At 41.9% G+C, this 141,113-nt stretch overlaps 13 protein-coding genes across 14 annotated transcripts in view; 2 read left to right on the top strand and 11 right to left on the bottom strand.

Moving 5' to 3' along the window:
- fyna (FYN proto-oncogene, Src family tyrosine kinase a) overlaps positions 1–3,653 on the bottom strand; it is an 18,142-nt gene extending 14,489 nt beyond the window's left edge. Inside the window, exon 1 of the mRNA XM_071538629.1 lies at positions 3,514–3,653. The gene's annotated coding sequence lies outside the window, so the exon portion shown is untranslated. The remainder of the gene's footprint in view (positions 1–3,513) is intronic.
- Positions 3,654–7,586: 3,933 nt separating this feature from the next.
- On the top strand, positions 7,587–10,218 carry marcksb (myristoylated alanine-rich protein kinase C substrate b). Its single transcript, XM_071538695.1, has 2 exons — positions 7,587–7,917; positions 8,921–10,218. The coding sequence occupies exons 1-2, from the start codon at positions 7,822–7,824 to the stop codon at positions 9,485–9,487; spliced, it is 663 nt and encodes a 220-aa protein (XP_071394796.1). The 5' UTR covers positions 7,587–7,821; the 3' UTR covers positions 9,488–10,218.
- A 3,026-nt stretch (positions 10,219–13,244) lies between these two features.
- Positions 13,245–18,593, bottom strand: col10a1a (collagen, type X, alpha 1a). The gene is made up of 3 exons (XM_071538595.1): positions 18,500–18,593; positions 17,898–18,042; positions 13,245–15,717 (listed from the first exon to the last, which is right to left on the bottom strand). Exons 2-3 carry the CDS (start codon positions 18,025–18,027, stop codon positions 13,883–13,885), a joined length of 1,965 nt encoding a protein of 654 aa, XP_071394696.1. The 5' UTR covers positions 18,028–18,042; positions 18,500–18,593; the 3' UTR covers positions 13,245–13,882.
- A 15,698-nt stretch (positions 18,594–34,291) lies between these two features.
- Positions 34,292–40,166, bottom strand: LOC139660353 (transforming growth factor-beta receptor-associated protein 1). Its single transcript, XM_071538472.1, has 11 exons — positions 39,473–40,166; positions 38,618–38,812; positions 38,265–38,419; positions 37,379–37,461; positions 36,869–37,216; positions 36,625–36,682; positions 36,401–36,544; positions 36,055–36,195; positions 35,803–35,962; positions 35,001–35,422; positions 34,292–34,429 (listed from the first exon to the last, which is right to left on the bottom strand). The coding sequence occupies exons 1-11, from the start codon at positions 40,164–40,166 to the stop codon at positions 34,292–34,294; spliced, it is 2,538 nt and encodes an 845-aa protein (XP_071394573.1).
- A 994-nt stretch (positions 40,167–41,160) lies between these two features.
- On the bottom strand, positions 41,161–44,014 carry fhl5 (four and a half LIM domains 5). The gene is made up of 6 exons (XM_071538555.1): positions 43,931–44,014; positions 43,522–43,702; positions 43,085–43,259; positions 42,537–42,706; positions 42,136–42,322; positions 41,161–41,940 (listed from the first exon to the last, which is right to left on the bottom strand). The coding sequence occupies exons 2-6, from the start codon at positions 43,681–43,683 to the stop codon at positions 41,789–41,791; spliced, it is 846 nt and encodes a 281-aa protein (XP_071394656.1). The 5' UTR covers positions 43,684–43,702; positions 43,931–44,014; the 3' UTR covers positions 41,161–41,788.
- Positions 44,015–51,325: 7,311 nt separating this feature from the next.
- fut9a (fucosyltransferase 9a) lies at positions 51,326–55,003 on the bottom strand. The gene is made up of 2 exons (XM_071538640.1): positions 54,994–55,003; positions 51,326–52,416 (listed from the first exon to the last, which is right to left on the bottom strand). The coding sequence occupies exon 2, from the start codon at positions 52,406–52,408 to the stop codon at positions 51,326–51,328; it is 1,083 nt and encodes a 360-aa protein (XP_071394741.1). The 5' UTR covers positions 52,409–52,416; positions 54,994–55,003.
- A 1,510-nt stretch (positions 55,004–56,513) lies between these two features.
- On the bottom strand, positions 56,514–59,807 carry manea (mannosidase, endo-alpha). The gene is made up of 5 exons (XM_071538652.1): positions 59,593–59,807; positions 58,637–59,267; positions 58,070–58,179; positions 57,777–57,853; positions 56,514–57,542 (listed from the first exon to the last, which is right to left on the bottom strand). The coding sequence occupies exons 2-5, from the start codon at positions 59,166–59,168 to the stop codon at positions 56,909–56,911; spliced, it is 1,353 nt and encodes a 450-aa protein (XP_071394753.1). The 5' UTR covers positions 59,169–59,267; positions 59,593–59,807; the 3' UTR covers positions 56,514–56,908.
- Positions 59,808–61,632: 1,825 nt separating this feature from the next.
- LOC139660392 (serine/threonine-protein phosphatase PP1-beta catalytic subunit) lies at positions 61,633–76,392 on the bottom strand. The gene is made up of 8 exons (XM_071538531.1): positions 76,341–76,392; positions 71,746–71,877; positions 65,711–65,941; positions 65,469–65,573; positions 65,228–65,299; positions 64,741–64,892; positions 63,711–63,845; positions 61,633–63,576 (listed from the first exon to the last, which is right to left on the bottom strand). Exons 1-8 carry the CDS (start codon positions 76,390–76,392, stop codon positions 63,472–63,474), a joined length of 984 nt encoding a protein of 327 aa, XP_071394632.1. The 3' UTR covers positions 61,633–63,471.
- A 1,234-nt stretch (positions 76,393–77,626) lies between these two features.
- On the bottom strand, positions 77,627–92,356 carry LOC139660531 (phospholipase B1, membrane-associated-like). The gene is made up of 41 exons (XM_071538707.1): positions 92,308–92,356; positions 92,012–92,075; positions 91,836–91,870; positions 89,875–89,941; positions 89,712–89,763; positions 89,102–89,167; positions 88,866–88,931; positions 88,687–88,742; positions 88,402–88,474; positions 88,188–88,295; positions 87,968–88,021; positions 87,479–87,547; positions 86,959–87,045; positions 86,811–86,871; positions 86,652–86,710; positions 85,870–85,943; positions 85,709–85,752; positions 84,786–84,894; positions 84,562–84,613; positions 84,312–84,392; positions 83,833–83,898; positions 83,626–83,726; positions 83,448–83,529; positions 82,616–82,720; positions 82,399–82,494; positions 82,244–82,315; positions 82,067–82,144; positions 81,847–81,907; positions 81,697–81,755; positions 81,501–81,568; positions 81,352–81,395; positions 81,080–81,179; positions 80,910–80,961; positions 80,631–80,711; positions 79,565–79,630; positions 79,116–79,210; positions 78,764–78,845; positions 78,523–78,627; positions 78,306–78,401; positions 78,089–78,163; positions 77,627–77,941 (listed from the first exon to the last, which is right to left on the bottom strand). Exons 1-41 carry the CDS (start codon positions 92,354–92,356, stop codon positions 77,627–77,629), a joined length of 3,225 nt encoding a protein of 1,074 aa, XP_071394808.1.
- Positions 92,357–96,004: 3,648 nt separating this feature from the next.
- Positions 96,005–99,061, top strand: LOC139660508 (protein yippee-like 5). Of its 2 annotated transcripts, none has more exons than XM_071538676.1 (3): positions 96,005–96,146; positions 96,651–96,824; positions 96,984–99,061. In XM_071538676.1, exons 2-3 carry the CDS (start codon positions 96,684–96,686, stop codon positions 97,206–97,208), a joined length of 366 nt encoding a protein of 121 aa, XP_071394777.1. In that variant the 5' UTR covers positions 96,005–96,146; positions 96,651–96,683; the 3' UTR covers positions 97,209–99,061. The 2 variants fall into 2 exon arrangements, with proteins under 2 accessions (XP_071394777.1, XP_071394784.1); XM_071538683.1 differs by having other exon boundaries at positions 96,613–96,824.
- Positions 99,062–101,658: 2,597 nt separating this feature from the next.
- lclat1 (lysocardiolipin acyltransferase 1) lies at positions 101,659–115,278 on the bottom strand. The gene is made up of 6 exons (XM_071538605.1): positions 114,933–115,278; positions 108,393–108,562; positions 107,729–107,927; positions 107,124–107,270; positions 105,359–105,475; positions 101,659–104,203 (listed from the first exon to the last, which is right to left on the bottom strand). The coding sequence occupies exons 2-6, from the start codon at positions 108,558–108,560 to the stop codon at positions 103,677–103,679; spliced, it is 1,158 nt and encodes a 385-aa protein (XP_071394706.1). The 5' UTR covers positions 108,561–108,562; positions 114,933–115,278; the 3' UTR covers positions 101,659–103,676.
- A 6,814-nt stretch (positions 115,279–122,092) lies between these two features.
- lbh (LBH regulator of WNT signaling pathway) lies at positions 122,093–132,089 on the bottom strand. The gene is made up of 3 exons (XM_071538617.1): positions 131,870–132,089; positions 125,941–126,043; positions 122,093–122,570 (listed from the first exon to the last, which is right to left on the bottom strand). The coding sequence occupies exons 1-3, from the start codon at positions 131,896–131,898 to the stop codon at positions 122,322–122,324; spliced, it is 381 nt and encodes a 126-aa protein (XP_071394718.1). The 5' UTR covers positions 131,899–132,089; the 3' UTR covers positions 122,093–122,321.
- Positions 132,090–132,631: 542 nt separating this feature from the next.
- On the bottom strand, positions 132,632–140,513 carry LOC139660383 (26S proteasome regulatory subunit 10B). The gene is made up of 14 exons (XM_071538519.1): positions 140,396–140,513; positions 139,386–139,465; positions 139,255–139,294; positions 139,091–139,143; positions 138,860–138,927; positions 138,197–138,311; positions 137,178–137,265; positions 136,976–137,037; positions 136,406–136,529; positions 135,571–135,632; positions 135,260–135,380; positions 134,587–134,667; positions 134,229–134,300; positions 132,632–134,130 (listed from the first exon to the last, which is right to left on the bottom strand). Exons 1-14 carry the CDS (start codon positions 140,478–140,480, stop codon positions 134,012–134,014), a joined length of 1,170 nt encoding a protein of 389 aa, XP_071394620.1. The 5' UTR covers positions 140,481–140,513; the 3' UTR covers positions 132,632–134,011.
- Positions 140,514–141,113: the final 600 nt, after the last annotated feature.

Genomic DNA, 141,113 nt, shown 5'->3' with positions numbered 1-141,113 from the left:
TTTGGCTTGATGGAAAGGCGAAGGCTTTGGAAAGAAATTCATACATAGGCATCAACTTCACTATTTATATTTGTCTAAGAAACAAATTTCAAGCATCTAAGCATAAGCCTTTAGATCAAAATGGCTTTAAGATAAAGAAAAATATAGTACATTCAATCAGGTGTGTTCAAACTTTTGACTGGTAGTGTACATCGCTTTTAGAATCACTCGACAAGCTATTCTGTTATTCAGTTACACACATGAACCAAAACTAAGGACCATCTCAAAACATAAAGACAAAAACCTACAACTTCATGACCTTAGGTGGGTTTTCTCCCTGCTTCCCCTCATGACAGACACACAGACAGACAGAGACAGACATGTCGGCCTGCTCGGTGCCCGACCCGAGGCACAACATTCCCCCCCCCCCAAAAAAACATGATGGCATCAGAGCTGCGGGGCTCTTCCCCTCCGTGGCACAGCCTGGGTATCGCATGACCACCTCGGCCTGCAAAAACACTCATCACGCTATTTTCAGACCCAAATGAGCAGCTTGCCTCCGAGAGGACCGTGCTGGCGTGATAAAGAAGGTCCAATGGGGACACGGTTGTAGCTACGTAATGTGTTGTAACAGTTAATAGCACAAGGCAGAGAGAGAGGGAGAGAGAGACAGAGAGAGAGTGGGAGGACTTGACTTATAAACACAGGCAGGCAGACAAGCTTCGTTATCAAGAGGTAGACATAAATGTCATATTAAAACTGCTGATCAGCTCAGATGTCTGAATTCTTACTCTGACGTCTGGCCAGTTCTGTTGAACAGTATTTGTCAACGCTGCTGCAAGATTCCTTCACATCAGGAAGTGAAGAATGAGAGGGACGGAGCCATGGTGCCAATACTACTTGAACATAAAGTAATTGGACAGGTTTAGCACTACATCAGTCACAAGGCCTGGGCTCAACTGCAAATTAATTTCACGAAATGAAGGGCTTTATTTTGATGCTGTGAGGGCACATGCCTCAATCATCCATAATGACACACAGTGCTGGGAGCCATGATGAGATATTCTCTCCCCTCTGTAGTATAGTCAGGAGATCAATATACTAAATTAAATGGACAAACATGTCAGGGTCACGCATTGTAACTGATGGATTAAATAGCAGTCAGTCAGTCGAGCCTGTAAAACAGATATGTGTCCTGTGCTTCTGTACATCTGATACACAAATAAAAAGCTGAATGTGCTGGAGAATCTAGAGCGCTTGAGTTAATAAATTGCAATGTTTATGACAGTGCTACAACAATAAAAAAGGCGCTATTTCATAAGTAACACACTGACCTGTTCTCCATTTCTCTGTTATGTGTTAGTAAGCTTTATGTAAAAAACAAAAACGTAAAAAAGTGGCTTTGAGCCCTTGAAATGTGATTTAGGAACTGTGCTCAATTTGCCACGACATCTAGGAATGCCTTCACTATTTAACCCTGATGAACTTCAAATCTCTCCTGAATATAATCGCTTTGCAATTCAACGCAGCCTTCAACAACGCGGCCCTTTATAAATTGAAGTGTGGGGTCCCTTTGCACTCGGTTCACTGACACGGCACAAACCAAGGTCAAGCCTCCCACTCCCCTCCCACTGAAGCTGCACTCGCAATGAGCTTATTCAACTCCAAGATACAACTCGCCATACATTTATCAAAGAATTGGCCGAGAAAGGGGTCGTTTTGAGCCGTTTGCCATTTAAATGCATGAAGCCCAGAAGTATGCTGACTGGTTTCAGTACAGCACTGACACACAAACTCTTCCTTATGGGTACCATTCTCTGGATAGTTACAATATTTGCTTGTCTTGGACAACTGAGTTCATTCAGTGTATCAACAACACGACAATGGACACACATTCACTGGGCCACAAGATTATCTACACAATGAAACGCAGTGTTGGGCTTTCAAAGCATTCTTCATCTACTGAATGAAAAGAGGTAGTTAGACAACCCACCGTTGAGCCTCATATGCAAACGTGGGTTTAGGCCTAACTGTGTTATGGTGTCACAGTGTTCACAGTCGAGTATGTTGAGTCATGTTGTTAAATCACTGAGCCCATTGTAAATCAGTAAGTCCATTCTGTAAGACTTGTAACTGGGAGACAAACACTTTCAAAAGCATTTCAGAACAACGTGAACTAACTTTTTCTCTTTCCAGGAAGTAGAGCAGCTCCTCACTGATTCTGCATGTCGCTCTGCACTGGGGTTTTAAAAACGGTTCTTTCCAGATCTGCTGCCAGTGGAGGGCAATGGTCAAAGTAAGAATCCACTGGAAATTATGATGTGGTGGGCCTGCAGCACTGGAGGTTGGAAGGTTTGTGGTATAACTAAATAACGCTTGGGTTGATGGAAAGTGCAAACAGAGACACGGGCTATACATGCTGGATAAGTGCTCAGGTTCTGCGGCAGTATCTCCCTGTGTGATATCTGCTGATTGATGCTTGATATCTTTCAAAAATATCAATTCAGATTAAAAACCAAAAAGAAGGGAACTCTGTATGTAAATGAATACAGTTTGCTTTAACCAGAATGTTGATGAGAGTATACAATAATCAACTGGCTCCTGACTGAACCAAATATTTCATTGCACTGAGCACATATATTTCATGGTAACCTCGTCCTGAATTCAGAAGTATGTGCCAATATCTGTGATAAGTAGCTTTAACTGTATGGGCCTAGAGGGCCTGAGGGGAAATGCACACGGTTCATGAAACATAATATGCAATGAACTCAATCCCTTTCATTCAAACTTGATACATATCACGCACGCCAAATGTGCAGTCATTCATATACCAAGGGCAGACTGAGCACCAGGAGCCTCAGGATGCTAAGTGGTACATTTGCAAACCAACAAACAACTCCAATGTTGTTTCTACAGCTCAGCCGTCACACTGCCCTATATATAAAGTAGCCTAACTCGTGGAAGATGGATAAAACTCAGGCTAATGCCCGGCTACAGCAAATAATATATCATTCACAGTGATTTTCACACAAGATGGATGGCTGCACCTCCAGACACATTAGATAACCCGATTAGTACAGCTTTAATTAGATAATTAACAGCGCGGCAATGCAATTAGGGCCAAAGCATCTCACAGTTATTTTGAGCAAATCAATAGCAGGCTGTTTGTAGGCCATCGTAGCGTTTATGTTTGTGCATAGCCTCAGTGGCAAGCTATTCTGCAGCGCATCCATCCCTGCTGCTGCAACACAAGAGCCTCCTCTCCAGAATCACAGCGTTGCAAAACATCATCCACAATTACGAGTCCGTTACTAGTCTTTTCCAGTCAGCGCTACTCGGCCGGCCAAGGGCCAAGTTGTCCCTCAAATAGATAAACCTACATCCACAGCATTTTAAAGTGAATACTGGCTTGAACGTTGCGCCCCACAAACTGTTATTTATCTGCTTTCCCGAGATGAATTCATCTCGCAGTCTACAGCGCAAGGGACGAGGCGGGTGCACCAATTGAAATTCAACAGAGAAAAACGTGCTTACCGCAGATAAATCAGACTAATCCATCGGGGTTTCCAGGAGGACTATCGGGGGAAATTCGTCGATATTTTTTCTACTCTCTGTTAGTGTTTTTTGGCATTGAGAAAATAACAGCGGCATACCCGTCCCTGCCGATTCAGAAGCCCCTGTCGCCGTGCGTACAGATGATGACGATGGCGACTAGTGTCAAGCTAAACAGAATAACAAACGTGACTTCCGGCCACAACCTTCAGAATAAAAGCCTTATTTCCCCCCCAACTTTTTGCAAGTAAAAGTGGAAATAAAGAAAGATTAATAATCTGTAGTAAACTAACACGCTATTGATGTTCTCCCATAAATATTCATGTACTAATTCCACTGAGTAGTTTATGTTAATACCAGCGACCATTTCCAGTGACCATTTTACGATTTTATTTTGAAGGCAGCATCGCCTAACTTTCGGTTTTAGTCTAGCTATCTCTGGCTGGCTTGACGCAGATGTGATGGCGTAGGGCTGATGCGGACCAAAGATTTGATTGGCATCCCGTTCGACCAATCAGAGATTACAATGTCTAGTCGGACACCTCCTCGTCTTTGGGTCTTTGACTGAAAAACAGACAAGGTTCAGAATCAGGTTGGCATCTTTTCTGTTCTTGTTCAAGTAATTCGATCTCATTGTGTATTCTGATGTTTATTCCATTAATGATATTAACAATAAAAAAAAATAGACAAGGCAGTTGCACCCAGTCCCAGGCAGAGAGACAGAAACATCAGACTGTGTCTTTCCTTTATGCCTATCTTTGGTTTATGGATTAGAGCTTTTTGTGAAGTCCCAATTATGAAGCTCCATCCTCATGATCACACTATGAGTCTGTTTGTCATTATTAAGGTATGATGAAAACCACTACCAGAAAGTTTCTTGATAGGTTTTTAAGGATTAAGCAGTCTGACAACCAAATGAAACTGGAATGCTGTGGTTTGGTTCTCTATTAATGACCGGACCACAAAAATATCATCAACTGAGTGGGAGTGATGGGGACAGATGTGACATGTTCCCCACTTGGGGCAAACAATCCTCACCATGCTTAAAATAGCATTGTTGCTTTAAACTGATTTACAGTGATTTGACCGGCCCAGGACCTCTCCCAGTTATGAAACATTATTTTAACCCCTATGACTCCCAATTTTTGCTGCTCTTTGTGTAGTGGTCAGGTGACAAGAAAACCAAAAATGCATTGACTACTAGCTACTGTAAGGAGCAGGGAACCACGTGGAAAACAGATATTTCATTTGTAGGCTTTGTGGCATATGATCAGACATTGGCTGGTGAAACAAAGAGTGGAGAATGGTCTAACTCTGTGGCACTAGACTTGAGCTAACCTTTATTTATATTTGCAAAATATGAGGAAAACTTTATTGAGATGAATCTTAGATGATGTTGGTTTTATGACTTTTGAGCTTGTTCTAGTGTCACACTTAAAGTAAGTGTAATATCTGCAACTATGTTTGAAGATATTTGCAGGCAGGTAGGGTCATTGGACATGACTAGACTGTAATAGAATAGAATAGAATAGAATAGGAGGGGGATTTTTATCACAAAATATTATGCAAAGCCACTAAAATAAGAAAACCATACTATAATTCAAGTTCAAGTGTGTTTATTTGTCATATGCACAGCATGCACAGGGTAAACAGTGCAATGAAATGCTTTTATGCATGGAACATATAATTCACAAAGATATAATAAAGAAAGTACAGAATATAATTAAAAAAGGAAAAACAGAAGTTAAGAGGAAAATAAAAGGGCATAAGGACATAATTATTGTATTGCAAATTATGGCTATAGTGCAGTGACGTGACATAAAGTGTCATAGTGTTTGTGTTTGAGTGTTCATAGTAAAACATTTATTGGTGCCAGAGAGTAAAACTCTCCTAAAACCGTGATCATGTGACTGTGGCTGATTGTGAGTTCAAGAGTCTGATGGCATGTGGGTAGAAACTGTCTCTGAGCCTTAAGTGGGAAACTGTTTTCAGATCAACGCTTCAATGTATGCATATCAATCCAGACTTCTGCACCAGCCCAGTATGTAGCAGTGAGTGTTCACTGATGTAACACTGTACTATGTGTAAGAACTGTCAGATCACTGCTGCAACAATGTCAGAGTCAGTTTCTTCAGTAAACTAAACCCAGTATAACTCATCCAAAACATGTTCTTTTTCTGCTGACTTGTGCTCCTTCTCCAAAGGGAGGCAGCAGCTTGCAATAGTTGTGCTAGTTATCTAGTTATCTCTCTCTCGTTTACACACACACACACACACACACACACACACACACACACACACACACACACACACACACACACACACACCACTTATATTTTGAGATGATATCTTCAGGTGAGGTGCCTGTTGGACAGCTGAATGTTTGGGACCCAAACGTTTGCTGCTTGCCTGGTGCCTTATGAAAACACTCAGTGCCCCGAAGGCTTCTTTATCCCCTAGTTTATGGACCCATGGCAGATCGCTGCAATAATTAAAGCTTTGCATGTAATCAGAACATCACAACAATGAGCATGGCCTAGTTAGCCCACCGAAAAAGGAGGGTGGGTGAAAGAAGTCACCCTAATCCACAACTGTTGTCTGTTTGTGTGCTGCTTCAGTTTCAAACTCAAGTCTCACCCTGTAACCTTCTCTATAACCAGGAGTCATCAGCATTAAAGGCCTCTATCAAGCCATTTTGGACCGGTAACCATGGAGATGCGGGGTCATGCAGGGATGAGATAGAGAGGAGACTTGAGGCTGGTGGTGGACTGAGAGCGGTGCAGGCAGCAGCAGGCCATAAACTCTCATTATATGTAGGTCACTGGGATGCTCCAGCTGCAACAAACAGACAAGACGCTGTTATGCAAGACGGGATCAGGGAAGTTGTGGGCAGAAGGGCTTATAGTGACAGAGACGTTTGTTTTCTGGGTGGCACATATGTGAGGAGGGTCCATGATGATATAACAATGGGACTGCCAGGGCAATGCTGTGTCAGCTGTCCTGATCGTGCTGTTGTTTTGGTACTTGCATACATTAAAAGTTGTGATGTTTTTCTTCTTGTTCACTGAATCTGGAAGTTAAGCTTTGTAAGTAGGGTAAACTTTATTTGTACGCATCTTTCAAGACCAGAAGTGCTTCACATTAAAAAACAAATATGGACACACAACAGGATTTATTAAGACGGAGTACACAGTGACAACCAAAAAAGTTAAATACATAAACACATAGGCTAAACAGTGAGTAGATACAGCGTGACAAACAACAGCAAATTAAGAAAATGCTTGACAGAATAAGTGGGTCTTTAGTAATTTCTTAAAACAAGGGACAGAGTTTGCCAGTCTGACAGGCTATTCCAGAGTAGATATGGATATGGAAAGATGGATATTTTCCCCATATGGAAAAAAAATACATTCCATTTCAGATTATGTTTAGAAATATGTATCAAAATATACAATGACTGGGGAATATCTAGACTAATTGTATATATAGATGACATTCATTTCAAATAATTTTAAGTGGCCAAAATATATTGTGGTTATACCTGCAGATATAGCATGTTGTCAGCAGTTCATAGGAAGAATGTATTCCCAGTGTCCAAAATATTTTTTGAATGAGTGTCATCTACATGTGCAAATACATTTTGGGCCATTTTGTTTAGATTTTAAACATATATCTAAACATACTCCAGACTATATATGAAATGTATTGTTTTTTCTAGTGTGGGATGAACAAATATTTGTGAAGTATTCCTTCCTTCAAATAAGGCGACAACTAACCCTTCTGACAACTGAAAACTCAATGAAATCTGAGTTGTTTTGTAGCCGGAATAAAATCAAGTTTCTGCACTTTTGGGTGGATATAAAAACAAGTTGTTGGCCATGTTGTTGTTTCTCTCCTATTGTCCATAGCACCCCTCTCCACAACCCCCCACCCTCTGTATTTTTGTCGGACTTGTGATTGGTGGAGACGGGGTGGCTGTGTCGTCATAGCCCGAGTGCCCATTCATCAGTGGACTTGGGCGTTGTACTCCGCATCTCATTTGCGGCGGAGCCAATTTCTCCATTTACGAATTCTGCTCGAGAAAAAATTGAAAGAATTCGCGTTTCTTTAGTTGCATCCTGCGACATTTTGCAAGTTCTTATCCGTCCCGTGTGGTAATTTTGGTCTCGAGTTGATTCCTCGGCTTCGGTTTGAGAAGGAGGTCTCAGCGTTTGACTTGAATTTTGGAAGGAGGCTTGCGGTCTTTGTTCATTCATTTGATCGGTTGGGTTCCTTTGTTGGACCAAAAGCATGGGAGCACAAATCTCCAAAACCGCTGGAAAGGAAGAAGTTGCTGCAGATAAGCCAGCAGAAGGTGCAGCTGTTGCAGCCAAGACAAATGGACAGGTAAATTACTATATTTGGATTGTTTGATTTTATTGATCAAGTGGAATTTGGTCTCAATTTAGCAATGTGTTGCGTCAATGGCGTGCTCCATGTTCAATTTAGCGCATCCCCACGCTCACCGGTATTCAGGGAAAGTGGCCACATGTATCCTTTATCACTGGCGACTTTGTATCTGCAATTTTAAACATTTGGCAACGAAACATTATTTCAAGTGGGGATCATTTACTGAAAGGCTTTCATTAAATTGATACATGTTGATATATGCTTCTATTTGAGCATTAAGCAGGTCAGGCGCTAATCCTTTATGGAATATTTAGTTTCTTAGAGAATGGATCAAATTCACTGTAACCATCACACAGTTGCTCTGAGTCTCGGGCTCCATAAACATTGTGGCTGTATGTTTTCCAGTGATAAAAGGGTGCATGGCAGGGTTTGTAGCCGCTCTCACTGTGGCATGGCCATTTTAAAAATGATACCACGCCTTTGTTGCCAGGTTCGAGAAAAGGGCCATGCTCCATGCGCTCATAACTCAGACCATCAACACGTTTTAAAGAGCAGCAGAACCAGAAAGTGTAAAACGCTGTAGATGGGAAATAAAATTTATTGTTTGACGAAACGGGTCATTAAAAATTCCCAAAATTCCTATGTTCTTCCCACCGAGCCGACACGCGACGCCGCCTGGTGGATCCCGGCGGTATTGACGTCTAACCGACTAGCCTACTGCTGAAAGCCACTGATCTGTCGTCACTCTCCTAGTAACAGATGTTGCTGCAGTTTTAGGACTATTTTCCGATTGGTTACTAGTACTCGACGATCATGAATAAATATCACAGCACCCCAGATTTTGCAGGGGGCAGTCTTGCATGCACATGTTCATAGGAAGATCCTTATTTGGCCTCATAGTGGTGAGATTATGGGCAATCAACACAGTGTAGTCCCTTTATTTAATCAGCATGGTGATGTGCATGCATAGGAGTAACATTTCTTCTGTGTTTGCTCCCAGGAGAATGGCCATGCCAAGACCAATGGGGATGCCTCTCCAGCTGCAGAGGAGGCCAACAAAGCAGATGTGCAGGCCAACGGCAGCACTCCTGCCGAGGAGGCGCCGAAGGAGCCAGCAGAGAAAGTAGAGGTTGCCGAGACCAACGGAGAGAAGGAGCCCGCCGCCACAAACGGAGAGGCTGCTGCCAAGCCAGAGGAAGGCACTCCCTCCACCAGCGAGGACGGCAAACAGAAGAAAAAGCGATTCTCCTTCAAGAAACCCTCCTTCAAGCTCAGCGGCTTCTCCTTTAAGAAGACCAAGAAGGAATCCGAAGAGGCAGCAGAGGAGGGAGCCGCCGCCCCGGCCGAAGAAGAGAAGGCAGAGTCGGAGGAGGCCGCCGCCACCGCCACCGAGGAGGCCAAGCCAGCCGAGGCCGCCGAGGAGGGAGCCAAGGAGGCCGTGGCAGAGGAGCCGAAGGCCGAGGAGGTGAAGGCAGAGGGAGAGGCGGCAGAGGAGAAACCGGCCGAAGCTTCAGCCGCTGAACCGGAGACGGCAGCCAGTCCGGAGGCCCCGGCCGCCGCCGAGTAATCCTGCTGAACGAGACACCGGAACGAAGGAGTGGAGAGAACCTGTCTGAAGGAATGCGAGGACTTGTCTAAAACCAGGGATTTTTTTGTTAATTTTTTTTGTTGGTGTTTGTTTACTATTCTACAACCATTTCATCCATAATGACTGCAATGTCCTTGGCAGTGATGGACAGAAGGTGTACAGGAGAGCGTACCGCTTCCTCACTGCTCATTGGTGTTTGCATTTGTGACGTGGGTGAGCGTGTAAGTGTGAATGCGAGTGTGAATGTTTTCTACATGAAACCATGACTGTGTTGACAGGTTGGTGAATTTGACATATTTAATTGAAGTATTTGGTGCTGGGCAATTGGATGTAGCAGCTAAAGCTGTGTCTGCAAGATTGACACATTGTGATATTTAAAGGGAAAGTCCTAAACCAAGTCTTAAATGTTGTCTTTGCAGTGCACAGTTGTTTACAACTCAAGCTCAATGCTCCTGTGGACACACTACCATTCCTGAATGATCTAGTTTTAGTTAATTGTCAAAACAATAGGTGCTCATCACTTTCCATTAGATTCCACCATTTCAAGACTCTGTAGTAATGCACGTTGTATAGACTTTGATATTACTGGTTTTATGACTGAGATGTACCTAAATGACTGAAGTTTTTAACAGATTACCCATTGTAAATGAAGTTTCCTTGTTTTTCACCATTTGTAAGATTGAATAAAATTGGGAGATGTTTTAAGCAGATTTTGCATCAAGCTGTGATGACTACAACACCACTGAAAATTGTGTGTCGATTAGACTAAAAAGCACATGGGACCTCCTAACAATGGTTAGGGGTGCGATCTTTTAACACTATAGTTTTTTTGTACATAACGAGGCGTCACCTTATTCAAGATCGAATGTAACTTTGCCTACAAAATGGTATTGAGGTGTTCAGTCTATTTTCCTCGAGCACTGTGAAAGAATAAAGGAATAAAGTGTGAATTGGCACTCTGAGCTCATTTATTCATAGACGTAGAAGACATCAGAAGCTCCCGTGATGGCTTTCTGCAACTTGAGTAGGTGTGAGATTTTAATCTTGGTTTTTGTGGTGGAGAGCAGTGTGGCGAGGATAATGTTCATGGGGATTGTTTGCTTTGCAGCACCCTCATGTGGTGAAAGGCTGAAAGAGCTGGAGGTGAAGAGTTGGTGTTTCCATCAATCTCACCCGTTCAGATCTTGATTTGAGGATGGTGAAGCAGAGAAGTTTAATCTTTTAAAAAAATTATCTCTATATTTGAGTTATACTTGGTATCTGAGCTTTTTTACTAAAACTTAAAACTAAACAGTTTTAGAGTTATTGAGTTAATGTGAAATTATCTACCAAACTGTCACAGGGAAGGCACTTAATGTTTGGGTTAATTCTATGAAATGATCTAGAAAAAAATTAAAATGGCGCAAAGCCTTTGTAAAGGATACTGTTTTGAATATTATTTCTCCAGCTTATTTAATTGGTTTATATGCTTAAAAGGAGTGAATAGGGTTTCATAGAAATTCAAATAAACTCCAACCAAATATCAAATTAAGTCTGTAGTGCTAATCTTCATGGTGGGATCAATTACACCTAAGGTAAGGACAAAATAGTGCGGTGAATTTTCAGTGAAATACCCCTTTGAGACCCCTGTCAACACATTCTACAAAATACGTGATTATCGCAAGCATATTTCCCTCCCTCACCCTGCATAACTTGCAGCATGACAAAGTGAGATGTCCTCGCTGCACTTCAAATTCCTCTTCTCGGGAAATAACTGAGCTGCTTGGAAAACAACCGCAACATAATTACGTGATAAAATTTGGGGGTTAGTTGTGTTTGCTTCAATCACAGAGCTCCTGGTTTTGCACTGTAAATGATAGTGTTCAAAACAAACATTTTTACTATGCCAAGAGCTGCCGTCATTTCAGTATCTATAGCAAACAACTGCAGACACAGATCTAATTGATAGTTTTGCTCACCATTGACATGTTGGGAATCCTTCTAGGAAATCCAAAACCTCATGAAAACACCAGAATCTTTTTAAGAGTAGAAGAGATGGCAGCAAACTTCTGCAGGGTGTTTTTAGCCGCCCACAGCTGTACCCAAGTTCATTTTAAACCGTCTGTTTCCTTTGCTCCCAGATTAACCCTGTGTACTGCAGCATAGCCACCACAAGAAGGGTGTGTTTTACGCATAATATTTCTGTCCCTGCTTCCCCGGACTGCATGTCCTTCTTGGACAGGATCTTGAGGTATCGGCTGCCCACCTCTGCCCCGGAGCCCCGGCCCACACGCTGCTCACATAGTGTCCCAGCATCCCATAGTATCCCAGCATGCCACACACCACTCCTTAACAACCTACTTCCTCCTTGGTGTGGTCGAACACTTTCTTCATTCCAGTTCATTAGCATTCATTCATTCATTCTTTCTTTCTTTCTTTCTTTCTTTCTTTCTTTCTTTCTTTCTTTCTTTCTTTCAAAAAATAGACAGATGGATACATAAATACATAGATACAGACGAATACACAGATACATAGTGGTCAGTGGCAAATGATGAAATACCAGACAGCCTACGCATATTGAAAAGCAAAAATAAATCAAAGTGTAATATTCCTCTAGGTCCAGCTGATAATTTGGGAGTGTGGTGACAGGGTTGCGGAGTGGACCGTGGCCGCTGCCCCGTCTGTCTTCCTGTCTGTCCCGCCTCCGCTCCACCTCTCGCCCCGACCACAGCCCGTCTCTGAATGGCAGTCCCCTCAGCTGCTTGTGGCTTATGGCTGGCAATCCCCGGCGGTTTCCTCTGCCCAATTTGCTCTCTGTTCTGTCTCCCTGGGCCCCTCACCTAACCACCATCCCTCTCTCCCAGGGAGGATCAAACAGCCTCTGCCCTGCCAAAGCACCGTCCCTGTCCCTCATCCCACCAGAACTATTTTCAGCACACACCTTCAGTCTTGCAGGGGGAAACAGCTTCTGTAAACTGTGGCTGCTACCAGCAGACAACCAATGGCTGTCATGTGGGGAAGGATTCACTTTTTACAATCCTTATCCATCCTATCTCCGATATAGGGAGTCATGAGAATAAGCTATAACAAGAAAGTAACATAATACACACAAGAGTGAATAGCATACTTGATACATGTGGCTATGGCTGGTTCCCTACTGTGAGCACTATCGTTGTTAAACATGCTATCATCTGTACTTGCATGAAATAAAGATTTGTGTGGGGTTTTTTTTTTTTTTCTGGCAGTATTTTAGTGTATTTTGCAGCACTTGAAAATTGAAAGTATAGGTAATTTCCAGGTGTATTAATGGATCATTAATCTAGTGCTGTGCAGCAAATGCTAGTACATGAGTTTGAATCCCAGCTTGTGTCATATTGCATACAAAATAGGCAGCAGGGTGGCATAGAGCGTAGGGAGACCATCTATCATCTGAAGGACTCAGGTTCAAGCTCTTGTGCTGGAAAGCATTCACCCTGCCGAAGTGTCCTTGAGCAAAACACTGAATCCCTACCAGCTGCTCTGTAGAATTTCCCTAGGAAATTAATAAAGTATGACATTAAAGTGAACTGGCTTCTCTGCTTTAACAAAATTAGGAAATTTCCAATACAATCTCCAATGTGTAATAGTATAATTGCATCTGATCCAATAAAATGACCTTTCACATTTCAGTCACATTGTAGTGGTTTAACATTTATTTCATGTGTGCTTTCAGGTAATTCTTTGGGATCACATTGAAAAATTGTTACTGAGACAAAAACATTTGTTAAGACATCTTTTATTTTGGTCATTATGCGTTACATGACATAATGCATATTTAGGGATATAACAATGTTGCTGGTAAACAGTTTGTATTGGTATGACAGTATTGTTGGTGTCTTATATCATCATAATGGTCAATTTGACCATTACTATTTCACAATGTTCAAGTCACATACAAGGACAACAGGTACAACATGTTGCACAGAAAGTATTTGTGTACTTTTAATAAGATTATTGGTCACCAAAAAACAAGGTACAAAAAAAAAAAACAGACAAACACAAAAAAAAAAGAATCACCAGTTGAAGTCAGTATAAAAGGAACAGAGTGGAAAAGAAAAATTAAGGACACAACACAGTTATAACACCTCAATTTCACATGCTGTCTCCATTACAAAAGCTCACTGGTAACTTTGTGGATTGCTTCCCCCATCCCTGATAACCTGTTTTCATAAATTAGATTTCCTTCTTCTAAGCACCCATTTCTTGTATTTTTCAAGTCGAGATGCTACTATTCCTCAAAGAAGAGAGTGAACTACCTGTCTGTGTTTGGCTGAGGAAAAATTAACAGGGAGTTTACTTTAGTTTGAGAAATAGATTGCAAATTTAGTTGTTTGGCCTTTGGGAACTCCCACCGTATCACGTTGAAGCAATGAGGAACCCAGAGAAAGAGCAGTGGACATTCTCGGCAGCAAAGACGCCATTGGCCTCCTCATCAGGGATCTGGACGTAGACGGTGTCCTGCTCATCGAGCAGCAAGACAGCGCTACCTGACATCTGGTCCAGGAAGCCCTTGTTGTACTCATCATAAGTGAACATAACAGGCTGGCCATTCTTGTACAGAGCCACCAGGGCATGAGCTCCATTAACATGGATGCTGTAGGAGAAGTAGTAAACTCCGGGCACCTGGCAAGTGAACATGCCACTATCAGGGTCATAGTGATTCTCAGCATTGTACACGATCTGGTCAAACTTAATGGGGGTGCCAGCAGCAGGGTAGGGAGTGGCCAGAGAGGCGGTGAAAGCAGACATGGGGGACTTGACCATAACCTCAGCAACTCCCATGCTCTTCTCAAACATAACCTCACCAGGAGGACCGGGGGGGCCGGGGGGACCGGCTGGGCCCTCGGCTCCATCGGCACCGGAGTCACCGGGCTGACCAGGGGGACCCTGAGGTCCGGGGAAACCCTTAGCAGCCAAGCCAGCAGGTCCAGGAGCACCAGGAACACCTGGGTGTCCCTTCAGGCCAGGAGCACCAGAGGGACCAGAAGGCCCAGCAGGTCCTCTGGGACCTGGAGCGCCATCAGAACCAGAGGCACCATTTTCACCTGCGCGGCCGGGAAGACCTTTGGGCCCAGCGGGGCCAGGAATACCTGGGGCACCTGGGGTACCTGGGGCACCGCCGTCACCTTTGCTACCTGTAGCTCCAGTGGCTCCTCTGGGGCCAGTGGGGCCAGCTGTGCCTGGATAACCCTGCTTGCCTGGGAAACCCTGTGCTCCCTGATCTCCCTTGTATCCCTTAGGTCCCTGAGCTCCGGATGCACCTGCGTCACCTTTAGGGCCAGAAGGGCCGCCCTCACCTGGGAAACCTACTGGACCCTGAGGGCCAGATGGACCAGTGGGTCCAGTTGCACCAGTTGCACCAGTGGCTCCAGTTGCACCTTGCTCACCCTTTGCACCTGTGGCACCTGTGGCACCTGTAACTCCCCTGTCTCCCTTCTGTCCATTAGCACCTGGCTTGCCATATCCTGGGACTCCAGGGGCGCCAGTGGCTCCAGCAGGTCCCTGGTGGCCTTTAGGACCACCTGGGCCGGGCATACCTGGGGCTCCGTTCTCACCTGGTTTACCTGGCATACCTACACCAGGGGCACCAGTGTGGCCTTTGGGTCCCTGTGGTCCCATGGGACCAGAGCTACCATCCCTACCTGGGCTACCTGACTTTCCTGGCTCACCGGGCATACCTGCCTTTCCTGGCTTTCCAACTCCGGACTGACCAGGGGCTCCAGTTGCGCCCATAGGTCCAACAGGTCCTGTCTCACCTTGAGGTCCGGTTGCTCCCACCCCTCTATCACCCTTAGCTCCTGGCAGGCCAGGTACACCTGGATGTCCCTTCAGACCGGGCTCTCCCCTGGGTCCCATTCCTCCGGGCAGACCTGAAGGTCCGGGCTTGCCAGTAGCGGAGAGGCCAGCGGGTCCGGGGCTTCCAGAAGGTCCGGGCATTCCTCTGGGTCCCTGAGAGCCGGGGGCTCCAGTGTCTCCCTTCTGACCATGGGCACCAGGGATGCCAGGCTTGCCAGGTCCACCTGGGGATCCAGGCTTGCCTGCAATAGAGTGGCCAGAAGGTCCCTGGGGTCCAGGAGGTCCTTGGGGTCCAGGCTCACCAGTGGCATCCTCACCTGGTTCGCCAGGAGGGCCAGCGGGTCCCTCAGGGCCGGGCTCACCTGGGGCACCAGGCTCACCTGCCACTGACACAACTGAAGAATAAAACAGAGATCCTCATCAATACCTCAAAACAAAAAAACAACAACAACAACAAAAAACAAAAGAACATCCTATATAATAACAACTGAAACTCTAACCACAGTGGATTTTCTTAAAAGCTCCAAGTTGTGTATTATTATTACTATGAATGTAACATTGCATTATAATGCAATGTAATGCAATGCAGGCCACCTATAATAGTAAAGTAACGCATTTGCAATTGCATACACTTGACCAAGTATGTAATTAAGGTTGTATTTCCAACCCTGTTGTACAATAACCAGTTTGCTACATTTTATCACATTGTAATTAAAGCAGTGGTCCATACACTGCAACAACATGTTACTACCATTAACATGGTAAAGACAATGCTATCATAGAGCATAAATTGAAGTTATTCTGAAGTGCTTCTACTTATATTCCATTAAAGTGCCAAACAGTAATAGAACATGGTTGAACTGGGCAATTCTCAGGTCTGAGTCTGTGTGAATATGAATGAGTGTGTGGCAGCATGTTGTTGAAAAAGAACATATCAAAAGAATGAGTAAAAGCATTTGTCTTATTATATCCCCTGTTATGTCCTGTACTATGTTCACCAAAAACACAATAATAGTATCTGTTGCAAGATAATCTATTCATTCAATAATATTTGATGCTGAAGAGGAGGTGGGGCAAGTCTTGTGCTCTGGGTTGCCAGTCACTGAGTCATTTCATCAACTCCTTCCTCAAACCCTGAGCTCTTAAAAACTTGCAAATAATTTTTGAAATTTGTCTTTCCTGACAAGTTTGGTATCATATTTAATTGCTGTTTTTTATATAGTGGAGTTCAAAGAGTTTGAGTGAAAACTCCAGGGGACTTGTTTGTGAAACCGTATGTCTAAATGAGAGGGAGTCTTTTTTAATTTGCTGCCTTAATGTGGTCACATGCTGTCGAGTGCAAAAGGCATCACTGCTTGGCCGACCGTAGCCTAGTTTGGATAAAGCCAAACAGATGTTTCTACTTCTGTGTGAGGCAGGCACACCCAAACAAACCACACTGCTGGGTGACTGGACTGTAATTGTCAGTAACAAACTAAAAATAATCCAGCACGAGGCACATAGTTTATGGCTACTTTCTCAAGTAAAAATAGCACTATTTAGATATGCACAAAAGTAATAATGCATATTTTGTGTTGCATGTAAGCCATCACACTACAACATGTAGTAATATCAATCTCTCTATTGTCTTCAATAAAGTAAAGAATCCTAGAAAGTTTGCAGGCTGTGAACTTTTTCAGCTTAAATGACTAAAGTGAGATATATTCTAAAGCTACTGAAAAGAATGAATCTAAAAAGTGCAGCTCAAAACTCATGACAACAGTATGGCCATCAAAATGTTAGATATCACTAGAGGGAGATATTAACCTAAATTCACCCTAACATTGATATGAAAAACATGAGCTACTCCTCATTGCAACTCAACAGTGCTCATGATACAGTGAACATTTTGTACCAGACAACCAATAAAAGCAGTTACAGCGCAGAGAAATTTGAAAAATTCTAAAAAAAAAAAAAGTTTCTTAAAGTGTCTATCATGTTAAATGTCATGAAAAAGGCTCAAATCCAAGTCATTTGAAAAAGGTTAAATGTTAAAGAATAAGTAAAAGCCTCAGTAAAACTACAATAACTGGAAGAAAGGACTGAAGTTAGATGCAGTAATCTAACCTCATCCTATCCTTCCAGAGAAAGAAAGGACTGCAAAGCTGCACACCCTATAAATAAGCGCTGTTATGCAAATTCCTAATCTAAATGGACTATGTAATTGGACAAGCATCTGCACCCTCACAGCCAATCAGAGCACAGGATGGTTCCAGAGCAAATTGGAGTTCAAGTTTCAAAGTCGAGTGAGTAGAGTGCGGCCGCCTGTCCCGCCTCTGTCTGGGTGTCTACTCTCTTCCTATTGGCCAGGACAGAGATGCTCATGCCCTAGCTGGAGATCCAAAGGTAAGAGGCAGGATCGTAGGGAGAGTGGGTGAAATGTTGTTTGCAAAGAGAGGAAATATTGCGTGTGGATGTATGTGAAGAAGGTTTGCCTGTAGTGGCAACTTCTGTGAGGGCAGAGTTGACACGAAAAAAACAGATTGCAGGGAACAAAGACAGTTTGTAGAGACAGCAGGAGGCTGCAGTTTCTTACCATGGCTCTTCACAGAGTAGGGCTGGTACTGAGGAGCGGCCTTCACCATCTTCTTCACCACGTATCTCTCTCCATGGGCAGCTGTCAAGGCCACCAGGAGGAGGAGGATGCTTGCTACGCGTATGTCCATTATCAAAGGTCAAATCTGCAAAAGGAACGTGGAGAAATTTAGGACAACCAGCCTCTTTGCATGGAGTGTCAGCAAGGTTGTTCAAGCAATGGCTTTCTCTCTAGTTCTGCATTTTCTTTCTAAACTTAAAAACTTTCTCAACTAAATCTACAAGTTGTACATCTTTACAGAAAACTCTATGAACAGTAAATGCAAGTAAAGCACAAAAAAGCAGCTAAGTTAAGAGTAACAGGTTTAGATTTCAATGCTAGATCTCAGCATCCTGGATCCTCCACTGGCACTTCAGTGGAGGATCCAAGCATCACCCATGCTGCTCAACTCAGAGCCAGAGCCAAAACCTGCTTCCCTTCCCCAGCCCGCTTGCTTTCCCCTCTGGTACAAGAGCCACTGAAGGCCTAAGAAGAGCCTAAATGTTGCCTACACTCCCCCGGAGATGGAGATGTTTAGAGAGGAAGAGAAAACACACACATACCGGCATCCAAAGAGGAGGAAAAAAAAATCTCTTCAGCACCAGTGAGCTTCTGGCGCTGCTGTATATCCTTAGGGTAGGAGCACAACTGAGGATATGCTGCCTTCGAGTACAATGATGTGGGTATTTATACCATATCTGCCCCTCGCATCATTAAAAAAAAAAAGCCCCCACCGCACAAGTACCTCCCTCCTTCTGAGCTAGGCTGTAATTAGCAGACAGATCTGCCCAAAGCAGGCATGTCACATCAGGGTGCCTCCATGTCTTGAATATCCAGACACATGATTATCACTTATTTCAGTCTTCTTCTCAACTACAGAATCATCAAGTTCAAGCAAAAACAGCAGTAAATAAATAAATAGAGAAGAGTGACATGCTGTTTTGGCTAGGGATAAAATTAAAGAAACCTTTTAAATTTAGTTGGACTTTTAATATTTTCGCTTTTTTAGCAACATTTATATTTTTCACATGTTCAGGACATGTTTATATTTATAAGTGTTTATAAGACCCCCTCTATAAATATTCCAACATGTGAATATACTCAAAACAAATCTAAAAAAAAAAAGATTTCTAGGGGCACCTACATTGCTTCACAAAGCTGGCATTGAGGATGTACAGTAGCAGACTCATCTCCAAATTTACATCTCCCTCAGCCTGTCGGTGTAGACTTGCCCTTTACCTCTGCTGACCGTCTGGGCACCTTCCACCCCGCCATGATAAGGTAAACAGGGGAAATGGTGGGAAATGGAAAGGTTGTCTAGAGTGCTATGGCTGAAAAGTGCTGTTTTTTTTTTTTACAAGTGCAGCTTTTAGAAGCAAGCAAAGTCTCCACTTGGTACATTATGTGTAGCATTATTCTATGCATTTCATTTCCCTCCAGGATCAAAAATATCTATCTATCTATCTATCTATCTATCTATCTATCATCCATCTATCTGTCTGTCTGTCTGTCTGTCTATCTATCTATCTATCCACTCCTCCATCCACACGTTCCTTGTTTGAAGTCTTTTGAAAGATTGCCCAGATTGTTTTTTTTAAGCAATAACAAGATTGAGGTTTCAATAACAACATGGCAATTAATTCTATCTATCTATTATCACAATTGTCCCTGATGTAGTACATCATCTGAATTGTACATATTTTTAGCTTTTCATCCTGAGATAAATAAAGTATAATAAAGTATCCTGGATATTATTTGGTCAGCTTGTCTTTGCGGCTAATGGAGGACAGAGAGGCTTTGATTTTCGGTCACTATTTCAGGACGAACAGTTTATAGCCCTTAAGTTGCGTATTTTTGTAAGTGTTTCACCCGCGAAACAACTAATAAAGCTATGTAAAGAGCTGCTGGAAAAGACATTTGGGCCTGTTTCTGTCCCTGCCTTGTGAATGCAAGGCAGTGTGTGGCGGCCGTCGCACGCAGTACCGGTGTTTAGACACCAGAGGGCAGGTTTTACTGTTGTACCTCCACAGAGTGGGACGCTGCTGCCGAGAAGGAGCCATGCCCCTGTGGTCACTTGTTATTTTTGGTCCGCTCAGCACATATACATCATCAGAGGTTTTCGGGCCTATTCCTACAATTACAGCTGGTTTCTGTCATGATGTTGTATTTCCTCAATCAGCTATATCCTCCAGTATTATCCTCCCTCACCCTCCACCTTGCCCTGCTTACTTTGAGATCCCCCAACTGTAATTTCTCAATTTCAGCCCGGCCACATAGGAAATGCATACACCCAAATAATCATATGTTATCAAACACACAAGTAGCCATAAACGATGTGTAGGGTACTCTATATTCCATCCATGGGGCCATTTATGGTACATCTCCTTCCTGTGTTCTCATGATGAATATGCTGCTGACTGATATGTGAATATGTGTGTATATTTGTGTAAAGGATGATGGTGGGGTTTACCAGGTTTCTGCACAAGGCACCTATACAACACGTGACACCGAGAGCCTTCTTTCACTGGGGCTATAATTAAAGATTCTACGACATGGAGCTTGTTTGAACTTTTCTTTCTTTTTATTTTTTAGAATTAGACCAAATTATCTGTAATTTTCCAAAGTGCTACCTTGCAAGGCTTATAGCACTTAATCATGGTTGACAAGCATTGTTTGAGCTTGCTGTTCCTGTCAAATAAATTTTGCGATTTTCATTTCCAAACGTTTGAAATTCTGCTCGTAGCCTAGACAGGAGCGAGGGTTTACAGAGGAGGTGTTGACTATCTTGGGATGATAAAGAAATGTCAGATTACACGTGAGCAGGACACGTGCAACTCAAGCAGCAAAGATGGAGGCTCACCATCAGGCAAATGTCATAAATGCCAGTCATATTTTTTATCTTGATCCCACATGTTCAGTCTCGCTATATCAGCTGAGCAAAGTCATGTTTTGCTGTATGTGTTCAGTTTTTTGCGTTGTGTTTTGAAGCTGAACTTCCATTTTGCTGGTGTACTAATGACTGCCACAACTTGGGCTCCATATGCCACCTATTTTGATATGTTTTAGTTATACTATATTATTTCAAAATCTCTTTATTTGTGCCCCAAGAGGAGGCCCGGCCATGCCAGCTTCAGTCAGATTTAGCTAAAATGACAGAGCAAGAGAGGGTGGAGTCAGGATTTTACATGTTTATAGGTTCAGATAATTTCAGTTTATTTATGTTTTTTAAACAGCACAAAACCACTGCAAAGACATTCTCTGTTTTTAGTTCAATTTCTGAGGACAATGATTCATCTCTGTATCCATAAAAAAAATAACAACAATCTGGATCTGCATGTCAGGAAGCAGTAACATTCATCTTGTGTCTTGGAAGGACAGCGTACCTTGGCATGAGGTGGACTCAAGTTAGCAGTGTAATTTAGATGTTGTTTATATCCTCGCAACATATTTTTTTATTTTCTAAACACGCCACTGAGTTCATTTGGGAACGACTCAATGTTCCTGTGCTTATTGGTAGAAGTGAAGACTGTGAAAGAGCATGGCAGCTTCTGCTCAACTCATTACGGTCCCACAGCCGCTTGATGTGGTTGCCAGGCTTCATTGTAATAACCATTAGGAATTAGGTTAACGGTCCTCAAATTGAAGCCCATGACGTCGCTCTCATATTGTCTGATGCCGCTCACTGTAAAATACGCATGCTTCATAGACTTGATATGACACAAAACACTTTTACTGAATTTAGAGAATTATGAAAACTGTTAATTAGGAATATGACACACCCAAAGTCATTGAGGGCATATCAAAGCCACATGGCCTCTTATTTTATTATTTCAGATTTTGTATTGTGTGTGTATGTGTGTGTGTGTGTATATGTGTGTGTACTGTAAGAGGATATTTCTATGCAAACTTTGATTGTCCTCCTGAGAAAAAGTTAGACCAGAACAATTAAAACATTGCGGTGTAGCAAGTGTGGGAAGCCATGACGGGGCGATTTTTCTTATGACCTTAGTGCAGCAGTCTTCAGCTGGTGTCCTGAAGTCCAGCTGCTTGTTCGGGCCTTCCTCTGTATCTAACAACAACCCAAAGCTTTCAGGACCACTGCACAGTCTCCAGAGAATACTGCTGGACAACGCTACCGGCAATGTTGGTGATGCTTGTGCTTGTACTGTATGATGATAACAGTGTCATAAGAAAAGATTTTGCGCATTTTGTCTGTTTTTGTTCGCTCCACTGCCCAGGAACTGATGTTTCTGGTTTCTCTGCCATGCTGCCCGAGCCTCAACCCACACCCAAGAGGAGAACATAATTGGCGGTTGATGTAAGGGGGCCTGACCGAGCACGTGAGTTAAGCAACAGCTAAAGATACACCATCACGGCTGGGATACAAATTTAATGTTTCAATAAACTCCATGGACCACTAAGAGCTACTTTAAGCTTTATGAATGGCAGACTTGACGGGGGCCCTCTGGAGTGATTGGTGGGGAAATTACAGGGTCCCAAAAACAAACACGGCCCAAATGGAGCCGGAAGTGGAACGGTGCTGAAGAACGGTGGCAGGCTGAAGGTTAGAGATGAGGGCTTCAGTCTGGGAGGTCACCGGTTTGAAGGCCCCAGGACGACAGGAGAAGGGGGGAGTGAGTAACGCCCGCCTGTCACTCAACAACTCCCAGGTGTGAATTTATGTAAATGGATGAATGGGAAGCACTGTGTGGCTGAAAAATAGCATGATTGCTCTGCAGGCCTTCAATGAATGCATGAAGGTTGAAAAATAAATTTGGGGTCCCAAACACCAAATAGCCAAAATCCAATAATACACAGTGAAGAGAAAACTTTCATTTTATGGTGTTTTAACTTGTAAACAGATTAACTTTACAGTGCATTTAAGTTGGAAATAGTTGGAAATCTAAGCTCATGGCCCACCTGATTCTTATTTGTACATGTGATGTTGTTGTCAGGCTGTTCTGCGCTGGATGAAGTTGCCCTCACCCAAATTTGTGAAGACATAAACTTGCTCATTGTCGGTCAACCGCTCAACCAAATCAAGTGTTACTTTATCTCGACTGTGAAATTTGAACTTTTCTCTTTCCATAGTTTGGCCTAAGTTTATTTCTGGAAAGGCCTGACTCAGCTGCTGCTGGTTTGAAGCAACTTTTTAAATCTTTGTTTAGTAGAGGAAATCACAGTACAAGCAGCCAGAAGCTCATTTACCTAAAATACTCAGCCAGACGCTTTATGAGGTGCTGCAGAAACAGCACTTGTGCACTTGTGATGTACTACAAAGGTAAAAAGTTCAGAACAACATTTATAGGTATTTTATTTGCATTCTTGTTCTGTTCCAACAAGGAATGCAAATTGTCTTAGAATTCAGTCTTGTCATTCATTATGCTGTAAAAAAAATATTTCAATATGTGTTGTCTTTGAATCCTCCTGCCTTGTTCCAAGTCTCTTCAAACTTGAAAAAATTCCCAATCAAACAGAAGACAGCTTAAATGACACAATGGGAGCCAGAGGTATATGCTTATTGTGGAATCATTTAAGGATATCAAAGTTAAATAAAGCCACCTTAATGGGATTTTCGGCACTTAAGTGTTGGTGGTAGAGTCCTGTATTTAAGGATAATGACTAATCCGAGACATCAAGCAAGTGAAAATTGCAGGTTTCACTGTCTGCATCAGGCAGTGTTAGCCATTTCACAACAAAACAAAACAAAAAAAAAAAAACCTGTCAATGTGTGGAAAAGTCTTTGTGAAAGGTTGTCAATTCACAAATACATTTTGACTTTAACACAGTTAGACAGCGAGGGAAAAAACACAGCACTTTCTGCGCCCGCCTCAAAGAAGAAAGGAAGTTTATACAACACAATGTCACCTCATTCGCCAAGAGCAGATACTTAGCACCGCGCCATAATGACTTGTGGAGAGACAAGACAAGTGTTGTTTCTGTATATTTGGATCCTGCCAAGTCTGTCCCAAAATAAATGTCAGCACTAAAATGTTAGTTAGTGCCCACACAATTCACATATCTCTCCTCCGGTACATATAGAAACATGGTGACAGGAAACCAGCCGGCGTTTAACATAATGTCTTAAACAATACTGGGGTCGAGGCTTGATCCAGTGTGGTTTGGAGGCAAAGGTGGTTGGCTGTTGGAGGCTGTGTGGGAGGAAACTGCAGCCAGAAACAGCAATCCTAACAAGTGTGTCTAAATGGGAATAAGTCCACATTATATAATGTACACATACAATATTGTGCAGTCTATTCTCTAGTAACAACATCGTAAAAATAATACGGTGAAAAGAGTGCTATTTTATAGTTTCAAAGTTGGAATTTGGCGGAAAATTAAAACAAATCAATCACACTGTGCTAAACCAATATGTAATTCTAAAATCCATAACAAGACACAAATGCACTCTGATGCAAGTCTATCCCAACGTGAGATCACGATTACAATACTGTGATAGTAGCTCTAATGCAAATGGTTTGTGGATTGAACTCAGATGTACTACAGTGTACATGTGTTTCTGAATATGTGTTTGCCTACATAAAAGTTTTAAACTGGCATGCAATCTCCAAAGATTAAACATATAATACCACAATCATTCAGACAAGTGGCTTGCTACAAATGTTTTGCAGTTTGCTGTTGGTAATCCACAGACACAAGAACATCCCAGAATAAATCATGAAAATACACAAATGGAAGATTCATTCCATATGGTTTGCATGTCGGTAGCTGGCTTTTCATTATGTTTGCTTTAGGGGTTTGGTGGCTCAAACTCTTCATATTTGCAGGATATTTTGAAGAGTGGCTCTGAAGGTGGATCTTTAAAGCAGAAACACTCCTGCTGTGAGTTTGTGGAGCGCCTCACGTGGCTTCTGATTGTGGCAGGCTGTCTGACACAGCATGCCAGCGTATTTCTTGCCTCCAGTGTATCTTTTGAACAGCCACCAACATGTTAAAGTTGTCTGACCACAGGTCATCTGAGACTGTCCCTGACATTTAGACACAACAAATCACAAGCCATGTAAAAAGCTCACTGTCTAAATACAGCTGTACAGTATTTGGTGGACATTTAGCGAGAAATTCAACAGAAACTCCATAAATCAACTATGTTGGCAGTTCTGCAGGATGTTGTAAAATCAAAGGTGATTTAACCCTTTTTCACAATGAAAAGTCAGGGTTGAGCACATTTTTAAAGCAGCTATTAGACCTGCATTTATATCAAATGAGCTGTTCAGACTCCCTTTTACTTGTAACAGTGTTAAGGATGATGTACCAGAAATGTGCATATTTGTAATTCCCTGGCTTTTAACATTACATGCACTTGTTAAAAAAGGCTTTTTGTGGAAAGGTTGAGGCTGTGGCATCTAATGGGCCGAATCCTGTCTGGGTTATGATAAATCATGTATGAGAGTCAGCTACATTATATAGATTAAAGCTACGGAAATGTAATTTTGCAAATGAAAATCAGAATACCCGATTTCTTGCATGTGGGAGGTCTAGATGACTTTTTTTAATGCAAATTTATAAATATACCAGGTCTTTTTATGTGCGTGAAATGAACAGTTCACATTTCCTCTAGTGCTGATCAACCTATAATGACAGAAATAATAAATGTTTGCGGGTGGTCCCCAGGGCCAGCGTTACAAAGCAGAACAAAGAGTTTGTTATTTTGATGAGCCAACAGATTCTCTGTGGAAAGCCTGTTTTACTGTAAGGGCTTGTCCCATCCCAAACCAAGCCAAGTGGTCTTAAACAGAGAAAGAGAGTGAGTCATCCCGCTCTGTAATTTCAGCACACAGCAGCTGTCTTAAGTGACCACGACTGTAGACCTGTTAACCAGGGTGATCCACATGTAAAACTTTCCCTTCCTCTTCACATAATAATTATAACGTCACTTCCCAGGACTCTCCCCCTCAATTGCAGTATGTATAGGTTTAACTACAATGGCAGCTTGCAGGAGGTTCTTTCTAGGACAGGCCTGATGCCTATTTTGGGTCTCTGACCTTCTTTCCCGACAAAGAGCCTCTGTTAATCTCTTCTATAATGCCTCTACCAAATCTCCTTTTTTCTGGGTAATGAAACTACTGTAAACATGATTTTGAAGGTTACAGGCTTTGCTTTTAATGTACAGCACAGATGTTTTGCAACTATAAGCTGTAAGTGTGATAGCATACTTCATTCTCACTGCCGACAAAGTTGGAACTGGATAGTCAAGTTTAAATGGTGCAAGGTGATTTGCTAATTCTGCTGAATGGGACACATACAAGACTTTGAAGGAGTTTCCAATTGGTGTTTTTTTCTCAGCTATTTGCAGTGCTGTATTTCAAACAAAATCGCCAAATGTGGAAGTTTGAGGTCCTGCGGTAAAGGAAGAGAGAATTACAGTACTAATATTGGTGCACATAAACTGCACTTTTTCTCTAGTGTGTTTACATAGGTCTAGTCACATATTGGTCAAATTGCAACAGCTAGCGGTTGAATAAATCTGCGGCTGTAGCCACTGCTTGAATCCCATCTGACACCAGACAGGTGGACTCAAACTCTGTCTGGAAACTCTTGCTTTAGCATCTAAATGCTTTCTGAAGTGGGTGTCTAATAAAGAGACAGAAAATTTGATCAAATGTGTTTTCCCAAGATGGAAACAGGCTTCGCTAACAGAGTGTGTGCTGTGTGCATCTCCTTCAGTGAGTCAAACCAACCATTTGCAAGCTGTAATTGCTTTGGTTGTGGCGATGAATAAAAATTCATTTTCTAAACAAACGCAAGTGCGGTATCTATTTCCACTAATGATGCATTATACAATTTAAGAGGCATTTTGTTGAATTTCTCTCAACACACATTTATCAAACATTTGTGTTCAGTCAGTAGGGACCAAAGACCAGGCAGACTGCGAGTGCCTCCCAATAAATATCACTTGATTAGTTTTATTTTGGCTGCTCTGATAGCACAAGTAATTTTTATTTTGTCTGTTCTGATAGCACAAGTAAGTTTTCCTATGGGCTGTGAGGTTTGACACAGTAGGCCCAAGGCCACAGCAAGGTGGAGCATTTGCAACAGCCTAAAGAGTTTGAATTTTCCTGATAATTGTGCATTTTGCTGCTATAATTCTTCATATTTTGTCCAAACCCGAGGTCTGTACGGTTCATGATGGATTTCAGATGCTAGATCATTGCAGGCATGAGGTATTACATTACATCTCTGATGACAGAGGATCCCCTTCTCTTATTACTCTGTTGTTAAACCAATGCAAATTGCATACATTTTCTGAAATAAGAGATTCCAAACTTGGATGAGACTTGTTTGATGTTTGAAATCTTAGTTTAAAACCATATTGCTTTACTTTCAATTCATACACACAATGTGAAGCCTCCCTGTTGATTGCAGAGTTTGATCCTATCTATACCTCACAGACAAGTGGTTTGCTTCATTGAAATTAAGCTAATTATATTCCACGCCTGTACACATGCAGCCACTGTAAGCTATACTTTTACCCACTATTATCTTTCTAAGGTTCCGTGACTTCTCTGAAACACCCTCTCCAAATTAAAGGTCGGAAATGTGCCAAAACCTGACATTATAAGCTGGGAGCTTTTTTTGGGAGAGAAAAGCCGCCCAATCTCTCCAGTCTGTCAGTCAGCAAGCAAGTCTATCCCAACGTGAGATCAGCTGCCAACGGAGCTTAGCATAAGCTTCAGCTTGTGAAAATCAGTCTTGGTCTCTAGCTCATAGACAGAGCAGGGGAGGTGAGGTGAGCTGCTCAAGACCACTTAAGCTCTGATGAAATACAGCAATAAACTGTAAATGTCAATAATCACCTGGGGACAAAAAAGTGGTTTGTTCAATCACACAGAGGTGCAGAGAGACACAGACTTTGACGAACACATTTTGCAGCACTTTCAAATGACCATCACTGCAGTGCATTATACATATCATTCATACCAAACATGATATATTTATTTTTCATACACGATCTGAGTCAAATCGTATTTTATTTCTCGAAAAAAGTGGAGCTGAAATTATCCGTATAAGTCCCCGACACATAAACTCCACCCAACTGGTATTGAAGTATCTTCAAGTTTATCTGCTTATACGCTATAAACAAATTAGTAACAGTATAATGAAGAGATGTAATTACATTGTAATCATGCCATAATATGGCTATTCCATATAATAATGCATTAATTTATGATTGAATAACAGATGTAGAAGCAAGAGTCTTTATACCAGTTAACTTGTAACATTTGGCGCTATAATATTAAAGTTTTATTATGCATAGGGGGAAAAGAGACAGTGAGCATTTGAAAGTATTTAAAGTACTTCTTGCCCCAGGAAGGGAACAGAGCCTACACATAATTTCTTAGAGAATGTACTTCACCCACATTTTATGGTTTGGAGAACATGCTGACACTGGTTTACACATACATACATCCATGACTGCTATGGTTTTGTTGCTACATTAAAATAAGTTACAGAGTTTGGAGTTGGTTTTGGTGATAAAACAATGGAAAGTGAGAAAGCTTTATTTAGGACGCTGTGATTCACTGTGATGTCACCACTGCAATCACTGCCTTTTGATTTACTGTCGTATCTGAAACCACAAGGCTTGTACTTGTGCTGAAATCTTGATGAACACCTCATTCACCGGACAATCAATCATACTTCATAGAACTAGTGCTTTAGTAGCAGGTTGGAACATATGAAAGACCAATAATGAATATAGATGAGCGAAAGTTAAATGTGACAAAAGCTAAAGACTCAAAATCCTGTCAACTTTAAGAACAACTATTAGCTTTTCCTTGTGTGGTTTTGTTTTTGTCCTGCTGGAACATCTTCTGCTCTTGGGTAATTGTTCTTTGCATCTTTTTAGATGCATGCTGATGCCCGGACACTCCTGAAATACTCTCAAGTATGGGTATGTGTTGGGGCGTAAAACCACAAACTGCAGAGTTGCCGTGCAGCTTCACATCAGCTGAGAGTCGGCCTATTCTTTTGCTCTCCATGGTAGTTATGCTCCATGAAAGACTTTATGAAAGACTGGCAGTATCCTTCGTATGATACTTCCAGAGATATTCAATCTGTAGAAATAGAATTGTAATTCTATGCTAAAACACGATATACCCCTAATTTGTCTGTACTCTACAGATGTGATTGGGGCTTTGATTGTTATATATAACTTTATGATAGCTCAAGGGACTTTTTCTGCACTAAAATATACACAAACTGCATGAACTTCAGCACTAAGACTGAATGGAGCCGAGGGAGGTTAGTGCTGTTGGACTTCTTGCCCCCCATGGGCCTTTACAGTGTGGGTTACTGCAGGTTCGGTCCTAGAGAGCAGAGGGAGGGCGTCTTTGACTCCAGCGGTTGATATCAGGGGGCGCTGGGACATTTTTAACTCCCGGGCCTCTCTATTGTGGTGAAGGGTGTGTTCATCTGTGGGGAGGATTGGCGCTAAATGTCTAATTACACGTGATATTCCGTTCCCCACTTTCTCAGGGTACAGTAACAGTAACTTATGGCGGCGTTTGCTCTGTAATCAGTGATGTCAAACGCCACATGAGGCGCAGTCTCAGAGATAACGGTTAGAAACTAGCGGGGATCCAGTGGTGAACAGCACACGTCCCTCCTGGTGGCAGAGCTTTAATTATGCTAGTTTCACACGGGACAGACTGTGAAGTCGTTTTCTGTGGCACTATATCGGTCACTGGCAGCTCGCTAACTGCCCATCTTTGATTGTCAGCAACAGGTTGCTCGAATTAAGATGTACTACTGTAGAAATCTGGGTTATGTGTATATGAGATGCATTTACATCTTATCGCTGAAGTGTTTTGAGGGAAAGTCGATAAGATCTAGTTTGAATTCGCTATTTGCTGGTCTGTCGAGATGCTAAAAAAATGTAAATTGGCAATAAAGTGTCGCCTCATGAAACCAACTGATGAGCATGTTACCTGGTCATTCTTTTCCATTTGTGTGAATGGGGAGAACAATGACCCAAAGTAAGATTGGCAAAGATTCCTGACAGAGTGGCAGTTTCCTCTCAGCTTTCCACTAGTCAGCAGGAGTGTTTGGATCTATTCCCAGAAACCCAAATGAACCAGAGATGAAAGGTGCTGGACCTGGAAATGAGACGCATGTCTCCAAATTCAGGAACCAGGTGAACAACCACAACTGGACCCCTTGGGCAGGGTACTTTTCTCTCCACCTGAAATTCACCCATTAGAAAAAAGCAGGGAAAGGCCTTCGATCTGATAAAAGTAATCATGGAGGCCTGTGAAAAACAGATAGAGTGCCAAGAAGTCTTTACTTTCCAAAAACTCTCATTCTTTATCCAAAACGGAGTCATTAGCCTTGTACAGCACAGATCATTAAGCTAATGCCACTTAAGTAATTGAGGAATATATCTATTTCTGGTTGACTGCAGGTCAGAGAAAGAACTGAAGTTTCTGTGTACATCTGAAGCTGCTTTTGCTATTTCTGTGAGATTTGCTCTGGCAAGTTCATTGAAAAGATAGTGGGAGCAGTGAGAGTAACCTAAGCACTTTGCCAAAAGTCGTTATGTTCTAAAATGTGCACTGCATCAATATTTGTAATAATGTTATTTACTTCTTAATTACACTGATAATCTGGAGGCAAATAAATAATATTTTTGAAGCAATGATTATTATTATTCAAAAGTGCTAAATGGGTACAAAATGAAATATATCAAATCTCCCTCAAAATATCTAGTCAAAGAAAATAGTCTTATGCATTGACAGAGGAATACAGTGGAGCTTATTGAGCCTGTGATATTATCCCTCTAGACATGGTATGACTTGCCATACCATATGTTTTATTACCCATGTGTCAGTGCAGGAGGACTGGGTGGGAGTCTGTGGTCACTGTCTCTGCCCTCTGTGTCTCCAGTGAGCCACACTACACATTTCTCCCAGTGGCATGCTGCCAAAACACAAGGTAAAGAAAGCCATGAAAATGACAGTGTTGCGTTAGGAGTTAAAAAATAGATATGTTTTGATCATCCGCTTCAGCTATTTATTCCCATACTTGTTCTGCTACAGCTATAGCATTAGTTTTGCCAGGGAAAGTGGGAATTAAAGAAAGTTCAATCGTTTAGGTTTTCTGCTACCTTACCATTATTGCTACCAAAAGGGTTGCAAATTAAGATTCTCCTTGTCTCCCGGCAACCACTAACAGACTGAAAAATGCGTCATAAGAGACATGATACAGTAATTTGTGGCTGCGACTCTATAAATATCTACGATGCACAGCAGAGCATTGTGTATAAAAAATTTTCCCATAGGCTTTATTTATTGAGCTACCTGCTGTTTGCAATTTTCATGCTCAGAACATTCATTCGTCCTTTTGAAATGGGTAAGTTACAGTTCAGTATATTCAGAAGCATACAACTTACAGAAATAATAAAATCATCCTGTGGCAGATGTGCTGTATACAGTCTTTAGAAATAATGTTTCCATGATATCAAACTTGAAGATATGAAAACAACAAGTGTCATAACATGAATCCTCTGTGAAGAACATGAGACAAAAAAACTCTGTGCAAGTCTCTCAAGTAGTTTCTTCATGCTCGTTACAAAACAGCGTTCACATTGTAAACAGTAACATTCTGCAAGCCAGACAGCGGACTTTTTTTTTCTTAAATTTAGAAAAAGCACGAGAAGAAAATGTTCTTGTTTTGCCTCCTTCTTCCGCTGGCTCTGTGGCGGCATGGGTATTTATAATGGGAGACCAATGTCTGGATACCCACCATACTTGCCTCCATAACTGTTGATCTTTGCATCCAATCCGTTCCCCTCGTGTGAAACGGCCATCTGGCCAGAGCCGCTCAGCGATCCAGGGCTTCAGTCCAGGGTCCAGGGCCCCGGCCTCCTCACTCACCCAACATTAACCACACCAGACTGTAAGAGCGTGACACTCAGATGTACAGGCGCTGATCATTATTATGATTCTCTATTGCAGATTTCAACTTCCTGTACAGTCTGAGTAGGATCTCTGGATCAGGTGTGAAAAAAAACGGAAAAATTGAAATTAAATACTAATACTAATACTAATTTCTGTTTTACGGCTGAAATCTGGGCAGATGGAGGGGCGTTTGTATTTGTGTCTGTTTATTTTTACCTTTTGGGTTCCTCGGGCCTGTTGGTCAACATCAAAGATGAGAAAAACATTCTTGAGGGCAGCAGGCGGCCCGCAAGCGTTCAAAACAACATTCGTGTTCCCTGAAGATGTCCGTGAGAGGAAGGGAGTGGTATGAGCCCGGCGTGCTGCAGGCTGAGTCCACCCAGTGGTCACTGGTCATCAGGCACGGCCCAGCGCTCAGCCACTCACAGGGCAGCAGCCGCTCACTCAGTCAATAAATACCCTGACAGGTCCATTCTCAGCTCACAGCACAAAGTAAGAATGGAGGAGATAGCATTTTTTTTTTCTTTCCAGCATTTGATACTCTCTTTGAAGCCATACAGCTCTTATATCATTTACATTTACCTTTCATCTGTTTAACTCATGCTCAACAATAGATTAAGATTAATTTCCTAGATTATCAAAATTACAAGCAACCAAGGGAGAGGACAGAAAGGGTCAGAGCCGTAATGCCCTGACAATATCCCATAGTGCAATCATGTAAGAGAGAAATCCCAGGGAAAGAATAAAACTAGAGATGAGGAGAAAGATAGAAGGTCTTTTTTAGAGAGAGCAATTAGAGTGAGAAGAGGAGAGGGGATATGAATCAGTTGGGGGAAGACTGACAATACATTTCATCACCCTCAGGTGAAAACCTCACAACTCCAATTTGGGTGATTTTCATACTTTAACTTCAATTGAAAGATTACATGCTCGTCTGTGGGTTGAGAAAATTCTAAAACACTTGGGTTTATAAAACCGTTTTCCAAACCAATTAGAGAAACTCAAAAATGTATGGCTAAAACCAAGACTGTGTTTCTCGGTTCCTGAAAAGCTGACATTTGGGAGATGCAAGGTTTTCACCTGACAACTGTGATTTTGTCTGAGTTTATAGGTTTATTCTGTTTATTCAGGCCAGATTCATGTACTCAAGCAAGGTGAGAAGTCTCAAGTTAAATCAAGTTTATTCGTATAGCCTTTAATTATAATCACAGTCTCAAAGGGCTTCACAACACAACACCCACTCTATGAAACAGTAAATGTAGTACAAAAAAAAGAGTAAGAAACGGACGGTCAGGCCTGTAATTTCAATACGCATAATTCACCATATTCCTACAGTACAATTATTCACTCACTCCAGGCCAAAAACACTTGCACTTACAATCAGGCCGGCCAAATGCACAACTCAGGCTTCTGTTCCAGCCCCTTAAGGCGTCTCCTTAACTCCTTTCCCAAAATGCATCAGTATAAATAAAAACTTGCATTTATGGTTAGCCTTAATGACTAAATTGCGACAGAAATAGACAAATCCATGTTGAGTGTGGTGTCACTTAATGATATGTGTTTAAGTTTATTTACAACAAGATTTCCATACTGTATTTCCTAGATCGACTGGGGTTGTGTGTTATTATTTGGAAGCACACTGTGATGTTCCCTAATGATATAGGCATGATGTTGGTAAAATTGCCTCGGATTTCATATTCCACACACAGACATGTCATTTTCTGCTTTTATAAAATTAGTTTATAACAGAAAATGAACCCAGCGTTGCGCTTCCTTAACGTATTTACTTTTCATTTTTAAAACCTGTAATTGTGATTTCTTTTCGGTCATAAATGTATATTAATACATCAAGCAGCAGCTGAATACAAGTCTCTCACGTGCCGACGGTTGTTGACATTGACATTCTATTTCCATCTTTATGCAGACAAATATACACAGTTGGTGGAAACCGTGATGGTAGGGATGCATATATACAGCGATGGAGGATGGTCAAATTCCCTGGGGTCATCAGGTTGACCACAGGTGGTTTCCCTGTAAAATACCACTGTCTGATCAGTGAATATATGCCCCTGAGTGTCCTCCACAACTCACTTTATAGCTATTGCTGTCTATAGTTTTCAAGGAAATGGCTCAGACATGCTGCCCGGAAAAGTGCATTGCTTGCTTTTTTGCATTTTGAAACCAGTTATTTGCGCAATGTATTTTCTTTTTCTAATTAGGGAACATGTCTAGTCCAAGGTCCATGAATTGAATCCTTGTTGAATGCTCCTAGATGACACACTCTAATCGGGCATAATTATCGACTGAGAGGCAGACACTTATCTGGCCAAATATAAACGCGATTCTCAAGGGTGCTCAGACACACACGCACACACACACACACACACACACACATATGCATACACAGACAATAGATGACAATAGATGAGTCCAGTGTCTCTATGATGCTGTGTAGCAGCTTGTGTGGATCAGCTCACCCTGCAGGTTACAGACAAACTGCGGCTCTGTTAGGTCCCTCTGACAAACCGGGCACACCTGGCCCTTGTCCACTCTGAACATTGTTTTTGAGGCCTGGGTCTGAAGGGGAGACAGTGAGAGGGGCAAGGGAGTTCAGAAACTGGGAACAATGATGCACATGATGAGCCATACACTGGGAAAGTGTGAGAGACATTTCTATGTCTGTGTTTTAATTAGCAGTTTCAACTTAGTTTCACTCTCCACATTATGTACTACATGTTATCTCCTTCATTCCTTTATACTCCTTGTGCATTATAAGCATAATAATCACCACCTATACTCATTAGACACCTATACTCATAAACTGTATACATATATATACTGTATATATATGGTTGAACTTGCAGCTGTATGTATTCACACATATTCTGCTGCTGTGTTTACAAGGACAGGTGAATGCTCCAGAATGCCTTTTCATGTTTCCCCCTCCCTGTGTGTGTTTCTCACTACAAAGAACCTAGTTATTCTCATGTAACTCAGAGAACAAAGAACACTGCCACCAGTGTATATAATAAACCTTTTTGGAAAGAAGACACAGACCTCTCCTTGAATTATTCATTATTTGTTTTATTAATCAGTTTATACTAAATTCTTCAACAGGAAGAAATGGGAAAGAAGTCATAAAACTCACCCAAGTGACCTTGTGTCTGAGGAGCTCGGCCTGGGCCAGACCCCTCTGCAGCCCTCCCATCCGCCTCTGGTGGAAAGTCTCCCTGAGGGATCCCATTAAGAACTGGGAGACCAGCTGAACGGACCAGGAGCCAGGCAGGAGCTGGATGACCCTCTCTGGTGCGAAGACCTGGGGGTTGTTGTTCAGCAGGTCGGCGGCGGCGCTGGTCAGGTGGTCGGAGCTGAGGTAAATGTTGAGCAGGGTGAGCAGCAGGGTCTGCCTCAGCTGTCTGTCCTGGCCCTGCGCAGCTCTGCAGCAGAAGGCCTCTGCAGCGCGCGGGTCTCTCTCCGTGTGAACCAGCATCTGCAGAGCCTGGGAGTGTTCACCTGCCCTACCGAGCAGAATGGCTTTCTCTACGTGGAGGGCTGTTGGCTCGACTCGCTCTGATGAGGAAGAGCATTTGAATAAGACAAGACTTATGATTCTATAGAAAAGAAGATACAAAGCGCGCTGCACCGAAGTTGCTGTTGTCAAAAAAGGTGTTTTTGCAAACCAGTGAGTTAGATCATGAAAAGAGATAGATTGTGGCCTCTAGTGCTGGAACATGCAAAATGTAGTGAAAAGTATTAAAAAGCCTTTATTGTATTGGCTTACCTCCATTTACAGTTTTTTGAGAATGGCCCTTTTTTTTTTTACTCTTTTACATTTTGCATGTTCCAGCACTACAGGATAGAAAAGAGATAGATCATGCTATCTCTTTTCAAGACTTATAATTCATTGACTATTTAGTAATTATGTACTTTGTGATAAGGTATTCACAAACCATATACAGTGGAGATGTCATAGAACACTGAGTCCCATAGCAGCTGCTGCAGTTTCCCTCTGGTTTCCCCTGCGTCTGATTCTGTTTCCTTTTCCTCCTGTAAGGTTTTCAGTGTCTGAGTAACATAAGCCAGGGCCAGCAGGTTGTGATGTCTCTCCTCCTGGGGGCAGATTCAGGTACACAGAGAGATCTGTGGTCATTTCTCAATGCATTCCAGGTCCATTTATTAGAGTAATTAGCTGCTGTACCCACCTCACTATTCAGGTCGTGAATTAAGAACTCAAGATACAAAAGCAATGCCAGTGGGTACTTCTCCAAGAAAGCAAGGACATCTTCTGTCTCAAATGTGACTCGGCCATCTGGGGGACGCTTGGTGAAAATCTGCACTCCAATCTTTTTAAGATCAAGGAAAACTGTAATTACTCATTTGAAGATGGTATTAATAACAAAAAACATGGCTCATATTTGAAACCATCCAATTAATACAGTAGGTTACATTTAACTCTGATATTTAGTTTGAATGTTTATACCACATGGTTATATTGTGCGACTCTGCCCTCTGCAGTTAAGCTGAGAGTATTAAAAAATGAACAGGCACCTCTTGGTTTCTCTGCAGAGCCCAGTCTGCAAACGTCCACACAGCATCTCTGTCTGTCCACTGACTGAGAGTCCGCACTATGTGCTCATACACATCTGAACAAGAGGGGTCAGCATGGTGGCCATCGGCAATCTTCACCCAAGTCTGCAAGAATATAGCAAAGCTAAAACATGTGTTCCACATACAATCAGTAAATACATGTGTGGAGTCTTTGGAAATGTTACCTTTATTGCGTCGGTTTGCTTCCCATGGTTCTGATAGAGTAAGCCTAATGCAAAAAATCTGAAAATGGAAAAAATCTGCATCGTTCAGCAAATATTCAGCAAAATATATGAAAATTATACAAATGATAACAAATATCTCAGTCATTGAATTGGAGCCTCTTTTTTCAACAATTTTGTCATTCAACAAATAAGTTACCTTATCAGTGAGTATGGTTATAAATCACCCATGATAATTTATTTTCACCTGTCATGCTGCTCCAGGACAGACACACAGTAGTCCAGTCTGCAGGCATTGGGAGAAGCCACAAGCTGCTGCAGGTTGTCGGTGTCTCCCTGTTCGGCGTACAGCCTCAGGAGGGCACAGTCCACCTCCTCACTGCACCTCAGGCCTTGCTCCATCCCCTTGACTTCTCTGAGGAAATCACCCAGGAAGTCCAGGTAATGATGAAATGTGGTTCTGTCTTCTTGCCGAAGCACCCGCAGATCCCTGCCCTTGCTCACTTGATCAAGCTGGGATTGAAAGGCCTCGCCAACACAAGGCTCCATTTCTGGGTAGAGGCTGATGATTTCTCTGGGGTCCAGCTCACCTTTTCTGTTCAAGTGGGTGATAAGTATCGATCTGTGTTACACTTCAGTGTGCAACAAAGCAGAATAGAGACAGCATTCGCAAATTACTACTGCACAGTTTGTAGTGACTCATGTTGAATTTGGAACAGACTTTAGAGAATTATATGCAAGGGGGTTTTGCTCTCACATGAATAGATCCCTGGCCTCTGAAAAAGCCTCCTGGTAAAACTGAACAAATCCAGCAAGGCAAGTGACGGCCTTATGCAGCTCCTGCCAAGAGAAAATTTTCTCTCAGACCAGGCACACATTGCATGAGCATATTCTTTTTAATGCATGAATATTTGAAGTGGAAATTAAGGAGGCAGAAGATTGCACGGCTGTCCTTAAATCTCCAGGGCAATACGCTACAATCCGGGATATTCAAACGCTACGAAACAAAGCTTTTACAGGACAAAGTGTAATGAATGAATAATGAGTCATCAGGGTATTAATTCTAACATCCTCAGCCTAACCTCTAACCTGTAACCTGAGATATCGCACAGATTACACTAAATCTCAGGCACCATCTGTTGTCCTTGGTTGTATTCATCCTACTGGAATACACCTGCTATAGCAAGTCAGTCCATGCCTCCACATTCTGCTTCAATCTATTCTACAGTGATGAAATATTAAGTTAATACACTGTGATGCCAGCTGGGTTTGCAATACATGCATATTATCTATACATCAGTGATATGTATGCATATCTAAACTGGTGAAACTATAGCAGCATCCGAATAGGTGGATTATGGGTTTTTTTCTTAGATGGAGGAGTTAAGGAAGATGAGAGATTAATCCTTGTGTTTCATCTAGTTATCCTCAGAAATGTACTTTTGCAACCCTTGGGAGGAAGAACATTAAAATGTATATTTGTACTTTGTTAGAGACCTAGATTTCAGAGTGGGAACATGTTTGCTCCCCGCTGTGTGTCTATTCATTTATTTATATGAGAATATATTATATTGAGGTCCTTCAACGTCTTCGATGGTATTACTTGAGGAAAAACCAGAGCAGTTCCTTGTGCTGTGTTTCACCTTGTAGGAGTGAAGTGGAAGGTGGCTTTGAACTCCGTCCAGCAGCGATAGGGCCTCCTCTGCTCTCTCGTGTCCTACAAGAGCCTGGATCTGCTCCTCTAACGGCACCAGAGAGAGGCTGAAAATGTCTCTCTCGGTGAACACTAACATGCCATCTGAGGGGAGATTTGTTGTTTTTTTGAGACACTCAGTGCGTAGTAACAGTGGATGCGAGAATGACGGATTGAAATGTAAATCGAGGCACACACAAGGCTAGATTCTTCATAACAAGCTGTCATTTGGCAGGCGGTTTACGTGGCCCTGCGGTTTACAATCTGCCAGGATTAGGTGATGGAGCGACGGTGCCAGCGTACCTGATGTGGAGAGCAGACCCCTCGCCCCGCTGAGACTCACAGTCTGTTTGAGCTGCTGATCCAACATGCTGTAGACAGACAGCGCTTGGGGCTGCAGGGTCAGGACGTAAGGGAAACACACTCCCGCTGCCAGCACCACCTCAGGCCACTGCAGGGGAGGGCGCTGGCATATCCCTGTCTCCATCACAAACATGCCTGCGGGATAAGGACAGAGGAGTGATATATCAGCAAGACAAATATCCTCTGGCTAGATGGATATATGGGGCAGCGCTGTGAAGGGTTTTCCCATATATGCTGCTTTGGAACGGAAGCGGATAATGATGCATAGGGACTCGGCGATGTCTGTACTCTACAGTTTTTCTGTTTTATTTCCTTACAAGAATGGTCTGTTGGAGGGTTGGGGTAACTTCATGAACGAATGAACTGGAAATTGGAATTGAATTGGAATTTCAGGAACTTGAATTTAATTCAATGAGATTCTGTGAAATTCCATTTTTTTGTTATTTCTTACCACATAGCTGAGATTACTGAATATCAACAACAGCAAATGAAAATGAGTTGAGAATAGGTCCTGCATAACATGTATAATTGTAATACATTGTATTACATTGTATTATTGAATGTATTTAATTTGTTTAACTGTCTTTTATTTGATTCATAACATTTGATTTATAATGTTTAGCAAGTCTCTTAGGGTTAGAAGTGGAATTTAATGGAATTTAATGGAATTAAATTCTGTTTCCTGACATTCCAATTCCTTGCATTGTCAGTTCAGTTCAGGAATGGCCCCAACCCTGCTCTGTAGGGGATGTCCCAGAGAACCACATGTACCATAAACAGGGCGACAGCTCTTACCCAAGGATCCAGGCCCATTCAACAGGAATTCCCCTCTTCCCGCCGAGGTAACGATGACCTGCTGCCTGCTGTGATTGTGAGGGAAGAGCTCCACGCTGCTCCCAGTCATGTTATCATAGAGGAGGTATCTGTCACTGGTAGCTACACAGAGACAGGCGCCATCTACTGCCAGGGCCACCGGGTTCTGGGGCAGAGGGACTTCCTTTACAACCTCCCACCTGTCCACCCCAATCATGTGGATCCGCACCACTTTCCTCCGGCTGGAGGAAGTCACCATCTCCACACACGTTGACTGGGACTGGGCCGTGAACGGTGATTTGCATACCTCAAACAAAGATACATGCTGGATCTTCTTCAGAGTGGGAATGGGCTCTAAGGAGAACATGTTGAGGGCGCTGACGCACCGGTCCCACAGTACCAGCAGGTGGTTGAACACTGGGACTGCCCTCATTTGGGTTACTGGACTGCTTGAGCCTAGTTTTCTCACCCTACCTTCCCTGGTTTTGCTCTGACCAGGGTTCACATCTCCATTTGTGCTACTGGGAAGGATGAGGTGCTGCACCACTGAATCTTTAGTCCCTATATATACATTCCGGTCGTAGCACTCAAGGCATTCGATGCTAGATTTGTCCTTTTCTTTTGGGGCAACTTGCTTTTCATAGACGTGTGCTTTTGTGAAAGCTGTCAAAGTCATTGCGGATATGTATGGATGCTGACTTTTAATTCTAGAGAGTGAAAGAGGGCAAAAGAGCTCAAGTCCAATGTTATTCAAATAATGGCTCACCAGTAATGAGAAGCAGAGATATAGTTCATGAATATTGCCACTGTAAAAAGCCCTTACAATAGGTATCTGCCAAAAGCAAAGCTATAGAGCTCATAAAGAAAATGTCATCTCCTTGAAATGTGTTCTAATTCAAAAGAAGTCCCTACCTCTGTGCTGCTCACTTCTCCTGCTTGAGTGTTTTACTCCACTAGTTTGTCTGTGTGAGGTAGTTTCACCTCCCCATGTGACTATGTCCTGACAGGAAGTCTGTGTCAGCATTTTGCGCCACTCATCCTGGCATGCGAGGACAATTACACAATTCATCCAGCAGTTTGACCAAGGAAACCGTTTTACAAGAATCAAAACAATGGGCCTGGTGAAGGAGGATATTTCGAGGTGCCCGCAGAGGTCACGGTGACTTGTATTCTTGGATTCTGCAGGGACCAAAGTGGAGGCTTTGGTCAGTGGATAATGTACAAGTAGAAGAACAAGTGATCTGTTGACCAAACCATATATGGTCATCCTCCCTTTGTTTACAATGTGAACCAGCTGGGAGTGATGAGGTCAAGAAGCGACACACACGCCAGAGGACAGAGGTTTTACAGTAATGATTGTCTAAATGGTAACTGAGAAGGGACAGTATGGTCATAAAAAAGGAAGTGAGAAAGAAGATCAGCGTTTCAAACCTACCATTATGCCTGTACTTGTTACACTGAACTTCGTGTCTACTGTCCCTGCTAAGGAATTCATATAAACCGACATGTATAGACTTCTCCTCTGGATGGCATCATTGGAGCAAAATTTCTTCAATAAAGACATTTCAAAACCAGCAAGAGCAGGCCTCCAATATTGTGCTATTCAAACCCAGTTCAGCATGATACCCATAGTTTATTATGGAAGCAAAGTATCACAGAAACAATCCGTATAGCATATAATGATATTCTGAGAGTGAAGCATACAATCATACACCATTTAAATTCTATGCATCCTCTGAACAGATTCCTTATCTAAAGTGCAACTGATGTACTCTCATATATGAATATAGTGGAAACATCTTTATCTATGTCATAGTTACAGATAAGAGGGATTGAAATTCAGCTCTGCACCAGACGGAAGCATTCGTTTTCAACATCATTTTGTCCTTGTCACAAGTTAAAGTGTGTGAGAAAAAAAAAAATCATGTTGTAAAAATCCACATAAAGTGTTTTGACAGCATGGATTTCTCTTTCATACCGAATATTTATTGACACTGGCACATATGGCTTCTTGCATAATTTATAGATACATAATGTTGTGTGAGTGCGTGTGTGTGTGTGTGTGTGTGTCTCTCTGTGTGCGTGTGTGCCTCTGTGTGTGTAGGTGTGTGTGTGTGTGTGTGTTAGTCATTCACAAGACCAACACCATTCAGAATTTGTATATGCGTCAGCCTGCCTGCTGACGTGCCTACTTTAAGAGCAAGAAGAAATATTCATGCATCCTCAGTATCTACTGTATATCATTAGAATTTGAGCTCTGTTGTTTTCGGTATGAGGCTGTGACCCCTGGTGGAAAGGTCACTTCTCCCGGCCGCAGTCGGTGCACAAGATGTTGTCACGCTGGGTGAGGAAGCCACGTCCCACCAGAGACACGGAGCACTGGATGCAGGTAAAACACTCGCTGTGCCACTGGCGCTCCTCAAAAGAGATGTACTTGGCCCCGGCCAGACCTGTACGCATCAAATAGAGATCCACACAGACACACACACACACACACACACACACAGAAGAGGCAGGTTAATAGGATCTTCACCTCGTATGGCCCGTCAGTTCCCACACATGCAAATAGAGGCTTCAAATCCAAGCTGATCCAAGCATGAGGGGAGTCAAAATGAATGAAAACATTAGCGCTGCCTGTGACTCACTGGTGATGGGCTTGGTGCAGCCCACACACTTCTTTGCATACAGGTTGCTGAAGCATTCGAGGCAGTAGGGGTAGTTCTCTCTGGAGGTGAAGCGTTGACCTGACAGCTGCTTCTTACAGCCGATGCACAGGAAGCAGTCGCGGTGCCAGGGCTTGTCTTGGTAGGTCACTCCACCTGTTGTAATGGCCTAGAGGCAACACAAACACAGGCAAGAGTAAAAAAAAACAACACACACACACACACACACACACACACAACCACAAACTGGCACACGCTGACACTCTTCCTGCTATTCATCTTCTTACTATTCAGCAACAGTGTGGGTAACATAAAAATGTCACAGAGTCAGGGAGATTTATTGCAGCAGTCAATAAGTATAAAACATTTAGCTGTAACCTTACCTTCTTACAAGCACAGCACTGGTAGGCAAACTGCTTCTCAAAGCAGGGCACACAGAAGTAGCCGGTGTCTTTGGGGATGAAGGACTTGGTTCCTATTGGCTGCTGGCAGCGGTGGCACAGGAAGCAGGTCTCATGCCAGCTGTTCCCCTTGTATTCCATTTTGCGGGAACCTGGCACAGGGGATGAGGAGCAGCTTAGTCAGCATATGGTACCTCTATGACAGAAACACATTCCTGCCCAAAATAGACCACCTCTATCTGCACGGGGAGGACAACGCAATCCTCATAATCTAGCGTCGGCCAATGCTGAAGTAATCATTGCTATAAAGAATAAAGAATTGACATGAGGCCGCCTCGAAAGATAGGGAAGAGAAAAATTGCATTTCATGTCTGGTGTTAAGTGTTAAGCTTCTTTTCTGCACATGTGATAATCATCGGCATAATATCGTATCATTTTTTGTTTATTTTGACTGTTGGAGCAGTTGGGCATAATCATTACTGTCATCATCATCATCATTGTCATCATCGCCTTCGTCGTGCCAACTGTACCTGGCATGACGGTTTTCTTGCAGGTGGTACACTTGGAGGAGTGCTCATGGGAGTAGCACTCTGTGCAGAGCAGCAGCTCATCCTTGGCAGCAAAGGCCTTTTCCACCAGAGAGCGGCTGCACTTGGCACACTTGAAGCACTGCTCATGCCAGTGGCGATCCTTATAGGACAGGTCCTGTCAATGTTGAAGACATTATTTACTGCACTTGTCAGCAGTGGGGGTAATGGGTTCCTGTGTGGTAAGGTCTAGATTAACCTTAAAAAAAAGGTGGTTTAAAAGGTTTCTCGCCTGTTTTCGGGCATGAGCACTTTAGGCCATCATAGACATAAAGCTGTAACTGGTACTTTAAGGTATTTTAGCACTTATCTTGTGTCTTCTTTCATACATTGCTGACGTCAAAACCGTTATTCTCAGGTCAGCACTGGCACTCCCTTACCTTGCAGTTACAGCCAATTGGTAAAGAGCAGCCCTCACAGCAGTTAGCGAACAGGTTCTCATAGCACTTAGTGCAGTACTGCGTGTCCTCTTTCATTATGTACTTCTTCCCCAGCAGGGAGTCTTTGCAGTAATGGCAGTCGAAACGTTCGCTGGTGGACATCGTCGCTCGCTTTTCTTAGCTGCAGGTCAAAGAGAGGAGGAGGAGGAGGAGGAAAATTGCACAATAAAGAAGAATAGGAGAAATGGAAAAAATAGTCCTGTAATAGGCCTTCTTTCCTGCAATCAGAGTCCAAGCAATCTCATCCCCTTCTCATCAACCAAGAGGCCAAGCAATTTTTCCCCTCCTTTCAAAAGCATGTGAAAAAAAAGCAAAGTTCTATTAAAGAAGTCTAAGAAGAAGTCTCTACCTCAGTTGATCTGGGGCGAGGATGAGGCTGAGCTGGGGGCTGCAGAGAGCGGTCCAGGCACAGGGATGGGGCAGGGATGAAAAGGGGTAAGGCAGGATTAGGGGTATACACTGGGGGGGATCATCTATAAATACTGGCCCTCTTATTAGCAGTAATCTCTGGGGAGAATGGACATGCTCCACTGCACCATTCTGCACCTTTTAAGGGAGCTGGTGGTGCACACAGCACCAAGCCCGTGAATTGATTTAATCATTGTTGCTTTTTCAGAGAAATGCAGAAAAGCGATGAAAAATGCATGTTTATGGAATGTATAGGAATGTATGCATCATACACTGACACTTTAGAAAGAGCATGTTTTTTAATCCATTTAAAAATCTTGATATATTTACATAAACTCTGAGTCTGAATTGAGGAAAAACGTGTGAATGGAAGATATTCAAATGCTGCTGGTGGGAGAGATGAAACTATGTAATTAATGCTATGACACCAAGCCCAAATCTTTGCTTTCCATCAATTTCACAGAAATCCACATCAGCAAAAGAATACTTTTGATCCTAAAACTGTTACATCTGTCATCATTCACACACTAATATCCAGTTTGGCCATTGGTACCACAGTACAGTAGATAGATAGCCATTTGGCTGTCGTGACACTGGTCCATGCCTGCACCATGCAAGCAGTTGCAGATGGTTTATGGGAGGAAGGCGCCAATAGCTTTGTGGTTGCCAGGTACTGAACTATATTGCCAGGACCACTCAGTGGCTATTGAGAGTGTATTGGCAGCACTTCAGATGGGGGAAGCTGTGGATGTTCAATCCACCCACGGCAAATTCTTAGATATGGGGGTGGGGGGTGGAGATGACAGTTTGAGTATGACTATTTTGTTGATAATAATACTCTTCCATCTTGATTAAAAATCACATTCTCTGTTTATGTTGTTGTGTTTAATGGGCTCTGGCTCTCCAAATGGGAAGACATCTCGCTAGGGTGCTGTGCCTTGAGTATTACATTAAAAAGTGTTTTTTTTTTGTTTTTTTGTTTGTTTGTTTGTTAATGTTTGGCTCAATCAACTAAACCAAAGTAAATTAATATACAGTAGTAGTTGTCAAAAATGCATATTTGAGACAGTACAGGCCCACACAGCACAAACCAGCACAACCCAAATGTGCCACCTGGTTAAAAATCCAAGTTCTTGATCATGTTTGACTGACTGCCAACTAATTACATTTGAATCTTGGAGCATATGGTCGTATCGCTTTTCAAAAGGATCAGGAGGCGGACATCTTTATAAAAATAGCCTGGGAGGACCACCAGCCCACCACAGAGGCCTAATCCTCCATACACACACACAGGAAGGTCAGGGACTGGGATGAGGCTGAAAGGAATGCAACTCTGGCTAGATAGACTCATTTCCCCACTGTTTTTTTCTCTGGATCCAGTTCAGTTCTCTTACATGTGAAGAAACTACACTCTTATAATTACAATGTAATTATTTCAAGTTAATCTCCACCTCTGTATTGGCTCATAATGTTGGATCTCGGGTCTGTTCTGTGTATGGAGGTGGCATCTATAAACCTCTGAGGGATAATGCAAGGCTGTGTTATTTTTGAACTGCAAACTGCTTTCATGTGAACCCATTGCTGCGCGTTATGTAAGGCTTTTGGCTCAAAATAACCATATCAGGTCAGGAATTTAGGTGCAGGAGAAGTTTTGGAAAACAATTTTGATCTGAAACCATGCTATCCTTGAAGTGTTATTTACTTCTCGGTAAGTAGGTGGATCCATTGGATTGCACAGAGTTATCCACCGCACTGGATTAAGTTACTGCAGCATTGTATCGGTCACTGTTGGTGTCCAGATCAGCAGCTGCAAATCAAAAAGCCAGACCTGAAATAAACCCGGACCCAGTTGCATGGGGAAATTATAGTCATTGCCTCTCAAAAGCTTCTGATCTTTGTTGCAATGGTGGGTGCTGCACTGAATGTCTCTCATGTGACAATAAGGCAATGTGGAGGTGACCTATATTCACCAGCAAACAAAAAGGCACAATATGAAAGTCATGAAAAACAACTTGTATATTAACATTCAGGCATAGCGTGTTGCTACTGGCAATGTTAAAGCAGGGATTATTGTAATTATACATTATGAGTATTAATATGTGTGTGTATGCATTTGTGCGTGTGTGTTTGTGAATTTACAATAACCTCTCCAGTCTAACGTGTACAGGATCTGATAGATAGCAGGGCCACTGGTGGTCTTTGTCTCTTAGATTATGAACTTCTAGATGGGCACCAGACTGTGCCAGCTCTGCAGAGCAAAAAGCTTGCTGATCTTGCATATTCCTTTGCCTGCTTAATCCCCTGAAGTCAACTAGTGGGCAGCTGCCAACAGATTTCGTATGCCGCCCGTCTAGCCCCAATAAATAGGCCTTTATCTGACCTGGACTCGGGTGTCCTCTTATCTTAATGCATTCATTCTTTACAACAAGGTGTCAGTGGCTGTTTTTTTTTCTTTAATCAAATGATCTCAGAGAAGAACAGATACATTTACTTTGGTGGCTCCTTTGAGGTGGCGACTCGTTGTAGACTGAGAAGGATCAACGCTACACAGTCGCTTCCCTCTGAAGCACAAAAGCCTTGCCGCACCAGAGTTGACAGCTGGTTGGCATGGTGATGACAGGATAAGTGGGATCCATTAGGTTGAGACGAGGGGCTGCTCTAGTAGTTAATGAGAGGACTCACACAGACCTGTCCCTTTGAGCAGGCCTCTAAACTCCTGGAGAGCTTGCTTTCAGCAGAGCGTTCAGACAGAACAGGATAGCCACATAGGGGGTTGCCAGGGGACAAGGAGGTACAATCACTAAGTCTATGATCTCGCAAAACCTTACACCCCTTCAGGGAGGAACTGAGTGCCTGGGTAATGCTGCCACCCCCATCCACAACCCCAATGCTCACCAAGTGAGTCATGGTATGAGTGGGTGATGAGACCTGTCAGAGAGCCAGACATATGATCTCCACTGCTAAAGAGGAGAGAAAGTTGTCTACTCCTCGGAATGCAGACCCCATTAAAATGTTCGCTTCAATTCCTCACACTCTCCTCCTTTAACAGATTTCGTGCTATTCGGATAAGCCGAGTGTAGACAAAGCTGGTGATCACCTTTTGATGACAGCAGTGTGTGGGAGCGCAGATTTGCCATCAGCAGCATATTCCAAATCTAATCTTAATCAGTAATGTATTCCTATAAGAATCAATTATTCACAGCCTGCAAAACCTAGACAACATTTGAAAAGAAGAGATGGAAATGCAAACCCACCTGGTAGAAGAAAGCACAATCTTTGGTGAGCCTCAAACAGTTTCACAACCCAAAGAAGAGCCTGAGTGCCTTTTCCAACAATGCCTTTTTCTCTAGCTTTGAGCCTCAGCTGTGACGACAGCGCAGATACTTTCCCAGGAATAATAGCTTCACTCTCCAGTGCCTTGTGCTAAAACACTTCCCGTTACACAGATATTGCAGCACAAATAAACAAGCTGCAGTTCACTATGAAAAGATTCCAGATTCTCGGATGCATCCCAAAAGCAACGGCCCCCATCGTGCTCCAGCAGCGGCCGGTATGGTAGGAATTTCATCTGGATGATGGCTCTTTCTCTGATGAACTGTCTGCCAGGGTCGAGGGGGCAGAATTTAAATGGAGAGAGGATGTTTTATGAAATATTTGCACAATCTATGTTGAGAACATTACAGTGCTGCTGCTCACATTTAGTGTTCTCTGAGAATTATGTGTAGATACAATACGGTAAAAACCAGGCATAGTCAATAAATGTGTCCAAGGAATCTAGAGTGATATTTGTGTAATGAATTAAGCAACAGAATTCATTCACTGCATTATTTAACCAGGCAAATATCAAATCTATTGCTGAGGACAGTGAACTCCTCCTCCGAGTTTTGAGCACATCGCCTGAACTTTCACATTAATCCCCAACTGACATTGATGGATTATTTACACCGCTGTTCCCGGCGACACACACTTATCACACGCTCTGGCACTGGCCTGACCCGTGTCAACTCTGCGCGGTGAAGGCGATGTCTGCAAATACCAGAGTGCTAGTGAGGATATGGTGTAACTAACAACAGCTAGAGGATCGAGGCGTAACCAACCACCACACACTCTCCTCGCTCTCATCAATCACTTATCAGGGCTTTTGGACCCCTATTTATACCTCTGCCTGCATTGCATGGCACTGTAGAACAGAGTGGGCAACAAGTGTGGAAATTACATCTGCTATAGATGTCAGAACACTATAATAGGTGACATTAGCTAAAATGTGTCAGGACCAACGCACTGTGTCTAACCTGAACATCCCAAGCTTTAAGATTCCTATAAAATATTGGAAATGTTTCCAAATTTGAAGCTAATGAGAAATGAAATCTGTTTTTTATTGTTATTGTGTTGGCAGAAATGAATTAGGATGTGAAATGAACCAAATTACCAGACATCTCTTCACATTATGAAAAAATGTTGTGTGCTTCAATCATATTTGCTCATTTGTCCATATCTTTATTTTCTTTGACACTATCAGACATCTACAGTTAAACACAACATTTGGCAAAATACAATGATTTGGCAAAAAACTTGTACTGATTGATTCACCGATTGGTTCAGTGAACTGGCAGAAAATGAGCATTGCTTGAGAAATTTTCATGTTCAACCACACATGAAGATTTCAATCCACTCGGTACAGTGTTTTTTAAGGACACTAGCAAATGTTAGTGCCAGGTCAAACAGTATCCAGAGACATCCTGATTCAATCTCTGTTACTGTAACACACTCACAGACAGAGGGACAGAGGAGTGAGAGCTCGTCATGTTTGTTTTTGTGCAAAAAAAAGAAGACAGAGAGAGAAAGAGAGAGAGAGGATGAGAGAGAGAGAGAGAGTTTCGACAACACGAAAACAAATCTTTTGTTCCTTAAAGTCACCAACCACATTGAACAAGAAACCTTTGTTTTTCATACATGAGATTGGACTGTACAATATGAAACCGTAGCTGGCAGTTTCATAGTTATTCTCTGGGACAGCCTAGGTCTTGGATGACAGTTTATGAACTCACAATAGCTCCATCTGAGACAGCCACCAGCACAGTGAGTCACACATTTCCACATGAATAAAAGTGCTATATCTCTGCTGCATTTCAGCAAGACTTCTGCAATTAGGTCATGCCAACAGGATTACCGCCTAATCCAAAAAACTGTCTGTATTCTTCTGCGTAAAATTGTCTCACTTGAGGAAAACGTCCACCTCACAACACTGAAACCATTGTCTTCGACAGTGGCTCTCCTGTTAAAGTGTCTCTCTTCTATTGCCTTCATTCACAGCCTTTTGAAGCACCAACATTACTCAACAAAGGTACAGTGAAATCACATTCACTGCCTGACAACACTTGCATGTTAGAAAGAGATTTTAACATTAAAAATATATACAACACATTGTTTTTTGTCCCATAGATGCGAACGCTCAGGGAGTTCCCTCAATCTGATGATACACACAGGAATGATCCATGTTAGTGGGCTAGTTTGTTTCAGATGATGAAGTCTTATATACAGGATTCATTATGGTTGTTGGAACCATAGCCATATTCCATAAGAAAAATAATTGAATTCATCCTAATTTACATCAGTGGTCCCTTTGACAGTGAAGAAATATCAAAATGATAATAACCTGAAAAATGTTTGAGTACTTTGACCAAGGAGCCACTGGCTCATCTTGCATAAAATGTTGACATGGTTTAGCACAGTACTTGCTGTAAGACTCAACCATCGTGTCAATAGCTGCTGAGTGCTGTTAAGATGCATTGTTCAGTGGATAAGCTGTTCTAACAACATTAAAGGTGATGTGATATCTGCATACAATGAACAGTCCTTTTACAGCGTGGTGTAGGTTGGCTGACAAGCCACACAACTGTAAACATAAATCCAGAACGTAAACAAAAACCCATAAATATATCTTTCACATACAGCCTGTACCTCCCCAAACAACACTGCAATGTGATGATTCAAGGACTGAAATATGGATAATCTCATAATAATCGTTAATGCCAATTTTCACATCTTACACATTTTCTTAACAGGTCTCAAATATGTGGGCAGATCTCAGCCTGTCTTATTTCTTCTCAGTTCACACTCATTTCACCCATATGATAACATTTGCTTGAAATGATTGAAAATATGAATATAAATATTTAAGATCGTATCGTGGGATGGGAGTACAGTACACACAGAAATTCCTATAATCAAAGGATTTGTTATCATGTATGTTCGACTTGTGCTCTTATCATCGCTGTATTCATTATAGAACCTATGAGACTTTTATAGATCGAATCAGACTGCAACATAATGAGGTGTGGGGGAGTTTCATATTGTAGAACATTGGTACTGCACTGTACTTTCATCATCCACATGGAATCCAACTGAACTGCAACACATTACATGTGATAATGCCCAACATGACTAAAACCGTAATGTTTCTCTCACAAAGCAGAGTCACATCTGGAGTCGGAGACTTCTAGAATAGTGTCTACCCTGCGCCTTCTACAACCAGATAATATGATGCCTGTCTGTCTTACTGTACATATGTAAAGATAAGTAACAGTTGGATTTGCAGTGCAAATTCAAACTTACAAAAAATATGGGAAAAAAAGACAACTTGATAATTCCAAAAATACACAATATGTACATTTTACAGTAGATGACACAATTGAACTACTTTCACATTTGAGTTCAGTAAACACTGCATAGGTGACTGCATCACTATCACAGATGAGATTGTTTTTATCATATAATGCCTCACTTGAATAAATATTACATAAATATTTTCATTGAAACAATTACTATGTCATTCTCTTCTTCAACCAACACTGTTTTAATGTCCACTGTGTGTCCACTTCAGAAAAATGACATAAATGTGTGATGTTTAGAAGAAAAAATGATGCATTATGAATGTTACCTGCTGTACAGGTACATACATCCAGTCAAGCATGCATACTAATAATAGAAAAAAAAAGTAATAAATAGCAGCAAATGTGGTCATGTTAGAGATGAAGTGCAAAACATGATTTGAAATGACGTAACAAAAATGTAGTGCATTTGGAGTTGATAAAAAATAAATACAAATCATAAATGAATAACAATAAGCAAAAGGCAAAGTAAGGCTTAGGAAAACTGGCTTGCAAAAAAACAAAAAAGACAAAATGGATGTCTCATTTGGGCCACTGAACCAATAGAAAAACATCATTCAGGAGCACTGTACAGACAGTGACGAACCTTCACGTTGAATGAAGGACAAAAATCTTAAAGCACTGCCTTCAACAACAAAACAAGCACTGCATAGCCCTTCAAAGCACTATCCACCCCAGTACCATTTGTCAAGGTTATTGAACGCCTTGTACTCCTTGTGCCTACGCAGGTAATCACAAGCCAGGCATGTGTGCTCTGCCCAGAAATAGGCCTTCTTGACTTTAAAGTGCCGCCGCCACTCAAAGTACCTGAGGTACAATTCCTCGTTTTTGTCCAAGAGCAGCAGGTAGTCGGCCAGCTCCTTCGGCGAGGTGAAGTCGTCCACGTGGATGAATGCGTCTCCCTGGACAAAGTTCTCGTAGTTCTGCCTGTTTGGGCCAAGAACCACCGGCACTGTCCCCACAGAGAGCGGGTTATACAGTTTTTCAGTAATGTAGTCCTTGTGAATGGAGTTCTCAAACGCCAGGTAGAACTTACAGCTGGCGATGGTGGGGAAGTAGTCTTGGTCAGAGATGTACTCCCCGAAGGCTTGTCCGTACGCGTGAACCTCAATGTGTTTGTACAGCTCATTGTAGTATTTCACCCGCACGTGGTCCGGGTTCCAGTTGCTCACAATCCAACAGATCAGCTTGCTTTTGCTGGGCGGAACAAAGTCCTCCTCGCCCTCCGCTGCTACGATGGACCCATAAGGCACTTCAATGTCAGCATCCTGACGGTAATTGAGAGTCAGATTGAACATGTTCTCGATGCCGGGGAGCTGGGAGGAGTGGGACGGCGACTCCAAGTTCATCCATATCCACTTCTGGAAGGACGGGCGCTGAAGCGGGGGCAGGTTGGACAGGTCGGTGCAGATGTCTCTGTGGTGGATGACGACCCCATCGGACTTGTTGTAGAGGTTCCTGTCCGCTGTGATGAAGCAGCCCTCGATGTTGAAGAGAGAGCTGCAGACGCTCAGGTCATAGGTTTGTCCGAAGGGCCAGAGCCAGACCAGCACAGTGGTCAGGTTTTTATCGCTCTTGGTGGAGAAGAGGTTCTTGACCCGGTCTGTGGACGCTGTTGACTCTACAGGACCTGATAGCCAGCTGGTAGATGGTTTAAAATACATCAAAAACAGAGTCACAAAGCATCCCAGTATAAAAGTGCCGAGCAGAAGGGGTCGTAGAATTCTGTGGAAAGGTGCAGATGGCATACTCTGTCCTGCAAATGATGAAAGAGAATCAAATAAAAGTACATCAAATCATGAGTGAGATCAGATCTACAGGAGATGACATGCAGAATAATTACCTAATCACATCATGGCCTCACACATTAGGTTTTTATCACACCGGATCATGGAGTCAGAGCGTATTTCGCACTGTGAGTAAATATAGTTTGTGCTTGTGTGCAGTGGATCCTCTGCATTATGAACATGATGTGCTCTGCTCTTGTTATAATCGAGGAATTCATACACCGCTGTGAAAAAGGCACCCACCACTGTCACTGGATCGATACTAATAAAGGAAAAAATATGCTGTCATCCTCGTGCACATAATAATAACAGTACAGACCTGGTGGATTTGACTGTGTGCTGAAATCCAAGCAAGAGTAGAGGTTGTGGGATTCTGAGGGAGCCGGTCCTACATTGGGTCGACAGTGGGATCACTCTTCTCAGTGATTCAGCGTTCATAGAAAAACATTGCAGGTCACAGCTCTTATGAGAGATGCCACTTTGCTCTTAAGCAGAACAGTAAGGATCCTTAATCGTCTAATGAAGTGTGTCTGATCTTGAACATATGGCTCTTCTCAATGATGCCTCCTTTACATTAGAAGAGAGAGAGAAAGAGAGAGAGTCAATTACGGTAGAAAGCAGGAAAATTTGACAAACCACCACCATCATACAACCAAATCCACAGGACACAAATGCGGTGCTTGTGTGTAGATGTTACAGGCAATCAACATGTGAAGAAAAACAATTCAATGCTCTGATAAAGTGTATCGCTTGAATATATATCTCCATAAGGAAATCTTTAGCTGACATGTACAATAAAGACACACAAATTATCTCAAACTTGCCAGTTAAGCATGGATGTAAGATGTCAGTTACTATTATTTTTTGACACACACATATAGTAAGAGAATGCTGCCATCTTAAGGCTGAAGAGAGCAGAATGGCCCCCTGATTCTCTGGCTCTCTTGGGCTCAAACACACCTGCATGTTGCATAAAGAGGCCATACAAGCAGACCGAGATGCCAAGTGGAGAGATAGACCTTGAGAGGCCGTTTGTCATTCCATATATCACCGAAACAGCCTTAAATCAATAACACCATCTCGACCGCTGATTCTCCTTACGCCATCTGTCCAATATGCCATGACTTAGAGAGAACAATTGGCCTTATGTCTGACAGCCCCGTTTCATCTTCTCCGTCCATGCAAACAGCTGTGACTGAGGTGCAGAGATCTGTGTTCATAAGCCACATGAACCAGTGCCAGATGAATCTAACTCCTTTTAAAGGCTTACGGTATCAATACATTTTCATGTAGGCAAATCCTCTTACACTGCTGAAACACACTTTGTGTTAGCAGCAGTGATAAGCAGTGATAAGCTCCTTGCTTTACAGAAGATGCGGCCCATGCATATACCTTCATATGCAATTGGTGTGATGCAGAATACGAAATTTAGATGTAGAAAGGCTGCATTGTAATGCAGAGATCAAAGTCAGACTTATGAAATATGCAGCATATGGTAAAGTTATAGTGTCTCCATGGTGATCATGCTGAGGTCAGAGCATATCATATGAGGGTGTAGTGTGGTTCACTGCTCTTCTTCACTCTCTCTTTCCCTTATAATTTTCTCCGAATTGTATCTACCAGTAAATGAGACCAGAATGAGACACGTGTGCGGCACAAGCATTCATTCAGATGTTGAAATAACATAAGCAGGGTTTTTGTCAAATGCATTGTGATGTATTTGGGACAAGGAAAGAGCACCGCATGGGTGAGTAGTCTGCATCGGGACTACGTTTGAAATGACTGGGGGAAAAAAACGCAACCACAGATTTTGGTAGCATCAGTCACAGAGATGCGTGGTGCTTGACGTGGTTTTAATAATAGGTATGGAGCAAATGCCAGACTGGAAACCGCTCGTTTGTGTCTAGGCTAAGATAAAATTAGATAATTTCACATTTCCACTGTGGTTTATCTGTATTCTGCCAGGAAGGCCATGCAGGCAGGCAGGGCTTATAAAAGGGCAATCCGTCCAAGGTGAGAGTGAATTTTCAGCCACTCAGCACTGAAGGTCATTTTAAAACGTGATGCTAGCCAAGGCACTATTTAAAATGGTTGTCATTCGGCGTGATAGGTGCTGCATTGAAGTTGATGAGAATACTGGAGATGCACAGGCACAGTGACTGTGTTCCCTAAAACAACAGCCTTTTGCGCACCAAAAACGCGCACAATATAAATAATAGCCAAGTGGACAGTGCTGAAAAAATGTCTTTGCGATGAAAACACAGTCAGGACTGTTATCCACGATTTGGAAAAAAAAATGGTAATAAATAAACGATGGGGGGGAAAAACCTTCATGATGCCCAAAGGAAAAAACTGTACAGTGAAATCTCTATTATGCAAAAATGAATAGCCCAAAGAAAATGAAAAAACACAGGTCAGTGAATTCATTGTAACATTTTCCCCCTGTAGAGATCATTTCTAATTAGCGTGCGAGGATTTGCCTTGAAAAGAAGGTACCACCGCTCTGCCATGGGGTGCAGGGGAAAATAACCATGCATTTCACTCACCATCTCGACAGGCGTGAATCAAAATAGACCTTTCTTCTCATTTCCTCTTGAGGTCCTTACCCCTTTCAAAGACACCTTGCAACGTACAGAACATATGAAGGATGTGTATGGAATAAATATTTGCGCCGGTCCGCCGTATTTGCAGAAATAGATCCGGATGAACCCACATCCATCGTCCTGATCCCGAAAATGATACCTACTGTAGCAATGTGGGCTTAATCTTCCCTGCTGCACACCGACGCAAAGAATAATGGCTGCAAAATTGGCGGCTACCCTCTCACCCTGCAGACTAAATTCATCGTTTGGTGTGTGAGGACGCCATGTATGCTCAGGGATGTGATGCGATGTGGAATAATTCCCTACTGGCTGCCCATGCGCTACCTTGCTCTGTTTACCGTCAATGCAGCTGCGGGCTGTAGTGGAGCGTCAGTGTGTGGGATGCTGAGATTCAGCTTTAATGCATTAATGATCTAACATTAGACTTTAATCATCAAGTGCAGGTTCTGATCTACATAAAAACGAAAAAACAATGAGGAGAATCATCTCTGTGTTGAGAAAGCAGGTGTCAAAGGTTTTTTGTTTCCTCCACTTGGCCTAACGACTGGGTTTGTCCAAATATATCATCAGTAGGCAGGTTTTTAGACAGTGGTGCCTTAGTGATGTAGTCGTAAATCAAAAGGTGGGTGAACTATGACCTCCAGCTGGCGATGACTGTAAGGCATCACAAGCACCAGTATAAAACAAAAATCAATTACTTCCAGATAATTTATGATTTCTCCTCTTAAAATACCGTGTTTTCTTGTAAATGATGTCAGTTATGTGTATAGGCTGCTATGAATTTCATGGAAAAGATTTATGCCAGAGGTGGGCAAGCTATTCCACAAATAACAAGAGGCGTTTGAGCTGCTTGATATCCCACCAAAATCACCATATATATTAAATATAACCAGTTATGCTAATGAGTCCACTAATTAAACAATGAAGGCACTGATTAGCAAATATTTCTATTAACATACTTGTCTTCACATAACACATGGGAGATATTATGAACTCTGCACCTTGTAGTAGTTTCAAGAAAATCATTAATATGTAAATTTATGCAACAAGGTGCTCGCAAATCTAATCAGATCATCTGCTCTATAGGGGAAACCTGTGGTGTAAGTATGAAGTTTCTATCATGTGTTCTTGAGTTATTGTGTTTACAACAATGTGTCTATACACAGACAGACAGACGTCACCATGACAACATGGTACATGTGCCTTGGTGGCGGGACAGAAAAGGGTAGGTGAGCTATTCCACAAATAAAAAGGTGGGTAATCTGAGTGTAAATGCTGCCTGCTTTCCATCATCACTGCGATGATGTTTAGGCTGAATGATTCATCTGAAGACGCTCGGCTGGCTGATGCCTTTCAGAAATCAAGATGTATGTTGTGACTGTTTGTAGTCCGCTTTTGAAAGAAGGCTGAGTGGAAGAAGATTGTTTTGTTTTCTTGTTTCTTTCCTTATACAGGATACACTTTATTGATTATTGTGGCTTAATGGATTCACAAATTACATAAAGGCAAATCATGCCCATGCACAGTTTAGGTTCGATGTTGACAATTATGTATAAGAGTGATAAAACCTGCTTATTATAGTATGATCCAAAAAATGCACCGTGCTGTGTAAACAAGAAGTAGTAGGACATCAATTAAATTAATAGCTCATTCAAGTATTAAAAAATAGATAGACGTCACCACAGCCAGAATTAAAATAATGTGGTACTTCACTTGTGTTAGGCTTTGCAATTCCTTTGGCTTTTCCCATACAATCATTTGCATACTTTCTTGTGCATTCTGCGACTACAGCTTTATTCACATTTCATGTAAAATGTTTTCACCCATCTGTAAATGTTTGCTAGGGTCCTTTATCAGTTCACTCTTGCCATCTCCTGCGCTCACCACCAAATATTGCAGCCCATTTGCGAGTTATCTCCAGATAGACTGCTGGCTTGTTGGGCAAGTAGTCTAGATAAACAGTCTGGCTTGTTTTGGGAACTGCCATTTCGATCTGAGTCCCCTCATGCCATTCATTAAAAGATGTTATAGAGATGAAATCAGGCCTAGCCTGTAAGGCAGCACTCAGCGACGTCTCATAGTATTTCCCGTTGATGCGGTTTCGAGTGTTTTGGAAGTTCCAGGGCCGAATACTTGTGTCAATATACCCTGGGCCCACACTGGGAATGAACATCAGGTTGTTATCCTCGCAGAAAGCTTTAATAGATTCCCAATTGCGATGAGTGGACCCATAGGAAAACCCATTAGTGGCAAAGTAAGTATAGAGACCATCAAAACCAGCAGTCACGATATCCCTCTTGTGCTTCTCCTCAACCAGCAGGGCGATGAAGATGGCATCGTACGGGGTGTCCCTGATGCTGCTGCTCTCTGTGTGTTTTAGCAGTTTGGCCCACTGCTCCGAGTTCAGCAGATACGAGTCGTACACATAGAACAACGGAAGAAGCTTTCCAGTGTTTGTCCTGTACTTGAAGAAGGCAGGGTGCTCTCCGTATCTGAGGAGAGCAGTTATCACATAAACAAGCAAAGAAAGGAATTAATAACGTCACAGGAATAAAAAAAAAAAGCTGAAAGAGGCATCATCATCACTGCTTTTGATCTGAATCAATAGGGTTGATTGTTCAAGACTGATTGGCGCCTTTGTGTTCCACAGATACTATATTGATTGTCTTGATATTGGAGCGACAACACAGGAAAATGAAACACTGATGAAACACTGCATTACTCACTTTTCAATGATGTACTTGACATTAGTGAACATAGTCGTCTCATCTCTTCCTTTGTATGGTTCGATGTGAAATGCCACCTGTACTTAAAACATCAACAATGGGAACATAAAGAGATGTCTGATTACGATAATGAAAAGACTGCTCAGTGGCAAGACAAAACCTTGTGCTTTACATTCATGTTTCCAGAATATCATGAATCTTTTTTAACGATAGGATACTTTGAGCATTTTGTCAGTTGATCATTATGAAACAAATGGCTATCAGACTAGACTCACTGCCATCATCATACGGACCTTTATGTGGTATTTATGTGCCACCTCCAGCAGCAAAGGCACAATGTCATCTGTTGGCTCTCCATTGTCATCCTTCATATCAGGAGGGTACCAGGAAACAGCAATGACACCTGAGAATAAATACAGTTACAGTTAAACTAAAAGCCTCAAACATGAATGGGAGAACACTCAGGTGCAGGTAAAGTAAGGCTGGGTGATATTGTTGAAATTAATATCACAATAATCATAAGGATTATTTTTTAGATATAAATATATATCACAATGTGGCTTACATATGTAAAACACATGATAATCAAATTGATGTCCATCACATTGAACTGCATGGTAAGTGTGAAGTCAAACAAAACATTTTCAAATATTTCTTAAAATATTCCATACCTCATTTGGTCAATTTTGGAGTATAATTTCCTTATTAGCATAAATTTACAACTGAATTGTGTATCACGATGTCACCTATGATCACGATACGATTCCACTGAAAGGCGATAATAAACGATAATATTGAATCATCGCCCAGCCCTGGGGTCAAGTTTGGGTTAATGCGGTCAAGTTTAATTCCTGCCTTACCAATGGCTGCTGTGCGCAGCTGCTGCATATGAGCCTCTATAACGGACGGATCCCTGGAACTGTAAGCCCCTAAAGCTGGGTAGAAGTTGGCCCCGATGTCATCGGGCGGGCTGTGTCTCCCCTGTGGATACCCCTGGGCCACCTTGAGGTCCCAGTGTGGCAGCTGCGGGTGGTCCCAGTGAATGTACTTGCCATCAAACTGCGGGTTTCCAAACCACGTGTAGTAGAAGGCGTGGAGGTTGTAGTTGGGAGGAGAGAACTTCCTCAGCGTCGCTTCCAGTTTTGCATCCTTCTCTGCCTGAGCGGAGTCGTCCATGTTGGTCTGGTCTGGTTTACTGTCAGCTTTGTTGTCTTTCTGAACTTTAATGTCATTCTTTCCACCTCCTCTGTTGTCCGGGAACAGCTCGAGACCGACGGGGCTGCCGAACGGAGAATCCTCTGGCGCAAACGACTTCAAAACAACTGTTACGATGAGCACGAGCAGCACCAAAACAATTAATGTGATGCAAGATCTGCGCCTCAGCCTTGCCATTCTTCAGCTCGTGCTTCAGGATATCCACAGTCCATTGTTGAGACAGCAGACAGTTGGAGAAAGTGCCATTGAAACGTGGCCACTATATTTTCTCTCAGCCTAGGGGTTTGAGATTTGAAATATAGGATATAATATAAGAGTGTTATTACTAGGGGGGAGAGAGAGAGAGAGAGAGAGAGAGAGAGAGAGAGAGAGAGAGAGAGAGAGAGAGAGAGAGAGAGAGAGAGAGAGAGAGAGAGAGAGAGAGAGAGAGAGAGAGAGAGAGAGAATGCAGCCTATGCGGAAGTACTGTCAGCTCAGAGAGGCCAGCAATAACAAACAGCCAACTACAGTCCACAGTACGCTCACTATGCTTTGTCATAAATACTCCAGTTTTGCCAATGAATAGACAAACAAATAAATAACAACGTTACATCAACTCTACCTGCATTGAAGAAGCCTAGTATGAACTTTAGACTGTCCGGCGGCAGCAGGACAGGGGTTATATCGGTTTTCCACCCGACGGACAAACAAGCCGCTTGATTCTCTATTCAAACTGGACCCACGGAAATATCATTTATAACATTAAACACAGTTCATCTATTCGCTTGAGCCAGTCTTCATAAATGATTTGCGGTGCATGTGATGGAGAAGACGGGACACAACCTGCACTTCAGCAGGCTAGGTCCTGTAGGCTGTGCTAAAAACAGGGCGCAGTTGTTTATCACAGATCTGCAAACAATACCACATGTAATGAACGTGTACGAAAGACCCATCCATGGTATATAGAGATTTGATACTGCGCACCGTGACCAGTCAATAACAGCCACAAAGCAGTTTAACGTGAATCACAGATGTCGCCCCCTTTCGCTTGGGAAGATGCATTACACAAGACAGGTGCCGCTACAACAAAACAGGCGGACCAATTAATTTAAGCACAAACATACATTTTTATTCTTAATAAAACACTTGAAGGGCAAGATCTATATGCTTATAAAGAGGGGTTTTTTTTACCCTGGGGCTGTCCGGTTTTTAAGCGAGTAGTGTAGCACTACTGCACTTTACTACAGCGACTATTGCGCTTGCATCATGCTTTTATCTTGATTCTTATGTCTCTGTGCTTTTATTGCACTTTGATGACATTGTTTTATAGGCTATATCTTGCTTCTTATGTGCCCTCGTTCTTTTTACCCTGGCTGTCTCCTTTGTTTTTGCCTGAATGACGTGAGGCTCGTGATCAAGAATTCCAATGCTTTTTTGTGTAAATTGAAAATAAACTTGAAACTTGATTTCTTTGTACAAGAACAAAATAACGTCATTATGGCGTTTTAAAACAAAACAAATCCTCAGCGGTCTTTAGGAGACTTTTGCACTCCAGTGTATCTGTTATCTGCACCATCAGGCTGTTTACTCTCCACGCGGTGAGTGATGCAGAATGAAAACATGACGCCAAGCTATTTAAATTTAAGCTATTCTAATTTAAGGTATTTAAACTACCGTTTCAGTCATCTACTTATAAGCCTGGTGGCTGATTGTGTGTGATGGAATATATATTTCTAGGTACCAATCATTTTCTGTGAAGCTGCTTTACATTTTCTACTAGCCTATGTTAGAATATTTACAGTCAGTTGAGATGCTCAAATTCCAACATTATCACTTCGGGCAGGCTCACTTTAACTGTCACTATGGAGGCCACAGCCTCACGGCCACAAAGAGCTTTTGAACAGAGGAAGGAGAAAAACAAACTCCCAGGCCCTCGGGTCTCTCACATTTCCGAGGACCTGAGGACTGCTGGTAGAGCTCAATCAGTGGGTGTGCAGGTGAGGAGAGACAGACAGACATTGGATGTTATAAGATTCATTATAAGATTACTATTTTGCTACATAACCTCATGTATCCCAATTGTGCCTCTCTCCTTGTTCCTTTCCTAGGCCAACATCAGGCAGGAGAACTCAAGGCAGGGGTTCAACTCACAACAAGTCCTCTTCTACACCCTCCTTCTCCTAAAGGTAGTGGTGTGGATCATCTTAGCTTGGATCCTGTCTCACCTCCACCTGGGCTTGCCCTGCTTCCTCCTGGTGCTGACCTACTGGTTGTATAAGGGGCCACTGCAGAGAGCTTTGGACTGGGCTAAGAGGCATCTGAGAAGCTGGGACTAGCCCACTAGTATGAATTGACTCATTGGGTCAAAATGGGGCCACAAAAATAAATAAAATTCCCCTGGTTTTCAGTCATTTCTGTCAGTTTGTTTCTGTATAGTGACAGGCATCGTTTCACCCAACATTTTACATGAGTATAATTGCTTAATAATTTTACCAGAGGTCACCCTTGTGTGGGACTTTTCTGCTTCATGCCAATAGAAAAGTGTAAAGTGGGTGTAAAATGTAACTTTAAAATGTGCAGCATTTCTTGACAGTATACAGAGACATACGTTTATGCAAATCAGTGCAATAAGGGAGGCAACAACATTTTTAGTTTCATCCATTTTATTGAATTTATAGACTTTCAAACCAACTTGTACAAATTGCAAAACAGCTTTTGGTAACACCTCAGATTTTTTTTGTTATTAGGAAATAAATTAAGTGAATAAAAAGTAAACAATGTGAATAGAGTACATAGAAATACAACAGAAAGAATACAACAAAGAGCAAAAAAAAAAGAGGCAATTGTTTCACACAAAAAGTCTACTGCATCACTTCTGCAGTGGACTGAAGCTGAATTGCCAACCAGGCTAATCGTTGGTCAGTAGAATAGACAACTGAAGTACCTCCTGATAGTAATGATACAGCATCTCGCGCCGGCAATGTAATTAAAAGCTCAACCTGGGCAGTCCATTCCGAATTTTGAAAAATAGGATTTCTGTACTGGCAATGTTTATACACCAGGTGGCATCACTATCACACAGTAATGCCAAAACCATCTGGCCCGCCCCCTCACCCACTCCTGACTCCTGCCAGCTTTCGTATTTTGTACCTGAACAGATTGGGTGATGTAAAAGAGGATGGCTGGCATTTCCCTTCAAAATCCTCAAAAGCGCAAACTTGACTTTTCTCTGTGCTCCTCAATTTTGTTAAGGATTGCTGACTGTGTGTTCGTAGCACTAAATAGTGCAGATATTGTATAGCTTTTTGTGGAGCTTGCTTTTTTAATTTTTATTATTTCTGCATTTTAACACTGCACTTTAAAGGGTTAGACAAGTTACAAACTTGCAGCCAATGCTGTGAGGCATTTCCTACCCTCATGGGCTTCTATAAACAAAGGTCCAGTCTAGCAAAGCACAATACCATTAGCAGTTATTCCATTTATCCCATCCAGGTCCGTGGGTGAAATATTGACCATAAATAACTGTCCGGCTCAAATTGTGGAAAAGGCCTGTGCATGGACTAAACACATCAATTAATAGATCCGTCAGTGTCTTTCACTCTAAATCTATGGGGGAAAGTATCTTGACGAGAACGAATAATAAACAGACCCAGGAAAGCGTCACAGCCACCTCTATGTGAGAAGTGGCATGTTGTCGCGTGGGTGTGGAGTCGAGGCACGGGGAGGCATAAGGGAGTGGAGGAGTCGCTGCCCACAGGGCGTTGTGTTCGGGTGGTGCGTCTACACTGCCAGCAGCATCTGATTAAGCCTGTGTGGTCCATTCAAGCCTGTCTCTGTTCACATTCTTTCCTTCACATGGGGAGGTGCACTTTTCCAATGGTTAAATATATCAAACGTGCGTGTGCACAAACACACACCTGCAAGTGCACGCACACACATGCTATAATGCGTTTGAACTGTTAGCAATGTCAGAACTGTTAAGTGTGAGTCTATGAGTTCAGCGTCCCGCGGAAGTCTCAGTCAGCTGAAATGAAATGCGTCAGGAGGATTCTCACTGCTTTTGGAGAGATCAAGGCAAAACAACGTTCAATATCCATTTTGTTTTCAGTGGAGAAATCAAAAAGAATTCCTCTAACTCATTCACTTTTCCCCTCTCGACAGAGGAGGTGTTTCCTTACACAATGTGGATCCTCAGAGAACCTCAAATGGCATTGCAAGTAAAACCACAAATAGAATATTTGTTAATAATATCAAAAATACCAACAAACAGGCAAAAAAATAATACATCGATTGGTCACAGCAAATTTATGTACACATACATATTAAGAAAAGAGCTGTCAGTGGAGTCGGGGGGAAAGGGGGTTAATGGGGAAGAAAGGGGAGAAAGATTGGGGCAATTAGATAAGCCCTGTACCTTCGCTATACAGGGGAGTTACTGGGGTTGCAGCGATGGACAGACTGAGGACGGATAGGGAGGAGGGGGAGAGCCGAGGCTGCGTGTTCACCTCTTCTTAGGGGCTTGGGCAGTGCGGGGAGGGGTGACGGGCCGACCAGAGTTTACCCCACCGTACTGGTACTTGGCCTTCTTCTCTGAGGGCTTTAGGATCTTTAAACAAACACAGAGAGAGAAAAGGATAAGGCGTGCACGTGTGAGAGGGAGTGAGTGTGTATGATCATGAATGTCAAAAGGTTTGTTGCATGTAAACATGTAGATGTTTTTGTATAGCTGTGCGCGTGTACCTGGAAAGAGCACATGAGGGATTCATCAACGCTCATCATGCCGCCTGCGTTGTCAAACTCCCCACAGTAGTTTGGAGCAGAGAAAAGTGTGACCAGTTGGCGTTTGGCAAAGAACTCGTATCCATCCTCCACAACCTGTGAGAAGACACAAGATATTATTCCACCACCTACAGCAATCGATACCAAGAAACAGACCTGAAGCTAGCTTCAAAACACAGCCTGCCATCAAGGTTGAGTTTTATAAAACCTCCTACATCTGGATCAATACCAAACACCCAATTCAGAACCAAAATAACAGCAATAACACTGCATCACCATAATCAGATATGGAATCAAGGAATCAATAAGCATATACAGATTTTTTCTCTGCACTCTGAGTTTCCGATAGCATATTATAAATGTTATGAGTGATGCACAGCATGTTCTTTAATAGACTATAGCCAGATGCTCGCCTAATTGTTCCACCAGCAAATCACAGCTAATTTCACTTCAAAGTGGATAACATGACTCAATGGGTATGACAAACAATGCTGAAAGATGACAGCTATTTTCAGCAAGTAATTTTTCTTGACAATCTATCCACTGGCGAGAATATTTAAATGCTGACAGTTCACAACGTTTGCGTTATGTCAGAGTGAAGGATGCATGGGAAAAAGAAGAGGGGAAACAGGAGATGAAGGAGGTGCGGCTAGGCTCCGCTGGGGCTGTTAATATGTGGGTTGGCTATTAAGTGTCCATTATCTTCACATCAACCGCAATCATTACTCATGCCAAAGAGCCACAGCCTGGTAGAAACACTGTATAACACAACCACCGTGTCTCTGCTAAGTTTAATATCTCAAAATTGTAGAATGAAAATCACACTTGTAAAAGAGGAAGTGATAGCTGTCATCCAAGTCCTTGGCTCACTCATTTTAAGTCCCTAACAAAAAACACAGTTCACAATAGCCGTTTCCTTGCTGTGTGTCTCCTGTGTTTGCACTTCACATGCACAAAACATCCAGCCATCCAATCTCCCCTCCCTAATTACCTGGTGGGCTCGGCAGATGAGGTCCAGGTCGTGGCGGTTGAGGAACTTGCTGACCACGTCGGCCCCGAAGGTGAAGGAGACGCCGCGGTCGTTCTCTCCCCAGCCCTGCACATCCTTGTCTGGGTCCGACCACAGCAGGTCACACAGCAGGCCTAAGACAGGCACAGGGAGGGGGCAGATGGAGAGGGAAGATGGAGAGACGCAACACATACAGCGGGAAAAGAGTTGAAAGGAGAGCAAAGACAGGCAACAGGGAAGAATGCACAAGAGATGTAGCTGACTTCATTGCTGATGTAACACAGCGGATCTACTGCTGTAATAGTCTTTCATACAAGGAGAGTCTGTTCATTCAAAGGAAAATATTAAGACGTTAACATCAAAGACAAGATTCCAGGAAGAAATCCAGTTGTATGTGCAAGAAGTGCGAGAACTGTGTGCACGCTCACACACACACACACACACACACACACAGACACACACACGGTACCTGTATCAGGCACATCTGTTGGCCTCATGATCCTACGGATCTGTTCCATTGACTGCAAATCAGGCGATAGCCCTGCAATAGGAAATAAAGAGGTCACTTTTGGTTGAATAATGATGGTGCTGGTCCCATGGATATTACTTTGCTATATTAAGAACCGGGGTATCAAAAAGTGTCCAAGTCTAAGTTTTGGACAAATGAGGAAATGAGTGCAAACAGTAAACTATCTCTGCAGTTCCCTCACCTCCATGGCAGCAGAAGATCTTCTCATCGATAATAGCAGCAATGGGGAGGCAGTTGAAACAGTCTGTGAAGGTCTTCCACAACTTAATGTTGAACCTGCGCTTACCTGGTGGAGCACATAAAGACACACACTATTAAAACCTGATTTAATATGTGCTTCAGGTGTGTTTGTGTGTTGTAAATGTTTGAGTGGTACATTCTCCAAAGCCTATCGGTGTTCAGGACGAGTCTATTTCTACTCACACTCGTCATAGAAGCCGTAGATGCGGTTGATGGAAGCACACTCATGGTTCCCTCTGAGCAGGAAAAAGTTCTCTGGGTATTTGATCTTGTAGGCCAGCAGCAGGCAGATGGTCTCCAGGGATTGTTTCCCTCTGTCCACGTAGTCGCCCAGGAAAAGGTAGTTTGCCTCTGGAGGGAAGCCACCATACTCAAACAGCCTCAGCAGGTCTGTGTACTGCCCATGGATATCACCTGAGGAGAAGGTGCGACAGGCAGGGGGAGACAAGGAGTTAATTCAGCCATTTAGGTGCAGTAAAGAGGACAGGCTGCTTGGTACAAAATGATTAAATGAAGTAGGCAGTAGCACTAGGAGGTACCGAGAGAAGAAAAGAGATTAGAGAGGAAACTAAGACTGCTGGGCAAAACTGAAAAAGGGAGAGGTCATTAAAAAGAGCTAGCCTACATAGAGTGAGGAAAGGAGATGATGTAGAGGTCAAGGAGAGATGCAAGGACAGAGCCAAAGCAACTGCAGGAATTTGCACAAAAGGAAAGATATTTTCTTCTTTGCTCTGTCCCCATTAGCTCCCTCTCTCCAACCACATACTCATCCCCACACACGCACGCACGCACGCATGCACACACACACACACATACACACACACACACCCCTACTCCCCTCTCTCTGAATCATTCTGATTCTCAGTGCACTATAGCACATGTGGGTTGATGGAGATATATGTCTGCGCACAGCTCTACAGGGCCTGCAGCCGCAAGCTCAAGGACACACACACACACGCAGAATGAGCCATCGCTAGTGCGACCAGATCAGTGCCAAGGCCCATGGGAAATGAGCTAGACAGGGAAAGAATACTGGCAATCCAGGTTAACCACTCAAACGAAGGACGCACACACGCACACACACACATGCACGCACACAAACAACAACTCTAATCTTAACAACCTTCAGTGGGATCCCAGGTTGCCTCCTTCCCTCTTCAATATCAGCCAGCCAGTGATGAACTTGAGATGCTCTTACCAGAGCAGAGGAACTCTGCAGGGGAGCCTCCCTTCTTAACCTAGCCAAGACCTGGTTCCTTTTATATCCTCATGCACCATCTAAAGAGCTGGTCTAATTTGGGCTAAGTGCTCCAGACAGAGATGACTGCAGAGAGCCTCTCCAGATAGGCTAAGACAATAATAATAGGCTTTTTCCTGACCAAGATGGAATGGAAATTTATATGCCAATTCTTTTTTATAACAACCCTTCATTACAAGATGGCACTAAATACAAATCAGAATGAAATAATAGGCCTTCTTAAACTCCACAGCAGTTTGGCCCTGAGATTAGAATGGCCAAAGAAAATTGCAAGTTTTGTAGCTTAAGTCTTGAGGGTGGCTGTTATGGCCCTCTATTTTATGGTGCCCTCCAGTGCTATGGGCACTAAAACCAAACCACTTCAGTGGCACTAAAATATGGCAATGGGCCTACATTTGTTTATGAAATGTGTTATATGTTAGGAGGGGCACGCAAACACGTGAACTTCCATGCAAACGAATGATTGATTGCTGTTTGTCTTCAAATCCTATTTTGAGTTTCACTTCCTACAAGAGAGTGAAAAGGTGGAGGCAGGTGGATCTGATACCAGGCTTAATATCTGAGTCAGAGAATTTCACAGAAACTATGCAAAACTATGTATGACACTAAGAATCATGTGTAGCATGTCAGAAATCAAATCTTTTCCCTTCTCACTTAAAGTAGGATGTTCAAGAATGCGATTGTATTTGTTTTGTTTTTTTCCAGGATCTCAAGTTTTTATATTTTAAACATAGCTTCCATTTATTTCTAGGAGATTACCGCTTCCCTGCTTTTTTGTGTTCCTAATCACTTCATCTGGATGTTAGATCTCTCTAATGGACAAAAATGAGCCATTAGCCCAATTATTTTGTCCATGGACATACATAATTGTCTGAGTCTACACTGTATAGAACAGAAAGATAATGGATTGGATTAGTATTCAGTATTGGCAAAAGGAAGGTAGTGGCCTGTAATATTGTGCAACAAGTACACAGCACAATAACAACATGCTAATATTTCTCAGCCATTTCCAAGACCATGAGGAACAACAATCCCTTCTTCAGCCATCTAGCCTATGTTGGCCCAAATCCAAGCCAAGCATAGAGTAGTTAGTGGCTACATTTCACATTTGAGTGCAAGGTTTACATGACTGCTCCTCAACCCCACACTGAAAGCTCCTACATGACTGGATGCAGCCCAGGTTGTTTTGAGCTTGAATTTGAGGGCTTCACCGGGATTGGCTTTCCAGGGGGTAGCACCCTGCCTGCCCTCTCACAATGAATTGCGAGATGAGGGTGAATAATTTACACAGCCTGTCCCTGCAGTGTCAAAACAGCCCCGAGAATAGCAGCACAGAGATTTAGGGGTTATAAAGAAAAGCTGAGGAGGGAAAAGGCTAAAAGAGAGACGCTCAAGCCAAGGCCAGTGTTATAAATAAAAATTGGCTCAGGAAGACAAAAACATATAGATGCCATGTTGATACCAGAGTTCTCGAATAATAAATTTACATAGTAATGCATCATAATGACACCTTTGATTCATGATTTACACCAACCAAGCATGGTTCATAAAACGTTATTTATGGGAAAAGCACATATAGTAAATATCTGTAACCTTCCTGAAAATGCCATGCTCCTCTGCGCTGAATGAGCAGGCCAGTAGGCTTTAGTTAAGTCGGATCAGCAATAATCAAATAACAAACAAAAGAAAACAACATAGCTTATATTGCCCAAGCATGCTACTTGGGTAATAAAGCTGTAATCATGCTGTTACATGCCCAAATATCCTATTTAGCCTGTTAATAAACTTGTTCAGAATCACCCAGATGGAAAACCAAAACCAGTGTGAAAAAATTAATTAATATTGCACAGTGCATATTTTAAAATAATAAAAAAAACTAAGCAGACATGTTATCTCTTTTTCAAATTAACGTAGTACATAAAAAATAATAAAAAAGAAAAAGAAGAATCAGGCTGGGGAATGAATACCAGCCACCAGCCAAATGCTGGTAAATAATGGCTGAGGTAGTTAAGTTTATTTTCTCTATCAGCCACTTTGGCAGGTGTCCATCATTTGAAGTACTATTATATTTAAAATAGAGTTGGCTCATGCCCAGGTCAAGTCCCCTGCCTCTGGAACCACATGTGTTCTCCCACTGGCTCTCCTTTTTTTGATTATTTTAAGATTGTTTTATTTTAAGCTACATAAAAGAAAAGCAAAGTACATCCTCAGGATTTTTTCTTTCCGTATTAAAGTTGTGCTACAAAGTGACATCTCCCTTATTGTGTAAGCTCTGTAACCTGCAAAGCAGTCTTGGGCCGAAATGTGCCAGTGGCATTTAGGTTAGCATGTAAGGGAGAGTAAGAGCAGAACCTGATCCATGTGACCTTAGTAAATAATTAAAAGCAAACATTGTTTGGTGTATTGAGTCAGTATCAGTGCTCTGAAAGCCTGTCATCACAGCCGTGGGTTAAAGGAAAGCTATCAGCCGGGGGTTAGAAGTTCAGCAACAAAACAAAGAAAGCAGAGGAAAAGGCCAGAGAAACCTCACAGAGTGATACAAACAGCAATAGCTTAAACTCATGGATAATTTATTGGACCGAGGTTAGGTTCTACATGGAGGAAGCTGGTATTCAGGGCCTTTAAAATGTCAGCTGATTTGACCAATGTCATGTTAACCGCATGGAAAACGCTGCTCCCTCTAATTAGCAAACATGCAATTTGATATGTCAAACGATATCAAGCCAAGATCTGTAATGACATGCTATCAAATGACTATCAGCAGTGCTTCTCATGTCTACATTCATTTAGAATACAAAACGCTGCCATCTGAAGCTGATATTTGGCCCAGGAGTTGATAACAATCCCACAACAGCAACAGTGTGTGGGAGGGAGCTGGCATGAAGACTGCCGCAAATGGACAATGTGTAGGCCTGAGCCTGTGCGTTTCTAAGAGGGCATGTGTATGTTGGACCTGCGCATAAATTACTTGGTCCAGAGAGGGAGAGTTGTGTGCAGTTGCTACGCTGGAAGAAAGAGATAAAGCATGTGGGAGTGTGCCGAGATGCACTGGAGCCACCAAGAGATAGAGATAGCGCTTGTTATTTCAACTGCTGAGAAGAAATTGAGTTGCCGTAGTGTCATGAATGTGCAACTCTGTGCTCCGGCTGGGTCTGTCTACATTATGTGTGTAAGAGGGTGATACACAATATGTGTGTGTGTGTGTGTGTGTGTGTGCGCAATCCCCCTCCATGTTTCATTCTGTGCCATACATAGGGGCAGAGGAGTCAACAGTGACCTAATGTGGCCCAGGCAAAGGCAGAGTTAAATCGGTCTGGTTATGTAAGTAAATTCCAAGCTGCATCAAACCAATAGATTGTTGCTCTGGGGCCTGGAGATTACGCTCTGGAGAGTGGGAGCATGCTCTTTGCCCACCCGACCCTTAAGAGGCCGAACCCAGCTTTCTGCCTGAGCCATACTTGGTCACTGTTTTCCCACTGTCTGACTCCCCAGTCATGTCTGGCTAGAGAAAGCATGACAACACTTGGGTATTGAAGAACGTGGATTCAATGGAGATGACTCATTGTGTGCAGGGCTTGTTCATCATGTGTGAGAGGGGGTTGTGCTCCTCGACTTTCAGGCTCTGAAATTTGCTCTGTCAGTAGATACAGAATAGTCCAATAGAATACATGCAAAAAATCAATTGAACACCTGCTGATAAGCTGTTCATTCAGTGAAGTAAGTGTAATTTGCAATATAATATCACAGTTAATATAGGAGGCAGAAACCAATAACCCAAAAGATAAAGTGCAACCACTCTATTATTACTGTTCGTAGTAGTAGTGACAGTAGTAGTAGTAGTAGTAGTAGTAATAATAGTGGTGGTAGCAGTAGTGTTATGCATGTGTGTGTGGTTCTGAAAATCATGTGTTACAAACATAACATTCAACAGTAATCCATTACTGACAAAAAAGAAGTGAAAACAAAAGGTATTGGGTAGATGAATCAATAGTAAACTACAATAGATAGATGAAAGCCTCTATCCCGGAGTTACGCTAATGTTAGAACTGAACTGGAACTGAAACACAATATGTAACAACTAAACAACTGCTGACTGTCAGCATTTCAGGCAGACACACTCAACTGTGATTTAACTGCAATATACACAGTAGTTTTTTTTCTGGGAGTGTACCATGGGCTGTCATGAGTTATCAAATAATGAATCATCCTTGCCAATTTCGAGTGCAGTGTGTCGAATCGAATCAAACTGGCGAGTGGGGGCAATGCATAACTCTGTGAGTAGCACTGCATTCATGTTCACCTTATATCCGAATGTTGTGCAATTTTTCATATACTAGCATATGCCATTACAAACGCATGCAAGCAGTTTGGAGCATAGAATCATGATTTGCACTTTTGTTTTCACAATACAAGGCTCTGTCAGACTGGATGAGTTGCAACAATAGAAAAGTGTCTTTTTCCTGCAACTGCACAGCGCAAAAAAAACAATGTGGCAATGTCTGATGTGCGCCTACAAGGTTACTAACATTATTAGACGGATCAGATTTGAGGAAATTGCCCATATTGAAAACAATAATTTCTATGAAAAATCTGTCTGGAATGGAGACAGGAATCGGCTATCTGGCTGGCAGTTGGTGCTTGTGTAAAGCTTTGAAATGTGTATTTTCAATTATTTTCAGAGATTACGCTTCTGTCTTTCTCTCCTTTGCTCGTAAACCTTTCAATTTAGAAGTGCTTTTGCACCTTGGAAGAAATGTCACTGCATAGGCCTGCATAGCCCACACAGATAGGGAGAGAGAGAGATGAACAACAAGAACAAAAAAGGGTACGGAACAGAAAAGTAAACAGAGATTAAGAGAGTATGAAAGAATGTCTGAGAATGAAAAATCCTAAATGATAGAAAGTGAAAGATGGAGAGAAAACGGCCTAGAACTAGGACAGAAATGGCCCTGGCACTGACCACAGATCTTGAGTGGAGCCTCCAGCTCCAGCAGGATGGGCTGGCTGAGGAAGATCTCCCTGGATTTGATGCAGAGTCCCCGCACCTCTGCCTCGGTCATCTGGACTATCTTCCCCGGGCGACATCCCCGCACTGCAGAGGAGAGAGAGACATAGTCATTATTATCAATGATTGTTATAATCATTATCATCGTTACTGTAGAAGCACTGGCAACCAAGAACGCCACAATCTTCATCAGAAGGAGGCCTTGGTTACATTCATTTGCCACAAAAATCACATCTAGACTGATACTTATGGCAGAACCGTAATGTAATCTCAAAAATCTGTTAACAAGCAGTGCTGCTAAGCTGTGTGCTTAGTGTTTCGGTAGTTTAATGCAGCTTAGCCTCCGCTCCACTTAAGAAACCCCATGAACAGAGCTGCTGCTTGGACTGTGAGCGCAGCTTGCTTCTTCAGCACTGGTGAGGGTTTATTGGCTGTGTAGTTGCACTGTTGGCCTAAGCTTACTTTCTGGATCGCCGCCATAGTTCAGGGTGCAGATTTATCTTAAAACGATGAACAGAGGAGTGAAAATTGCAGTTGGCTACAGTCAGCAGTTGAAATAGTCAGAAAGATATGCTGAAGCCGTGATCAGAACATGAAAACATTTGTTTCCTTATTAGGTTACTTTGTGGCTGGAATCTATGACCAAATTTACGTTCCATTTAGTTTGAAAATAAGCATGAAGGATGAACCGAATTTATGGTACTTATGTTGTGTCTACATTAGGATAGCCTGCCTTTCCAAAAAAACACTGTGTCTTTGACATACAAAAGGGACCAGCCTGGCTCATGCAGACTTCTAAAATATTGATTTGCGGTTTATTGATTTTATCATAATTACCCTAGGTCTGCCCAAAACATTCTCAATGATGGCAGCCTTTGAATAATAGCACACACAGTCAGTCAAATTTGACATGATGTAGCTACAAGTACTACTGACCTGTGCCAAAGGTAAACATTGGCTAAATGCAAATTAATAAATAATAGCCTGAAGAATGGTGTTGTAATGTCAAGAGTGACTAATTGTGCCTCTTGATGATATTAATACATGGATGGCCGGTTTCTTATCACACACAGAAAATCAAAGCACTGCAGAAAGATGAGCAATTGGTGATGGGCACAATAGCGATGAACAAATCCATGACTGAGGAATTATGTAATAACTAGCCGTTTTAGTATTGCCTTAAAGCTACACACCCACTGCAGATTCCAATATAGACCTAGGCCTAGTGAAAACGAATTTGTGTTAGTCAAGAGAGTCAGTTCCCTTAAAGTGCTTTTCTCTCTGCCTTTTTGTTTCCTCAAAGGATGACAAATTATAGAATGGCCTCACAGAGAGCAGTTTAAGATGGATTAACTGATGTATTGGTGAGGCATTCCCACAGCTTAGCGTGCGCGTGCATGCATACATACACGCCCGCACACACACACACACACACACGCACACACACACACACACACACACACACACACACACACACACACACACACACACATACACACCCCCTAGATACACACTGTGCACTCACACTGACTCTCACTGTCTCATTAGTCATGTAATCCAACTCTAAATCTGAGAGAGAAGTGACTAAATGAGAGGAATATGGATGGCCACAGACAGACAGATTCTGTGTGAGAAAACTTACCAGTCACAACTTAAACAACCTCAGTACAGTGTTGTTTCACACCATCAATTTCACACAGTCAGTCTTCTTATCATCCATCTATGTGCTGCCTTACACCTAACACCCAAGTGCGATGTATGTCATAAAGCATGAAATTGCAGCAGCAGAGCTCTTCACTCAGCAGCAGAACTGAGCGAGCTAAGCTTGGTTGCTTAGCCGGCTCGGCTTTAACACTGAAGCCTTCACTGTTAACACTTCTGCAGGCTGGCACTTTTAAAAGCGATTAGGTTCTTAAGACCATCGAGGGGCAAAGGCTAAAATGAAGCAATGACAAGGATTTGCTGCCATCATAAACCAAATTGTGTGTGTGTGTGTGTGTGTGTATGTGTGTGTATGTGTGTGTATGTGTGTGTGTACACGTGTCTAGGGAAAGTGACATAGTGTTCCATAAAGCTTAACTCCACTGAATAAGCAATCTCAGACAGATACTTGGCTGTTCCTCAAGACCAAATTTTCCATAGGGTAGGTTATTATGTAATGTTGAAATGCAGAATAAAAGCTAAAGTCTTTCTACACTGGCTGTGAGAGAAACTCAGAAGAGAGACTTCCTGCTTCGCCTCTTGAGACGGTAACACTGGGCTTGGCCTCCAAGGGAAAGACAACATCTGAAAACATCTGCCAATTCAATGCACAGACAGAACATTGCGGGCAGTAGAAAGAACACAAACAGCTATCTGGAGCCAATATAACGCTTTCTTTAGTGAGACGGCACACAACTCAAATAAAGGAAACTGCCAAATTAAAAGAAACATCTGGATAAACAAAGGATACAAAGTTTTTTTTTAACCTGGTTCTGGTTCTGATGTCTGTTAAGTTGCAGGGTGCATTTTCTTGTAATGGTCAGATCCACTCAACCATTTAGAACAGGGTTTCTTAAATGTTTTCAGACCAGGCCCAAATGAGGACTGTTTTCTTTCTTGAAACTTGTGGTTTAAAGTAGGAATTGGCATTTTCAATTATTTTTAAAAGTTCAAACAAACTTGTCGGCTGAGAAAAGTAAACTTTTCGCAGTCATCGGACATCAAAAGCCAATCAGACTTACGTCCATGCTTGTTTCCCTACTCATTTTGTTTCATGAACAATAGTTCCGCCTGCCAAGTGCAAAATGGACGAGAAGTTGATTACAGCCATTCAAAGCCTCACACTTGTCTACAACTTTTATTAGAAAGACTGCAGGAATACACATCTAAAAACAATGCTTGTTTGGGGTTGACGGCAAGCTCTGAAGTAATGTTACTGACTTTTTTTCTGTTTAGTTTCAATTATTCCTAATTAGCACGTGCTAGCTAGCCATGTTAACTCATCAACACAATGTAACATTATGAAAGTCAACACCAAAGCAACAAAAAATACATGATTTCACTGTCCAAAACTTTGCTCACATGGTGAACACAGGGTGAGACTACGTTTTCCAGCAACCATCAATGAAACCCCAAATGCTAGCATGTAATATGCTGGAATGATGTCTCATCCTTCCAGAAGAGTCACATATACTGATGGAAACTAAGCCAAGGAGTGCTGAAGATGCTTTGTAGTCTAGTCTGACTCAACACCGTATCTCACAGGGGAACAGAAAATTCTCCTCCCACTTCAGAGCTGGTGGACAGTCAACACAATAGGTTTTTCCCTCATCCCCTTTACCAAGCCCAAAACGTGGTCCTTGTACATAAAACAAAATCCCCTTTGTTTCCCATGTGGGTGCAATGGCAAAAAATGCAAGCTAACATATAGAAGACGCCTAGTTTTGAGCAGCACCGTGAATTGTGATGGATTTAAGAAACACAAAGGCTCACAGGGGTTTTTTGTCTTCAATATTTCTCCTATGCTGACAGAGATAGTCTGTGTCAGTGTTTTCTTTATTTTGGCACTTGTTCTATCCACTTGCACAAAGGTATTTAACAGGAATGTCCATCGCAGGCCCTGTGTGCATGTGTGTATTGAATCACAACAACCTGCCCACTATCACACCTACAAACCCAGTGTGGAAGATAGATAAGGTTAAATACCTTCACAAAGTCGATAAGTCATATTAGCTAGGATGTAGTGACAAATCGTACCTAATGTCAGATGATGGGGTTGGGCATATATTCGTGTTTTAAAATGTGTTTCTAATGTAGATCTGGCTGCCAACACAATTTCTCTCTCAGTAATGTGACATGAACAACACTAGCTACCTAGCTAAATGTATACAACCAGTATGTTATGACGTTACTTACATACAGCGGTTTATTTGTAAAAAACATTTTTTTTTTTAAATGTATCGTCTCAAGGGCAGAGGGGACAAAAGGGGTGATCTCACGTTAGTAAACTAATGTTAGGTGATAGATGCGACGTTTGTGCTATGATGACAGCTGACTCTAGGTTTAATTTTAATGTTCAAATCAAACGTTACGTATGACACAAGACAAAATGCTGACTTCAAATGTACTGCTGGGTCTCCCGCCCCAGCCCCTCTATCTCTGCATAGCAACCATCCAAAATTCGGCAAAGAAATGAGCACAATACAACACGAATCCGACAGTGTTGAACCACATGCTAAAGTAAAACATATGACATTAGCAAATTTGGTGTGAAAAGTTATGTAATACGATGAACGCTAAGCAGAAAAATGTAGGCGTTCACTGCTGATGGACTGTTTATAAACACGGCAAGCTAACGTTAGCCAAAGCTAACCGGCTATACAACGTAATATGAGCTAGCTAACCTTAAAGCTACTAGCTAACACTGCCTGAATTAAAACAGCTTGACAAATTGACAATTTCTGGTTTTGTGAAACCATCGTGGTGGGTGCAGAATCATCTCCAGACCCGGCTTACAGAAAAGTAAAGGGCTAGCTAATCAAACATTAAGGATTGTCTAAATTGTTCACCTTCCAGAAGCCGAGAGATGATGCTATCCACGTTCAGTTCACCCTCCGCCATCTTCACACTGATGTTTTAGAACGCTGGCCCGTTCAATTCCCCCACCAGACGCCAGGAGGAGCTGTTGTGTCAAGAAATGTTTGTTTAGCCTACTGCCTAATAAATTATTATGACCAAAACAGTAATCATCATAGATGGTAATCAGGGATGTAGTAGAGGGTAAACCCATTTAAACTCAGTTTATCCACCTTTTTATCTGTGGAATGGAGTTTACTCACAGTTTTAGGCTGACATAAATCTGGATGATGTAAATTCCCAGCATACATCTTATTAAGTAATATCAAACTGATACTAGTTGTGAGCATAGGATTTTTTTGAGGAAAAAAAAGGCATAAATAAGTGCTTTTCTGAAAGTACATTTTAAATAATGGTTGGCTGCCATATAATGATTACTGACTAGAGATTATATTTTACCTGCCTTTGTATTTATCACCATATCACTGATGGTAATGATGCAGCTAATACATGTAAAGTGTACTGTACTCCAAGCAGAGTAGTTTGTGCATGGGTGGTTTGTGTCATTTATGATGCAGTGATTTATTTCATGTGTGTCCAAAATAAATACTATTAAGCTGTGATGTTGGTGATTCCCTGCACAATCAGGCTATATTGTCTTTGGTTGTCTGGACATTTCATTGAGTCTCACTTGTGCAGTCAGACTACATTACAGTTTATATCTGAATTTAAAATGTATTCTGAATAAATACAAAACATTTCTTTGGTTTATTGGAAACTCAACTGTACAGATTTCTCTATCACCAATGACACATTTTCTGCAAATTCTCATTATCACAAAATAAAAAATAAATACAAAAACAATTATCCAAAAGAATTTAAGTTTTCATTACCATTCCTTGTTAATGCCAAGTTGTTACTATTGCACATATTCATCACACAACAATGTTTGCTTTATATTTACAAGTGCCAAAAGTGGATTTATGTACTGTTGTTACATCCAGACGAAGTCTTTGTGGTCCTAGGACAATAATTAAGCTCACTATTCAGAGGAGACAAACACTACAATATGCTATAAAGTTTTTCTTCCTTTTCCACTCTGCAATCAGTTTAAATGCTGGAATGTTGTTTTGTAGCTGCAGTTTGCAAATTCCTCTTTACTACTTTGTTTGAAAAGGAACAAGAGTCATTGTCAACAGTTCACTGCAGAAAACTCTTAAAGAGGCAAGAGAGAGCCAGTGTGAACTAAATTGAATCCACACTAAGTACAGTAGTGTTTTTAAAACCCGGTGCCCTTCATCTCCACCACAGTCTGCATCTGCCTCTTGTTTTTCTTGTCTCTGTAGGAGAGGAGGAGCCAGGTGACACCCCAGCCAATCAGAAGACCCGTGACAGCCAGCAATGCAGCGGCCCAAACTGGCACGTTGTCTGAGCAAGTTGGGGTGAGAGGCGAGGCTGTGCTGTGGGTGGTGGGTGCCGGGGTGCTGGGTGTTGGGGTGCTGGGTGCCGGGGTGCTGGGTGCTGCGGTAGTGGGTGCCGGGGTGCTGGGCAAACTGGGAAAGCTGTTCACCTTTGTGAAGATGTAAGGATGCTCCTGAAACACACACAGGCAAAGTATAGTAGGCGTCCAAACCGGAGCATCTTATTTTTAAGGGAGAGTCAATACGGAAGAATGTTATAGATAAAACACAACTGGGTAGGCAGTATTCTGAAAGAAATGCTTGTGTGGCAGCTTTCTTACCTCAGTGGGGCACTTGATGTTATTTCTGTCATTCGTGAAATTGTTGTACGTCTGCTTTTCACCCACAGGCTCCAACTATAAACAAACCAGAATATATCTTTGCTGAATTTTCAACTGGATTACAATAGGATGAGGTGATTTAGGAAGACTTCAACCAAAAAAAACCTTGATCTGTCAAACACAGTTAGCCTTTAACTGTTCCCCTTGCCAGACTCACCATGTTATTCCACAGCGCTACAGCCATGTCAGCATGTCCCCGCTCGCTGAAGTGGAAACAGTCCTCAGAGAAGTAGGTGACGTCAGGTTTCCCCTCCTGAAGCAGAAGGATCACAACATCAGTGTTTGCATGAATTATGTGTTCTGAGGGCATTGGCTTGCCACTGTCCTCAAGTGCATGCGTGTGTACAGTATGTGTTTGTGCACGGAGGACTCACTGAGTTCAAAGGAATGATGGAGTTTCTAAAAAAGGGCTGCACCACCACAGCAAAGTCCTCTTTGTTGTCATAGCGGCCTCCATACACCAGGTTTTCAGTCTCAGTCTGAGAAAAAATACCAAAAACGCAACCATTATTGAGGCTACAGCAATGCCTGTTCTTATTATATTTCAACATGCTTCACTATAATGTTGAATTTTGGTAAGAACACTTTTTGGTCTCATTGATCCGGTCCACTGACCTGTAGATCCCGATTGATCCGTTTTATCTCAGCGAGCTCTGGGGAATCGTCGCTTGGCTGCAGGTAGCAGGGGCAAATAAACCTGAGGGTCAATTTGGAAAACAAAATGTTACTTTACCGTTATCATACAGTACTGTTTTTCTAACCTTATTTGTTTACTTCTGGACAACCTGGGGCAAACATCATTGATTTACTGTTGATTCAGGGAAAAGTTAGTCCTTTGGTAAATACTTGTGGGGTTAACATCAATATCAAGATAAGCTTTATTGTCCCAAGGGAGAAGTCTGCCTTGGACTCAGTGGTATTGATTCACGTATTGATTGATTTGCTGTGAATAGACTGATGAACATACTGCTGTAACAGGCTGCACCCAAGACTGTCTCTTTTGATCCTGCGAAGGCCTTCGATTTCTAGGATCTCCACTACATTAACAATCACCCTGGGGACCTAAGGCGATAAGGCAACAACAACACATTCATGAGTAAATCAAAGAGCAAAATTCAAAATTGATCCCCTAAAGGATCAATGATAAGGTAAGATAAGATAAGATAAGATAAGATAAGATAAGATAAGATAAGATAAGATAAGATAAGATAAGATAAGATAACATAAGATAAGATAAAATAACATAAGATAAGATAAGATTAGATTAACCTTATTGATCTGTGAGGGGAAACTGCGTAGTTGAGAAAAATTTAAATGATATTTTTAGTAAGACCTGCAGCTACTCAACATATTTTCAGTTAGTTTATTGCATTATCAACTATAACTTATTGATTGATAACATGGACATCATCTCACCTCTTTGTGCAGAATATCCAAGCTTGTCATCAAATGATGACTGTAGTTCTTAGGTGACAAAGAGGCCTGTGTTTTTGAGACAGGAATTATAGTAAAATTACATACATAATATACACGGCTATTTCATAGTGAACAAATGCACACATGATATTCAAACCTTTTTCAGAAAAACAAACATTCTCTGTTCATATATACATCGCCTGTGAAAAGCAAAAAGGATTAGAGTGAAACTGGCTGTGTTTGTATCTACAAAGTTAATATCAAGCCATGCAACATGTATGAGAGTACTAGCAACAGTAGTGATGAGCTAACACTAAGCTGTCACTACCACAGTCTCACAGCTCATCTCAAATTGATGCGGTGCTTTGATATTCTGCTTCAAAGCACAAACATTAAAAGAGAGACTATGCTGACGGAGGAAAGGGAGAAGAGCAACAGAGAGAGAGAGAGAGAGAGAGAGAGAGGGGGGGGAAAGGGAGAGAAAGGAGGTAAAATGAGAAAGAACAGAGAGAGAGAGAGAGAGAGAGGAGAGAGTGGAGGAAGATAAGGCTGAGACAGAGACAGGATGAAGAGAGTCTGGGTTGACTTCTCCCTTGTTTATGCCTCTTAGAGAACAAGGCCTGTCACTGTGCCTGTGTGCTTGTTTCATGCAGACAGAGGTTGAGATAGAGGAGGGAGGGGTGTGTGTGTGTGTGGGGGGGGGGTCGGGGGGGGGGGGGGGGGCAAGGGAGGGGCGAGGGGTGCTTTGTGTTGGAGGGGTAAAGTGACAGAATGTGCTCATTCAAAAGAAACCTTGTCTGCTCTCATCTCACTCTGACACAATAAAACAATTAGGGGAGGGTTGTTCACAATGCTTGATTATTCTGCTCCGATGCTTATTCCACTTGGAGAGTGATATCATGAGACAGCTCTAAACAGGGCGTCACACAGCGTCAAGGAAGTTACAACCGCACCGCTGTGACAGGAGATTGTCTTTATGGAGGGGAGCGCTGTATAAATGGGTTTTTTATCTATATAGTATAGGTCGTGCTGCAGAGTCCTGTGAAGACGTCCTGCGGGAGCTCACCCTGTCATTGCAGTATTGACACAGGTCATTGCCTCCAATGAACAGGGTCACTAGCTTCCAATCGTTGTTGAAATCGACAGCCTATATCCAAGGAAAGAGAGAGAGAGAGAGAGAGAGAGAGAGAGAGAGAGAGAGAGAGGGATGGAATGAAGAGGAAGAGATATGACATCAACTTCTCTTGCATTTGTGTCACATAAATATGAAATATTATAATTTCCATGTATCATTTCATGCAGCAGAATCACTGAATGCTGATTGCAGTTAGTATAATAGACTCACAGAGTAGTTTTTCATGGCATCAACAAGGCTTCGGACTTGCTTTGGGATTCCTCTGTAGAAAATCAAACAGTAGTTGTGTTACAGTAGTTTCATAGGTGTACAAAATGTTTAAAAAAAAAGTAGGTATAATGTCAAACCTCATAGTAGATCAAAGATATTTTAGCACTCACGCTATTTTAGCTCCTGACACAGCCATGTTGAAGCCAGTCTGCCTTTTTCCTTGACCCTTTGACATTCCCTTGATGTCAGAATTGAACTTCTTAATGATATCTGATCATAAAAAAAAGAGACATTACTACAGAGAGGGTAAAAACGATATTAGTTTTGTTGGAACCTATGGAGAAGCAATAATATATAGTTTGCCAACTCTGCCATCTAGTGGTGAAAGTGTATATTACACTCAAGAGAAGGAAGAGTGAAACAGTGAAGGCTTGTGACTTACTGGGTAATGTTGTGACAGTGTCAAGAGTTTTATCTCCTCCAATGCTTGTTGATAAAAAAACAACAAAAAAATATAAAACGTTATTACAATGCAATGTGCACAATTTGTTTCTGCATAGGGTTTGTTCAGTTTAGTATAATTTCTCTCACCACCATGACACTCCTCTGTACTCAGTTCGTAGCTGTAGCAGATTCTTCGCTTTAGCCCCAAAGCCGGTCTACATCCAGAAAAGGAGAACTTGAATAGATGGCAGACCAATGCAGAGGTGCATGCTTAAACACACTCACACGCAGGAAGGACACACACACACACACACAGATACACATAAATCGAGTACAAACTCACCGTTATAGAGTCTCCCAGCGCAGCCACAACTTTGATGTCTCCAGGCCGCACCCTGTGAACTAAGAAAAGATCAGTGTGAGTATATCTTCAATATAACACTTCTACATTCCTCCATGGGTTAATACCTGAGTAACCACCGTGAACATTTACCTGTAGTTGGCACAGAGTCAGAAGGAGCGGTGTTAACGCAGGAGAAGTCACTGCCCCAGTTCTGAAGAATGACAGAGGTTTGTTTTAGGGGTTTACAGGATCAATCCACAACCACAGATTATATGTCAATTATAATTTATGACTCTGGGTCATTCATTAATTGTAATTAAAGGCCAATCAAGAGTGGTGCTGTGTATGAATGACAGAAACTACGGCCTACCGTATTAGGAGGAGGAATGGGAGGAGGGCCGGGAAAGGTGTAGTTGCTGTTGTGAGCAGTCCTAAAGAACGGGACGGTCTAACAAAGAAACAAAAACACATTTATACATAAATATAATGAAAAACAACATATGATGTCTATTATTTGATAAATTGTTGGGTAACCCTATTATGTTACCTTAGAAGGACACTTCAAATCGATGCCAGCCATGAAGTCTTGGGTAGAAGTCTTGTTGCCCACTGGCTCTAACTAAGAGATTGTGAAAGTCAGTGATTTTGGATCAGAGAAAAAAATATTGAATCATGTCTACCAGAGTGTTAGAAATGTCATACCATGTTGTTCCAAAGAGCCCGAGCCATGAGTGTGTGAGCTTTCTGGCTCAGATGGAAACAGTCAGGAGAAAAGTAGGAGCGATCAGGCCGGCCATTCTAGAAAGGGGTGGCAGAAATGAAAAAGGGGTAGCGATGAAAAGAAATGAATGTATGGAAACAGCATTAGAAATATTCAAATCACGTTCAGCCCATGTGTGAGGACACACTCAGCTCTTACCTCTAGCCTGGGAAGGAAAACCTCTCTGAAGAAGGGCTGCAGTACCACAGTGAAGCTGTCATGGGTGTCGTACCGTCCGGAGTCAATTAGCTCTTTCATACCATGCTGGAAGGAGAGACAGAAAAATACACAGCAAATGTTCCTGCATTAATAAGTGTTAGTGACAGTTATTTTGAGTTGACAAATATTGATTAGAGAGCTGTCTGTCCACTCATAGAGCTGATTTGGCTCTTGTGACAGGTGTTCAAAACTAGTCTAAAGGTATTTCCCCTTAAATTTCCATTCAAGTATCTCCAAAGTTATAGATAAAACATTTTTTCCATACTGTACAACAATGTCACATACATATTCTGTATCTGCTCATTCCAACGCTTCATTGAAGCTAGAGCTGCTAATATTGAGTGAAAGATTCAAACCCAAGATGACATTTTTTATGGCTACACCATCACATCAAATGGAAAAAAATCTAGAGGTCTTGTTCACCATTTTATACACATTTCCCTGTAATTCAGCATGACATATTTGGTATCTTTGGAAACCTTGGGATCTTGACTAGAATTTAAAACAATGTTCTGTGGGTTTGAACAAAACTTGGCTGTGTGTTTGTAATGGAAGAGGTTAAATTAACTCTGATGGGTATGGACTTATGTAAATATTGGTATAGAATTTATTTTTTCACTCTCAGAGGTAAATTAAGGCTGATGATTTTTCTGTATAGGCAGACAGAACTGTGTAAAGTAAACAAAAATATATTCAAATGAAATGTTTTGGGATAAAACAACTGAGAAACTCTTCCTTTTATTATTATTATTATTTTTTTTAATCTTTGTACCTGGTAAGCTCTATTGAAGTTTTCCACCTTCTGGAGTTCAGCAGATCCCTCGGTAGCCTTCAGTATGCATGGGCAAACTAATCTGGAACATCAATATTAAAACTCTTTTAATAATTGCTTGTTTGATCAAGTGTTTGGGCAAAATGTTTGTGCTGCATGCCCACTAACCCTCACTTACTTTACAAACCAGGTGGGACAGCCCAGACCCTGATCTTTGTGCAGATCTCGCAGCGGGACAATGTGTAACAGCTCGACTAGATTCACGATGGCACGAGGCACCTGGTTGGGTACAAAACATCAGAGTCAGTAGGCTGTTTATACTCTGACGTACTCAAGGTCATATGTTTGTGCAAGTGGAGCAAAACGCGAGAAGATGCAAATATACCCCATTATGGAGGATATCCAGAGCCTGACGGACACGACCAACCACATTCTTGGCTGAGAAAAAAGCCTGTGGAAAGTATTGATCCTCATTAGTGTGCAGAACCTACAGCAAGTTTAATGGGAGTCATATGGCTTCAGCATCAAATATAACCCGTGTGTGGTTTTCTCTAAATACATCATCGTGAAACAAATTGCTTTTGATGCTTTTGACAATCCATGGCTTGTGATGTAGAACATAATCTAACAGGATATTATTCAGACCAAAGAAATCATGAAGTACAGCTTTGGCACTAGTGTTTGAAATGCCAACATTTTCATTTCAAGTAATTGTATTAATGAGAAAATCCTACATGTAGCATTCAGAAACATTAAGACAGTTTACTATTCACAAGGAAACAACACAACATACTACCAAAAAAAGTAAAAAAATAAGTTATCATTAACAAAATGTTAATCAAAGAACTCAGTAAGAATGCTCACAGTATCTGTGCAGAAGTCACATATGTCGTTTCCCCCAACAAACATGGTGATCACTTTCCAGTCATTCTGGAAATCAATGCGCTGTGAAGGAGATAAGAAGTTAATGTAAAGAAATTAATGTATGGTTAGTTTGGTTAGTTATATGTTTGTTAATAGGAAAATAAAATGGAGACAAAAGTTAGGTGAGGGAATACTGTATGTGTGTGTTGATGTGTTAAGTGTGACTATTACTAGTTTACCAATGCCTTACCGAATCGTTTTTCATTTTGTCCACTAGGACACGTGCCTGCTGTACCATGTTACTGAAAACACAAAGCATTTTTAGTGGTAGAGGTCAATAGCAAGCAAGAGGTGGCTGCAAATACATTGATCTGATGTGTTGTGGCTTCTGTTTAGTGTTTACTGAACAGGTGGATTCACAGAAGAAGAGGGAAAACTAATATATAAAATAGAAGTAAAGAGAAGATGACTGACCCACTCTTAGCTCCTGGCACAGCCTGGTTAAGGAAGGCCTGAGGGGTTTTCTCATTACCGACTCCCTCTGAGAAGCCGGTCAGCGAGCCGTTAAACTCCCTCAGGATGTCTGCATGGCACAATTACAGGTAAGAGTAGTAAAACTAAGATGGAGTTTAGAGCGAGGCATAGTAGTGTGTGCACTGTGCATTTTAGATTAGATTAGATTTTGGATTGAATGAAAGTCTATTGATCCCCGTGGAGAAATTGTGTCACTGCAGCAGCAAACAGAATACAGCAAGGAAGAGCAGGGTCTAAGCAGCAATAGAGTAGAAATCAAACATAATATAACTGGTGATTACAATACTAGAATATACTTAATAAAAAATATATGAATGGAAAAAAAGAAAATATATGAATTTACAGCATATATGTAAGATGTGCAAAATAACAGCAGGCAAAGAAAAATAAATGAAAAATGTGAAAATATATGAAATATTCAGTATGAGAATAAATGAAAATAGATAGACATATGCAGATGAGAAAATATGAGAATGTGAAAATAAATATGTGAATTTTATTTCAACATTTTAACATGTTCTGAATATATAGCAGCTTATTTTGGATAATCAGAGGCATCCTAAAACATGTATTCAAATAGGTCCTCAGTTAAAAAGCAAGTCTGCTAGACAGTGAGGTCTGTAAATGATGATGATAAGCTCACTGGCTATAACTTTTATTGTGGTAGTTATAACATAATCATAGATGGTTATCAATCATGATGCTGCCATAGGCTGATAAGGAAGATAAGGCAGAGGAAGTCTGATGACATCTGATATTAAATAAATAACTGAGCTTCTGCAGGCCTATTTTCTATATCATTTAGTTTGCCTGGAATGCTATGATACATTTTGGTAAAACAAAAACATGAGAGAGATACATACTTGGCAGAGTGGTCACAGTGGTGATGTTGGCGTCACCACCGATGCTGAAAATGGTAGACGCAACCTGTTAGTTTTGAATAATACTCACAACACAACAGTCAGTCAGTACTTTCCCACACTATCAGAGATTTAGCAAACAGGTGAACTGTAGATTATCTTACCTCCATGATAGTCCTCTGTACTCGTTAATCACTAACAGAAGGTTGTCTGACTTGGCACCCACACCATTGCCTGCCTGCACAGAAGACATCGAGAGTCTGGGATAAAAGATTATGGATAAAATCGACGGCTTGAAACCAGAGGTGATATACAGTATATTGAACCAGAACCACAAGCATACACTGCAATTGTGGAGTTTCATAAGATATACTGTAGATTGGCTCCTGTGGAACAAGCTGTAAGTGTCAGGGAATGAAACACTGTCTCATTTATTTAGTACAGTTTATATACATATTTTTATACATATTTATATACAGTACATATAGTATAGTACATATTCTACCCAAAGTCCCACCTGTAGCCATTCATTTTCGTATGTTGGTCCCTTTGCACACACACACACACACACACACACATACACGCTTGCTCTTTATTGTATATAATAATAATAATAATAATAATAATAATAATAATAATAACTTTATTTGTATAGCACTTTTCTAAAAACAATGTTTCCAAAGTGCTTTACATACAATAAAATCCAAAAGCAGCAATAAAAAAAAAATAGGAATAAAAGGTAATACAAGAGATAAACAGGAGCAACTAAAAATAAACAAACAAACAAACAGAGATACAATTAAAAACAGATGGAACTTTAAATAAAAGTGTGTGCCAAAACACAAGAAAGCAATAATAATATATATCTCTTGTTCTTATCTGTATTTATGTCTTTTGTTCTCTGTCAAGCTCCATTCTGAGAAACAGCACAAGGGGACACACTCACCGTCAGAGAGTCTCCTAGTGCTGCCACCACTTTGATGTCTGCAGGTCGGAGCTCATGAACTGCACAGGAGACAGAATCATTTGGTTGGGTTCAGTCGGCATTAGCCACACTTCCCAAAATGTGTTAGGAGGGTAAGAGCAGTGAAATATTTTTTTTTACCTGAAGTGGGCGTAGTAGGAGATGGACTACGGTCTGTGCAAGGTATCTCGGTTCCCATAACCTGAAAATATAAATATAAATATTTGTCTACTCCCACTCTGCAGTCTAGTTTTGATCACAAAGGAGTCATCAAAGAAAAAAGTCTCACAAAATCTGTTAGAAGAGAGGCTTTGCTGTCAACTTCCTCCTCTCCGCTGGTGGGGGAATTTCTCTGTGTCCGCAGGAAAGGACGCTCCTGAGACGAGAGTGAAAAAGAAGACATTTCAGTGTTTTAGCCATATTGTCTGATTTTATATTTTTAAATTAGGTTGGTCAGGCTCAGTAGGAGAATGAGCCTAACTAGATCTAACTGAATGATATAGGACAAAGATATAACGAAAAGCACAAGACACAGAGGCAGATTTTAGCAAGACATAACAGCCTACCTACTCTAGATAGCCTAACTTACCCGGCACCACCAGCCTTAGACCCTCAATGCATATAAGGAAAAACTCTAGAAAAACCTAAATCATTAGGTCACTTTCATTTGGATTAGGGTTAGGGTTAATCTTGGTGTGAGTTTGTGATACATTTTTTCATTTTTGGATGAAAGCTAAACTGGACACACGATAATAACATATTTAGGGATGATTTGGTGGAATAGATTGTTGCACGACGGCACGCCTCACCTCAGTAGGGCAAGGAATCATCATGACACTGCTGTCCTTGACCTCTGCCTCACCCTTCAATGACTGGAGCTGGGAGAGAAACAGTCATGACTGGTTAAGGGTTTGGGTTAGAGTCAGGTCATCTGGTGCAGCCAACAGCCATACAGCCCCAGACGCCGGTATTGATTAGATAATTCTAATGTACAGATATACTGTGTATGTTCAGAACGAACAAAGTCGGAGAAAGTCAGGGATAATCTCATGAAGCTAATCTGTACATCTCTTATCTAATCTCCCAGAATAATATCATTGTTCCATCTTCCTTTTGCTTGATGGGCGACTCTTCCCTGTTGACTCACTTTACAACTGAGACACAGGGTCACAATGACAGAAATCTACATGGAGAGTTATCAGCATGGAAACTATTATTGCTGCTTTGGCATACAAGCTGAAGGTATACTGTATTTTACATTTGATTAACATTCATGGTTTTGATTTATGAGAACATACCATGTTTGTCCATAGCTGAAGAGCTAGTTGGTTTGAGTCAGACAATGAACTCTCCTCCTGTGAAGAAACACATGAGGTTGCTGGTTATATATTAGCAATATCAAGGGTCTTTCATGTATACATTTGTGATTGTTACTGGCAGCAAGGATGCATATCTGCAGTGTTGTTTATATACTGTTTATAACAACTGGCCTCTGGGTATAGCTTTCTCCCCACTTACGGAATCTGAGATGGGCTCAAGGAAAAGCGGGATCGACTGCAGCAGGACGGTGAAGTCTTCGCTCTCGCTGTGCCACTTTGGATTTTCCAAGACGTGACTAAGAGAGTCCTGAAAAATGAGGCAAATGGATGATTAAATCAAGCAAGCGACCAATAATGATTCAGACAAGCATGAGCCCACATGCACACACATCAATCGCTTACATGTCCTTTACCTGTAGTGCTTTTATAAGAGTGCCTTTCTGTAGTCGCTGGTTTATGCTGTCTTCTTTCATACACTGACACCAGCTGCAAATAAATAATAAATAAATAAAAAAGGCGTAAACGCAGCACATGCAAGCACATCACTGCCACATGCTTTTTACAATTAACAGGATCACAAGACTACAGGCTATAAATAACTTCATTAAGTTCTATCAGGAGTTCTATTAAGTAAATATATAATAGAATTTATAGTATATTGTCCCAGTGTGTATTTGAAAAGAAATCAAAAGACTCACTTGTTCTGCTGAGGATGTGAGCTCCAGACCACAGTATGAACAATGGTGTGATGCAACTGAAAACATCAAACTGGCATATTACTTTTACAGCATAAATTACTCTGTGTTTCTCGTATTCTATAGTGAACTGCCGTTTTATTCCATAATGGCAAAATTTCACATGATGAAAAGTACCATACCTTGCTCTGCAACAGCTGCAGAGCTGCCTCTACCTCCTGCACAACAGCTTCAACTTCTGCAGCAACCTGAGGCACAAAGACAGAGTTTTACTACCTAAACACCTCCACTTACCTACAACATGCAACATCAAGCATGATTTTGTTGTAGTTATGAAGCTATGTTGTAGTTATGAAACTTAAACCATTGTTTGATTTGTTTAATTCTTGTGGAAAGATTATGTGAGTGTTAATTTTACCTGAGGTGAACAGGCACACAGAGAATCTGCCGGGACAAACAGTAGCACCAACTTCCAGTCTGTGACCTGCAAAGACAGGTATGCAGTAATAGTTAACATATTGTCGTTTCTTTGGCCTTAATCAGGCACACTGAAAGTAAATATCTGTATAAGTGTTTGTTCTGCCCCAGAAACTGTGGATTTTTCTCTTCAGTGTAGCGCTCCATTGACTGTGTCATGGAAAAGATTGAATAGATCCCACTGAGATTATTGAGGGGGATTTTCTGCAGATGGGGCTACAAATTCTGTTTTTTGTGGTTCCTAGCATTGGGGGAGAGTTGCCTGTGTTCCCTGTTGTTAACTGAACTGTCCTAAGGGAGGGGAGCAGCTCATGCGAATTCTTAAATTGATCGGTATACTGCTTTAAGTCAGTGTATCCTTGCATATAACTCTTATTTATGGGTGGGTAAACACACTCTAAGAGTTCTCTTGGCACGTATTCCCTGTGCAAAGACAATATAAAGACTACATCTAAAGACTGTAATGATGAAATATATAAAATACTTAAAATATATATTTTTATGACAGGCAATACAAGAGGGGTAAAGGGGTTACGAGGGTCAAAGTGTACCTGGTGATGTGAAAGGGACACAGACAGTTCCTCAGCCTGCTCCAACACACTCCTGCAACACACACACAGAAAGCTAGTACACATGCAGCATTCTCCTGCTTTTCTGTGTGCATGTGTGTGTGTGTGTGTTGTGTGTTGCCTGTCATGTGCATGTGTGTGTTACCTCTGCTGCAATGAGTCCTGATCCAAGTGTTGAGTGATCACTTCAGGATTAAACATGGACAGCAACTCTATTCAAGACACAGAGAGACAATTGTATTGAGATTGCTGAAAATCTATGTCTCAGAAAAGCAGTGTATGCACATCTATATAAAAAAAAAAAGTAGGCCAGGTGTTTGATATTAAACCATGAATCCATAAAAAAGAAAGAAATACTGGAATGATACTTCCTTGGTGTTTAATTGCAGCAACTGATTACAACACAATCAGACGACGGATTATAATATCATATAGTAATTGCTGTTGTGAAAAGGGAAGCTGGTAAAACCTAAGTTCATATTCATATTGCCAGTTGTGCTTACTTTTATGTAGCATGGAGGTCAACAACCTCTGTTTATGGCCCAGTCTCTTATCCCCACAGATAAGATTTATCAGCAACTTACAGTTTGTAGCATGTTCTGTTTTAGGAAATTGGTGAGTTTTGAAAAGACAATCTAGATCAGGCCTGTTATGTGGTACATGTATTATAGTTGATTGACATTTTTATCTGAGCCCATTGTGATGTTGATATAAAAAGATGAGATACATTTTCATTTAATTTCCATTTGCTGGTATTTTTCATTTGTTACTATGCAGATTATCAGACTCTGTCTTTCTTCAGGAGACACAAGGTGATTATTTGCTGTGATAACTGACTATAAGCTACAAGATTGTTGCCATGCTGTATGAAGTACATTTCTTTTCATAAACCTGCCCCATATTTGACATTTACTGTATCATCTGACTTAACTCTGACCTTGGATTGAACTTAAATTGAGGTGCAAGACGTTCATCTTTACAGCAGGCTTCAGAGAGATTAGATTTTAGATCTTAAGCCTCCACAAATTGCTTACTTTCAATTACATAATCAGAAGATCCCCCAAACTGTGTGAAAAGATTTGTTCACTAAAATCCACTAAAAGTTAATAAATAACAGAACAAGGTTATTATGGTTGACCAAAACGGAAACAAAGCCCAAAACTAGACATGAAAAGACATTTAGTGAGGTGAAATTAAAATTAAAATTTAACTCATTGAAAGCATTAAAGATAAACGGAAGCTATGATGTCTGCCTTCAAAACTAACTAGGAAGCTGAATGGTTTTCAGTCTTTTAACCGGTGCCACGTGAGTGAAGAGAAGAGATGATCGTCTAGACATGAACGGCCTTGATCAAATATCAACACACTGATGCATATTATTGCATTCTTTTCTTTCAGTGTGAACACAAAACAGGTACTTTGGCCCACTCCACACAGGCATGACCATTGTAATACTACAACATTAACTAAAAATATACTAAACTAAAACTGAACATTTTTGATAAATAAAAACTAAACCAAATCTAACAAATGCCATCTGAAACTGTGAAATAGAAAATCCAATTTGAGAATGAAATAAAAATAAAATATCATTGAAATCGTAAAACTGTAATAACCCTGTGACATATACAACTATAGGAAATAATTCAAAGTTCATATTGTATATTCTGTGAAAGATATTTCAATATAACAGCTTTTGTAATTCTTGAGTGTATATGAAAGCCATCCACTGGTGAACTATGTTGCCAAATCAGAGAAATATGAAAAACAACAATCTTAGATTATTCAATGTGAAAATCAAGATTTATTCAAAATGCCTACACATAACCTACCATAACATAACATAACATCTAATAGTGTAATACTATGCTAATGTGGTGCAAACTCAAGAAACCTTCAGTCACCACGTCATTGTAAATAACATCTGTAAAAGGGAGCTGGAACATGGCCAATATCAAGGCCAGAAGGATGAGGCACGTTCAAAACCAACACCATCATCTAATGAATATTAAATGTTATATCTTCTAGAGGAATAAAGACTTCTACAGTTCTTGGAAATGCCCAGTAGTATGAAAGGCTGTAGTATGAGCGAGAGTTTAGACTTACCAGCTAATCTACTGACAACTCTGGATGCCTCAGTCCTGGTGATGGAGACAGACACATTGATAGAGACAAGTGAATGTTAGTAAAAGGCAGACAAAAGAATACATGCAGCTGCAAAGTGGCTCTGGAAAGAGCATATCATGGAAGTATATTTGCACATCTTAATCTTGGCTATGTACCTGTGTGAGAGTGGTATTCCCATGGCGGAAACCACTGAGACGTCAGCAGGTCTGAGAGCATGAACTGATGGAGAGGAAACAGGGGGAAATGCAATGATTGATGATGTCATGATGCAATACTGGACAACATTTGTTCAATTTGATCAGTTGCATTCAAGTAAATACGGGGGTTGAAATTTGAGACAAATCAAAGACTAAAACAAAGACAAAGACTAACTCAAATTGGTAAATACAGTATTGATGTCTTTTGAAATATTTTCATGTCTTTGAGTGCAGTAGAAAAAGTAGAAACCTACCTGAGGAAGATGGGGGGAAGGAGGCAGGGGGAGAACAGAGTAGTGACATGTAACTTTCTCCCTGTAACAGAGAAAAACAAATCCTCAGACTGTCACTAATACTGTATATATATGGTATATTATACATACACTTTAAAAATACCCAAAAGTCAATATCATAGTTGCATAGCTTGAAATTACATACCTTTTCTGATTTTTCTGTTGATAATTCATTTTTTCGTACATTAATGGTGACAGCATCTAAATGTGACATATAAAACAATGAATTTAATAATGTCCCATGCAAGGTACAAACATTTACACACAATTTACACACAAAGGTGTGTAAGATTTACACACAAAGGTAACAGATAAGGATAAAAAGACACATACAGGGTGCAGTAATATGTTTCTTTTTAAACCATGCCGGGAAGTTTCCTTTAAAGATAGTGTTGCATTGTGTTTCATGGCATTTCCTGTACTCTGCACCTAACATCTGAGTATTGATTTGTCAAACATGTATCGAACTCAACCTTATCATTCTGCTTGTGGTGTCAGATGCTGCTCACGCTTTGTGATAAACTGTGGTGTGATTTAAACTTTCCGGTATTTGCAGCCCAAAGTCCTTTGTGCACAGTGGTCATTTATATCTAACTAAGTGAGATAGCCTATGTAAACCTTCCTCACACTGTGTAAATCATCAGTAAATTAACCCTGCATCACATAATGCCTGAGAAAGCTCAAACTCTGGAAATCCACAATTAAAGCAACAAGTACTGTGCGTGAGTGAGGATGTAATTTGATCCACGTGTTTGGCAAGTGGCTAAAAAATGCTCGAAAAATTACAATATATTCCACCGAGCAGTGTGAACATAACCACAACAAACAGCAAAAACGCAGCGGTTGGCTTATATCTAATGTCAGAATAGTCACTGAGTTCTGATTTCTGATCTCAAGGCGTGACTGGGTCATTTTTTACTTTGCATCTCAAGGTCCTTGACTGCAGCAAATGATTCCGTGTGATGAATTTGTCAGCCCAATTCTGGATGTAAACATGATCTACTTTACCTGTAAATTGTGCATAGGATCCCAGAAGGGCTGCCAGAATCAGGAGTCCAGATCTAGTCATGATGTGGAATGATACTGATTAGCCACCACACTGAAGGTTTCTGCTGTAGCCTCTCCTTCTTCCTCTGCCTCAGAGATAGAATGAATACAAACTTTCACTGACTATTACAGTAAAGGTACACCTGTAAAGGGTGTGGAGAAGGCAAATTGTTCCCAAGAAGGCAAAGTTAAAAAAAAATATGGAGAGAACCACTTCTTATGCAAAATGAAAACTATTCATTCATGCTATTTTTCAACTTTTGACTGACTGCCACTCACCTTTATTCTCAGTCCCACCCTCTCTTTATCACTTTATCTGCCTATCTCTCAGCTGGATCTCTACAGTCGTACTTCCCCCTCCCTGTCTGTCCATTTGTCAACTAATTTGTCTGTGCAACTTTGCCTGCAGATCACAAGAACATCCTCAGGTCTTGCAACAGTCCTCAGTGGTACGTTATGGATGGTGTATAGGAGGTGGAGTCATCTTTACGACTGTCACTATGACTCTATGTGAAATGTCAGTTAATGTTGTTTATTGTACATTTTATGGATAAAAGAGACATAATACATAATCCATAATAATCCTCTGCACAAGGAAAACAGATTTGAACGATAAATAGATCAATCTCTAGCTAGCACTAGATGTCTAATGTCTTGATCGTCACATTAAATTTCTGTTTCTTCATTTTGAAAACGTTGAGACAAACTGTACCACTGTTCAGCCTAATATATAAGACAAGATCAAATACAATGTTTTTTCAATAATCAACATATTGGTATGGACAATGATTGAACATAAATCTTTAAAAAAGCATCTCTAATGAGAAGAAATTCCCTGATCTTTCTCTACTGTAGGCTTAGGTGAAATGTCATTCCTTTTATTTTAGATAATTACGTTGTGACTTGTTCACATAAACATCTCTTTGAACCGAGGGAACTCAAATCTGCGACGTCATCAAGTGACACATTTTGGATCTGCTCCATTAACAATGAACAGGAGACTGACATTGTGGACACAGTGATAGTAACCGGAATGATAAGGATATAAGGGGATAAGGATACATTTTCTGGTTCATAACTGTTTGCAGTGCAACAATAACATAAAGCTCATTTGGGTGTAATAGTTCAAACAATTATTTTATGAGACCATAAAATATTCTGCCTCTCATACTGTCAGTGTTGCAGCTCCAGAATTTGTCAGGAGAGTTTAAAGTCTTCGTTCTTTGATTTATAGCTTTTAGAGAGGGTTGTTCATCTTGACATATATTGACTAAACTGTCCAAAATTATAATAATGTGAATAACAGTGTGGGTTTTCCCTTTAAACTCTATGATAATATGCCGCTCTGCCTTAATATATGGAATTGTACTACAGATGAGTTTAGTCCTTTACTAAATGCACATTCATAAGACACTACTTAACCTGTGATGGTAAATGTAACTACTTCCTGATGTTTATTATATTTTACTAGTGTTATATAATTAGAATTGTCACACCATGATAACAACCAGCAATAAAAACAACAGTTACATGGAATTCTCCAGTAAAAGCACATAAAATTGCAGGGGGAGTGTCACACCGGTTCACTGACATTACAGTACTGCCCTGGCTCACTGGTTGTGTTCTGCACATGTGCAGCAAGGGACCTGCGATAACCTTTGGAGATGATGTGATGAGATATGATTAGATTGCTAAATGCTTTATAAGCTTGTCCTGAGATGGGCTTTGCAGATAGCCTGACCCTTGGAATCAGGGAAGAATGAAACAACATGCTTTCTGGAACAGTTTGATCTGATGTCATGGAGCTATAAGAAGGACCAATATACATTAGGCCTATAGGTTTTACACCAAGCACCACAGTGGAAAGTGCTTTGATGTTTTGTCCTCTGGGTACAGATACATATTTGTATATAAGATGTTTTATACTTCTGCTTTGCCCAAAACAAATAAAACATACAAGAATTGGATGATGGGTAAAGGGAATAATTGGGAATAATTCAAAGGTGATAGGGCAGGCTACGTTCAAAATAACCTTTCAGAGATGGAAGATAAGATAGGTTGGGTTCAAAGAGCACTTAAGCTTATCCACTTATCCAAAATCTCCTACAGCCAGAACATAACCTTAGGTTTTCTTTGAGAAAGAAAGAAAGAAAGAAAGAAAGAAAGAAAGAAAGTTACTAACCTTGTGAGGCCACCACATACGTATTCATAGCATTCCCCTTATGTCACATCCTACCAATTGTGCTTTATCATATACAGCTCATTGGTTGTGGCTGTCATTTCATTATAATCACCTGTTAATTTATTATTTATCACCTGTACCCTACCAAGATGGCCGTGGTGACTTAACAGAATACTATGAATACACCATAAACATTAAGACATGTTGAACTGTAGAATACTGCAGTAAACCATCTTGTTTCTTTCCCCATCACATTACACAGTCTGCAACCTGAGGGTAAAGTAACTCGTGGTGTGTGCTCACTCCAAAGAAGGTTTTCTCCTCTCTGCTGACACCGTCTGGACCGCTGGACCGATGCAGCAGCTACGTCATAACCGGATGTTGATACTGACTGCGAGCACAGCGCGAGCGCAGACAGGAACAGCTGAAAAAGAACAACAAAGCCACGACGACGACGACGACGACGACGACCACCGCACAAACAACAGCTGTGCACCTAAAATATACATACTCTATCGGTGACATCATCGCTGGTGGGAACATTTGTTTCCATAAAACCAAATTCGAAAAGGTAGGAAACCGTTATTTGGAAATAACCAGTAAATTCGCTTTGTTGTTGTCTGCTTCCTAGCTTGTTAACATTAGCCCTGTTAGCTGAACGGCTAACGTAACGTTAACGTCGTTAGCTCATTCTGACTTTCTGGCTGACTGTACGGTAGAAGTCAGCTAAAATGTCCAAAGCCATAGCAGAACCGAGCAAGTGGGTTACATTTGGTTAATTAGGCAAAGTATCCAACTTCCCAAGACTGGATAGATTGATATTGGTAATTGATATTGGGTTTTTATTCTGAAATTGCTGAGCACTGTTCAAAGCTCAGCTGCCATCTACTGTCAACAATTCTCATGACAAGCCAAAACAGCTATTTTTGACTTTGCAGTTGGAATAAGGGGAATGTTCAACTTGTAACTCTAAGCTACTACACAGTTCCTGTTCATGCCTGTTCATGCCTAAGCTACTTGTATTGGTTTTCCCCAAGATAAATTGGGGTTGCCCTTTGCTTTTCTCATTTCCCAGCCTTAGTTGACTCCCAGAGAAGCTTATTGAACGATGGGGCGTATCTTCTTGGACCACATTGGCGGAACGCGCCTTTTCTCCTGTGCCAACTGTGACACCATCCTGACTAATCGGTCTGAGCTCATCTCCACGCGCTTCACAGGAGCCACTGGCAGAGCCTTTCTCTTCAATAAGGTACATGGCATTAGCCAAGCAGATGCCGCTCATGACATTTACTCCGAAAACAAACAAACACATTGTAATTGTAACTGTCACTACTCTCCAAAACCAGGTACACACATTCAACACCTAGTTTTCCTGCTTCAAAAATGCTGTTGTGTCTCAATCCAATAGGTGGTGAACCTCCAGTATAGTGAGGTGCAGGACAGAGTGATGCTTACTGGCAGGCACATGGTGAGGGACGTCAGCTGCAAGAACTGCAACAGCAAGCTGGGCTGGATCTATGAGTTTGCCACCGAGGACAGCCAGCGATACAAGGAGGGCCGCGTCATCCTGGAGAGGGCGCTGGTCAGGGAGAGCGAGGGCTTCGAAGAGCACATCCCGTCAGACAACTCATGAGCCCACCCTTGGATTAACTTGTGGAAAACTCGCTCCCATGTCCTCCTTTCCCTCTCCTTTGTCCCCTTGCCTCTACGCTGCATTCTACCATCTGCAGACTTAGTGGTCAGTGAAGTCCTGGCTTCAACTCTACCCCCCCCCCCAATCTCTGGCCTATGACCTTTGACCTCTGCTGATTGGAAGATTAATTGGCTGGATCTGTTCTTGCTGAATAGGCTTCCCCAAAATACCTCCTGATGTATCTCTCACAGGGCACCCCCAAAACAGCTGGGGAGACAGATAGGGAGTTTTAACTTCATTTGCTAAAGTGTCCATGCACGCTCACACAAAACTTTCAGCACCGCTGCACAAGGCATGCACCACACACCCTTTCATATGTATTTAAATGCATGTATGTTAGCAGACATGGTCAACCACATAAAAAATTACATCACCTTTCCTTTAGATATGAAGCACTATAGGTAAAATAGAATATGTCTAGCATCCAGACATGGGCAAAGCAACTAGCCCACTCTACAGATCACTGTTAGCTTAAATAAACCCATGGTGTGATGTTGTCCTATACACATGGTTTTCGTTGGGCTTGTGCTTCTGTGTTGTGAACTTTGTCCCAATGTGAGCATTTGTCATTGGTGAGCATTGAATTTTATTATGACCATGATAGCTGTTATTTCCATATTAGTTGCTTACTTGGTAGTGTAATGAGAAATGTGAAATTGTTTAAACATACATTCTCTTCCACATGATACAGCATGGAATACACAGATTCAAGTCATATTTAAGCATTCATTGTTGTATTTGATGATGGTAGGGGTTTTATTTAGATATGGTTACTATGATCTGCGTTTATTTTGATTTTGATTAGAGTGTGGAAGTGATCTCCTGTACAATATGGACATCTCACAGATTTATTCAATTCTACCACTCTCCATCTGTCAGCATGGATGCTATGCCTGTGTGCGTGTGCAATGTGAGGAGCAACATGTCACTTTGGTGACTTATCAGGATCTTGTACCTTCCAGCCGTGCGTCTTCAGTATAAGAAGGAGGAATATGTTTGAGCCCTGATGTAGACATGCTCATTCTCTGGCTGCCTACTGGCTTAAGGCACATTTGGTCTTAGATGGACTGTTTCTTCTAACACAAAGCCAGCCAGCTGCAATGGAGTGTTACTCTTTAAGTCGAGCTGTCTCTCCTCTTCTGACTAGGTCAGAGCCTCCGTCTCATATCTTCAGTGTCCTGCCAAGATTTCATTCAAAATGTCAAATTTCAAACTTAAGCAAAAACTCGTTGATTTTCACATTTTTGGGCATTTTGGAGTGTATTTTTGGGCTGGGCCGTTGGCTCTGCGTCATACATGGCCCTGGGGTTTAACACATTAAGTTTAACATTTTGAAGTGTGAATGCCTGGAGGTGTGGCCAGAATGGTCCAGACATAACTCAGGACAGTCTAGTCTTGTTCATAGTTTGGCTTGGCTTTTACAGGGTCATGAAACATATTCTACACAAGCAAGACAGTGTATGTTGTCAGTTCCACAAAAAAGCTAAATTAGAGATACAAGGCCTCTTCAGGACACTGACGATATCCTCGTAATACCCAAGTCGGTGTGCAATTGATGGACATGACAGAATATCATCATTTTATTGTTCAATTTTATCATTTTATTGATAGGCTAATTGTTATTATTGCAATACTCTTTGTAGGATTATTATTTTATTGAGTGATTTGTTCATCTTATTCTATATATTTTTCTTGATATGTTTAAAAACAAAAAAAGTGTTTTTTCCTCTTTTGGCTCTAGCAGGATTTCCTCTGTTGTGATTTCTGAATAAAGATATAGTCTTGCTGAGTATATATATTTTTTGTCTTTTGTGTTTGGTTTGCCTCTTTAGTCTTGTTTGTGTTTTTGTAGATTAGAACATGTTTTGTAAATTAGAGCATGATACAGTGGGTGTATGTTACATGGGTTTGTCTGTGTTTTGGTCATTGTTAATAGTGTTTGAACTCTAGTCAGGGCGCAAGTGCTCAGCTTCACTCCTCCAGGCTGAGTGGAGAGGGCAGGCGTTTTGACATCAGGCTATAATCAGTGTCATGTAGTGCCAAAATGTCTGTCTTCCTTCCTCTCTCCTGAAAGAATTAAACTCTTTACAAAAAGGAAGTATGCATATTGCACCATTTGAGGGCAGACCACACTTAATTTTGTTTAGTTCCCCACTTTTTGTCTGCGCATCAGTTCTGAGCACAAGTGGATTCATAAACTCTGTGTTTGAATATTGACATGAAAGCTGATAAAGCAGAATCACAGCCTAGCTTGGTTTATGTTTCATAAGAAAAGGTTTTACATGGGTGAGAGAAAGGGGAAGATTAGCCCTGTAGTCAAAGCCTTGGTCCTCTAGGTGGCGGCAGAATACCGATGAAATTAGGACGAGCTCTGAGGATGTTTTCCCTGGGAAGCATGATGCTGAGCCTCGTCTCTGACGTTAGACTGCTTGACATGGTCTGTAGGGCTTCACTGCAGTCTGCAAATCCATGTCAGGGATGTTATTCTCAGCAGCAGAGGGAAGGGATGAACTAAACTGAATCAGCTGCAGTTAAACCAGGAGAGAAAAGGCAAGTTGTGCAGCTGTGGCAGGAGAAAAAGATATTACACATAAACTACAATTACCATTTTATTCCAACCTATTCAGTATTAGCTGCATATTGCCCATTACGAAGAGGTTTGATAGCATGTACATTTGGTTTAATAATAGGCAGTGACGATACAGTCCTAATCCACCCACTAATATTGCAGTGCCGGCATAGAGTTATTTATAGCTCTGATCCTGTTGGAAGGCTTCTTTGTTGGTGTGTCTGACGGTGTATGTGTCACAGTGGTGGAATCAACAACAGGTCTGCGTTGCTGCAGAGGTGCCCACGACAGGCCATAATTAAGGTTGTTGAGCAAAACAAACTTCTGTCCATTTCTATTTCTATATCCATTGCTATTGCTTGTTTTCTTTTGAGGGAAGGTGATTATTCTCATGCCAGTATCTAGTGGCATATAAATGCCAGACATGACCAGATATAACAGGGCTAAAAATGAAGCTCCATCTCTAGAGATCACACAGTCCTGCTTTTTAATTCATATGGGTCTTTGACTTTGTCCCTGCATCACCTCAGAATTGAGCCGCTGCTGCCTTTATTGAAAAAGCCATCTGGCCAGATAAGGTTAATTACACTGCCTTGTTCATCCTATTAGTCTGCATGCAATAGGATAGACATGGCACAAATCTAGATGTGACAAAGTCTGTGCTTGTGTGTGTGTGTGTGTGTGTGTGTGTGTTTGTAGTGACAGCTCTTTCCACTACCCTCCAGAAACTTCCACATCACTCTTGGGGAGGACCAGAGGGGCTGAGGTTTCCTGGGGGCGCTAACCTTGGGCTCCCATGAGTCCCTGAGGGATTCCATCAGTTCCTCCAACCACTCTATTACTCAGAGGCAATCTTTTTGGAACAAATCTAATAATAGGGAGAACAGAAGTCCTAGTCAAGTGATGCACTCATGTTGTGTCTCATATAGGATGATGGAGTCTGCCTGCATCATCAATCTTCCTTCCACCCACTGTCAAACCTGTCAGGCCGAATTTTAACTTCTATTCAGATGCACAGGATGTTTGGGAGAAAGAAGGAAACAAAAATAGAACTGGCAGCGTAATTTCACCCTTAATTGGCCAATGATTCATAGTCCCTGGATAGCTATTTTTAAAGCTCCTCTATGAACCATCATAGTTTATCCTCGCTTTGTCCTTCTTTAATTCCACAAGATGTCAGCATCACACCCCCTCTCTGTCCCCTCAGGAGTTTTCTGTGATGTAAAATAAGACCATAGAGATATAGAATATAGAAATAAACCTCCCCCTTTCCACCACTCGCTCACACACAAAGGAATGACATCATTCCATCAGCAGGAGATAGAACATAGCATGCTTTCCATTGACATCACTCTACATCCCGTTGCTAGGAAACGGGGGAGTCAACATTAGTTGCTATGGCAACCGCACTTCACCTTCAAATCTCCTGACCTTTTTGGTTGTCTATGGTAGGCTGGAATGGGTGTGTGTGTGTGCAAAATAGAGCAGGCAAACTATGGCCTGGTGTTGTGTAACATGGACATTCAGGGTCTTGTTGACTCATTCACTGCAGTGTAGTGATCGCTATATGACCGCTCCAGACATTATATTACATTTTGACATGATACTACATGTTGCAGTACCAGTTGCCACATGCCCTGTAAAACCTGCAGTGCAGAGAAATCTCTCTTTACATTGTTTGAAAAATATCACAATTGAAGTGAAGGCTGACTAAAAAACGAAGTGGCATGACAGTGAGATTACAGGCAGCATCAGTAATAATCATTAGTCAGCGTTTCCTTCGTCATACAAACAGAAAATAACCACGACGGGAGACTTGAATGAGATGAGATGGTATATTTATTTAGATATATATTTATTCCTTAAAGAAATTATTGATAACAGTGCCCAATGTATTTACCTGAGGACAGGGACTTTAAAGAGGTCCAGCATCAGCAGTTGATTGTAAAATGAGCAACAAAAGATTGCATGAGAGAGAGAGACAGAGATATACATGTAAGTTGTAGCTGGTTCAGAGTTTCTAGTTAGGAAGAAGAAAGGGGAAAGGTACTATGTTTGGTAAACTATTGACATGCTGATGAGAAAATTGTTAACAGCCGATCACAGTGACTGGAACCAGCCCCTTTACACTTTAACCAAAGGAGCTTCAGATTCATATAAACAACACTTCAGTCAACCTTCTATTGTGTGGCTGACTGGGTGACATTAGACTCTTTTCTTTCACAAAACTGGATCGCCTGACCTGCAGCAGTTGAGGTGGTCAGTTAGATCAGACATTGCACAGTGTCATAAAAACTGTTGTAGATTGTCCAAGAGACAAATCTTTCACAACTCTCAGAATATGGCATGGCTTGAGGCGGTATTCAGAGCAATGGCAAGGAGGGTCAGTGGCTAAAAGAGTGGATCAAGCGCCGCTCCAATCTAATGTTTCAATTTCTGTCCTTTTTTGGCACAATTGGAGTAGCTTTCTCAGCTGTCATTTGCTAATTGAGTTTAGCAGGCGCATCAATGCCAGTTCCCTAGAGAGGAACACAGGGAGAGGTGGGCATTACAGGGCTTTTTTGGATTAAGTTGAGTTCAGGGCCAGTTTTCCACTCCAAGTCTGGTCCTCTGTGCCACCCTGCACATCGAGGGGTAATGTTGTCCCAACAGGACATTCTTCCACGCCAGCACCACCCACATCCTGCCTCTACAAGGCATCCCTTCGTTCCCAGAAAGGGCAGAAAGCTCATCTGCTTCTACAGTTACCCAGACGTCAGATCTCAGTCAGATCTTTGATCTTCTCAAGTTGATGATTACAAGTGTTGCTTCAGTTCAGTTGCAGGCACCCTTGGCAGTTATGGGTGAAGCTGCCCTTTCCTGATAAGACAGACTACATTCTGTTTGGTTACTTTTTTACATCATGTCTGCTTTTCTCACCTTTGGCTTTTATGTGCAAAAGCTACTTGAGCGAACATGCATAAAGACATAAATTTTCTTTCGAGAGCTAAACAGTAATAAACGCCACGTAACTTATCTCTATGGACTAACTGGAAAAAGTTCCGTCACCAGTTTGTATGAAAGGGTATTCATATCTAATCAAGGTAAACAATGGTACACATGTTGTGTATACTCATTGATGATTCCCTGGGAATGATAGCATTCCTTTCTAAAAACATTTGTTTGGCTAGAGATTACTAATGGAAACAGTGATTCATTTGGCTAGACTAGTCAATAATCTAATTTGGCTAACTACAGTGCTGACGAGAATATTGTTTAAATGAGTCAAGTCCTCACATGTATAGGTGCTCTGCACTATGGCTCTGTTCCATCTCTTAAAAGACATAAATACAAAACCAATGGCAACATATAAAAAATAAAACCACATTTAAAGAAACCGATGGTATAACCGATTTAAAAACTAAAACCGCTGTCTTTTATGACACAAATGTCAACACTGAGGTTCTGGGTGAACAACCATAACAAACAACAACATAAACTGTTAAATTGCACTGACAGCAAGGGACATAGGGTGACTGTGTACAACAAGGACACATACAATGGGCAACTGACACAACATGAGTGATGAATTCCTTGAACCCAGCACGCAAACATATCATTCCTTTTTTTCTCCACTGTCTCCTAGCCTCTTCCAAAGAAAGGTAAGCTCCCTTCACTGAAGCCATGCATACTGTCAGCAGGTGCACTCTCTCCTCCCTGTCTAAGGCAGAGCAGGACTGGGCCCCTGGAGGATCCTCTAGCCCTCTGGACTGAGCCCTGCCAAGACAACCGACTCCTCAGTGTCCTTGCTGAACACAGGTGGAAACATTTAGTTGTCCATTCGTCCCTTTCTTTCATCCTCACTGCATCTTCCCATCTAGCACCTTATTCTTCTCACCCACATTAGCAGCCACGGACTTCCAGTACCGGTGGCAGGCCAACTCCAGCAGCTCCAGCCCCCCAATCAGCTTCTGCTGTCCCAGGTAAACCCCAACCATCACCAGGAAGTAGAACCTGACTGGGGCCCACAGCCACAGGCCGGTGAAGCACAGCGCAATGAAGCTGCTCCAGTAAAGCAGTGAGGCAGCTTTGATCAGAGCCACACGCAGCTCCGTCTTACAGGGTGGCACATGTGCCACGCCTTCCCTGTCAAAGCCCCGGGGCTGGCCAGAGTAGAAGTCCCGGAGACGGGCCTCCTTCTCGGCCCAGCGCTCATGACACCAAGCCTGCAGGGCAGAGGAGGAGGTGGGCAGGGAGGCGGCAGGATAGCGCCGCACATGGAAGTGGATCTCACGGGGGAAAAACCCCAGGATGAGGTGGCGCTCTGTCTGAGGGATGTTCTTGGGGTATGCTACGGTAATGTCATGGACGGCATCCAGGTTGTCCCCTAGGAAAGGAGAGAAGAGTTAGCATCAGCAGGAGGAAGATTTTAGATTATTAAAGAACCAATAGCATGCTGACAAAACCAATCAAGATAGTGAAACAGACTGCAAATGAATCAATTTCAAATACTATAAAATACTAATTTTCAACACTAAAAAAACTATTCTATACAGACCTAACTTATTGTATACTCTGCAATATCAGACATGAGACTGCAGGGAGTCTTAATATTATCCCTTTACCCAAACTGGTAATTGGGACTGTCATGCACCCTTCAAAATCTCAGTTCTCAACTCCATTACACATGTACCTCTAATTATCCAGGGGCTTAGTGCTGCATGAATCATCCCTTCCCTTCCCTCTAAACCACCATGAGCTCTGCACCATCATCACTAGCCTGACTTACAGAAGCTTGGCCTCCTGTCCTTACAAAACACAATGGAAGCTGAATGAAATATCAAGCCGGCAGGATGACACCTGCCAGCGCCTGCTCCTGTACGGCTCAGCTCTACTCCGGTATAAATAGAGCTGAGAGGGGCACAGCGGACTGAGACAAAGACCACAACACAACATGTCAGTCAGCAGCAGCGCAGGGCGAGGGAGTAGAGAACTAGCTAAGTCTGGTGACATCACACTGATTCACAACACCTGCTTGCAGAGTTAGTGCCATGCTCAGCATCCAGAACGTGTGGGGGATGAGACAGCAGGGCCAGAGGTGGTATTTAAGACCTCTGGAGGGCTGCCAGAATTAGCTCACAGGGAAACATGAGAATCCCAGGGGTGTTGTAATGGCTGGCAGTGGGATGAAGCACTGGTCTGAGACTTTGAAGAATAACAGGTATGATACCTTGCAAATAAATGCGTCATTGGAATAACTAAGATCATCATGGTAGCAGGTCATTTTCCCGTGGTTAACTGTAAGCTTTGCTGATAATACATTTCCATGACGCTGATGGGCTTTGTGTCCTATTTTCTTTGAGATCAAATAATGACAGTCATTACCAATGAATAAACCCATAACAGTTCTAGTCAGCTGTTCGACTGCCAGCCAACTACAACAATGGTTTCTATGAATCACAATTCTAACAAGCGAATCATTGCCCTGTTTAATGTAGACATTTCATTAATTCAGAAACTGTTGATCTGGATGACCCCTGACCTTTCCGTAGTGTGTCCACAATGAAGGTGAATCCAGTGGTGCGGGGATGTAGCACATACTCATATTTTGGCAGGCTGTTCTTGGCAGCAAACTCATCGCTCTTTGCTCTTGTATTTTCTGCAGGAGAAACAGACACAGGATGAACCTGCTATTCTCACTTGGGAACAATCTCAACTGTATGTGTGTGTGTATATGGATATAAAGTGACTATTTTTACGCAATAGCCTACTGTATACAGTTTTGGCTAGAGCCCCTGAGAGACAAACCATGTATAATTATCTAGTCTTTTTTCAAAGGTTCAACGTGCATTCTAGAAACTCATAACAAGAACATACAATTAGCCAACACTATCTTATTTTAAGACGCAATTTAAAATTAAATTTTTACCTGCATTTAAATGATAATAATGTTTCTCTATTATTATATGGTAGTACGATTAATGTGTTTATTGAAGTCCAATATAATTTCTGAATTTTGTTGAGTCTTAACAAGCCAGCAGTATGAGTTGTCTTTTTGGCTTCATTTTGACTGTGTACTTAGCAGCTGCTGAACTACAGAATAGACCTACAATATAATCACATTGCGATAAGAATATTATCATTGATACACAGTCTTTATGTTCTTTTTATTTCATAGCACTTATACACATAATACATTTGTTAAAAGTAGAACTTTGTTGACAAAACATAATAATGCAAAAATAAGAAATAACAATAATGTTGGTTAGGGATTATAATGGTGGGATAGGATTACATTTATGAAATACACCCACCAGTGACACACTCTACATCTCTAACAACCGCAAGGGGACATAAACACAGGAGAGATGACTGTTTATTAACCAAACATTCTTCAGGAACTTGTTGTAGGAACATGGAAACTATATCATAACTCATAAGTCATATTATGTAACCAGTAGCTCCTTCACGTCACCTTGTAGGACAAAAGGACTAAGGCTGGCCCTCCGTCTGTAGAGCCTCAGATATCTGCTCTCCCAGGGGGACAAAGCTCTGACCTGTCACCCTCATACAATCCCTCGTTCATTTCACACAGCTTCCTCAGTTCCAAAAGGGTTCATGGAAATCTTTAAAGGGGCTTAAGCGCACCCTGATCCAAATCCTCTAGATGGAGGTCTGTATGTATGTCCCTAGCATAAGTATTTCAGGGCAGGAAAAGAACAGGGCAGCTACCGTTTAAGACGTCAGAACATATACGGCCCCTTGTTTCCTAGGTCAAATTAAGCCTGGAGGTTTAAGAGGGTTAAACACACATACGTGTAGACAGACACACGCACAGGCACAGGCACAGGCACAGGCAAATGCACACACAACACACAAGAGTGAGAAAAAGCTTTAAAGCCCTAGAGCTGCTGCTGCCCAATGTGATGTAACGTCACTGGAGCCCCGCATGACTAAGTCTGACGTCATGATATCTGAAGAGAAGATAAGCTATCCATGGTAAGATCACTCAAGGACTTTGATTGGCTTAGTTGTGATCAGAGAGGGCTTTAGATACTGGTGTCACCGTTGCTTCGATTGAGACATCAGAGCATTCTTGTCGTGGGGTGTGTGTGACGGGATTTGGCTATGCCTTATCACTTTGAAACTGTGTTTGCATAACTGTCGGTGCAAAGGCGTAAGGCAGGTGTAGGGGCATATTGAGCTCTGGAAACTGGTTGGTGGGTCACACATCCTGAGAACAACAACTGAAATGTGTGCAAAATTTCCCATGAATGGATGGAGTGCTGCGTTCTTAGTTTTCTCACCAGTGAGGTCCGTGCCCTCGGGGAACAGCAGCAGCTGTAGGGGCTCCCTGATGTCACAGAAGTAGTCGAGCATGTTCTCCAAGTGTCTCTTGTCCTCTTCCCAACGCCGCTGAATGAAGACGAAGCAGGCCACCTGCATTGCCCAGCCTGGAAAGTACATGTGGAGTCTTTACATGTGTAACTGATTACTTTGCATGCTCAACTGAATCTATGAGACTTTTCAACGCAGGCAGGGCCGAGGCGTTCCTTAGGGAGAGCACTTTTTGAGATCTGAGAACAAATTGCAATCAGGCCTAGGCTCTGGTACAACTGCCTGAGGGAAAAAAAAATATCTCACTTTTAGTGAGTGCTTTGGTTACTTTAACCAAATTTTTTCTTGCATTTGTACTGCTTTGAATTTCCATTCTGCTGTTCCCATTTTCCTTTTTACCTTCAGCAGTCTCCGTTTTAATTGTTTCCCTGCTGTTCTATTAAATGTAAACTGCTTTGCAATGCTGTTTTAAAAAAAGTGCTATATAAAGTAAGCATTGCGATATGCAGAGGTGTGTGTGTGTGTGTGTGTGTGTGTGAAAGAAGGGGAGATAGAGCATCAACTGTATACCCACCAAAGCCAGGCACAGCCTTGAGGGCGGCCTTGAGGCAGATCTTCTCCAGACGAAGGTAGCTGTACCTGAGCAGACAGCACCACAGGAACATCCAGTCCAGACGGGTGCGGTGGTTCATGATGATCACACTGCGCTCCCCCGGAACAAAACCATCACCCGTTATCACCACCTTCACACCAAACACCAGCTCCAGCAAGGACTGTGGAGGGAGGGGCGAGAGATGGGATGGAGGGAGGATGAAGGGAGATGGGAGGAAGAATGGAAAGGCCAATGGGGAGGAAGGTGGAAAAAATGGATGGAGGCGGATGATCAAGGGGAGACAAGAATGATAATTAAGAAAGGATGCAGACGGAGAGGAGGAAAGGGGGTGAGTTGAATTCAAGGGAGAGATAAGAGTGAGGCAAAGGGAAAAAAGAATTAATGGCATCAGTTCATGTGGTCACTGTATACAGGATTTGCATAATTGTGCTCAAGGGGAATTTGAATAAACAAAGTGCACTTCCAATAAAAATAAAATCTGCTTAGAGGCACAAACAAGGATGAGCTAAGATGACGCAGAGCGTCATGACTCGGTCAAACAAGGTAAATAACAAAGGTAACTAAAGAGCATGTGATACAGACAGAAGTAGGCCAAGTAGAGTGATTCCTGAGCTGGAGTACACACCACAGGCAGGGTGAGCCAAGTGGCTACGATGCGGTCGGTGATCCAGCGGTACCAAGCAGGAGAAAGCAGCATGAGGGGCAGAACCGGACCCAGCATGAAGACACTTCCAAAGAAACTACCCAAAAACAGGGTCACCACGAAGTACAGGCCCCGCACTGACACAGCCATATCTGTGGAAAGGACAGTGAGACAAGGGGATTAGCTCAACAATGAAACAAAAGATAAAAGATTGAAATGGTCCTGAGCAGTCAAAGTATGACTTGAATTTATTGTATACAGAAATCCTTTATGGGGAAAAAAAATGTTGATATTTTGTGGAATTCATTCTTGACTCGGATCTCTGCTACAGTGTGGAGCTGAAGTGGAGCAACTATGTAACGTGAGACAAATGGAATTATCGACGGTCTCATCAATAGCAAAGCCTCCTGTCCTGTTGTACTTCCGAAACATTTTCCCACAAACAGTGGAAAATCCGAGGCAGACATTCCTAGTGTGGAATGTAAATAGGGGAACCTTTCTAACTGTGGGTAACAAATTGTGGTGCACAGTCACTGTATCAACATTTCAAGGAGAGTGGCTTCAACGTGATTCACAAAAGGTCCAGCTTATACTGTGAGTGAGTTCTGAGACACATTTCCTGACATTCTCAACAGAAAAAAACATCTGCCTACACTCAAATACCTACTACAGTTCCAGTATATTGTTTATCAAATTTAAGCCTAATTTTAAGTCCTATATCTGTACTCTTACTAGTGATGGCAAAGATAGGCTTGGGCCAGAATTATGGTACCATTTTCAAGAATAGTCTTGGTGTTTTTACTGCAACAGTTGCAAGTCACAGGCCAGTCAATCACATCTTCAACCTACAATATATTTGAATGGTCCTCCAACTTTGAGTAAAGCCAAATGTATGCAGGTTTTCATTCCAACCAAACACTACAGCAGCTGATATCAGTGACCTTCAAACAAAGAGGACGAAGTAATCAGTGAAATAAGCTGATGTAGTGATTGGTTGGGATGAACCCTAACCCTACTGCTGCATTCACGTGTCTCTAGATGGAAAGTGACCACTTAAGTAGACTGAATACTGGTTAAGCATGTTAGTAACAGTAGCTGCAACATAGCAAAAATACTACATGGTCGTTACATCCCTGGGGTAATGGAACCGAGTGTGTAAACATACTGAAATCCAAAACCAAGTAATGAGGCCTTCATTTGCCCACCACATATCAGATGAGGATAAAGGGGCTCATCTGGACATGCCTGTAGCGATCCATTATCCCTCCCTTGTCTCACAATGACATCACTGGCAAGCAATCTAGCTTTCAGCAGCGATGTTGCTCTTGTGCAACATGTCTCTCTCAAAAAACATCCAAAATCCCCACTGAGCAAAAACAAGGGAAGTGCCCATCAGACCTACTTTCATTTTCATGCAGACAAACAAATGGATGAAAATCTGGGGCAAAGTGAATGAGTAACACTTTCCACTCCCTCAATAAAAACCCAATCAAGTTGCCCGTAAGCAAGGCACTTAACCCCCAAATGCTCCAGTGTGCTGCCCTTTGGCCAACAGTAAAAGATTGTGATTGTAGTGGGTCATGCCTACAAAGTGCGGTACAAGTGCGAAACCCTCAATTTCTATGAGCAAAACAATAAATCAACATTTTCTGTGGTTGCTTTGCCTTTGTTCTGATAATTAATGTGGAATGTACTGTATATGGTGTAGCCTAAATATTCTGTCATTACCTTTCCACAGCTGTCAAACAACAGCATGATCATTATGTTTTTTAAAGTGTCAAAATGTTAACTTGAAACGAAACGAAACGGGACAAGCAAGCTTGTCTTTATTGTGATCACACAACACACCACAACACTTGCATTCAGCGACCACACACACACATGCTGTCAACGGTGGTCAGTGAAATTTAGTCTCTGCTTTTAACCCATCCAAGGCTCTCCTTCCTCCAGCGGGCAGCCAGGAGCAGTGGGCCACCTTCAGTCATCGTCGTCGCTGGTCAGGCGATGACCTTCTGCATGTTTTTAGTGGGGGTCCTTACCGATGTTATATGGAGGAAACCCCATGTGAGCACGGGGAGAACATGCAAATTCCACACAGAAAGGCCCCTTTTCACGAGATAGCACACGGTAGGTTGCTAGCTTTTCAGAATTTTGTGACTTCCAGATAATTCAATTATGATGATGATGCAGTTGTTTGACAGACGTGAAATGGTTAAGGGCAATTAACAACACCATATACATTTCACATAAATTATTATAACACAGAAAAAACAACCAAAGAAAATGTTGATTTATTGTTTTGTAGGCGTGGCCCATTTGAAACGTCACACCATTCTTATCTATAAGAAGCAGGACATTGCTGACATCGCTGTTTTTGAAAACAACCTTGACAAACACTAGGATACACCAAACTTTAGCGCTATAGTCATCCAATTACTAGCAAGTCCCCAGACTTGCAGGTAAAAAGGGAACTCCGATGAGTCTTCATTTGATTAGGGCCTGGTCTTGCTGACGCAGGGAGTCGGAGCTGATGCTACAGGGAGCTATTTCATCCAGCAGGTGTTTTCTTCCCTCGTACGAACTCTGGTTCACACCTTTCCACCTTAATTAGTGTTATGACTGCACAAGCCTTCAGTTCCGACCTCTCAGTTGCCCCCCCCAACCCTCCCATCATCTTGCCCTCGTTGACACCCTTTGCAACCGCAGCACCATGACACAGCAGGCAGCAGGCAAAGTGGCTGAAGGTGCATTTTCAAATACACGCAAGCAACAAGGGTTTAAGGGTTGTTGGTTTTAACAACGGAAAATGTGAGGCATGAGAGAGGTGAGGAACAAAGTGGCTCAGCACAATTGTCACAATTATGTCCCAATGAGCACAAAACACACACCCTTGCTGGAACAAACAGACAAGCCTACTCCCACACACATGGCAAACAGGCATGATACACCTAGAGTCAGAGAGGTGAATGGAATTATGAACACTGTGGAGTTAACACATTTTTCTTCCTACCAGCAAGGACACTGGGGATGTCTGACTATTTACACAACGCTCCCACGGAAACACTTTGTTTCCATACTCTAGGCTAGTACCACTTGTGAATTTGATTTAGCCTCATCTATTTGGGTTGGTTTAACATTTATTTAATCACCATAGTAATGATCCTGAAAGCACTTCCCCAAACATTGTCCACATGCAATACACAGCATACTACTCATGGACCAAGTTTGAATTCTCTGGCAATCATTCTGCATTCCTTCCTTTAAGCCAAGACCAGACATCCCAACAGAGCAAAGCAGAGTTAAGAGGTCACCCATGTCTAGGCTAAACATTCAGCTCAAGCCGTGTGTGTGTACATATGTATGTGTGCATGTAAGAATGTGTGTGTGTTTGTATGTGTGTGTGCGGAAAAGAATGGAGAGATATGGTTGCAAAATTTATATCAAACAGATTTAAGTGTAAGCCTATTTTATGAACCAGAAGGCACCCGGAGAATGCTTGCTGTTACACTCAAAAACATCCTTCCCATCACTTAAATTTTAATTGAAATTGATTTCTAGAACCTGCAAACCTACCTTTAGGATTTGGAATCAAGTCTCTATCTCCCGATAATCATCTAGGCTAATGGCGGAAATCCCAGATCCAGATCACCAAAATTGAATTAATTGTACCTTGGCCCAAGGCCTATCTGTCCACCAAAAGGGTACAAAAGTCTGTTCATTCATTTTTGAGATATCCTGCTGACAGACAGACAGACAGACAAACTAACGGGTGAAAACATAACCTCCTGGGCGGAGTAAAAAAACCAAAACATGATAGATGTGGACACAAGGGCACCAGAAAGCACCCCACCTTTAAGTAATTAATTCTGCATTAACTTCAATGGAGAGTTTTAGTGTCACAGGGTCCAAATGCTGCCTAAGGGGCCTTTCCACTTCACCAAGTAAAAAACTGGGGGAAATACTGGTGCAACTCTAAAATGGCTAAACAACCTCATTAGAGCTGCAACGATTAATCGATTAATCAATTAGTTGTCAACTATTAAATTAATTGCCAACTATTTTGATAATCGATTAATCGGTTTGAGTCAATTTTTAAGAAAAAGAAGTCAAAATTCTCTGATTCCAGGCAAAAATGTGAATATTTTCTGGTTTCTTTACTCCTCTATGACAGTGAACTGAATATTTTTGGGTTGTGGACAAAACAAGACATTTGAGGACGTCATCATGGGCTTTGGGAAACACTGATCAACATTTTTCACCATTTTCTGACATTTTATAGACCAAACAACTAATCGATTAATCAAGAAAATAATCAACAGATTAATCGACAATGAAAATAATCGTTAGTTGCAGCCCTAAACCTCATTATCACTCAGATCTCTTTCTCTCACTCTACGCCAATCAATGACGCCAAGAGCAACCAGGCTCTTAAACTATATTTGTGTGGAGAAGACAGAAATTAAAGGAGGAGGAGGCTCAATAAAACTATATGGGATGCATCCTTCATCCACTGTGTAGTTAGTGGCCATAGTCACCAAGAGAAGCTGAACTGGATAAAACAGAGAGGATTTTCAAATACTGGGTTGCAATCCATTTCCAGCTGCTGTGTGAGAAGCTAATTGTTCTGAGTTGATAACAATGTGTTCCTGTGGCCAGAGTGGAAAAACTGCACATCTTAAAATTATTTTTTTCCTGATGATCTCCTTTAGTGCTCAACAGGCAGGCAATGGAGGCAAGTTGCACTGTGCAAGCATACTCATTGCACATAGGTACGGTGCCTAAACTAACATAGCTTCTGCCACCAAAAACTCTGACAATAATAAAAAAGACATAATGCCAACATAAATGTCTAATGACAAAGATTAGACTTTTAGAGTTTGTTGGATTTTCTTAGAATAAAGTGTCAAAGGATTGTGCAAGAGAGGGCAGCACTATAGCGTTATGTGAGAGCTTCAGTAGACCCTTTATAATGAGAAAAACTGATTCAAGAGTGTGGGGCCTGTCAGACTGTATAGCTCATTTGTTTGCATATATATATATATCCAAAAACAGTACTATTTCAGATTTAGCTATTTCAGAGTTATCCAGGCAAATGTGGAAAAAGGTTTGGCTGTGTTGGCACCAGTGTTGGGGTTGTTACTAGAAAACTAATATATTACACATTGCTCACAAATGACTGTGCTACTTGCATTCATGGGGCCAATAAATATTGTAGGCCTCAGTCCATGTAACCAGCAGAAGTAGTCTAAATAATGACTTGTGAAAATCTTTCTTGAGGTTTTTTTTCCATCTTTTAGCCCATTTACTACCCTACAGGCATACTTTACATTACCGATCGTTTTCCAAAGCATACCATACTTTTTCATATGTTTGAATGTGTTTTTCCTCCCATGCAGCCATTTGTTTCCATTTCCTTACAGAACAAAACTCAACTTGCAGAGACTTGAAACTTGCTTTACATAGCTAATCCATCAGTGAAGATCCTGCCCCGGGTTTATTTTTGTCAGTTAGTACTTTGCCTGATAATTTAGTTGAATGCACACATAGATGTGAAAAGTCTGTAACGTTAGGTCTTCTATATATGATCTGAGAGAAAAAAACATGTAGCTGTTGAAAATAAAACAAAGCTAAAATCAGGAGAATTGGTCCAAGGGTTCTGTTTGCTTATATCTTGTGAGCCAATGCTTTTTGTTTTTCTAAAGAGATAGCCTAAGGACAAGTTTGTTAATTAAGTAGGGCTACAGTCTATGTTATCTGATTATTTGACAGCATGGGGGGGAGAGGGCAAGAATGTTGTTTGCCTCGGGTCCCTAAAACTCAAGATCCGCCACTGCCATACACACACTGATTTCTATCATAATCCAGGGTGGGGCAGAAACAGAGGCAGGAATTTTAACCATAATGAAAGACAACACGTGGGTTAGCCAACGTCAAACTGTGTTGATGTTGTTTCTTGATCAAACGCAAAAACTGAAAAGTGATTGCACAAACAAACATAAGATAACGTTAGATGTGCCGAGTACAGCTACGTCATGTACAGTCTGTCAATAATCAGCTTGCTGTTGTTACGTTGCTTCATAGATTAAAAACCTTTATTAATAGCCAAAATTGGTTAATTGCCACACCTATTGAGTGGAAGTCTTATGGTATCAAGTAAATGTATGACAAACTAACGGTATGAAATAATTTACGCTGTTTGATGCAGCCAAGTTTTTGCGGACTTGGCAGTTGATAGCCAATGCTAACATTAGGACCACTTTACCATAATCTTGCTAACGCCAATTTAGCTAAATCAGCCGACAAGACTAGCTGCTGACAGTACAGTCTTGGACTGCAGTGCAGTTTTGGGCTGGTGCCACTGACGACGACAACGTTACTAGGTTAACACGAGCAGACACGAATAGGTAACACTCGCTAGCCAGCTTAACTCAAAATAGCAGGAGCCAGTTAGCTATCTTGCTTATGTTAGCAGAACTGGCTAATTGCACAACTTTCAGAATGGCAAACGACAACCGTACCCACCTTTATAATGTCTTGTCTTCCTTCAGAATCAAAGTTAGTCACTGAGGTGAACTAGCTCCAAGAAGTCCGGCTACGATATCATGTCAACAACTCGGTTGCGACATACTGGCAAGCCAGCTAGCACGTTGGCTAGCTAGCTAAGCTGTATCAGCAAATGTTAACGTTACCACTCCTCGAGGCCCGCAAGAACATGGAACGCTTTCGCAGCCGTCTGATTATTTTTCGTGAGAAATTAGCATAGCCAAATATAATTGCATAACCACCTCGCTTTCTAAGTGTGCATTACTTATCACTGCAGAATATAGCCGCCATACCGTTTTGCTAAATCGACCTCTCAACTTCTAACTCTCACCCATCTTTGCACCCAGACATCAACAGGGGGTGCTGTTTGTTCGTTGAGGTGTGGACAGTGAACTGCAGCCTGCATGTGGAATGAATGTATGCAAATGTCAAGGTGTGCCCCTCATCCTGAACGCTATCTGCTTTTCAGATGTTGATAGCGACGTTAGTTGACGTAATTGTAATATTTTATTGAAGCAATGTTTTCCCACAAGATCCCCGTGTTAATAATATGTCTGAACTCATTCAAATCTGAAGCATGCTATGGATGATATACTTCTAGACTAAGTCCTCCAACATAACCTTTTAAAGTAGTGTAAATCCTAGCATGTGTCATTTGTTTCTTTTACCCACAGTTATGAGCCATTCTACTGTTACGAATTACCTCAGCATTCAGTGATGTGTGTGTGTGTGTGTGTGTGTGTGGATGGATGATTGTGTCGTGCGTATCTGTGTATGCACATGTACTCTTAGGGGTGTGTGTGTGTGTGTGTGTGTGTGTGTGTGTGTGCATGCTTGTGTGTGTGCTGGCATGTGTGTGTATATATGGATGAATGGATGTGTCTTTGAATGTGTGTACGTGCCTGTGCACATGCACTATGTGTGTGTGTGTGTGTGTGTGTGTGTGGTGAATGAGGTAGAGACGGACAGACAGACAGCGTAAAAGAGAGCGTGCACTTAGTCAAACTGGAGACTTTTCCATGACCTGCTCCCTATGGCATGCACTCTATCTGAGAGGCTGAGTGAACTGTATAGCTTTATCAGTATAAACTTCTCAAGGGTCAGCGCATCACTTCAGAGGGAGAAGGAAAGCTTTTCTTTGAAACAAGCTATCATTGTTTCACTTTGGTGCCAGCTCACCTCCAACAGAGAAGTATGTACATCCACACAATTAATGAGTCTTGTCCAAGATAATTCACCAAAAGCAATTTGATCAGGTACACCTAATCACACATCTTTGAGAAAATGTCTCAAAGTCCCGTCACGGTAATTTTAAACCATGGAAAAACATTTTAAAACATGCACCTTTTAAACCTCTCATATTTACAATACTGATACAAAAGGAGGTGGGAGGCGGGCCAACTTCAACGTGACTTTTTTCTCAAGAGAAGGTTAGGAGTGAATTAATAGATAAAGGTAGAGGCCAAAGAACATTTATACACGTTAGACATGCCATTCCACTTATGCTAGTCTATGTGGGAGAGACAGTATGACTTTTTTCGGGCATTGAACACTGTGTTTTTGGTTTATTTTGAATGGAGTCTATTGATAGCACTTTAACGAGTTGTGCTTTGTTGAAAGAAAAAAAACACTCATCTGGTTTGTTGTTTTTAAACATTCTTGCCTCTAATGACCTCTTGTGCTTTTTGGTGGTGGAGCCGGGGAAAGGAGAAAGGGGGTCGCAGGGGTTCAAAGAGGGGACATGGATGATTTAACTCGAGTCTTCTTCCCTTTCACTCTTCACTTCCTCTTTGCATCGACACGCATCTCTCTGTCTCACACCTGTAACACAGCATTTCCTCTCCAGTCCCTTTTTACTCTATCTCCAACATTACCTCCTCATTTCTGCGTGTCTGTCTCTGTCCATGTCCCTGTTTGTCCGACCCCCCTCACCCCTCCACCCCTCTCTCTCTCTTTCCTCCCTTTTTCCATCCTGGTCTCTAGGCAATAAGGATTAGAGTGGCGGGACCATAAGCTGTCTATTTATATCAACAACAGCCTATGGAAGAGCAGCAGCCTGTGGCTTAGCACATTAACACACAAAAGTACATACGAAAGGGGACGCCAATAGACCCCTATTGATCAAAGCTTTAAAAGCTCGAGGACAAGATGGCAGTGTACCCTTACATCACCCTATTAAAACGAGAATGAATCCCAGGGTGCTTAGAGTCATCTGTCCAAATATGTGCTGCGGTTGTGAGTCCAGCAGTTGCATTATGTCTTCCAAGGTTGGTCTGTTGAAGTGCATGTGCAGAGAGCGCTTTGGCAGAGTATTGAGTGTGCTTGACTTTGATTAATTGTGAAGTCGCTGGGGCTTTGTTTTTGAATAGCAATCACGGCGTCGTTGTCCTCTATTCTCAGTGGGTGTGTCGACTGGGGCTGTGGGATTTGCACATGTCAAACGTATTCAGGGAAAGGACAGGTGACAAAAACAAGTTACCTGTCTGTCTTCATGGGGGCTTGATGCCTTTTTGGTGTTTGCAAAAATCATACTTGTTCAATTTTATGCAGGCAAAGTGACACCAAGCAACTTCTCCAGCAGCAGTTTGTGCTGTGCTTGCATTTTATCTTATCTCACCAAGACGTATCTCAGGTGGCTTACCAAGGGAGACACCAGATCTTAAACCTGTGATTTACCCATGCTGCAGTGCAGGTACTTCATTTGCTATGCTCTCTCTTTCATGAACCTCCTCCACATCCCTCTTTCCTTCGCTGACTCCTTCACCTTTTTATCCTCCCTCTATCTTCTTCTTGTATGCCTCTCTGCGTATCTTATTCTAGCTCTTCCCTTGTTGACAGTGCCAGATATGTGTCTACACTTGGTGGGCCGTCTCCAGACAGGTTATAAATAACTAGCAGAGTTTTTGCCTCATGTCCTGAGAGCTCTACTTTCTTCTCACACTTGAGGAACCATGGGAAAAGAATCTTTCCCTTACGCACATGGCACTCATAATAACACACACGGTTATACACAAAATCTCCAAGCACATACACCCCTTTGCGAGCTTTGCACAAACACACACACACACACACACACACACACACACACACGCACACATGCAAACACACAAACACACACACACACACATACAGACGCACAGAATGAACCTTAGTGACATACAGTGCTGTCGCAATGCTCAAATAAAAAGGTTATAAGAACAGAGGCACTGTTTAAAATGAAATGTTAACTTCCGTTACATAACCTGTACTGTGGGAATGCGGAGTATGTTTCTACAGTCATGTAAGTATGGGAAACTTGCTGAAACAACAGAGCGGGATGAACGTCTGGGAGAAGGAGAAATAGAGAGAAAGAACAAGAAAACATCTCACCAAACTGGAGAATGAAAGCAAAATAAGGAGAGGGAATGGAAAAAGAGTTCATCGGATAAGCCTTTTTTTTTTCCCTCGTGACATGCCAGATTTGAGTGAGAGGGGTTATGTTGTGGGTGCATGAGGGGGCTGGTCCGGGTGTGAGTGTGTGAGTTTATGTGTGGAGGAGAGAGAGAGAGAGAGAGAGAGAGAGAGAGAGAGAGAGAGAGAGAGAGAGAGAGAGAAAGAAACAGTGTTGATGTGGACTATAGTTGGGAGTCAGAGAGAATTCAGGGGTTGGCGGGTCAGACTCTGCTGACACACTGGGATCAGCGATGGGATTGTTTCCAGTGGAAAGAATTCCAAGAATGAGCTAGAAGAGCTATCAGTGACTTCACTCAGAGGACTCTGACAACAGTTTTAATACATCGCCAGGCACACACGCCGTCACACATATTTAAACATACAGTGTCGCACGCCAACGATGGTGTGCGAGACACAATCCGTCCCTCGATGTCACCGAGGTACGCTCATCTTATCACTGGCAAAACGAACGGCGTCACCTCTGTTCACCAGCAGGGCAGTTAATGAGCAGATTTACAGTATAAAGCAATGACTTTCATACAAGAAATCCAAATGGTAAAGGGATGGGTTGGAATCTGCAGTGAAGTATATATATAAGGCAGCATTAGATGTATGCAGATTGAGCTGAGAAACGTGGCAATTAATCTTAGAACTGTCCTGGTATGAAATAGAATCTAAAACATAATTCTTGTACAAATGTAAAAACATGTTGATGAACATGTTTGATGAATTAGCTACATTTGACCTGTTAAGTGTTTACTGTTCCCAGACTCAGTTTTTAGTGCTCTGACAATGACCCAGGGTTGACGGGGCAAAGCAAGCTGTAATTTCTGACTCCCTGGTCCAGACGCTCGCTCTGCAGTCGCCCTCAACCATTATCAGTTGGTGTGTATTAATAACTCTTTATGCTCCGTTTTTTCCAGGAAGAAGGAAGCAGGATAGAGTGCCAGTGCATTGTTCTCTTTCCAGGAAGTGGCCTTAAGGCCTTCATGGTACCCCCTTGGCCAATCTATGAGGCCCTTGGCCCCCAAAGGCCCTACCACAGCAACTTTGATGGACTCTTCCCGGTACAAGGCAATCAAAGTTGACCTAAGTGGGTCACTAATACAGAGCAGCAAATCACCTGAGAAGTTTCCACTGTAACAGTGATCAGAAAGCTTTGTGTTTATTCCTGTAAATCCCCCAGTTCCCCATTAGTGCTTTTCCACTCAACCACTTTTTATTGGTCTGGTATCATTGTGGTGAGTGTTTATGGGTAGAGCGTGAGGAGTTGCTTCCACAAGCTTTTATACCAATACTATCCTTGATATTTCTGCTACAGTAAAAGCCTCTAAAGGTTTTTAGCTCCCACCAATGCACTCCATATGGTTGGATGGTATTGTTTTGAACATTTTAAATGTGCCATTGTTCTCTGAAGAACTTGGAAATCAAAGCAGAACTGAGCTTTTCAGTGCACAACAGGGTGCAGGAATGAGATTTTGTAACTAGGGGTGAGGTTTGTGTATTTGTGTTTGTGTGAGGCTCGAAGACAGGAAGTAGCATGTGGCCTCCTCTCGGTTCTATATATATTTGAAACATGCATTCGTAGAGAGAGAGAGAGAGAGAGAGAGAGAGAGAGAGAGAGAGAGAGAGAGAGAGAGAGAGAGAGAGAGAGAGAGAGAGAGAGAGAGAGAGAGAGAGATGTGAGATGCCGAGCAGGAAGTAACACTGCTCATCTCTAACCACTGCAGGTGAAGTGAGTGGGGAAAAGGGGGGTTTCACAAAAGGGAAAATGAAAGACAACAGAAAAGTAAAGGTCTCTTGAAAACAATGCTTTTGATGCACTGGAGGATTACCCATGTGAAAAGCTCTTTCACCTCATGTCATAAAAATGCCAGTAAACCTTCAAAGTCAAATATTCTCACACAGTTGGATAGCAAATTCAAATGTTTATTTACAGCCTCTGTATTTGTCACAGAGAAAGTGGTCTAAATACAAAAAACAAAACAAAAAAAAAACAAAGAGAAAGATGGCGGCTAATCTCCCTGAGCTTTACAAAAACAATGTGGGACCTGTAGGTGACAGACAGCAGAAACAGAGAGGAGATGTTCTGTACACAGCCCTAATGCCACGTCAAATGGGAAACTACAAAAGAACAAAGAGACACATTTCAGACATGTTCATACAACAGCATCTCAGAGAGATCAGATTATGTGTACACAAAAGTTAAATCTTTTCTCCACAAAATGACTCTGACAGTCTCAGTTGTTCCAAGAGGAATAAATGAGTGTAAAGGGGAAAAAAAAGGAATACCCACAACTTTTGAAATTGCATACAGGCAAAAAACCAAAATGTCATTGTAGAGAGCAGGATCAATGAGCTCTACGCAAATATCTGACCAACATTACTTTGAAAATTGTACAGATTACAAGGGAAACAAATCCACTTCCCCATAAATATCTTTTGTTGGACTCATTTTGAGAAACTAGTTTTATTATGAACTAAGAGTTTAACGTTGCAAAGCACATTTCAAGTTTTTACCCTACTGTATTACACAATATTGTTTCAGATATTGCCTGTATCATTATTTGCGAACTCATTGATCCTACATTGTGTATCCCCTGTGACCTGAATTTGATGGCGTTAAAACTTATGGCTGTTTGTAAAAGAACAGGAAGACTAGATAGGTAGGACTGTCAACGTTCAGTTCTGGTGTGTACAGTTGAGAGCTCATTTCCGTCTTGAATACAAGTTTCTTTGAGAATAAAGTAGACCAAACCCATAGTACAAACAAGATCAAAGCACTACAAGGCCTCGGGGGGGTTCATCGGGAACAAGTATTTACACGTCCTTCATTGCGTCTGTACATCATTTTTTGCCTGGCCTCTCCTTTTTCAAAATCACAATATTCCATCTATTAAAAGTTCTTTCTCTGCTTTCCCCTTTGAACAATAACCTGCTCGCATCACATTTAGTTATGAGCGCTATCGGTTTTACTCTATGATCTAAATACTGTTCATCATAAGGCTTCTAGGGGGGCAAAGGGGAGGATAGGATCAAAGCATGTGAGTGCCTCAGTGCATAACGAGCCTTTGTACAACGGATTCATCATGTGTTTAGCATAGCAGGGCATCGACTACCGGTTTATTTTCCTTCACTTTCTCTGCTTCTCCAAAATGATTCCAGGTTGTCCTTTTTTTTTAGGTGAAAGCCTGATATAAGCTAAAAAAAACTATGCGTCATTTAGAGGAATCCTTTACCCTTGTCACAATGCACCAAAATGAACCGAAAACCAAAAGCAAAATCCCAGTGACATTTTACACAAAAACCCCACTTCTCAAAACAGACAAATCTATAGACAGCGATGGCAATCACGATAACTAACATATCAATCCAGAAACTGAACACAGGTATGGACAATACACTGTAGACAATAGTCCCCACGGGTACCACAGCAGTTACATATGCGAGTTTGAAGTCTCTGGGGTCATGACGCCAGCCATTTTGGAGTAAAGAACGGGAGCAGTAGTAACCCCCTGCAGTGTAAGAGCTGTCCATGGAGCACTGAGCTGCCACTGTCCGACGGGACGTCCATTCTGGGCCGAGACACACAAAGAAAGTGTATAAGTGTGCGTGTCTGTTCTTTCCAAGTCTGATTGGGAGGGTGAGAAGTCCAGGAAGATAAATGATTGTGTATTTGTGAGAAAGTGTGTGTGTATGTATGCGTGTGTGTGTGTGTGTGTGTGTGTGTGTATGCATGTATTGCTTCTCTTGCAGGAGTGATGCTTTGGTGTCAAAGGAAACGAGATGGCATCACTAGACATTTAACGTGCCTGCCAGTTACTCTGCTGGAGTGCTGAGGTGCAATTTAACCAGTGTGTGTAGGGGCATGGGGGGAGGAAGAGAGAGAAAGAGAGAGGGAGAGAAAGAGAGAGAACAGGCGTAGCATCTCGGCCTCTAGTGCTGAGAATTCTGCGCTGGCTGTCCATTTTGGATGCTGCCATTATTCTGCTCCTCTTCCTCCTCTTCTTCTTCTTCCTCCTCCTCCTCCTCCTCCTCTTCCTCCTCCCCACAGACCACGTACTCCTCTGGGGGCCAGCGAAGCTCCCCACTCTCAACTTCTCCCTCTGTGGGCTCCACCACAATGGACGGCAGACGGTCTTTCAGCTTACAGCAGCGATCAAAGTCTGAGGGGTCGGGGAATATCTACAAGAGAAGAAGACAAGGGCAAAACATTCTGTTAACCCTAGGAGTTTTAATACAATTTGGTTTCTGAACTGCAGAGTGAGTCGAAGCCAGGAAGGTCAGCCGTCCCAGTCATATACCTGCTGTTGCCAACATCCAAGCTACGTTTCTACATAGGTGCTCACCGATAAATGGCACAAGGGATGGTTACATCAGTGTCTGTCTATTGGTAAATGAGGCATGTCTGGTGAGACTTAAAATGCTGCATCATGTTTAATCTAAATGCTTTGAAAGACACTTGTGCCAAAGCAGCTCCTAGCTGCTTACAAACTTATCCGACACCGCATCACCCACTAGTCAGAAGATTACACAAGAGCATAATCATAGCATTGCAAATCAACAGTAAGTTGGAAATGCACGAGAAAACCAGTTTGTAGACATGGCAACTGCTACGGTAAGTTGGACAGAAACAGGTGGAAGGTTTGTTGGGACATGCTTTAAATAATAAATAAACAACCCATAAATCAACCATCCTCATAATAGTCAGCATTTGGCCTGAAATACTTTATACACATGTGGAGATGGATTCGCAAAAAAATCGTAGTGGAAAGAACATAAAATAGGCTGAGTATCTGCAAATCCAGCCAGATAGAGCTTGGTATAAACGCAGCTTGCCACACTCAAATGTTTGGATCTGAACTGAAGGGCATGAGAGACATTCTGACAAGAAAGATTACATGCATTCCCTGTCCTGGCAAGATTGGACATCAACCTCCGACTTTCTCTGTTCTCAGGAACCAGAGAAATGGCCCGGCGGAAAAAGCCTGCCACTCCTGGTCCAAGAACAGCATTTTTTGCTGTTGTTTGGATAAAGTGGAAGAATATTTTTAGACCTGCATATTTCACTCCGAGACATTGGAGGGGGAAAGCGATGTCGCTGTCTGGGCAAAGAGCCCAGTGGAAAGAAAGCATTAGATGAGGCAGGAGAGAGACGGAGACGGGGAGAGGGGAAGAGAGCGAGGGGATCCAGCTGTGGCCAAGTCTCCACGAATTCCATAGGAGAGGGATGAGAAGGGAGGAAAAAGACAAAATGCTTTAAAACATGCCTTGCGAGTGTGAGAATGTGTCAGGTTTTGAAATCATGTATGTGTGGGCAGGCAGCTTATGTATTCTCTGAAAACAGCTGCGTATAGAACCATTCAAGAGGTGTGAGTATGTGTGTGTGTGTGAGTGCGTCTGTGGTCATGTGTGGCGGCCGGGTATATCTGCATTTCCTGACTGCGTTGCCAGTGCTCGCTGTGCGTCAGCACCGAGGGGAGTTAGGCAGCGAGTGACCTTGCCACTGGACCCCTAGCTAACACATGTCATAGCTTGTTTCACTTCCAGGGGCAGGAAACGACGACACATTGTGAGCGAGGCACAATACTGGCTATTTTAGGTTCCTGTGGGGCGGGGGGAGGTGGGTGGAAGCTGCAAGCCTGAATCATGACAGTTTATTGAGTTTATTGAGGCAATTCAGGCCTCAGTGACTCCATTTACTCCTCCATTATGTAGGTCTAACATCTACTGCAATACCATGTATAGGTGCAGCTGGCGTTTGAGTGATGGTCGCAGGTTGGAGCAAAGCCACCGGCATCCACAGTGGAGGAAGTGACTGGCGGTAATGTCACTGCTTCATGTGTCACTTCGCCAAGGACTGGCGGGGACCTTGGGCAAAAAGCCGAGATGAGGAATAATAGAGAGGAGATGGGAAGTGGCACATTGGCACCCTCCGTTTCTCCCGTTTCCCCCTCATCCACCTCTCCCATCCTCTTAGACAGACTCACAGCTGCGTGTGAGCTGTGGAGAGAGGAAGCCCAGCTTTTCCTATGGGTCAGTCTACATCCTCTCAGAGGCACCTTCTGCATACAGCAGAGCATGAGCAGCCTAAGGTAGCATGTTTTTAAAATGTACTGTATGCTTGCCTTTAATACAAATTTTGTTTATTTTGACTCCTGCAGCAGGTTAGGGGCGAACTTGCTCAAAGATATTTCAGCTCCAGCTCAAACCCTGGTCCTCCTAACCACTAGGCCGCTGGTTCTCAACATGGGGTGGAAGTTAACACAATTAGAGAATGTAGAAGAATGACTATTTTGGTCATGGTTTCACTGTTATCTCCCTACCTACAATACAGATAGTCATGGAATTCTGGATAAAATCATATCCAACAATAAAAATATTCTCAGATTTGGGTCCAAGAGAAAAAATCTCATCAAATGGGGGTCCGTGGCCTTAATGTGGACCAAATTAGGGGTCCTCGATATGAAAAAGGTTGAGACTCACTGCACTAGGCCATCCTCCTGCCCAAAATCAACAGTTTTCATTAAATCAATCTTTGTTTTTCTACAGTAAATGGTTTACAGTATAGTAAATGATTTGGAGTATTAATATATTAACACTATTATTAGTAGTATTATATCACCCTATGTACAAATATTAGGCTAAGAATACCAAGCAACTTAACTAACAATTATAGCCCGGCTATGTAAATAGGTTTGTTTCCAAGATGGCCCTATTGAGTTGACAATAAAACAAAGCCGCTGGAAACAACTTGTCAAGACCACCTGATGGCTTGCTACTGATCTCTCTGCGTCTGCATGATCTATTTTTGCGGCAGGCCACAGTAAACCACACAGGATTTCCAGAACATACATCTCCTTTGCATGTTTAAAGTTGTGTGGCCAACAAACCCCTATACTGCTCATATCCTCCAGAAAAATAGAGCATGCTCCATTTTGCTGTGATACTTTAGCATTGTAATTCCACAGCAGTCAGTATATAGTTGCATTTAAAATGGCAGGTGGGCGTTCTCACTCCATAACCAATCATACTTATCAGACAGATCAGTAAATATTCTAGATACCATTACACTTCAGTGACAAAATAATTGCTGCAATCTCATTAGCCTTAGTCTCATTAGTCTTGCTTACATAACAAACTAAAATAGAAGTGCTGATTAGGTCATACAAAAACAAACCAGCCTGGCCCAGGGTCATGTGGGGTTACCAGGTTAAGAGCTGCGCTGGAACAGAAAGTCCTACTTTAATACCAACCTCTCCCTCAAAACCCTAGAACATATTGCTCATATGTTATTCTCTAGTGTTGTATTGTGTTGTATATTCCATCCTAAATGTAGACCCCATTCACAAATCACAAATGGAAATGTAGTGGCAGCTCCCGCCTGTTCATGCTGACGTCAATTCAGTACATAATTAATGGATGAAGACGGGTACAAACGGCCATGCCAAGTAAGACTGAAAGGGTTGAGAATTGGGACGGAAGCAGTGTTTCACCGTCATGTGCACGTGTGTGTGTGTGTGTGTGTGTGTGTTTGTGTGTGTGTGTGCTCTACCTGGAAGGAGAGCCTGTCCTTGCTTGGGCTGAGCCTCATGTCCTCCATGGGGGTGCTGCTGATCATCACCTCAGTCATATCTCGGCTGGGCACAAACACTGGGCTGCAGGGTCAAAAGAAGAAAAGAAATGGGAGGTTATACAGCAACTATGTCAATACACTTATTATACATCATGCTGATACTGTCACTGCTCCATCTGGCAACCTGTTCAGGACAAAAAAAAAAAAACGAAGAAAAACCCCCCCAATACATTCTCAATTCAATCACTAAACAGCAGAACTTCAGTGTGTGTTGACCTGACATCACAAGAGAAAACTCAAAGCTACACCGAAGCTTTCTTAACATTAAAAGGTCAATAGTACTGATTCACATATAAAGACCAAATTATATCCATCTTTCCTTTATCAAGGTTTTTAATATTTTATGTTTAGTACCTATTTGTGCAGACAGAGGAGATGAAATCATGGGGAAATGTGCTAGAAGACACTCAATCTGGTTGTATGTGGTTAGAACAAATAGATACTAAAAATCTTGATAATGGAAAGACTGTTGAGAGATAAGGCAAAAACACCTATCAAGACGAGAATGACAGATGACCCATATATGTACAGACACTACCTCTATATACACACACACACACACACACACACACACACACACACACACACACACACACACAGCCGTTAAAGTCTTCTCTGCACACGTTTGACTGCTTTGTTTTTACTGGGCCTGTCTTGACCACAACACGGCATCCAGTCCATGCCCCACTGCGCTATTGCACTGCAAAACTGCACAACTCATGCTGTGGTTTGCATAAGGTGGCCGTGTCTAAATACAGGATGATGTGCTCTTGCACCAGCAGCGAGGGAACACACTCATTGTGAGAGTGCGCTGTGGGCGTGCAGTGGTATTTGACTGGGGCGGAACCCAATGCACTCTGTTCTATCAAAGCTTGGCCAAACTTTCCATTTTAGATGAAAGTAACGAGAGCTTGTTTATCTATGTTTAGTGCGTTCACTGTCCAGCACGTCGTAGTAAAGCTTAAAAAAATGACTTGAAGCAGGTCTCAGGGCCAACAGAGACGCTGCCTTGAGACAAGATGCCTAGCGGCCTTCTCACGCTCTCTATTTAAAGCCTGGTGCCTGGTGGTCAGCGGCCACAGGCTTGTGGTCAGTGTGGTCACCAGCCATATAGGACAAAGAAAACACAACATGACAAGCAGCTCACTTACATAGTCGCATTATCTGATTCTACAGTCATGTTTTTTGGGGGAGAAATGTGTGGGCTGTGCTTGACCTACTTTGAATCTTAAATAAAAATGTTTATTTTTGGAGACAGCAGATTGGTGAACAATTTCAGCGTGCAAGTGATTAACAAAATGGTTTAGAAAGGAACCGTAATTATGTAAAAGATTGGTTACTCTGAAGTAATTTCATCATAGTCTCATTCATCTAAAACCGATCTAAAACCTGTATTCAGTGTTTGATAAGGCATGCAAAGACAAACACATGAAATACCCTTCATGTAACCACAGTGGCAAACCCTGTATCACTTTCAGTTTGCAAATCGTCTGCCAGTGCAGCATGAAACATATTCACCATTAGAAATTCACTCTTTGTTTCCATTCATGAGTCATACAATAACTCTACTGAGAATCCTCTCTCTGTCAAGATGTCTGGATGTCTCCATGTTTACTTTACTGCAAGTGAATTCATCATAAAATGGAATTAATATGAATATATTTATTGTTGACAAATGTTTTCTCCCTACAAACTGTCAACATGACACTATCCACTTGTAAGCATAACTGAAACTGTTGTGGACAAAACAAATAAACTGTGAATAAATAAAATAAATTAGAAATGAGGTTTCAATTCGGTCTCAAATTCAGGCTAAAGACAAAAAAACTGAGGCTCAGCCATTATTCTGTGGGGATTAGGCCTCAGATTAAATCTTTAAACTCCCGTAAATCCAATAATTTCAGATAAAGCCCCCGGGATGTTAATTTTTTTTTCCAACATCCAGCTGCATCTAGAACCTTTTCAACCAGTGTTATCACATTGGTGATGTGTTGAGGTGTATATATTTTTTCAGAAACCGACAAATACTTAATACACACACACACACACTACTAGATCTACAGTCTTTATCTACTTGTAAAGAGTAGGCACTAAAGTCAGCACAGCAGTTACAACTTATATTATCCCAAACATGAACGTGGCTTTTCTGAGTGTGTTATCTGTATGTTTTATTGGTGTGTTTTATTTTGTGTTGATTAAAGCGTTTCTAATGTAGGACTCTTGGAAGAGTAGCACATTTGGGCCATTATTATCTTAATAAAAAAATCAAATCAATCGGAAGCAGAATAAAAATAATATGTTTATCCAGAGGAGGAGAGCATTGCATGACATGAGTCAATAATCACAGCAGGGTGTCATTAAACCCTGAAGCAATGGCAACTGCCATTTTATCAATCAGTTTTTCCAGTCCTAAATTTACACAAACCCCTTCTCGCTTACATGAGGAAACATTGACATCACAGCAGAGGGGATGCTTAGGGTGGATGGTTGATTTAAAAATGTGAGAATTGAAAAGCTTCTGTTTGAATCATCCTAAACCTTCACTGCACTAGTCGGATGACACTTGCTTGGCCAAAACAATAGCCGGATATCTAAAAATAAAAAAAAGGAGTCTTGAAGGATATGCAAGGTTTAACATGGAAAAAATAATGTCAGCTGAGGCTGCTCTTGAACTTATTTCATCCTTGAGTGGGGTGCAGAGGAGGGTGAGGCAGACAAGCAAAAAGCAGGGGAGGAGGGGGATGGAGGGATGAACACAGAGCGGTGACAGTGAAGACCTGAGCAGAGGAGAGGAGGAGAGAGGGAGGGAGGGAAGAAAGATAAACACTCGGGCTTTGCCAGTCATATTTCTGTTCGGGGATCGTATAAACATCCTGCTCGGCTAAGAATAACAGAACATCGGCCTAATAAAACATAAAGGGGCACAATGAGAAGGAAGTGGGGGTGCACAAGTAACAAGTCAACCTGGGAGGGAACAAACATACATGCATACCGGTCACATCTATTACTGCTTTAAGTGTCAAGCGAGGCTGAACAATGTGTCCCTTTCTCAAAGTGGGATACTTTCTTCCTAGAGAGGACACGTTAAGTGTTCTATAAGCAACCAAACCTTAAATGTATGACATAAGATCAGTACGGACCAATCGCCTCTAGCCTAGAAGACACATATGACAATTATGAATGTGCAGTGGATCCCACAATACACAGCACACTTCAACATAGCCAGGTTGACTAAAACCAAGCAACAAGACACGCATCCTAAGGCAAATAGTTTCAATACAGCGCTCTTCCGCCGTCTTCGTGTCTCTATCGGCATGACATCACTATCAGTAAACCTCTTTACCCCTTGACCCAGAGATCATGCACACCTAGTCCTGCCAGCTTCCTAATGCCGGTCCCAGCCAGGACCCAGATGGACCGCAGGTTATTGGCACAAGACAACCTCCGTCGTGTGCCATGTGTCCAGAACGACGCACAAATCAAAAGGATTACCGGGGTTGACATACATGCAGCATTTTGTAAAAGACACAGTCGTATGAAGTCTAAATTCATAATTAAATGCCCTTTGCAGTGCATTTCTGAAGCCCTGTGTACTTAGTGTCAGAGACGACGCCTCCCCTCCTCTACTCCACGTGAGGACACTGTAATGATGATGACTTCCAATAACCCTGTGGATGGATGCCATGGAAGCTGCAGCCAAGTGACACAGTTTATTCCACTGGTTTTGTCTCCTGGAAGGGTGGAAAAATGCACTGACCCAGTGACAAGTGGAGGTGGAGACACTGTGTGTTCAGCAATTTTGCTTCGAAAGAATACCAACCCTACACCCTTATGCTATAGCATTTCATATGATCAGTTGGGGACGGTGACATGTTAATGGGGATAATGGTTTGGAGATGAGTAAAGCCATTTGTCACACCGGCCTCACACGTTCATCTGTGTGGAATCGTTCTATTGAGGGTGTCCATAGACCGCCACTCTTAGTACAAAACGTTAAGCGTGACACAAAGCATCCAAGCGTATTTAAACCCATGGTCCTCCACCAGTCTCCAGACTATAAAAAGACCCAGACCCTGAATGCTCCTTGGGTTTGTGTGCTTGTCCTGTAGTGGTGCTGACAGCAACTCAAGTGATCTCCCCAACAATCTCACCACACAACGCACGACGACGGGATATTACGTCTTGCATTGTCCACATTGTTTCCCCTGTGCCACCACCCCCGCCCCCCCCCCACCACCACCACCCCAATTCTTGCTACGCACGTCATAAATCTCAGCTGGTGTGGCGACCGGGCAAAGCTGCTGCCATTCCATGCCAACGCTGGGCTGCCCGCCAGCCAAGTCACACACAACTCCGGAGGTGTGTGTGTGTGTGGTGGTGGTGGTGGGGGGGCTGTGTAAGACCCCCAGGAGTGTGTGGGAATGAATGGGTTGCATCCAGACTGCTGTGGATTGAATCTGCCGCTGAATACATACATCAAAAAGGTCAGGTTACCACTCCAATGCCTGATGGTAAAGTTACTCATACAGAATGAGGAGGGGAAACTTTATTGACCCCGTTTCGGGCCACTTAAACCCAAGTTGTGGATATACACTACAGGTTAGAAGAGGATAATGCCGTGCCCTCTTTTGGTGAAAACAAGCTTCTGCTGTCAAGTGTTGCAATGAGAACAACAAGGCCTTCCTGTTCACAAAGCAGCTGTGCAAGACATTCAAAACACAGCCGTGATTGGCTGCATGCAAGTCCATTTCATACGATTCTCAAATGTTTCTCGCCTTTGAAATAAAATCAGCCCTGAAGTAATGGGAAAAGTCTGGCTAGGGGGCAGAGAAAGGGTTTTCCACGCACTATGGCACTCTATCTTTACAGAACAGAGAAGCAGAGGCCTACTGTAAGCAGCAGCGGGGAGAGAGCAGAGTGTGGTTACAGTAAAGAGGTCGGGTCTGAACTTCCTGGTACAGACAGCCAGAGGCCTGCCGAGGTTTGAACAGAGAAGCAAAACAATGTTTCAAAGTGACTTGCATATCCTCTCTACAGACAGGAGAAACATTCTTGACAGACTAAATGGAGGAAATAAAATAAAATAAACACCCACTCACTATGCTGACAGTCAAGAAGTCAAGTAAGGTGTCAGTATTGACTGGCAATGGTAATGGGGCAAAACAGCTCAGGTTACAGTAACGGATATAGAGAGAGTATATCCATCCATTTGCAGTGCACCTGCAGCACTAAAGAGCAGTGGATGAAAACCACTGTCTGCTCGACTCAACTGTGCAAATTCCCCTCATGAGGCTCAAGGAGAGCGCAGAGTTATGTGCTTCATGGTTCAAGAAAGGCCCTGAAAAGTGGATTAAATAGAGACAAGCTCAAAATGAAGCAGAAATGAAGCAGACAACCCCCCCTCCCCAAACACCACACACACACACACACACACACGCACAGCATCTCTTTCTCTCAAAGGTGTTCATCCTGACCTTTCTGAATTGGAGCTGCAAAAAAATCTGCAAAATTAGGAGAGACCTCAAGGCTTTTCTTTCCAATTGGACAGGGCTGTGTGAGCTTTTCAATTTCACAGGCAACACCCCAGCAGAAAAACTCAAAGGAAACAATAGTGGGTGTAAGCAATAAGGTAATCAAAGTTATTCTGGGGGAACTTATCACCAGGCAAAATCAAATGCATCTGATTTGCTGGTAGTTATTTCGTTGTATGTCAAGTGCAACGCCAACTATTGTTTAAAATAATTTCTACTCAGAGTGAACACGCCCCCAGGAAAAGCACAAAGCATGCAAAACACACAGGTACAACGAACAGGGGGAAACTCAAAGCCGAAAAGGTGCGAGTACTCACCAGTATATCTGCGGGGAATACACAGACATGAATTCACACCTGCTGTCTATTCTGGCGATTAGGGAATCTTCTCAGAGACCAACTTGTCTTCTTTATGTTGTTGTTGTTTTTTTTTGTTTATTTGTTTGTTTCCTCCAAGGCGGGACAGGCACGCACGGGCAAACCGAAAGTGACAGTGTGAGAAAGACTGAAAGACTGTGAACAAAAACGCAGCGCTGTAATTTGGTGCTGTCTGATCAGTGAGACAGTTGTGTTGAGTATTTATGTAAGGGGGCGTGGACTTGTGTCGAAAGAGACACACCCCTCTCTCCACCCGGGCCAGAAATCTTCAATGGCAGCTTATTACCAGCGGGAGCCAATCAGAGGACAGGTGTCTCGCGCCCCCCCCGGTGACGGCAGCAACGAATGAACCCTCTTCTCATTGGGAATGGACAAGATACCGCAGGATGCTATTGATTTGTAGTCGCCAAGGCAACAAAATGACAGCCTCGCCTCCTCTTGAATGACAAAACCACACTGAGTCGCCATTAGGCAGTCCGTGACGTTTATCCAAATGAGGGGGGGGGGGGGGGGGGGGGGGGGTTGAGAGAGAGAGAGAGAGAGCGCTCCCCTCCCTGGGCTCATTCACAAATATATTCCAAGGGCAAGTCAATGTCTGCATATTTCAATAACAATGAATGAAACCAAAACCAGTGTTCTTTTCTTAAGTTTATACATCATAAAAAACGAGGAGGGCAGATTCCAGGTTTATACAGTTTGCATTGCTTCCTACTTATTTGAGAGCTGCCAAAATTGTGACATCCTTCAAGCACATATGAGCCTCATTCTCCACAAATAAATCTTGCAGTCAGGAGTTTTGGCACAGCTTGCCTTCGCACCTTATAAATGCCCAGTTGCTTTTGCCCAACACACACTGTGAGTTTGGCTGTGAGGAAGCAGGTGCAGAGGACAGTTTACTGTTTTAGGAGTAGATGGTAGATGATGGGCAGGCCTCTACTGCCACCTTGTGCCCGAGTTAGGACGATTTGTGTGCTGTATGTCATCTTCGGTCCAGTTTCTCAGCTGTCTCCGTCACAATATATTGCATAACACTGAGCAAAATTCCCAAATTGGGGCAAGAATCTTAAGTCTAAACAAATCTCTGGCTAAGTTGGTTCACAACTGTCTTCTGATGGTTTCATTTAGTTGCATTGGACTGTCATTACTTTACAGGAACTGATTGCCATGCTAAATGAAAGTGAAACTGATACTTTCAAGCAAATAAATCATTGGTATATGTATATCTCCACAACTTCATCCTCCCTTTTTAAAGTAATCACAATGTTTGCAGCCTCAAAACACATTTTACGACCCATGTTTACTTGTCACATGCTGTCAGGATGTATATGTGGTGGGTGTTAGCCTTTATTTCTCATCTGGATTACAAACCGAGCCTTGGAAAGTCTTTGGTATAGTTCATTATAGCAGGTAGAGAATGTAATATGGTCTCTTCAAATAACAAGCTGCAAACTGACAAGTTTCACCCATATTCAGATATTTTAATACATTTTTTTTTTTACAAAAGTCAAATCAGGTTCTATGGTGCCTCAGCCAAAGTGCATGTTCATCTGAAAATATGTTTGAAAGCATGTCAAAAATCATGACAATTCTTAAAGGTTTTCCTCACCCAAAGGTTTAACAGTTAGTTTTCTTCTGTTCCATATTGCTGAATCTGAAAGTCATTGGTGGGAAAAGATGGTTGATACTATATTTGGATATTTTACACACACAAAAAAAAAACCACACACACAAAAAAACAATGCTGCAAGGATGTCAGGAAGTACATTGTACATTACGACAAAGGGCAGTTATCTACCACCTTACTCTGAAGACCCAAAGATTAATCCTGCTATCTGACTCAAACACAAGATGAAGAGTTCATGTTGTCATTCCCACCATGGAAAAGTTAAGACACTTACTTTTACAAAATGATTGATGGTGAATTTTAAGTTATTAGCCATCTTGATAGCCTTGGCTACAAAACTGATTGAGAAAATGTCATCAATGGTAATCAGGAAACTTATATAGTATTTAGGAATTAGGCCTTTCATGAACAGTATATCCTTAGATGTTCCCAGATGGTCTTCCTGGTGGCACAAAACATCACACAGGTTTATAATCCAGCTTGGACTCCAACTTCTTGGAATCTGCCACCTTGCGAACGGCCTTCATGAAATCTTCCTGGGTGACGTACTCATGATCCGCACGGATGGCGAACATGCCTGGGCAACAGGTAGAGTATCAGACAGTGAGGTGATATGATTGGATGAGCATAATAATACAACCAGTGCATCTCGCTTTTATTGAGGTAGATACAAACCTGCCTCTGTGCACACGTTTCTTAGGTCAGCGCCATTGAATCCATCAGACAGCTTCACAATTGCTTCATAATCTAAAGGAGAAATTCAACATGTCATCAAAGAGAGAGCCATGAGAGAATTACATACAAATATACATAGAAATTACATAGAAATATGAGTTTGATTAAATAATAACATAGACCTCTGCCATAGTGATGAGGAGATACACAAACCTAAGGCTACAACATCATGGCAAAAATAATAATCACGATGTATTTTGCTAGATATTGTGATCACAATAATTCATCATGATTATTAGTCCAAGCCCATGGACTTCCATAGTGAAAAACCTAAAAATACCCAAATTCCAGGACTGACCTATTTCTCCGTGCTTGGTGATTGGTCCAGAGTGAATCTTCAGAATGTCCAAGCGTGCCTGCTCATTAGGAAGCTCAATATCTGCAAAAAAACCCCACAAAACTCTGAAACTCTTTGTGAACAAAAAATGCGACCAATATAGCTAGTTAAAAGGAAAAATCCACCCTCCATATTCTTACAGGTAGATATCATCAGTTCATGATGTTCAGTTCATTCCAGGAGTTATTTTGTGATGTAATTTACTTTTCTGGTGTACTTTCCCTCACCCTGCCTTGTCTACTTCTACTTCACTTAGTGATTTCCCACATTTCCCAGAGGGACTTTGGACAAGAACCAGAGAGCGGGCCTGAACTTGCTGCATTCAGCTGTGAGTTATACATGTAGGTGGAGAGAGTGATAGTAATAGTGTAGTAAGAGCGGTAGTTTTCCACTCCACAAAAAGTGAAAGTTGCTCCGCTTACTCAAAACGCAACACGTGTCTTGTGGCCGCATTGCATTATGGTCTATTGAAGCTACTCTCGGAGGAGAAATTGCTATCTCTTCCTCTTCTACGATGGATTTCTCCCTGCGTGATTGTTAGGGATGTATTGAAAGTGTGTGACAGGAAATTTCCTAATTTAGAGATCCAGTCCAATGGCATAATTTACAATAAATGGTTAAAGATGTGACGTACGAATCTTGCGATCCAGTCTCCCCGGTCGCAGTAAGGCAGGGTCCAGTGTGTCCGGCCGGTTGGTCGCCATGATCATCTTGACTCGGTGCAGGGTGTCAAAGCCGTCCATTTGGTTCAGCAGCTACAGCAGACACACAAGAGTTAGCACTGATAAACAAGCAGATTACTATACAAGCTATAACTGCAGGAATAAACATCTGGGAAATAAGAAAATTATGCAGAAAACTTTAACATTTATTTTATAAATATGACCATCTTCAAAAATAGATAATGGAAAGCTATTATGATATGGCAGTAAAATGCAAACTCACCTCCATCAGAGTTCTCTGAATCTCTCTGTCAGCTGATGTCCCCTCTGAGAAACGACGGCCACCTACAAATAAAAAAAAATGTTAGAGAAGCAGAAAGGCTTTGGCAAAGAGTCAAACTATTATGACTACTGCTTGAAATGTATGGGATTCCGTTAAATAAAACAACAAATGTGTGTTGAGAGTACATTGGTTTATATATAGGCTACAAGTTAAAGGATACGGCTGGTGTTTATAAATACATTTCTTATCGTCAACAAATCCTATGAAAATAACAAAATCAACAATGCGTTTGCTCTACTCCCTTTACTTTCCGATTCCCACGTTCCCTTTTTAGCCTTCAAACCGGAAGACACTGGCTCCAATTGTAAGCTAAAAGCCTTTAAATACAGCTCACAAAGACATAGTTTCAATTTTAAAAATCGCTAACTGTTACTATGAAAAGTCAGGCTGTTGTAGTTATTACCAAATCAAATGGGAACAAATTCTTCATTACGACTGGGAATATTTTCTGTGCTAAGGAACTACTTTGCTGAGATGGAAAACGTGTTTATGGTCGGCTTATTAAGTTGTTTGAGGAAAAAGTCGGCTGGCCCGGTGCATCGCGATGATGAAATATGCTGCCCAGAGCAGCTGCATGGCTCTGTGATGTGCTTTTAATAGTTTTTTTAATACAATGGAGTTCTATGGCTACTGGGACATGGCTTTATTGGGCATTGGCTACATGGACGAGACTTGTTAGCAAAACAAATTCATTGCTGATTTTGCTATTTTCATAGGATTTGTTGACAGTAAGAAATGCATTATGCGTTATCCTTTAAATATTTTGTCTATTTACCAATGGCATCAATCTCATCCATGAAGATAATACAAGGCTGGTGGTCTCTCGCGTAGTTAAACATCTCTCTAATTAGCCTGGCGCTCTCTCCAATGTACTTGTCCACAATGGAGCTTGACACCACCTGAGCATATGATGGAGAGTAAGAAAGAGAAAAAAATGAGTGAAATGGTGAGAGTGAATTATTTTTTGTTTCTTCACTGAGGAAGATGGTAGGAAAGTTGAGTAGAGGAGGCACAGGAGAGAAGGTTCTGGTGGGATCGGATAACATCTATGACAATTTTGACAACAACTAATACATAATAAAGAAAGTTGCACAGTCTTAACTTCCTTACTGTGTTTTTTAATAAGGATCAACATTTCGGTACAAATGCCTTCATCGGGATGCCCGTTCTTGCCAAAACGTTAGTCCTTAAGTTAAGACTGCGCAACTTCCTTTTCCTTTATTATGTCCTAGTTTTACATGAGTCTGCACCTCTTTAAGTTTTGGGTGTGCATCCACTTTCAGCAAGTAAGTTTTGACAGCTAGCAATGGTCTAATTAGAGATCAGAGAAAGAGCACAGCTTCACCTTTAAGAAATTACAGTCAAGTTGGCTGGCTACTGCTCTGGCCAGAAGGGTCTTCCCAGTTCCTAAACATCATGGGACAGAAAAAAGCAACAACTGAAAATTGTGTCTGTCACTGCTGGAAAGATAACAACATTAAATGCTAGGAAGCTTTGCTCTTGAGACACTAAATGTTGAGGTGCAATGGAACAAACTGGCTTCTCACCTGGGGGTCCGTAGAGCAGGCAGCCTTTAGGAGGAATGATGCCCACTCTCTCGAACAGTTCAGGGTTGGTTAGGGGTAGTTCAATCACCTGCAACAAAACAGGCACATCATCAACTGATAATGGGACATTAAATTACAAACCAGGTGTTATGACCCTTGGTCATATGTGTGGTTTTCCATGTACTGTTGTGTTTTTCTGCTGTGTGCTTTCTCTCCCTCTCTCATCTGTGTCTCTGATGAGTAACAGGTGGTGTGCTATGATTGGTTGTGCTGTGTGATTGTGTAGGTGTGTCCTGGCTGGTGATTGGTTCCTGCTGAGACACCAGAGTATAAAGCTGCTGCCACCTGTCCAGAGAGGTCTCCTTTCTTTGCCAGCCTCCAACCTGCCAGCATCTTAGTTCTGTGTGTTAGTTCTGTTCATTGGTCTGTTACAGCCCTGGGAGTTGTAGGGGTGGGTGGCCTTTTTGTTTGAGATCCTTTTTCTCCTGTTTTTCCCTTGGTTAGGAGTGTAGGTAAGCCTCCTGTAATTTTGTTTCTTTTCTTTAAACAGGTAAGATTAGGGAATCTGTGTTAGCTTTCTTTTTGGTTGTTATTTTGGCCTTTTACCCACCCTGACGCCTGTTCTCCCTGAAACAATAAACCGTTTGGGGCTCAAACCAATTGTTTGCTGGTTGTGTTTGGGAGCGGGGAAAGAGGGGAGCCATCCTTTTATGTTGCGCCAGGGTTTCCCCTAGGCTGGGGCGTAACACCAAGGTAACAAAGTAACTTCTTTATCACAGGGCATTTTTTGCCTCCTTGATCTGATCTAATCTTTGGCAATTTCACAGAACTATGAAATAATGCATTTGCATTGCATACTGGTTAATACACACTTACTTTTGTACCACATAAATCATAATATACCATCACATAAACAGTAACAATCAGAGATAATTTCTCCTCAACTGTACTATGAATGATTGAAATGAAAAACCTATTTTATTCTTTTATTAAGAGTAGGTCTGTGAATTGCAGCGTACCTCTCGCAGCTCCCTGATCTGCTCAGACAAGCCTCCAATCTCAGAGTAGGAGACGCTGCCTGGGTCTTCATGTGACATGTTGTAAACCAGCGGGTCCACCTCTCTAGGCAGGTACCTGCATGAGACCCAAACAACTGAATTAACAATACACAGATTCTCATGTGATGAGCTCTTATGCCATAAACTAGAGGGACTATAGAAACCTGTCTTGTATGCTGTATATGTATGTCACAAGAACTTACAGTATATAATGGAGCTTTTCTCCCTACCAGTGTACATAGCCTCAGATTTACAGACAAAGCTCTCTTGACTTTTCCTAAGTCTAGTTTAAAGTTTAAATTTGCAACCAGGGCCTCTAAACTTTGGAACAACTTACCTGAAGAAATATGAATACCTAACTCTGTCTTCTGGCGTTATGACTTTATTTTTTTGCGGTCTAATATTCTCTTTCTTTTGTTTCTGTTCTCTTTCTTTTGTTTCTTTTGCTGCTGTATTTCTTTTTGCTGCTGTTTTACTCTATATAAAGTTTTTAGTAACTTTGTTTCAAAAAGTGCTATAAAAACAATGTTTATTTTTATTATTATTACTATTAGTAGTAGTAGTAGTATTATTATATACAAGATTTGATAATTGACAATCTGCACCATCAGCAATGCTACTCACCTCATAATGGTCAAAGTTGTCATGTCCAAGGCAACTCTGGTACCTGGTTTAAGCATGGCTTTGTCCAGCTGTATCACAACAATAGGACACTTCAAGTTAGCTGCTCTTCTGCATGAGAAATTCATGCACAAGGACTTGACAGTGTGATCAGACAGAGCAAGAGAGTATAAGCTGCCTTTGTGCATTCATACTGATATGATATGAATGAGACAAATAATAGCTGCTGCCTACCTGCCGTCTGCAGCCAACAACATATCTTGGGCCATTAGTTGCCTTGACAATGACTGTAAGAAAAATCGAAGGTCAGAGTCAGTTTGATAGGTCAGTCTGAAGGGAAGAGAGACAAGTATAAATAAAGTATAGACATTAACATTAATAGGGAAGTTGTGACTTACATTTCTCCTCTGTTAACTGTTTGAGGACCTCGCCAACAATCTAAAGAATACAGAAACAGTTAGTGATGGGAAGCAAAAAGTGATGGCTGAGCAGGCCTATTGAATAGATGGCAACAAAAGGCTTCTCTTGCCTGTCCAACACTCTGAAGTGCTTTCAGATCATTTTCGGACTTTTCATACTGTTTGGTCTGTTCCCTCAGCTGCTCACGTACTGTGGATTGGATGGGGGTTAAAAACACACACTCAGCAACACCTAGCCAACATTATATCCTTAAATCCTCTTGCCAAGATGCTGAAAGTGTTGACAGCTGCTGGCTGGCAAGATCATTAGCAACAAGCCAGGAAAGGCGAGCTGTTCTAAAATCACTGCATCATTTGGATTATTGCTATTATAAAAGAGCAGTAACATCTAATGATTAAAAAGAAAACGCAAATGTTCAAGAAATTGTATTATTAAACGGTAATTAAAACAAAAATAATGACTAAAACGTTATTCTTAAACTGAGCAATATTGGTCTTGAACTGCAGCTAAACCAAGAGGTTGCTGATGCTGCATTCACGTCATATGGGAGCCGTGGGAATGTAGACCTTGTTTGCTCCACATAAGCTTTTTCCAAGGGAAAAATCCAGAAAGTAGCTGTGTCCTGCAACAGAATTATGTATGCGTTTCCAAACTGTCTTTTTTTCATTTATATTTGAAACGAATATGCCATTCGCTACACCTGACTACATATATTTCCTTGTCGGTGACGTTTAGAATTCAGGAAGTGGGATAATTGCCAATGAGAACTGACGCTCGTGTTGTGTCGTGTGTGTGTTAGGCTAACTTAATGTTACTAGCATAGATTTTAAAACGGGACACCTCGCCTCGGCCGCTGCGGTGTGCCGAGATAACTTAGCAAGGGTATGCTAATATACTAACATGCTATACGTCTTAAACCAAACGTCTGTTAAATCAACGGCTCCCTAACAAGAGGAAAAAGTTGCCGTTGACACAGATAAAGCAGCCACTGACATGGGCAGCTGTTGTTTTGGTGACACTGACGCAGCAGTGCTACGCAGCTGGAGCTAGTGAAGAAGATGCTGCTGCTACAACGCATCGCATTGACACTCAATGCTAACAGTGAAAAAAAGTACGTACATTCCTTAAGACGCCCGTCAACTTCTTTATGTTCAAGCAGTTTCTTTCTGTAATCTTGCAGTGCCTTCTCCCTCGGATCCACCATGTTGCTGCTGTGTGTCTATAATGTTGTTGTGCAGTTGAGCGGGTGAGCGGCGCCCCCTAGCAAGGAGTGGGCAAATAACAGTCAAAATGGACGCAAAGACAGTTATTTGGAAAGATTCATTGACACAAAATGGCCACAGGATATCGCTAGTGTCTATGAAATAGGGGGAAGTGTGGGACTCCACATATGACACCAACACCACTTTGAAATATAAAAGCTACATTAATGGTATTCTCTTTGCTTGTTTTTAGAAATATATTAATAGTAATAAATATGCATGTTAGTGACCAATTTATATTTGCATTAAGATATTTGTTGAAGTTGATCATATAGGATGGCTACCCACCTCCTAAACTACCGCCACCCCACTCATTTCACACCTTGAATTACCTGTTCAAATTATGAGCATTGCAGTGTACTCTACTCTTGTTACAGGATTTCCAGTGACTGTAAAAAGCTTCTTTCAAAATGTCATCCATTGGAGACTAATAATCATAATTATTACAACTATTTTGAATCGTCATATTAAGAAGTTTAGGCCTATCTAGTTTTTAGCAGGCCTATCCTTAATTTTGCAATCTAAATAACTTTTTGTCTGCTTAAAGTCAAGTCACTTTTTTGTGGAAAACAACT

This window comes from Centroberyx affinis, unplaced genomic scaffold, assembly GCF_046629955.1.
Source record: "Centroberyx affinis isolate AG114_WGS23_722 - 3 ecotype Tasmania unplaced genomic scaffold, CSIRO-AGI_Caff_v1 ptg000198l_1, whole genome shotgun sequence".
NCBI classification, from domain to species: domain Eukaryota; kingdom Metazoa; phylum Chordata; class Actinopteri; order Beryciformes; family Berycidae; genus Centroberyx; species Centroberyx affinis.
Note: the sequence above shows the minus strand (reverse complement) of the source record. Positions and strands in the feature narration are given on the sequence as shown.

Coding starts and splice junctions, on each gene's coding strand:
- fut9a (XM_071538640.1), bottom strand. CDS start 52,408: ATGCCATCTGCACCTTTCCACAGAATTCTACGACCCCTTCTGCTCGGC.
- LOC139660531 (XM_071538707.1), bottom strand. CDS start 92,356: ATGTCACTACTCTGTTCTCCCCCTGCCTCCTTCCCCCCATCTTCCTCA. Junction 82,145..82,243: donor ATTTGAAGTGTCCTTCTAAG/GTAACATAATAG, acceptor TTTCTTTGTTAG/ACCGTCCCGTTCTTTAGGAC. Junction 81,908..82,066: donor CCATTCCTCCTCCTAATACG/GTAGGCCGTAGT, acceptor GTCATTCTTCAG/AACTGGGGCAGTGACTTCTC.
- manea (XM_071538652.1), bottom strand. CDS start 59,168: ATGGCAAGGCTGAGGCGCAGATCTTGCATCACATTAATTGTTTTGGTG. Junction 58,180..58,636: donor GCTGCGCACAGCAGCCATTG/GTAAGGCAGGAA, acceptor ATTTATTCTCAG/GTGTCATTGCTGTTTCCTGG. Junction 57,854..58,069: donor CACATAAATACCACATAAAG/GTCCGTATGATG, acceptor TTTTAAGTACAG/GTGGCATTTCACATCGAACC.
- LOC139660508 (XM_071538676.1), top strand. CDS start 96,684: ATGGGGCGTATCTTCTTGGACCACATTGGCGGAACGCGCCTTTTCTCC. Junction 96,825..96,983: donor GAGCCTTTCTCTTCAATAAG/GTACATGGCATT, acceptor TCAATCCAATAG/GTGGTGAACCTCCAGTATAG.
- marcksb (XM_071538695.1), top strand. CDS start 7,822: ATGGGAGCACAAATCTCCAAAACCGCTGGAAAGGAAGAAGTTGCTGCA. Junction 7,918..8,920: donor CAGCCAAGACAAATGGACAG/GTAAATTACTAT, acceptor GTTTGCTCCCAG/GAGAATGGCCATGCCAAGAC.
- lbh (XM_071538617.1), bottom strand. CDS start 131,898: ATGTCTGTGTATTCCCCGCAGATATACTG. Junction 126,044..131,869: donor TATTCCCCGCAGATATACTG/GTGAGTACTCGC, acceptor TTGACCCTGCAG/CCCAGTGTTTGTGCCCAGCC. Junction 122,571..125,940: donor AGGACAGGCTCTCCTTCCAG/GTAGAGCACACA, acceptor CTTCTCTTGTAG/ATATTCCCCGACCCCTCAGA.
- LOC139660392 (XM_071538531.1), bottom strand. CDS start 76,392: ATGGCGGAGGGTGAACTGAACGTGGATAGCATCATCTCTCGGCTTCTG. Junction 65,300..65,468: donor GATCTTCTGCTGCCATGGAG/GTGAGGGAACTG, acceptor TTCCTATTGCAG/GGCTATCGCCTGATTTGCAG. Junction 64,893..65,227: donor AACAGATGTGCCTGATACAG/GTACCGTGTGTG, acceptor TGCCTGTCTTAG/GCCTGCTGTGTGACCTGCTG.
- fhl5 (XM_071538555.1), bottom strand. CDS start 43,683: ATGTCCACCAGCGAACGTTTCGACTGCCATTACTGCAAAGACTCCCTG. Junction 42,707..43,084: donor CAAGAAAACCGTCATGCCAG/GTACAGTTGGCA, acceptor CCCCTGTGCCAG/GTTCCCGCAAAATGGAATAC. Junction 42,323..42,536: donor AGTGCTGTGCTTGTAAGAAG/GTAAGGTTACAG, acceptor TGTTGCCTCTAG/GCCATTACAACAGGTGGAGT.
- LOC139660353 (XM_071538472.1), bottom strand. CDS start 40,166: ATGACTTTGACAGCTTTCACAAAAGCACACGTCTATGAAAAGCAAGTT. Junction 38,813..39,472: donor GAATGGGCCTGGATCCTTGG/GTAAGAGCTGTC, acceptor CTTATCCCGCAG/GCATGTTTGTGATGGAGACA. Junction 35,963..36,054: donor TTCACGACCTGAATAGTGAG/GTGGGTACAGCA, acceptor ATCTGCCCCCAG/GAGGAGAGACATCACAACCT.
- col10a1a (XM_071538595.1), bottom strand. CDS start 18,027: ATGGACATACGCGTAGCAAGCATCCTCCTCCTCCTGGTGGCCTTGACA. Junction 15,718..17,897: donor CTACTCTGTGAAGAGCCATG/GTAAGAAACTGC, acceptor TTTATTCTTCAG/TTGTGTCAGTGGCAGGTGAG.
- lclat1 (XM_071538605.1), bottom strand. CDS start 108,560: ATGGCTGTGTCAGTGCGGGGCCTGTACTTCGTGGTGACCCTGTTTTTG. Junction 107,928..108,392: donor CTTGGCTCACCCTGCCTGTG/GTGTGTACTCCA, acceptor CTCCCTCCACAG/TCCTTGCTGGAGCTGGTGTT. Junction 107,271..107,728: donor CAAGGCTGTGCCTGGCTTTG/GTGGGTATACAG, acceptor TGTACTTTCCAG/GCTGGGCAATGCAGGTGGCC.
- LOC139660383 (XM_071538519.1), bottom strand. CDS start 140,480: ATGGTGGATCCGAGGGAGAAGGCACTGCAAGATTACAGAAAGAAACTG. Junction 135,381..135,570: donor TTCAGAGAACTCTGATGGAG/GTGAGTTTGCAT, acceptor TGTCTGCTGTAG/CTGCTGAACCAAATGGACGG. Junction 134,131..134,228: donor AAACGTGTGCACAGAGGCAG/GTTTGTATCTAC, acceptor CCTGTTGCCCAG/GCATGTTCGCCATCCGTGCG.